This window comes from Phyllostomus hastatus, unplaced genomic scaffold (genome assembly GCF_019186645.2).
Source record: "Phyllostomus hastatus isolate PE091 unplaced genomic scaffold, TTU_PhHast_1.1 phas_contig_148, whole genome shotgun sequence".
Lineage (NCBI taxonomy): Eukaryota > Metazoa > Chordata > Mammalia > Chiroptera > Phyllostomidae > Phyllostomus > Phyllostomus hastatus.
In genome coordinates this window covers 7,145,188-7,266,285 of record NW_025333607.1, presented here as the reverse complement: position 1 = coordinate 7,266,285, position 121,098 = coordinate 7,145,188, and the positions used below count along the sequence as shown (strand labels likewise).

The following is a 121,098-nucleotide window of genomic DNA, read 5'->3' as shown; positions in this document are numbered from 1 at the left end:
AACGTGCACGAGGCCCGCCCTCGGCCAGGGCCCAGGGAGCAAACGTGCGGCAAGCGGTGGCGTCACTTCTGATGTGGAAGAAAAGACAAGCCAGACGGAAGACTCCTGGAAAAGGGAACGTTTGAGAAGAAACCGAGATTTACCGCAGCCCCACCTTCTCCTCCCTGGGAGGAGACGAGTGTCTTTTTCTCCGCCGATCCTTAGTTTTCTCAGTGTTCATACTGGGCATCTTTTTGCTTCTTACAGTAAAGAACTAAAAACATCCATGTCTAGAATATTAGAAAGTTTCCTCCCCTCTCCTTGGTATGACAGGCTTCCGGGGGCCTCCCCCCGTGTTCTCCATCTGTCGCTGTTCCTGGACCCTAAAATGCACGCCCCGGGGCTGCAGAGAGAGGGGGCTGAGCAGAAACTGGGTGGGAAGTCATGTTCGTGGACAACGGCCCCGGCAGGACCAGGTGGACGAGGACGCTGCAGGAGGGCGGTGCGGGACTGTGTGTATTTTGCAGTCACTTCAAAGTGAGGTCTACTTAACTCCCCAGTTACTTTTTGCATGCATTGCCAAGATGTCTCTTCCATATTCAGCCATCCAGAGTCAAACGCGACATTCATCCTAGTTACGCTGCTGCCTAAAACAACAACTCAGAGTGTGGCGAGGCAAAGGCAAGCTCTGATTTCCGGGAAAGCGCGTGAGGACGTCTCTGGGGGCAGAAACGGACACAGAACACCGAGTGCAGGAGCCTCCTCCCGGGCACGTTGGAAGTCCGGACATTTCCACGCCCGCCAGCTGGGGTCCTCAGGGACTGCCGGTTCCGTGGGGCCTGGCTTCCCTCACGGGCTCGGATGGCCATCCCAGGGCAGCGGGCCACTGCGGATTAGAGAGGGTAAGTGATACCACAACGAGATTCAGACTTGAGTATCTGCTTCCTCCTCCCCAGACTTCGAGTTCTGATGTGGTCCACTTGCCAAGGCCAAAGTCCTCATGTGCCTCCTGCATAAATAGCATCTCTGGAGGGATCTCAGGGTGGGGGAGGGGGCTGGAGCTGAAGGCCTTGTCTGAGACCAGAAAGGGGAGAATGTATAAAGTTCTTCATCAGCGGTGGCCTTTCGTGTCCTGGAGGCACCGAGCCACGCCCTCCACAGAACTAAGGATCTTCCCGAGAACTGCACTTTGGAGTCAGACTTGGGGATTCACGACAACGGTGGTCAGCGTTTGAGGGTTCCCTTAGAAGCTGAGGAACTAAGCTTGGGGGGATTGAGATGCTCAAAAGAACAGAAGACTTCGTCCCAGAAGGGGCTGATGGCCCAGTTTATTTAAGAAACTGAACGCCACCCTGGCAGGCGTAGCTCAGTGAATTGAGGGCGGGCTGCGAACCGAAGTGTCGCAGGTTCGATTCCCAGTCAGGGCACATGCCTGGGTTGCAGGCCATGACCCCCAGCAACCGCACATTGATGTTTCTCTCTCTCTCTCTCTTTCTCCCTCCCTTCCCTTTCTAAAAATAAATAAGTAAAATCTTTAAAAAAAAAAAGAAACTGAACCCCCTTTCATGGTTTTCTGACTCGACGCTGCATCCAGCCCGGTGCTCTGCAGGCACCTCGAGTGTCGGGTCTCGCTGAGCGCCTTCTCACCATCTGGGCACACGTGCCCCATCTGGGTTCTCCGAAGGAACAGGAGTGGACTTTGGGGGAAGTGTATTTGAAGAAGGGCCAGCCGAGCTGATGCTGACTGCAGAAACCCACACCCTGTGACTCGAAACCCCAGCATCCTGCAAACCGCCGGGGCTGCTATCTGATACCTAAACGCACCACCCACACCGGAGATCCAAGGCGTCGAAGCTGCTGAGTGCTCTGCCCAAATGCACGGTGTGCGTACCAGAGGCCACTGTGAGTGCTGGTTTAACCCACAGAGCACCAGTACGCCGGTGTCCTCACCACTGACTGTCCCTGGCTGCATCCCCGTAGGCACGGAAGCCTGAGGGCCAGGACCAACTGCAAAGGACAACAGAGCCAGGTTCTAGCCCCTCCCCTTGGTCCTGCAGGAAGTGAGGGCACAGCTGGACCAGGGTCATGAGGGGAAGGGGGGGACTCCGCCAGACCACCCCTGTCCGCTATAAGCCCGTAGGGAGGGCGAGGCCACCTGCGACCTGAAGAGTGAGGCAGCAGCCAGGTGGGATGAGCGCAAGACAAGGGAAGGGTCAGTGCTGCGTCCCCGGGGCAACCTGGGGCTGGTGGTCTCCAAGGAACAGCAGGGAACCAGTGGGAACAGCCGGGGTCCCCTGCCTCCTGGGGGCGAGTACGTGTGCCGGAGGAAGTGTCCTGATTTCTCAGTGAGTCCCAAAGTTGCTTTCCTGCCTGCGGGCCAGACAAGGGCTTGCATGTGCTCGTGAGAGTACATTGTACATGACGTGTCACCCATGTTTTGCTGCTCAAGAGGCGGCGGATAACAGACGACACTGACTGCATGGATGACAGCAAACTGCCCGGCTCCTGTCTCTCAGGCTGACCCCGGACACCAACCGCTCTGCCCCAGCTGTCATTTAAATCATGGTTACCGACCTCGGTTCCCAAAACACCCGGGAACCCCACAGAGCTCAGGCATCTGATGAATTTGCTGGAGCAGCGCACAGAGCTCAGAGAGACATTTCACTTCTCGATCGCTGGTTTATTATAAAAAAAAACAAACGCAGCAGGAACAGCCAGATGGAAGAGATGCCCGGGGCGAGTGTGACGGGAGGGGGCGGCACTCCTGTGTTCTCTCCAGGTGCACTGCTCTCCCTGAACCTCCACGTGCTCACCCAACCCTGCCCTCTGTGGTTTTCCACGGAGGCTTCGCTGCGTGGGCATGAGTGACTAAATCACTGCTGGTGATGGATTCCACCTCCAGCCCCGCTCCCCTCCCGGAAATCAGGGGGTGGGACTGGAAGTTCCGATCCCTATCCTAAGTTGGTTCCCCTGGCAACCAGCATCCCTCCTTAGGTGCTTCCCAGTGTCCTCCGCCTCCATCTCAGGTGTACGGTGGATGGAGCACCTGGCCGTCTTCACTGACTAGATCGATCCAGGGCACAGGTCCCTCTCCTCAAATGGGGCCTGAGGGGTCGGATACAGCTGACCCACGATGGGCACTTGAGCTTGCAAAAGTCTCTCCGCTAATTGAAGCACAGAAGTGGTCCATCCAGGCCTTTCTTTCCAGGTGGTCGGCCGTGCACCCCCGTCAGGGCCTCCTCCTTACACCTGCCTCAGGCAATTTACCCCTCTGCTTAAGGCCTGGCAGGGGCTCCTGTGGGGAAAGGCCCAGCCCCTGCGCAGCACGCAAAGCCTGCCCCAATCTGGCCCCTGCCCACCTTTCCACCCCCCCAACCTCCTCCAGCCCCCGTGCCTCTGAAGCGCCAGCAGCACAAAGCTGCTCACTGTTCCCCGAGTGGGAGAGCCCTTCGAGTCTCTGGATAGCTCCTTAGAAAGCCCTTGCTCAGCTCCCAGGGCTCAGTCCGGGCCTGGCTACGTCTAGGAAGCTGCCTCCCTCCCTCCCTCCCTTTGCACCGGGTGCCCTTCCTCACCACCCCCGCCTCACTCACCACGGTCGTTCTGCCCGCTTGCTGTCTGTCTGTCTGTCTCTGCCAGGACCCGGCGACCTCCCGGACAGCAGGAGCTGCCTCCGTCTCTGATCTGCCCATGCCAGGCTCAACAGGCACGCACTGCCTGCGAGTGGACGTGGGCAGAAGGAAGGAGACGGGGCTATTTCCCAGTCTCATCCACCTGGCCGCAGACAAGTGTTTGCAAAGTGCAAGTCACTTAACGCAGGAAGGACATTCGGAGTGGTTGCAGTTGGAGGCGGTGAGAGCGGCAGGGGCGTTATCATCGTCTGCACTGAAGTCGCGGCGCAAACCGGCCGCAGTTCCCCATGGAGCAGGCAGGCCACCGTGCAGCCTTCACAGAAAAGAAAATCCTTGCTTAAGGCAGAATTTCTCACTGGGTGAGAGAAACAAGTGCGTGAAGCGAATGGGTTTGTTTTCCAATGACGCTCGCCTTCTAGGGTTTCAGCAGCCACCAGGTGCCAATGTCAAGGGGCCCACACCTCCTGCGCGTGTGATGAGAGCTGCACACGACCCGTCACCTGTGTTTCTCAGGCGCGGAGACAGTGTGCACTCCGCCGGGGGTGAGGGCAGAGCAGCGTGGGCCGCGCTGCTGCACCGGTTTCTCCGTGACCCTGGCAGGACCCCGGAGGGAAACAAGACCCACAGCCATAGGGACCTCGGCCAGAGATTTTCAGCGCAGGGGTGGTGCAGGGGTGAGGCCAGGCAGCCCCATATTTTGTTCCAAACATACGGGTGACCTACAGGTGGCTCTTAGTGATGGACACTGGGTTTGAAGGTCAGCAGGGCCCTCCAGGACCCACCCTGTTTCCCTGCCCACTTGCGGCCCGAGGGTCAGACACTCCCCTGGGAGACTGAGCCGGGCACCCTTGGTCACGGGAACACACGTGGACCCAGTGGCGCAGACGGCTGAGGCTCCCAAGCTTCTCATGGGGCTGTGTCTGCCCCCTGGGCCCGCGCAGACAAAAGCCCCCATGCTGGTGGGACAAGGAGGAGAACAGGGCCTCTGTCACAGGTCGTCGGGGCAGCCCGAGCGGACGGATGCAGGGACCCAGCCTTCACCTCCCGACACGTACAGATGCCTGTCGGTCCCCTAAAGACTGTGAGTCCCCCTCGTCCTTCCAGGCAGGTAAACAGGCCTGATGGGGCAGGAAGGGGTGGGGAGGGAGGGAGGAAGAGTGGAAGTTTCCCTTAACATCTCATCCCCACGCCCTCATCTCCCCAGAGGCACAGGTAGCCTCGGTACGGTTCAGCGCCATCCCTTAAACATCATCCCTCACTTTTTAGACGAGGTCACCCAGTCCTTGCCAAAACCTCACTGCAAGTGAAAAGGCTCCTGTCCCTCCGTCTCAGGCCTTGTCATTGCTCTGTCACCAGGGCTTTGCTGCCCGCTGTTCCTCCCTCCTCACCCCGAGAGCAAGGGTGTGGAAAGAGGTGTCAAAGCGCGAAAGCACGATCAGCCGCCCCGGTCAACGAGCGCAGCCAATTCTTCATCCCCAGTGACAAGAGTCCTTCCGGCCAGTTGGGCGTGGACTACGCCGCACTCCAGCCTGTGCACCTCGGCTGGCTGACGACGCGAACACAGCGGCAAAGCCCCCCCAGCTGTGTCCTTCAGAAAGACGCCGCCTTCCAATGAGGAGCCAGAGAAAACGACTCTGATGCGCCAGCCAGCCCAGAAACGGGGATGGGTGGAGAGTCCCTACAAGCCTGGAGGAAGCCCGGATGGATGTCTGTCCCGCAAGTGGGCACAGGCGACCGCAGGACGCTCACGAGAGAGGCCTTTGGCCAGTAAGCGCGTGCCCCACACCCACTCTGTCAAAAGTAAAGTTCAGCTCCACCGGTGAGCAAAGAAACACAGTCAAGTCAACAATCAAGGCCTTTTTCCGCCCATCGCATTTCCAAAGAAAAAGGTGACCATACCCAGAGTTGGGGGGGGTCCCCTTCTGTCCCCGCCGACTCCACCTGCCCCTTCTCTTCACTTTTTTACTCTTTCCCTTTATTATTATTATTTTTATTGATTGATTTTAGAGAGGGAGAGGAAAGGGGAAGGAGAGAAAGGGAGAGAAACATCAATTTGTTGTTCCACTTATCGATGCATGCATTGGTTGATTTTGCACATGTCCTGACCAGGGTTCAAACCTGCACCCTTGGTGTCTCAGGATGACACTCTAGCCAACTGAGCTACCTGGCCAGGGCTTTCCATCTCCTCTTCTCTTTTCCTGCAACTAGGGGGTGGCAGCCTACCTGCCCTGATTCCAGCCCCAGAGGTCATTTATTTATTTGGCTCCACAGCCCAATAGAACTCATCTCCGTCTGGGGACATGCCAGTTGCAGGTTAGGCCACTTTGGAGAATCACATGCTCAGGGAGTTCATTCTACAGGAATTAGCACAAGCACTGCTTTCCGGTAGAGACCCGGTCTAGAAAAAAACTCCAGCTGGAGACAACACATCTTTCTAGTAAAAAGTGCAACCTTCCTACTCTCTTGTTACTTTCAGAGCAAAACATGTCAATGTAAAAAAAGACTTGGTGAAAAAAAATAGGTTGCGGGCTACAGGTGCACCACCCACATCACCCCACACTTACCCCTCCAGACAGCACTGCATTGCCGAGGTCATGAGTAGGGACATTTGTCAAAGCATCTAGGGAGTCTGGCAGCACCCAGGGCAGGACAGCAGGGGAAGGACACACTCCCTTCTGAGACTGTCAGCAAGGAGACCAGCATGTCCAACTTAAAAAACAATTTTAGCCCTGGCCGGTGTAGCTCAGTGGATTGAGTGTAGACCTGTGAACCAGAGTCACCAGTTCAATTCCCAGTTAGGGCACATGCCTGGGTCGCGGGCCAGGTCCCCAGTAGGGGGCACATGAGAGGCAACCACACATTGATATTTCTCTCCCTCTCTTTCTCCTTGCCTTCCCCTCTCTCTAAAAATAAATCAATAAAATCTTTTAAAAACCAATTTTACACACACATGGCACTCACAATTAAGGTGTTAGTAGAGCAGACCTTAAAATTTCATAGTTTACCAAATCAAGCATAATTTCATTCACTTATTCATCAATGCACTGTTTACTGGGCATCTACTAAGTTCTAGACAGTGACTAGACACTCGGAATACCCTGGTAAAGAACACAGATGTGGCCCCTTTCCCCAGGTATGCTTAATAAAAAAAAGACAATACAGAACTTGGAATACAAAGTTTTTAATTTTGATGAAGTCTAACTCATCAATTTCTTCTGTGCTTTTGCTATCACATCTAAGAAACTCTTCCATAATCCAAGGTCACCAAGATTTACGAATTCTATAACTTTAGCTCTTACAGTGAGATTTACCATCCATTTTGTGTTAAGTTTTGTGTATGGCTTAAGGTAGGGGCCAACTTTATTCGTGCGTGCCTGGGTATCTGGTTTTCCCCGCGCCGCTTGTGGAAAAGACTGTCTTTTCCTCCATTAGCGCTTTTGCTGGAAATCAACTATCAGTCAAGGACCTCGTGTGACGTAAGCCAGTCCAGTCAGAGCTGTAAGCCCCAGAGTGAGGCGGCTGAGGCCTCCGACCTGGTTCGGGACCAACGCCTGTGTCCGCAGGCAGCCCTGGGAGCTGCTAGTGCGCCGGGCGCCATCCTAGAACCTCGCCGACATCCTCTTGCATTAGCTCAGGGTGAACACCGCTATTGTCTCCCACAGAGGGGGAAACTGGGGCACAGAGAGGTTCAGCATTTGGCTCCCACAGAAGAGGAAACTGGGGCACAGGGAGGTTCGGCATTTGGGGCAAGCCTGTTCAGCTGGAAAGAGGCTGAAGCCGGGGATCCAACTCGGGCACTTCTGCTCCCTAGTCTGAGCTCCCCACCTCCTCCCTAAGTGAGCAGCTCCTCTCCCTCCGCGCCTGACCGCAAGCTCTCAGAACAGCAGCTGCTATTTGTAAAACGGTTTAAGGTTTAAGATGATCTATGTCCACCCGGCCAGGTGGCTCAGTTGGTTGGATCATCGTCCTGTACACCAAAGGGTGGTGGGTTCGACCCCTTCCCCTCTCTCTAAAATCAATAAACGTGTCCTCGGGTGAGGATGAGGAGAAAGATCGCATGTGTGCAGGGGCTGCTTTACAAAGTCCCAGGAGCTAGTCCCTCTACTGCCCGGAACCCACAGGATGTACAACTGACTGGGCTCTGCTGGTTTTCTCATTGGCCACATCTGTCACGTGACTCAGGACGCCCGGGGGTGGAGCGTGCTGCTGGCAGAGCGGTCCCACCTGCAGGAGCGTGTTGCTGGTTCGATCTCAAGCCAGCTACAATGCACATAGGCTAAAGCGGGCTTGTTGGGTTCAAGGCTCCCTCGAGCTCATGGAAGCTTTAGCTCCCTGGTATCTGGAGAGGCTGAGAGCACCTGGAACGCACACCCTGACCCCTGACCTGCACACACAGAAATGCCCCTGTCCTGCCTGCCCAGCTCTGGGAGGCTGCCTTTCCCTGGAGACGCTTTGTTTTTTGGAAAGAAAAAGGAATGTCTGAAATGAATCTCGCTGCAGAGTCTCTGTGGACAGGGTGTTGGCTCATCCTGATTTTCGGGAAAGAAAGATGCTCTAAGTAGCAGGACAGGTGAGTGCTGCCTTCCAAAGAGGAGTCGGCAAGAACCTCAGAGGAGGGAAAGCAAGTCTGCTCCCTTCCGAGGGAGGCTGGTGTAGATGATACGTCTTGTTTCCCCCTGCCAGTGGTGGGGGCCCAGCACAGATGTCCCTGTTAACAACCCTGGACAGCGTGCTTGTGGTTCAGACCCCAAAGAAACCGTGCCACCTCTACGGTGTGGGTTCTGTTGCTTCTTTACAACATTCAGTTCACGCCAGGAAGAGGGGAGTCAGCCCCAGAGAGGGTCGTTTTCCATAAGACACCCCTCAAAAGTGTCAAGGTCACGGAAAACAAGACATGACTGAGAGAACGGCCCCAGACCGGACACTAAGAAAGCATGGTGGCTGAGTGCGGTGTGGCACCCTGGATGGGGTCCTGGAAGAGAGAGAGGGTGTGGATGGGGAAGCGGGCCACACCCGGACCAGAGCCTGGCGTTCGGTCGCCAGTAAGGCCCCAAGACCGGTTCCTGAGTGCGGGCCGCCCCAGGGTAACGTGGGTTATAACGACGGGGCCTGGGTTGGGATGCACACAGCTCTGAGTATGACCACTGCAGCCTTTCCGAAAATCTAGTCTGATCGGGCTTCTGAATAATACATCCTTAATGCCTTCCACAAACATAGACGTTGCACTTACCCTGTTCAAGGCACTGTTTTGTTTGGTTTTTTATCCTCACCCGAGGACATGCTCATTGATTTTTAGAGAGGGGGAAGGGAGGGAGAGAGAAACATCAACTGGCTGCCTCTCATACTCACCCCAACCCCACCCCCACCCCCAACCAGGGACCAAACCTACAACCTGGGCACATGCCATGACCCGGAATCAAACCTTTGACCTTCTGGTGTACAGGACAATGTCCAACCAACTGCTGAGAGGTGGGGGGTGGAGCAGGCTTGTTCTCCACAGCTGAACAATGATAAGAGACAGGGGCCCACCTCCTCTTCATCAGCCGCCTATAGACGCCTGCTGGTCACTTCCCATCATCTTGGTGGCAAAGCTGCCCAGCCACTTGCCTCCCGCCAGTCATTGCCAGATGGTGCTGGGGCCAAGCAGGAAGCGAAGATGGCCTGTGTTCTTCCCCACCGAGCTCTGCTCCACCCGCCGTGCAGAGCCCACCCGTGCCCCCGACAGGCCCGAGGGGCAGTGTGGTCGCAGATTCCAAATGAGCTCTCCTTGTGGAGTTATAGCAATGAACTGGCCCAGTAAACAAGCCCATATGTTACCCTGGAGAGAAAGCAGTTAAGCCCTTGTCAGCCATGAACGAGGCTACTTTAGAGACCAGAAACGAGCCACGGGCGGAGGGTGCAGGCGGGGGCAGCCGGGCAAGGCAGGCACACGTGTGAGCTGGGGGCAGTTGAGGGACAGCAAGCAAAGGCACTGGAAGCCTGGAGGAGGCCATGGGCCTGCTCTCTGACCTCAACAGAGTTCAGGTTCAGGGACAAGTTCCCTCCACAGGCTGGACCGGGCCCCACCCTCCGAGGCTCACCCATGGCTGCAGGAGTCCCCGGCACCTAATAATACACACGAATCAGAACTCGGGCTGCGGGCTCTGGCCATGCAGGGAGAGGCAGAAAGCTGACACCCGCCCAGCCTGTCCCCACCGGCCTTGCCCTAAAGCAGCAGGGCATCTGGCCCCAGAGCCGGAGGCCCCCTGCCCGGTCTGCCAGCAGTGCCCTATATCGAGAGCATGAGCGTGTAGGGGGGAATGGCAGGCATGCGGCCCAGCTGTCACAGCGAGCTCGGCACAGCAGGGCTGCTCCGTCCTCTCAGCGTTCTCCTGCTCCAGGCTCCAGAGCCAGCAGCAGGACGCCAGCCCTGTCCACTGCCCCTGCCCCACCCCCCGCCAACCTTCAGCGCTCTCAGTCTCCAGACAGCAATGCACCCAGGAGATGGACAACCAGGCACAAAGGAGGTGTGGAGGCCACGGGAAGGCAGAAAAGTTGGAAACCCACGGAAGGGGGGTGGCCGACTCTGTGTTCAATGCTGACCCTGACCGAGGGGATCTAGGGGGACAACACCCCCTTTTCCTCTTTCCCACTGCCTCCTCCCCCCACCCCGGGCCTTCCATGACTCCTGAGAGATTCATGCCCTGAGACATAGGCTTCTTGATGCAACAGTAGCTTGGGATTTTACAGTCAACTCCCAGCCTTGTTTTCCAAGTCTGTAAATTGGGAATATCCTAGCTTTTCTCTTGAGCCAACTGCTCCTTGGTCATGGAGGGACGATCCCCTCAGCCCAGTGCATGAAACTGGCTGTTCAGCCAGTCACTGAGCCAGCCCCGTGGAAGGAATCAGGTGGCCCTGAGAGCCACACGGTCGGGAAGGGACTGGGCCACTGCTCTCTGGGAGCACCTGAGATTGGCGACACTCAGGTCAGGCATTTGAGGCCTGGGGGACAGTGTCCCAGCAGTTCAAGGCCAGGCTGTCCTTGCCCGTGGGGCCAGCCCACTGCCATCTTCCTGGGGCCCATGACGGGCCCGGACAGGCTCTGCTCAGGAAAGGCAAACAGTCCAGGCCCGGAAGAGGTGAGCAGGGAAGGGGGAGCCCCCTGGCATGTCGGAGCCAGGCGACCGAGGCCCTGGGAGGCCGGGAGCTCCTGTGCCCGTGCTCAGAGAGGGGGGAGGGGAGGGCGGGCCAGCATGTGCACTGAGTCTGGCTGGCCCCTTCTTCCGGGGCAGGCTCTGGACGCTCTTGTCTGCCCCCCAGGCTCCCCGCCCCCAGAGTCACTCTTGGCTTTAAAGTTTGGGTTCAAAGCCAAACTTTCTTGTCCAAGCAGAAAGGAAAAAAAATCAGGCCACTTGTCAGTGTGCCTCTGCTTCCTTCTAGGGTCAGGCCGACGGTGTGAAGAAGAGGACAGCTGCCTGCCCTGGGATCCCCGGGAAGGGAAGCCTGTGCCAGCGGCCAGGCGCCCGCTCCTGTAGGTGCAGCCCTCGGGGCTGTGCCCCTCTGGCCCTCAGCCTCCGTGCACAGGCAGCCTGCTGCACCCTCGCGCCCTACCCTGGCCCCGGGGGTCCTGGGTCACCAGGATCTCGCTCTGGATGCTGGGATTCCTCAGGCAAGACCAGAGCTGCTCGAAACTCTTCTCCAGCAGGCCCGGGAGCTGGGAGAGAACGGCAGAGCAGGCGTCCACCCTGAGGCCACAGGGACACACTAGCTCTAGCTGCCCACCCCTCTCAAAGCCCACCCAGTCGCCCCCCACCCCGCGAGGGCGAGTGCTAATTCTCCCCTCCCCCCAGTTCCTCTAAGGCGCCGGGACCCACATCATCAACATCCACCCTCTGGTTCAATTTGCAGGGGCCAGGGCCCCAGGAGCAGCCTCCCCATTCGGAGGCACCAAGAAGCCAAGTGGTTGAGCCCACAGGACCTTGGAGGACCGTGATCACCTTGGACATTATCCAAGATGTCTGCTTCTTCCAGGTGCAGTGCTGAGCCCCAGGGGGCCTCAGAGACACTTGGCAGAACTTGGCTCCTGCCGGTGACTAACTCTCTAAGAAGAGGGGAGCAGCGGTCTCCTCACAGCTGAGGACACAGTAGGTCTACAGCCCCCTCCTCACAGTGGAGATGGCGACAGCATCTCTGGGCCGTTTGTCACAACCCTCCAATGCTGCAGGGCGGGGCGCACTTCCCCTCGCACAGATGAGGAAACTGAGGCTCAGAGACATCAGACCATTTGCACAAGATAAAACGGCTTGCAGGGGGCAGGTCCAGGGCATCCAGGTGCCCACCCCAGGCGCTTGTGCTTTTTGCCGACCACCTAGTGGCTACTCAGCTCCCAGCTGCAGCGGCAGCCTTCCCGCTCTCTGCTGATGAGCCCTGTTAGGCCTGGTGTCACATTTAAGTGCCTATTAGCACAGCTTCCCTGAGCCCCTCCCGCAGCTGCCACCCCCACCCCCGGTGCAGGAGTCTGGGCTGTGGTTCTGGTCGACTCCCCTCGCTCCCGGGCCTGGCCATGCCTCACACCCGCCTCACACCCCCAAGCAGCAGCAGCAGCTTAAGCGCCTCCTTATTAAAAAGATAAAGATCTAGTAAGAGGGAAGGATCGCTTCGTAATTCTTGTTTAGACCTAAATGATTCCCTGGGCCCTCATCCTCTGCCATCAGATTCTCTCCCACAGTTGGGAGGCTCATTGAACGCATCAGACTGGCGCAGGCGCTGATACAAAAATAGAGGCAGGCAGTGGGAGCTGGCACCGTGACTCACCAGGCGGCAGGCAGGCAGCGGGGCTGGCAGGCAGCTGCGGCCTCCCCCCCTCCCCCCCCTCCCCTTCCCTTCCCTTCCTCCTCCTCTGCTCCCTTCCCCCTTTCTCCCCTCCCCTTCCCCCTTTTCCTCCCCCCTTCCCCCTTTTCCTCCCCCTTCCCCTCTGCCTTTTTCTTCCCTTCCACCCCTCCTGCCCCGCTCCGCCTTGCCTCCTTGCCACCCCCCCCTTCCCCGCTCCCCTTCCCAGCTCACAAGCCCAGTCTTTGGAGCAGATGGAGGATGGAGCAGCCCTGTGATGCAGGCTTCTCTGAGGCTCATTTACCATTTCCGACTCCCCTGCATCAGCGCCTGAGATGGGAGGAAGTGCCTCCTTCCAGAGCCGTGCTGACTCTCCGTCCCTGTGGCGCGGTGCACTTTCCGCAGCCCCCTTCCCGTTCTACTGGGCGCCCTGCCGGCCCAGCATGGGCATGGGCTGAGAGGGGTAGAAGGGCTGCAGCCCAAGCCACACTCCCCTCTCAATGCCCCATCCCAGGGCTCTGTCTGTACCCCATCCCAGGGCCCAGGCTGCACCCCCATCTCAGGGCCCAGGCTGCACCCCCATCTCAGGGCCCAGGCTGCACCCCCATCTCAGGGCCCAGGCTGCACCCCCATCTCAGGGCCCAGGCCTATTCTCCCCCCAACCCAACCAGCTGCCCGCCCCTGGGTCCCACACCAGCCATGCTCACAGCACCCGCCTCCCCACCTTTCAGTGAGCACCTGCAGGGGAGTCAGAGACCCAAGAGCAGCCATGGAGTTCTCCCTCCCACTTCCATGACGCCAGTCAGCCTCTCTCCCTCTCTTCCTCTACCCCATCGCTCTTGGAATGAACAAAACATATACACTCTGCCATGAAGGGTCTGCTCAGGCCGCCCTGCCCTGCACCCCCAACCCAACCCCGCTCCCTCCCTGCCACACCGCCTCCTTCCAGAGGGGGACCCCGCCTGGCCCTGCAGGAGCTGCTCCTTCCTGCTTGACTCGCCAACTCCTACCGACCCATCAGGTATCTCGCCCTGCACCTGCTCGGGTGCCCCTGTCCCTGCCCCCCTTGGCTCATTCTATGCAGTCTGGCTGGAGCCGGGCCTCAGCTCACACTGCCTGTGGGTTACTTGGCCGATAACTGCCCGTTCCACGCTCCACGGCGCAGTGAGCCCCAGGGCACAGCCCCTGACTTTTCAAGCTCACCACTTCATCTCCTGGGGCAGGGCCGGGCACGGAGCCTGTGCTCGCTTGGCCAGTGTTTGCAGAAGATGTCAGCCGATCAGCTGAGGGCGGGCAGCTGTGCGATAAGCAGGGCAATAGTGGGGTGAAAACGAGCTAAAGAATAATCAAGACTAGATGATATTGGGTGTCTGGATGCCCCCAGCTGCGGCCCTGGGAAACCAGGGAGGTGGGGGAGGGAGGAGGACAAGTCCCTGGCTGTGTTCTCCTGGGACTGGAACAAACCTGCTTTTCTGGCCATGCCCACGTGCCCTTTGGAAACAATATCGCTGGGTGTGGGGCTGGGGCTGGGGTCGGGCCAGCGAGCCTCAGTCAAAGCCCCTGCTGAGGGGCCCAAGTGCATGGTGGGCCTCATCCCCTCTCAGCACCTCCCAGACTGGTGTACTCCTCCCCGTGACAGGCAGCCGCTCCCTGTAATTTCAGAGGTGTTGATGTCTCCAGCTTTCAAGTTTCCGACCTGGTGATGTGCGAGGAAATAGTAGCTCCTCCCCAGAGACGCAGGCTGGGCCCCACAGGCTCCACCCCCATGTCCCTGGTGGTCTGAGCCTGGGCCCCGGCCCTACCCCATGGCCCTGCTTGCTGCCTGCCTGCTCTGAGCACCAGGGGCCTGACACCAAATCAGAGGACAACCCAGATTCCAGAGAACCTTCCAGAGAGAGGTGGGACACACACTAGGTGTTCTTTCTAAGCATTTACTGGAAGAAGTTCAAGAACAGTCCGGGTATCCCATGGAGTTCCTCTCGGTGCCTGTGTTAGAAGAGGTATTCGGGAAATATGTGTGGACGATGGGGCAGGATGGAGGGCCAGAGAGAGAATCTCGAGCAGTCTGGCCTGGGAAGGGCGGACTGCCAAGTGGACCGTTTGCAGAACCTTGCCGAGAACTTGGGTGTGGACTCCTCAGCAGCGCTCGAGCCACCGCCGCCCCCCCCCCCTGTCTCCTAGCCGACCCCACACCCTGCTGCGTCCTGAGCTGCTTCAGAACAGCCCGTCTCCATCTCCCTCCCAGGAGCAGGGCAGACGAACCACCCCACAGGCTGTCTGAAGGACAAGAGGCTGGCGACTAGCGGGTCTTCCCCTCCGTGCCAGAGACGGAAACCCGACAGCATCGGCAGAACCGGGACTGGAACGCAGACCCTGGGGCCCTGGAGACTCTCTTCCCCCCCTGCTGCCTGCCGAGTTCACACAGGAATCCTCTGGGGCTCCCGGCAGACAGATGAAAGGAGACAGGGCAGCTCCGTCCAGCCGGTGCCACGTTGCGGTCACCTGTGCTGTGGCCTTCCCTGACCCACCTGTCCCCGGAGCCCAGCCTGTGGGCACCAGCAGGCCCACAAATGATGGATCTGCCCAATGGTGTCTCGCCACTCAAGCACCGCTCCTGGCTGCTGGGACAGTGGGACTTTTTTCTGTGTATTTTTTCATTGTTCACTTGGACATTTTTAATATTAACATAAATATATCTCTTGGGAAAAAAGGTTACAAGAAATATTAAAGTATAAAAAAGGCCTAAACAAACCATTTTTCATCCCACCCACAGGAGCTGTCGTGGTGATTCATCACTTTAACCTACTTATTTTGTCCCTTTTGCCCTTCCTCTTTAAAGGTTTTTCATGGTCCAGCTGATCCCTGGTGACAGACACGGTTGAGCATTAGCCTTGGGCTGCAAGGGCTCAAGGCACCGCCGTCTGCCAGGGTGTCTGTCCCGCGGCCCGGGGAGCTTCGCAGACCCGGTGCAGCTCCAATTCACAGCACCCGGGGGACAAAGGGGCCTCAGGCTGTGGATGCCCTTCAACACCGTCTCGGGTTCCTGTGCCCCAGGAGACGTCGCGCAGAAGCAGATACAGAGCCTTTCTGACGAGAGTCACCTTCATTCCCAGTGTCCGACACTTTGTCGTTCTTCAGGGACAGTGAGCAGGACCCTGTCCGGGGCGTGTGGAAGCCAGGCGGTGCGAGTGAGCGCCGCAGAGCAGATGGCAGAGACCGACTCCGGGACCCCAGTCGCTGGGGTTATCAGGGTGATGTCATTACAAAATTGTGTCTGCTCGCCCTGGCTGGCATAGCTCAGTGGATTGAGTGCAGGCTGCGAACCAGGCATCATAGGATCGATTCCCAGTCAGGACACATGCCTAGGTTGCAGGACACAGCCCCCAGCAACCGCATATTGATGTTTCTCTCCCCGCTTCCTTCTCTAAAAATAAATAAATAAAATCTTTAAAAAAAGTAATTAAGTTAAAATGAAGTCTTTAGCGTGGTCTCTAATCCAGTATGACTGGCATTCTATAAGAAAGAAATTTGGACTCAGACCCAGAGAGAGGCAGCTAGAAGTGAGAACACGAGGAGACGCTGGCCAAGGAGAGAATCGTCAAAAGAAACCAACCCTGCCACCGCCTTGGTTTTGCACCTCCTACCTTCCTGAGTATTAAAAAATACATTCCTGTTGTTTTAGGCCACCCAGTCTATGGCGACTTGTTACAGCAGCCCCGGGAACCTAATGCAGGTGCCACGAAGACAATCACAGAAGATGTGGCTGGCTCAGGGCACAAGGGCCTTACAGCTGCCCTGGACTCTGGACCGATAGGGGATCCCCAACTCCTGGGGCCAGCCCCGGCGACCAGAAGCTCTCCGCACAGTCATGAGGTTGAGGAAACCCCCAGGGTGATGATCCTGCAAAAGACGATCCTGATTCTCCTCATTTTTGCACCTTTCAGAGTCACCCCGGAAATGGTTCGATATCAGGAAAAGCCATTAAGAAACTGATGGGGGGATGCAGGTCAGGGTCAATCAGAGGGCTCAGGGCTCCTTCACCCAGCTTTCTGAGACGGACCCTCCAGCTTCCATCCTTGGTGAGCCTTCCTTCCGCACCCCCACCACCCCCACCAATGCTCATCCAGCTAACCTCTGGCGCCCCCAGTACCCCAATGCCACCACTGTTGAAAGCTGCAGCCCGTGGCCTGCTGCGGGGAGTGGCTCTGGCCGTGGATGAGGAGGACACAGCTGGGCCAGGAGACCTGTGTGTCCCACTGTGCTGCCTACTTAACTAGACTGCCATCAAAGCCACATGCTCTCGGCGTCCTGCTGGGAGCCACAGTGGAGGCACAGATCGTCAGCTTGTGGTGGCGCCTCAAAAGGACGAGGATATAGCCACAGAGCTAAAGAGGACACCTTCCAAAGGACAGGACAGGGCAGAAAGGAAATGAAAGTGACAGAAATGAGACACAAAGGAAAGGGAGGCCGGCAGGCAGGCTGGCCACACACGTGCCCACATGGACGGTGCCAGTGTGTGGGCCAAGCCCATCTTCATGTCCTGCCCTCAGGACTGGGGCTCTTGGAGTGAGAGGCGGTGCCACTCTGTGTCCTCAAGGCCACACGCAGGGCAGGTCTTCTTGAACACAATGAGGGGTGTGTTTTCCTATGAGAATCAATATCTGGACCCCATCCAGCCTTGTCAGGAAACAGTGATGGCTGGAGGGAAGTCAGCATCATAGCAGCAAGTGGCTCAACAGGCCGTGGAGAGCCACGAAGTCCACAGCATCTGATGGTCCATGGTCTGGGGCGGGCCCCACCTGCCTCACGGCCAGGAGCTCCTACAGGCTTTGTGGCCGTCAGAATCCAGGCATAGATGTCTGGGGATGGTGGGGATAGTGACAGCGAACAGCTGAGGACGGGACCGTGTCCAGCCTTCTCTGTACCCCTTGCACATAGTAGGTGGGAAATCAAATACGTCATTAACCCCTCGTGAGTTCTGCCAGACCCGAGGGGTCAGGCTGGGGACAGATGCAGCTGAGAGGAGCTCTGATGCTGAAACCGGAAGCTCACAGGAAATGTGTGTAGGTCTCGGACCAAAGAGGGGGGAGGCATAGCTGCTGGCTTTACACTAAATGTTTCGATGGCTTTGTTGTCACGTAGCTTAAGGTCAAAGGTTAAGAAATGTATTAGTCATGTCCTGAAGTCTACCTATAATGTAAGTTCCAGGGAAAAAAAAAGTTTTCCCTGGAACTTACTTGAGCCCTGGCAAGATAGCTCAGTTTGTTGAAGCATCGTCCCATGCACCAAAAGGCTGCAGGTTCAATTCCGACCAGGGCATATACCTAGGTTGTGGGTTCGATTCCTGGTCAGGGCTTGTACAGGGAGCAACCACTAGCTGTTTCTCTCTCTCTCTCCCCCACTTTCTCTCTCTCTAAAATCAATAAAACATATTTTTGGGTGAGAACTTAAAAAAATAATAATAACCCTGGCTGGTGTGGCCCAGTGGACTGATTGAGTGCTGGTCTGCAAACCAAAGGACCACCGGTTCAATTCCCAGTCAGGGCACATGCCTGGGTTGCAGGCCAGGTCCCCCGTGGGGGGCACACAACAGGCAACTACACATTGATGTTTCTCTCCCTCTCTTTCTCCCTCCCTTCCCTTCTGTCTAAAAATAAATAAATAAAATCTTGAAAGTAAATAAAATAAGTTTAAAAATAGTAAAAGTACACTTTGCTCGAGATAATAGAAAAAGGTAGCTATTTGAACACAAGATGATGATAGCTTAAACAAAACAGTGGTCACCAGATGGTTACTTTCTGCCTTTTGATTTAAATATAACATCACAGATGCACAGTTTTCAGATATTTTGTATAATCTTGGTTCCTCGACCCAGTTTGATCACCCAGCCCTAGTGAGGAAGACAGCAGACAAGATGGCGTCCGGAACTGAGTTAACCCGGTTAAGGGAAACCTCTGAGGCTTGCCCAAGAACTAGCCAATCAGCTTCTCCCGTGACACCTAACCCCTAGCCCCGCCCCCAAACTTTGCCTTTCAAAAGTCTTGATGAAAACCAATCAGAGATATCAGACTTTGGGCTCTAGCTCCCCATTGTCCTGACTTGACACCCTGCCAACAAACTGCTTTAATTTCTTGTTCCTGGATCTTTTCATTCTCCACTCAGCCCCAAGTCCCCCTTTTAATCCGAACGCATTACCTCTTCCCATTTCCTCCTGTTTCTTCTTTTTTTAAAAAAAGATTTTATTTATTCATTTTTTGGAGAGGGAAGGGGGGAGAAGGAGAGAGAGAGAAACATCAATGTGCAGTTGCTGGGGGCCATGGCCTGCAACCCAGGCAGGTACCCTGACTGGGAGTAGAACCTGCGACACTTTGGTTCGCAGCCCACGCTCAATCCACTGAGCTACACCAGCCGGGCTTCTTCTTTCTTTTAACTGGACACTAGTCACATAGATTTGGTGGGTCAAAATGGTAGCCGTTGCATGAGCTCTTGTGAGCAGGAGCAGTCAGATCCCTGAGGAACCCCACTGCTGAGTCCAAGGAGGCACGCCACGGTAGTCGGCGGGGGGAGTTTTGTGTTGTTTGTCATCTCTTGTTGGGAACAAGGAAATTAAGAACTAAGTTTAACCTTAATAGACAAGAACCACATTGTAGCTAAAAAGAAATGATAAAAGAGACAAAGTACAGTTAAAGCAAACATCCTGTGTCTAGCAGACGCTCTCCCTGGGTAGGCTAGATAAGCAGTGCTTTGTAGTTTTTAATGAGAAAATAGAAAACTAGCTAGCTAGAGCCAGGAGATTACTAGGTTAATGAACAAACATCCTGCCTTCCCGCCTTATGAAAGAACGCTTGGTTTGAAATTCTCGCGCGCGGTCTTTGTAAGCGAATTGCTAACTGCCACGTCTGCTTCTGTATAACGCTCGCTTGCCTGCCCCTATATAAGAACATAGTTGTAAGCGCTCGGCGTGGCTCTCGTTTGCAGCTCCTTGTGGGCACTGTGTCACTGGACACTTTGAGAGTTCGCCCCTGCGCAGGTTAAACTTGGCCAATAAAGTAACATCTTTGATACCCTGAAAGTCTCCGATATTCGTTCTCGAGTTTGCTGGATGCTACACTCTCACAGCTCCACACCTGATTCTATGAGGTGGCCCTTCCGTGTCCCCGAGGAATGTCAGCCCTGTGTCAGCCAACGATCTCAGCCAGGACGTTATTCCACTCCGCGCCGAGCCACCCAGGCACTGGGTGGAACATCGTTATTCCATCGTCACATCAAACCATCGTCCTCACAACTGCAAACACGCCCTGTGGCTGGAAACAGTGATTTCTCCCCTCACCCAGCACAGATACATGTGTATGTTCTAGACATGTGTTTCTAAAACAAGAATCTTTACTGCACCACACCCAGAACCCTCCTTCAGACCTAGTATATGTAATACAACTTAATAAACATCTATACAGTAAGAGAGCAAGAAAGACATCCAACACTAGTAAAACGTGTGGTGCTTGTTTCTTTTTAGAGGGGTGGCAGAAAAGGGCATTTTTATAGCTGGCCTGTTTCCAGGGAAACCACACAATTCGTAATGTTTGCACGTTTTCGGTAAAAGACTCATGTCCAAAGTGGTGTCAGGGAAATGCTGCCAGGTTATACTGAAAACTTGTGTCAGTTCTAAAATATGAATCCTTCAAAGGTTATGATCAGGGGAGAACTTGGTAATTACCTCCTGATATACTTTACTTAGGTCCTAATTAAACGATGTAGAGTTTGGGTTTAAAAATGTTTAACATGAAAGTTAGCTAACTCCTGTAATTCTGACATTTTTCCGGGCTGCTGGATTAATGAAGTATGTGGGCGGCATGCATGTGTGTTGTGTTTCTTCAAATATGCCTATGCATGTTTATTATCCACAGTAAAAACCAGATTCCTCTGAAAGAGTAAAATTTAGCACACGTTTAACCATTATCCTCCCTAGACAAAGCAACAATACGGTTTTCAGTAGACATGGTATCACATACTGTTTTGTTAAAATCTTCAACTCTGTCATGACTGGTGCCGCTCATTTGGCAGGGCGTTCTCCTGCAAAATGTAAGGTCACAGGTTCGATTCCCGGTCAGAGCACATGCCTGGGTTGTGGTTGTGTCCCTGGTCAGGTCATGCCAGAGGCAAGTGATTGATGTTTCTCTGTCACATGGATGCTTCTCTCCCTCTCTTCCCCTCTAAAAAGAAATAAATAAACTCTTAAAAAAATCCTAAATTCTACTGAGTGATCGGGTCTCTTGATATGTGGACTTGGCAGAATTCCTACCTTGGAGGCCACACGGATTTCAGGAGCTTTTCAGTAGGTCGTAAAAGGAGGGAATAAACAGGTGCCGTGGGACACATAGCATAGCTGGATTGTTCATTCTACTTACGAACTCCTTTCCGAAGGAGTGTAGTGCCTTCTTTGGGTCACAATCTATTTTACTTAAGGACCACTGCTCTCAGGAATGTTGACTGGGAAACATTAAGGTGATGGGCTCTCCCACGGAACATCAAACTGTTAATATATTTTGTGCCTTTAACACATGCGGGCGGGGGTGACTGTCACTCTCCCTTGTTTACTCTCCTTGTAGACCCCGCCCAGCTGGGCCGCCCCCAGGGTCGCCCCGCCCAGCGCCCGAGGTCCTTCGGAGGCTCTCCCGCGGCCCTCCCGCGCCACCTGCCACCTCCGAGCGCCGCGCTTCCCCAGCCCCGGACTGGGAGGCGCTTCTCTCCGCCGCCGTCACCCGGCGCGGAGCCAGAGCCTCCCCGTTGGGTAACGGAAGCGATCGTCTTCACTCCCAAATGAAAACGGGCTGGTTAAATGCAAAACGCAACCCTTTCCTTTCGGCCTGATCTCTCGAGATTCCCGCGACAGCGATTCAGTTCGGAGACGCCCGCGGTGGGCGGAGCAGAGCGCGCGGCGGCTGCGGCTCCCGGGCTCAGCACCGCGGTCAGCGCCCCGGCGCGCGACTGGAGGGAAGGACGCCGCGCGCTCCCCCGGGCCAGCCGGGCCCCCCCGCGCCTGCCAGGGTTGGGGTGGGTGGAAGCCGTGCCCACTCGAAGGTCTTGTAAGGGGCGCCACTCGGTATGGTGGAAGGCGACGCAAGAAGAGGGGGATCCCTCTTGGCCCCCCGCCGCTCCCCAGCCCGGCAAATAAACACGACGAACGACTTTACGCAGCACAACAGGATGGCTGAGTTTAATGCTTCAAGTTTTCCTTTTCCTTCCACAGGGCTTAGTTTTAAAAATAAGAAAATGAGGTAAATAAGTTAATGTATGTACACGTTAGGAACACTGTGTCGGGGCGCGGCGGCGGCGGCGGCGGCAGCGGAAGGCGCTGCGCCGGGCTCGAGGTCAGCCGCCCGCCACGCGAGATTTGTCGTCCTGAGGGGAACTGGCGCGCTGCGGGACGCGTGGTCTAGAAGCATTTGCGGTGGACGATGGACGGGCCGGCCTCGTCGTACTCCTGCTTGGTGATCCACATCTGCTGGAAGGTGGACAGCGAGGCCAGGATGGAGCCGCCGATCCACACCGAGTACTTGCGCTCAGGCGGGGCGATGATCTGCAAAGACACCGAGTCAGCGGGGGGCGGCCGGCGGCCCGGGGCCCTCCCGCGGGCAGGGGCGCGCGCGGCCGCCCACCTTGATCTTCATGGTGCTGGGGGCCAGCGCCGTGATCTCCTTCTGCATGCGGTCAGCGATACCGGGGTACATGGTGGTGCCCCCCGACATGACGTTGTTGGCGTACAGGTCCTTCCTGATGTCGATGTCACACTTCATGATGCTGTTGTAGGTGGTCTCATGGATGCCCGCCGACTCCATGCCTGGGGGCCACAGTGGGGGGCGTCAGCCGGCGAGGGGCGCGGTGGGACGCGCGCGGACCGGGGACGGGCGGGGACGGGCGGGGCTCACCGATGAAGGAGGGCTGGAAGAGCGTCTCGGGGCAGCGGAAACGCTCGTTGCCGATGGTGATGACCTGCCCGTCGGGCAGCTCGTAGCTCTTCTCCAGGGAGGAGGAGGAGGCGGCCGTCGCCATCTCGTTCTCGAAGTCCAGGGCCACGTAGCACAGCTTCTCCTTGATGTCGCGCACGATCTCGCGCTCAGCTGCGGTGGACAGGGGCCGGGGAGGAGCCTTCAGCGCGGGGCCCCGGGGCCGCGCGCCGTCCCGCCCGCCAGCCCGCCAGCCCGCCCGGGGGGCCCGGTCGCGGCCTACCTGTGGTCACAAAGGAGTAACCACGCTCGGTGAGGATCTTCATCAGGTAGTCGGTGAGGTCACGGCCCGCCAGGTCCAGGCGCATGATGGCGTGCGGCAGGGCGTAGCCCTCATAGATGGGCACGTTGTGGGTGACGCCGTCGCCGGAGTCCAGCACGATGCCTGCGTGGGACCGGGCGGGGAGTGAGCGGCCTCTCTACCCCGCGCGGGCGCAGCGAGACGGCCCTCGGGTAGGGGCGAGGCCGGCCAGACAGACGGCGGCCCGGGCGCTCCGGCTCCGGGCGCGCGCGCCCTCGGTGGGGTGGGGAGGAGCTCAGCCGCGGGCCGGGCTGCGGGACCCCGCGCGCACTCACCGGTGGTACGGCCGGAGGCGTAGAGGGACAGCACGGCCTGGATGGCCACGTACATGGCGGGCACGTTGAATGTCTCAAACATGATCTGGGTCATCTTCTCACGGTTGGCCTTGGGGTTGAGGGGGGCCTCGGTGAGCAGGGTGGGGTGCTCCTCAGGGGCCACGCGGAGCTCGTTGTAGAAGGTGTGGTGCCAGATCTTCTCCATGTCGTCCCAGTTGGTGATGATGCCGTGCTCGATGGGGTATTTCAGGGTCAGGATACCTCTCTTGCTCTGAGCCTCGTCGCCCACGTAGGAATCTTTCTGCCCCATACCCACCATGACGCCCTGCGGAGTGGAGACACAGAACACCGGTCACCTCAGCTCCGGGCAGCAGGCGGCTGGGCCAAGATGGGCGGATCCCGCCCCCACAGTCTGCGGAGGCACGGCCTGACCTGGTGGCGAGGGCGGCCCACGATGGATGGGAACACGGCCCTCGGGGCGTCGTCGCCGGCAAAGCCGGCTTTCACCAGGCCGGAGCCATTGTCGCACACAAGGGCGGTGGTCTCGTCTTCGTCGCACATGGTGTTTGGTTTCTGCAAGGACAGAAAGGCCACGGAGATGCACGGCCCGTCGGTTCAAGAGGTCCCGCCGGCTGGAGCACCCTGCGCCCGTCCTGGCGACGTACGGACACCCCAGTACCAGCCGCCCGCCTCAGGCCAGGAGCGCCCGCAAGTAACGGGTCTCTAGCTTCGCTCCAGGGGCTCAGGGCTGCTCTGTCGTGGAGGGTCGTGGAGACCACACTGAGAATTCCTCCACCGCAGGGGACCTAGGGGCAGCGTGTCCCCGGAGACCACTGTGCCTCCGCTGCAGGCTGCCTGCTGCAGGAGCCAGGCCTGGCGCCCGCCCTCTCCCGCTGCGGGGTCCTCACCTAGGGAGCAGAGCCCGCCACACGGGCTCGCTGAGGATCCTGTGGAAGGGCCTGGACTGCGCCATCCAGAAAGGGGTGGCTTCTTCCGGAGCCCCGGGGCATTCCGGACCCACAGCCCAGGCGCCCTGTCTCCTGATCGCGAGCCCAGGCAGTAAGGGACCTTACTGTCCCCTGGCTCTGGCGCTCGGTTGGGAGTAAACTGCTTTAGGGACGACTGGAAGGAAACCTTTTCTGTGCCTGGGCACTCACTAAGTGTCCGGTGGAGCAGCCTGAAAGGGCAATGAATTCGGAAGTTCCCACAGGCCGATCGTCTGGCGCCTCCTCTTTAAAGAGCTGTGGCTCTGGGGACCGAGGCGTAGGGTGCAGACGTGGGGCTGATCAAGCCAGTCGGCCGGGCCCTGTCCCTCTGTCCCTCTGTCCCCTCCCTACTCCTGTCCTTCCTACCTGGGTGGCTGACTACACCTGCTGCTCTCCGGCCCTGGTCGCCGTGGAAGGGAAGCGAGGCTTCACTGGGCGGTGTCCGCTGCGGTGGCCGACCGGACCCCGGCTCAGGTTTTATATAGCCCGCGGGCGCTCCCCCCGCGCCACCCCGCAGGAATGTCGCTCCCCTTTTCGAGCCATATTTGGGTGTTCGGCACTGGAGACCCCTCCCCCGCCCGGGTCCCCTATACTGACCAAAGAAGGAGAGGGCTGGCCCGGGCCCAGGTAACACGGGCCGGGCCGTATATGGAGTGTCTCCCCTGCCGGTCGGCCCCTCCCGACCCGCCCAGTTGCCCGCCGGAGGGGATGGGGTGGAGCGAGGGTCACTGCTGGAGCCGCTGGCTGCGCCCGTGCGCCTGCGCTCCCGGGGCTGCACCTGTCCGAAGCGCCTCCCCACCCCCGCCCATTCCGCGCGCGCACTGGGCGCTCTGGACGGCGGCTCCCACGTTTCACTCCTTCTTCGGGTTCTTTCCTCAGTCCCCCAACCCTCCCGTGCGACTCCTACAGGGAGAGGGAGCCGCGTCCGAGCGGGGGGGGGGGGGGGGGTGCTGAGAGGATGGGAGAGGCGGTCGGGTCCGCCGTCCCAGACAGCGGAGGAAGGCGACCCCTCCCCCCAGGCAACTGCGTTTCTCCGCCTTCACCCCTGAGCTCCCCGAATCCGGAGAGCTGGTCCAAGTTGCCCCTAGCCCCACTGTCAAGCCGGCCGCTGCCGGCGGGCGGGCGGGCGGGCGCGCAGCTGTCCCGGGGCAGACAGCTGGCAGCGGGCATCGAGGCTGAGGGCGGGGGGCGGCGCGGGGCTCCCGGGGACAGGCCCGGGCGGTGGCTCTGTCTGGTAGCCCCGGTCACAAAGCCAGGGCACCGGGAGCCGCCCGCCTGGGGGACGCGCAGCAGGCTCAGCGCGCTCGGGGGTTCACCAAGAAACCGAGCCTCACGGGACGTTCCCTCCCTCGCCCGCCGAGCTGCCCCAGGCTCCCGCGGGCCAGGCTGAGCGCCCTGCCCCGAGGGCAGGGTCACGACCCAGGATCCGGGGGGGGGGGGGTGAATGCTTTCACTAGAAGAGCAACACGAAGGACAAGGACGCTGCGCCGCGCGACAGGCGGCAGTTTTTCCTTCTGCGAAGGCTGAACGGACTCATCTTTATATTTAGAGGATGATGCCCGCCAGGGCCCGGCTGCTTCCCCGGGCCACGTCGGAGCCCCCGCCTCCCGGAGCCCCCGCCTCCCGGAGCCCGCTCTATTTATACCCGTGATGTATGGGATATGCCTCCCAGATTTTCGAGGATTTGGACCCACCAGTGGGGAGGTGGAGTGTGGGTCACGGGAGGTCGTCCTGCTGGTGCCCGCCTCACAGAGTTGCGCCCCCCCCACCCTGCCCCACCTGGGGACAAGAGGGGTTCCCCCCTTGCTTTGGAAGGCAGGAGGAGAAACGATTTTCTGGGACGAACTCCATGACGTGCTTTAAGGGACGAGGGGCACGGCGGAATGGAATCATTCATTCTTCTGATGTGCCCGAGTGTTCCCAGAATAGCTGCAGTTCCCACCAGGGCTTGGCGGCGGGACAGGTGTGGACGCCCTGGGAACTAGGAGCGCCCGCGGAACCCTCTGTAGCCCGCATGGGTCAGGGCACCGACGGTCAAAGCCAGTGGGAGGACGAGGAGCTGGGCTGGGATAGGCCCCACGGCAGGGAGTATGAAGGGCCCTCAGTTAACAGCTGCCCTGGTTTCGTATTTGGCCTTCTCAGTTTGGGAGAAGGACTGAATTGACAAAACCACGCTTCATTCCTCATACCTGTGTCCTGCCGAGTCCGTGGGCAGGGGCGACACTAGGAAAAAAAAAAGGGGGGGGAGATGAACTCCAATTTTGGCCTTAACAACAGGAAGAAATGTGCTGCAATTCAGTAAATACCTAATCATTTGTTGGCATTTTAAAAGGGAATGGGGTTAATATTTTCCAAAACTCTAGCTGAGGGCAACTCTTATCCCTCCTATAGCAAGCTTTTCTAAGCTCAGTCTATGAAATTCACACACACATTAAGGGCAGCGAGTAAAACAGCTACGGGAGGTTTGTGAGTACAGCGGCAGGTCCCGAGAACATGGGACCGGAGATCTGCTCTCTGCCCCCCACTCCAGGGGCTTCAGTTGTCTCTCCTGGTCACTCTGGGGCTGTTCAACCCCCTTGTTGAATTCTCATCGGCCTCAGGAGCAGGTGGAGAGCCGTCCCCACACATGTACGCCCTGGGAGACACGCCAGCTCCATGCTCTTGCCGGGTAAGCGGGTACCCCCTGCCATATCCTTTTGAGAACTCAGCCTAAGAAAGGTCAGCCCAGGTGGAGGGTTTGCCTGGCAGCTCCTGTGTCTGAGTCTTGGGAACTCACAGGGTCCTTCTGCTGAAGTCGGCCAGTGTGCCCACAACTCCCCTCTCCGGCCTTGCTCCTCAGTGGGGCGCCCCCACTCCTCACTGAACATCCCGGTCTTGCTTACTCTACGCCCCCGAGTCTAAGCCCCCTACACTAAGGTAGGCATCACGTGGCCTACCAACTTAAACATGAACTTGTGACTTTGTTTTCATGTGGGGCTCGTTAAACTTCTGACCTATCCCGAGGTAAATACAGTTCCTATTCGAGCCAGTTTTGGAAACAAGGAAACCAAGGCTCAGTGAGGTAGACATGTCCCAGGTCCACCACCGCCGCAGCAGGGAAGGCTTGGTCACGAGTGGTCAGGGCAGGGCGAGGACTGCTTTCTCCCTCCCTTTGCTCTCCCCCAGCACTGGGTACAGTTGTGGAGACCTGAGGCCGCCAGGGGATCTTTCCCAGGGAAGAGGGGAAGGACCCCTGGAGTGCAGTCAGGACCCCCTCTGCGGCTCGGACAGAACAGAGAAGGGCTGGCTGGCAGCGGAGCAGGGGGCCAAACACCGTACTAGCCCTCCTCACCAGCCACGCGGCTGCAATGTCAGGCCAACCTGACGGTCAGTGATGGTCATCGAAGAGGGCTTCCGTTTTCTGCTGCTGGACTTCACTCTGGGCCTTGCTCTGCCCGGGCCATCTCTAAGGGCCTCACCACTCCTTTGGAGCTGTCCTCTCTCCTCCTCCCCACCCCCACAGTACACCCAGTATAATAAACTGGTTAAAAGCTCGCACTGTGGAGTAAAGCGTATCTGGGTGCACCCCCCTCTGACTGGCTCTGTGACCTCGGACAGGCTGCTTCCAGAAAGACTCAGCATTCTCAACCCAGGACACTGCCTACTCCCTAAGAGTGTTTTGAAGATTAAAACCAGGCAAGCACCTGAAGCATAAATAAGTGGTGCAACATCTTTCTTCTAAGTGTTTGGAGGAGCTGAGAGGTTAGCCAAACACATTAAAAATTATTAGATCTGCTCACTCCACGCACATCATCACAGACAACAGGAAGAGCGAACCTAACTTTAAATGTACTTGGAGTACACAAAGATTTATTGCGGTATTATTTTAAATAGTAAAACAAAACAGAACCCAAACCATTAATCCAACTTTTTAAAAATATATTTTTAAAAGATTTTATTTATTATTTATTTTGAGAGAGAGGAGGGAGAGAAACATGAATGTGCGGTTGCTGGGGGTCGTGGCCTGCAACCCAGGCATGTGCCCTGACTGGGAATCGAACCTGCGACACTTTGGTTCGCAGCCTGCGCTCAATCCACTGAGCTACGCCAGCCAGGGTTAACCCAACTGTGTTAAGACTGAGAGAGAGGGAGGGAACTGCTCAGTACTGCTACGGCCATGCAGCAGGTGTCATGCAACCACGAACAACGGCGTCTTGAATATGGCCGTACGCTGTGGCACCAGGACCTGGACTCTCGTTGTCACGTCTGGCTTCTGACCTTCCCGTTCTCGGTGCAAACCCTTCAGTGCCCCTGTAACCTGGCAGAAGAGTGAATATGCCGGCCTCTGCCTGCCCATCTCTGGTCTTTATTTAAGGCCGGAGAGAAACTGAGGGACCACCGAGGTCAAGAGCAAGAGGCTTGAGAACCACTGCTTTCCAGGTCGGTCGGCTGCCACATTAAGAAAATCTGTAATAGGTTCTGGCATCACACATGCTTCATAGCAGCTAGGCAGACTGTGGGAAAGCTGGGATCCAAAGCTGTAAATCATTTCAGAAATACACGAAGCTGACTGAACTCCTGTGTTGGAAGATTGTAACGAATGCCAGCAGTATACAGAAAGTCACACAGGCCCTGACAGGGTACTTCTTTTGGTTAGAGCGTTGTCTCTATACACCAAGGTTGTGGGTTCGATTCCTGGTCAGGGTACATACAGGAAGCAACCAATGAATGCATAAATAGGTGGAACAACACGTTGATGTTTCTCTCAAAAAAAAAACAAACCCCAAAACAAAAACACCCAACCAATTTTTTTAAATTATAAAAAAAGAAAGCCGCACAAATGTTTTATTCAGTCCAAGACTTTCATTACTACTCTTCTTTAGGCAGAGGAAACTTCTCCCGAGGAGTCAATCCGTCGCCCCGCTCACAGAGCCAGGCCCGCTCTGGTCGCTTCCTCCGACGACACTGTACGTGTAAGTCAGCGAGACCCGACCTTTGTCCTACCAGGTGTCTCACACTGGCCCGCGGCCAGACAGACACCAGAGACCACAGGCCCCCCTCAAGGCGCAGTGTGCCGAGTCACCCACCGTCTCGGGGACAATCCAGTGCAACCCCGGCAGCTCCAGAGCCCGGGGTGCGGGGAGATGACACAGAGTGGGTGTTGAGCCCGGGAATGGCAAATGATAAGTTTCAGATGAAAAACAGGAGAGAAAATTTAATGTAACTAAAGACCAAAACTGTAGTCACATGGCTGTTTCACAGTAGCTTCCAAATAAAGTACAAAAAAACCAGCAAAACACATTATAAAACTGTACAAACTGCTACGTGTTTAAGGCCTAACATTTTTATAACAGTATATACGAATTTCCAGCAACAATGACCATTTCGAGAAAAAGTCACCCTTGTCCCTGGACATAATATTCATAATTTGCTTTCAAAACAAACTCGAAGTAAGGGTTGGACTTTAGGCTTCCCAGCTGCTCTGCTTGTAGCAGGTCCTTCACCTCGGGCAGGTAGTCGCTGAGCTGGATGCCTGGAGACACAAACGCAGACAGTCATGTTTTGCTGTCACGAAACTCTCAAAGGAACCAGGATGATTGACGATGAAGACACCTGTGCTTCTATTTAAATGTAATGCCACTCTGCCGTGGGGACAGGCTGTCTGAAGCTCCTCCCACCTGTCAAACACAGTGCAAATCTAACTGCAGGGCGCTCTCAGAGGAGGCTGCTTGAGTGACTTCCCCCTAGTGGTCAAAAAGCCACTCTGTTTAAAGCCTTTAATAGTCCCTGAAACCTTCCTTTCCCCCCACAGCTCAAGTCACTCCTCCGATGTGGAAGTTTTTCCTTTTTTTAAACTAGTCATCATGTGAAAACAAGTACTCAAACAATCACACACTGTCCTGTTTGGGAAGTAATTTAGCAGAAACACTTGCACCAAAGCTGGCTGTGCATTCAAGCAGGTGGGAGGGCCGTGTCCCCCCCCACCCCCCCACCCCGGCCCTCTGCAGAGCGGGGGTCCACGAGCACTCACTGAGCGGACTGCTTACAGTGAGATCTGGGGAGTTTCAAGAGAATACCTACGATTTTCCTCACTTTATACAAAAACAGGACAAGCAGCTTTAAATTAGTGAGACAATGTTTTATAATTTGTTGCACTACCATGAAGTTCTCAAAATCGTCTCTTTAGTGCCCTCCAAGTGTCCAGCACCAGTTGTGTGCTTGCTATACAAAGACAGGGATCAACACATGCTATGAGGCTAAATATCCGTTTTACATAAATAAAAATCCAAGTTATTTACAGACATTACCAATGACACTTTCAATAAAGCCGTTTCCTCCATGACACAGCATTACATCTGTAAACACATCACATTACTTTTTAAAAGATCAATTCTCTAAAAAATGAACACGTGATCTGACTTCTGTTTGCACAGTGTGGGCCTGCTGTTCAGCCCTCGGATTCATTCGGTGGCTCACTTCCTTCCTTCAGAGCTGGGTCAAAACGCGAGCGCCAGCCCAGGCCGGGCCGTGGAGCTGGAGCAGGGGGTGGCCGGGCGCTGGCGCACTCAGAGCCAGCGCCACCTGGAGGGGGCGGCGCTCGCCAGCTCCCGCTGACGCCTGCCGGGAAGTATTCCAGGCTGGCGCAGGCAGATCTTCTGGTGTTTGCGAGAAGTCAGAAAACAAGACTTTTTGTGAGACTTCTCAACTATTAAATGCTGGTAACTCATTTGAAAACATTTTGAACTCCATGGGACAATATGTGCCTTTTGTTCTGTACATATAACGTACTCCTTCAACAATACACGAAAACAGCCCGACAGGCTTCACGTGGACGATTTAAACGCATCTGCAGGATGAATGCATTCCACAGGCTACGGTACCTGTCGGACTGACAAGGGCTGTGAAATACAACATGGGGAAACCTGTATCTCTCTACCTTTCAGAAACTGTCTTTTAAAAACATTTATCATTATACAGGAAAGACATGTTATTAAAAAGGTTTCAAAAAGAAATGTCCTTAGCTTAAAATAAATATATATCCCCTTTATTCACACACACACACACACACACACACACACACACACATTTATAAAATAGTTTCAATTTGTTTTTGTGCTTTGCTAAATAAACAAGGGCAAAATTTAGTAACTTTTGTAAAAGTATAACTTTCCATTCCTGATTCTTTCCCATCCGTGATTTATAATCTAAGAAGAGCAAGAGCTACAAATCACCTTTACACAGCACTATTTACTTAGCAAGCCACAGTGCAGTTCTGTGGAACTTTTGCGAGAACTAACTTCAGGAGAAGCATTTGGGCCCAAATGCTTTCTCACCGTCCACCGGGCCCAGCTGGGGCACCAGCCGCCAGCGCCGGGAACGCACCCACATCCAGTCGTTTCTTCCGATTCCAAACAAAGGAAACGGAGGCCTTACAGATACACTGTAGTTCCTTCTGAATTTCACACATTTTCAAGCAAAAGATATTTTCCTTCGTCATACCCCTTCCTTCCTTATTTCATTTTTAATTTTACTTTCTGACAACAAAAAGGCTTACTTAACCTTGGGTTACCGCTCACCTTCGAAAATGAAAGCCCTCAAGAAATCTAGCCAGTGTGAACTGATCAAGTTCAGTTTTTCATAAATAAAAATCCAGGTCAATTCTGAGCAACTTCCAAGTAACCTTGTTGCATAACTGCATTTCCATTTAATCCGTCACAAAAAGTCTGAAAAGGATGCGGACAGATCAAGGCAGGTAGGCTCTAAAGTGGAAGTTTCTGGGATGCAAACCCTGGATTTGCCCCTCTCTAACCTCAAACACCGGCTGGCGTGGTCAGTTCCACGGGGCCTCTCGGAGTCCCCTTCATTTCACGCGGCTGCGCCAGTGACTCTGGAATGAGGACTGAGAACGGCACCTGCTCCGGGGGTCGGGCTGGGAATCTGCAGGACAATTCTCCGTGTTCAGAGAACAACGTTCGGGGAGCGGCCGCTCCGCACCAGGCACGGGGCTGGGCGGGGTTTACACAGATCAGACAATGGGTCCTGTAGACTCGCACACAGAGAATCTTCCAGTGTGTCAGCAGGACAAATACAATGCACATCCAATTAGAAGGACTGCTGAATTTGTAATAGCTTTTTCATTGCGTCTTTTTTCCAATTAATATTAAAGAGTGCTCTTAATTGTAAAAAACGGATACACACTAGGTTGGCCTATTTTGCACACTGGCTGGACTTAGCATCATATATTTTGATCTAGTCAATTCTGTAATAAATATGAGCCACACCTGTTTCTATGCATAAACCGCCAAAGCCTTTCACCTTCGGTCTAACACCGTCTAACCGTTAAGCTCTGAATAATACGGAAAAAGGTGAAAATATCCTCTAACTCCTCTTCTCCCTGAGAATAAGCGTTTTATCTGTAAAAGCATCCTCACCCATCTGCATCTTGAACAGCAGATGGAGTTGTGCTCACTGCTTGAGGCACGAAACAAATGCAAAACATACTCCCTTCCTGTTTCTTTTTATTTTGTTCCGAAAGTGAGTTTTAGAGTATCAATGTGCAGAATGGATTTGCAAGAAGACATTTTGTGATTGGTTCTTGAGTATTAACATGGTCATTTTAGAAGGAGATATACCTAAAAAGTTTGTCTCATTTCGAGTTTTCAATCTTCCCCAAGCACGCACTGAAAACGAGAGGACACCGCCACTGCCAGCGTTCGGCCCTCGAGTGAGCCCCTCCCTCGAGTGTGGCCCCTCCCTTGCCTATCAGCACCAGCACGGACACCAGCGCGGGCACCAGCGCAGTGCGGGGCAGGCCCCGCCTGATACGGGCTGCCCCAGTTGGAGAGGAAGCAAACAAAGTCCTTCCTTAATTTCGAACAAATCTCTCTAATTCTAAATATGATACCATTGAATCTTAAATCCCCCTGACATTCGACACCTTGGCAAATCCCTATTATTCTAAAATTTCTAAAACTGGGGAGCAATGTTATTCCCAACATTAACAAATCACTTACCATCTTTTAAAAGTTTCTGTAAGATTTTCACAAATATACTGTCTTTAGACACTTCGATCGGATCATCTTTACCGTCGGAACTGGACCAGCTAGGAAACACAATCAGCATGAGGGAGAATGAAACCACGGACGTATCGGAAACAGAGGACGGCTGGTTGCTGCTGCCTCTTGTTTGGGTGGGGCACAGGCCTGGCGAACCCTGAGCTCTGTGTTTGTGATGCCGCTTCAAATTATTCAAACAAGGGAGCTTTCAGCCTCACCACATTAGTGTTTACATCGGATGGAAGATGTTACTCGTAGGCAGCCATTCACCAAATGTAACCATTTATGTATTTGATGGCAAAACCAAGCAGTGAGGTCTCTTTCCCAACGAATTTCTACACAAGAGTAACAAACCTAGTAAGGACCCCAAGGACGACCTTTCAGGGCACAGGTAATAGTGACAATACGTTAGGACGTATTGTTTTTTGTAAAAGTAAAATCAGGTAACCAGTATCTGGTGTGTAAGTTTGCTCTATCTAGTTGAGTTTTCTACTACGGAAATTCAAACCACCAGGACCACTGCTTTGTAGCAGTCGATGGATACACTATTCCACCCGACAAACCAAGAGCCAGGAATTCCAGTCGAGTGACAGCATATCTAGTTACGATCAGGAAGGAGACTCGAGCAGGCAGAGCCGGATGCTTCAGAGGGTGACCTCCAAAACCAAATTTAACAACAATTTTAACTATCTGGGAGTGGTCGGATTTGAAATGCTTTAGTAAAAATAGTTCGGCTGCACTGTCTCGACACCAGGGAGACAGGGAAACCGGGCGCAGGGAAGGCTGTCAGCCCCCAGGTCGCACTCTCTTTACCGTTCTTTTCCCGGAAACCACCCAGGCCCACAACCGATCATTCTCGGTCTCTCTCGGCTACCACCTAACGCCACCGTTCCCGCGGACACAGCACCTCCTCCGCGGGAAGGAGGTCAACGGGAAACAGAGGCCTCTGAGGCCTAGAACAGGGCTTGATCCTCAAATTTAGTAATTTTCTATTAAAAAAAAAAAAAGCAGCCTCAAGCCTTGTTTGGTAGAAGTGACCATACTTCTGTAAAAATACAAACATATATTTTTCCATGCAAACAATCAAAATTTTAAAATAAGAAATGAAGTCCTTAAGCAAATTCCTTACTTATTGAATGAAAAATTTAAGATTAAATACAACCACTAAAGTTTTCATTATGTTAGTATATATTATTACACAATTAGGTTACAAAACTATTTGATGTATGACCTAATAAGGAGTACTTTTCCAAAACCGTACCTTAGGTTCATGATATGAGAACTTACTTATCTCTCTGAAGAGCTTTGCAAAGGATTTCCAGTTTCAGATCATTTATATTTACATCTTCCTCCTTCACAGCAAAACAAACCACATCCTCATTAAGTCCTCTTTAAAAAAATACATGTTTACATTTGAATTATGTCAACTCCTAATTCTTCATAATTACTGCCTTAATTCACAATTTTAAAAATTCCCTTTCTTCAAAATATTAACACTAGAAAGAAGAGTAAGGTAATTAATAATTTGTGAGTTAGTTTCTGATTATTCTTTGATAATCGGATTTTATCAGAAACCTTGAGAGGGTTAAGATATTAAACAAGGGAATGTGAAAGCCAAAACATTGATTTATTCTCTTATTAAAAAACTTGTATTTCTCTTTTTTATAATTAGATTCATTGGGGGTGACACTGGTTAATGGGATTACACAGGTTTCGATCCCGATACGTCATCCGTACACTGCACTGGGAGGCCCCGCCCCAAGTCAGATCCTCCGTCACCGTGGGTTCGGGAGCCGCCTCCCTGCTGGTGACCCCCACACTGCTGTCTGGGTCTGGGAGTTTCTGTTCGTCTGTCTTCTTTGTTCCTATGTTGCTTTCCGTTTTACAGCCCACGTATGAGTGACATCATATGGTTCTTGGCTTTTCCTGTCTGACTTATTTTGCTTACTTAGCATGATCGTCTCAAGATCCATCCATGTTGTTCCAAATGTGTGTGTTCAAAATCGACCAAACAACTTTCAACTGCAAGACCGACTAACCTACAGAATTTTCATTATAATCCTTTTTCCCCAAAGGCTGAGGAACAGCTTTTCTTAGGGTGAATACTATCAAGAATAAGTTGATAAAGCAACACAAATTGAGGAACTAACAATGACTTAATAAATGAAAGAAAAAATACTTCAGGACTTGGAAAAGCAGCATGTTTTATCTGTGCACAGAAAAAAGACATCTGGGAACGTGAGAATTATCAGGAAGTGAAATCTCCTGACAGCTTTTCTGTACTCAACCCGGGAGTCTGGGGTAGCGAGAGCAGACAGTCTTTTCCACTTTTTTCACAACTGGCCAAAAGAGGTATGTTTTTCTTATTTTATGTATTCACTTTTGTGTGTGTGTGTAGGGTGGTATATTTTTTGAGAGAGAGGAAGGGAGGGAGAGAGGGAGAGAAACATCCACCTGTGAGAAATACATTGATCAGCTGCTTCTCACACGCCCCCAACTGGGGACCTGCCCAGCAACCCAGGCATGTGTGCCCTGACTGGGAATTGAACCAGCGACGTTTTGGTTCACTGGCCGGCACTCAATCCACTGAGCCACACAAGCCAGGGCTACGTATTCAGTTCTACAGAAAACCCTACATAAATCTGATACCTGCCTGTGATCATCTCAAATGAATTGACTTACCTCATCAATATACTCCAGCAAGTCCAAAGCTTTCTTAAAATCATATTCATTAGCTCTTCTGTTCTCTTCACAGATGTATAGCTACGGCAAGTTAAAGTAAGGGTGAGGACCAGCTTAAATAAAGACATAAGGGAGACTAGAGAAATTTAGGGAGAAAAGTCATTGTCTATCAAATTATCAGTATTTTTATAGTAAAGAATAGTGTCAATTTGCAAATTACACTCCACCTACCTCACAGTAATATTTTAAAACAGGCATACGCTCAATCAGTAATCAGTCTGAATAACCTGGTGTATATATACATACACACCCACATGTACACATACATGCTTTTAAAATGTCGGTGAATCTGTACTATCAGGTTCAAGGTAGTATACACATCTCAGCCTCCTTCAAAGCATTCTCCTTGCAATTCCCTGCTGTCCTTGCGCTTTTAGAGCAGTGCCTGTGAAACGCTGCCCTTTCACACAGTTGTTAAAATCGAGATCCGTGACACAGCGTGCAGCTGGTCTAAGGTTTACTTAAAAGGTAAGAAAACACACAGCAGCGTGTCACCGACAGTTGTACCTGTGGTTAGATCACAGCGGATTATATATTCACTTCCGTATTTTATAAATTTCCTGCCATTTTATAATCAGAAAAGTACTTGCCTTATTAAAAATATTACCAAATTTACCTATCTTTTTATAACAAATTTCACTTTAAAATATTGTATAAATCCTTTAACAGCAAATATTCAAACCATTTCAGGAAAAAAGCTATTTACTTTTCATTTTCTTACAACACCTGAAGAACAGTAATTTCCCTGTTTCTGAACATCCTTTTCCTCCCCAATGCTGACATCTCTGAACTGGGAACGTGGTATTAAAGTCGGTGGTGTGTCAGAGCAAAATGGCACGACTTTCTCCTTCCTACTGACACATAAAACAAAGGTGAGCTACACAAACAACAGCATCTTGGATTTTTGAATTAAATATGCTGTATCAGGAGAGGCTGCTGTGAGCTCCACTGTAAGAAATGTTAGTAATAATAGCCAAAGTATAGGTGCTCTTGAATTGTCTTTTCTTTTTAATACAACGAGAGCCAATTCAAGGTAATGCTATGGCATCGTTCTTGCATTTGAAATGCCTTCTTGAAAGGGATAAGGTTCACTGCTCTCCGCTCCCTGGCTCCAGGCTCCCCAGCAGCTCTGACAGCTTATTCCGGGGCAGGTACCAGGAGCAGGAAAGATGACTCCTCTTAGAAACTACGCTGCCCGGCCCCGGGGACCCAGAGGGTGTCTGAGAGTAAGAATCGGTGCAGGGATTCGGAAGGCACGTACGTGGATGAGTTGCGGTGCAGTCAGGACCGGCATTGCGCTGAGACTGAGCTGCTTCTCTGCGAGCAGCTGCTCAGGCAGGGTCTCCTGGTGCAGCAGAAAGCGCTCCTGCTCGGCCATTTCTAGAATTCAAGACGACAGGGGGCGGAGGGGAGTAGATTTTATTTTTGCTCTTCCTAAAGGTCTGGATGTAAAAAGAAAAAGGAGTATCTCTAAAGATAATGTCATCACTATTCGATGATCTTAAGAGTTTCAATTCTGCTTATTCTTGATTCCTGACTAGGTTTAAGTACATTCATGGTCTGCTCCAAGTCACACAACTTATCACAGCAGCCAGAGCTGGTCAAAGGGGGTGGGGGAGGGGAGGCCACACACCCTGCTGCCTGGAGACTCGGGAGAGCACAGGCCCCCACATCCCCGCCCCACTGTGTGGTGACTCCGTACGGTGCTTCTTCCCAGCACAGTCTCCAGTCTAACTTCGTTCACTGAGGACAGTGATCTATTTAAAAGCCACCATGAGAATATTCCAGGAAAAATACAATCTGGATGATCATGTGCCGAACCTCGTAAGTAGCAATGGTTATCTCTCAAGGATGAGGTGCTTTTCCCACCATAAGCTACCCCGGCTGCAGCCCCAAAACCTGGCTCTGCCCGTGAGAACGTGCTGTGTTGGAGGGAAAGGGCTGAGCACTGCCATGCAGCCTGAATAGCACAGTGGTCACAGCGCAGTGGCCAAAGCACCCATGGGCCCATTCACACGCTGGCCCCAATCCACAAGGTTCCACATTCTGTATGCAGTTAAACCAGACACTTTTGAGTAATTTCCATGCCTAGAAAAGCAGATCAGGAGAATACACAACAGCGACAGAAAATTTATAATTCCTATGAGGAATTACTTATGAAACCAGAAAGAAGTTATTTTTAAAAATATGATTTTTAAGACTTCCCACTCCTATGATTAGACACACTGTGATAGCAGTCTGTAGGAAGTTACTCAAACCTGACAATATCTCTATTATGTTAAGAGCAAAAGCTAAGAAGTCAGGAAATGCAAAACAGTGGCCGGAGTGCCAATGCTACCAGGGGAAAAACGGAGAACAAAGGCTGGTGTTCAAAATGAAAGACTGAAGGATGCTTCTCCCAAACGGTGAAAACTAACTTTAATAATAAAAGTTAAATGCTAATCTAATGATTTATTAAGACATTTTTCTTTCAGAGAATACGCAATGTCTCTGATCCTTTTTTATGCACTTTTACAGGTGAGGAAACTGAGGCGCAGAGGGTGTGTCAGCTGCTCAAGGGCACAAAGCGAGGCAGTTGGAGGAAACACGTGAAACCAGATCGACCCGGTTTCTGTCCTGATTCCTCCCATGACACCCACTCTCCCGAGGAAAAAGAAGGACAGCAGCGTAACCTGAGTCCGGCCCAGAGGCCAGACGCTGCGGCTAAGCCTTGCTATCGAATCCCCGGGTCTGCACGTACTTCATCGCCGACCACACAGCTGAGGCTCCCCTGCCAACTTTTATTTTGAAAAATTTCAGGCCTACAGAAACATGTCAAGAACACGGTGTGTGCTGTACACCCAGAATCACCTGCTGTTGACCTTTTTCCATCTTTGCTCCTCTTTGCCCCCTTAAATCTAATGAAAGTGGGAGACATCAGGGCATTTCATTTCTAAAATCTGAAGCACCTACCTCTTAAGAACTAGGACATTCGACCGCAATGTCATTATCAGGCCTGAAGAATTCAATAATCAATTTGGTAATATCACCTGACAGTAAGTCAGTTCACGTTTCCCCAGTCACCCCCAAAATGCCCATCATAGTTTTGGTTATTTGGGGGCTGGTTCAGGAGCCAATCAAAAACCTCACACTGCATTGGGCTGCCACGGCTCTCAGGCTCCGCTGACCTAGGGCAGCCTCCGGCCTTCCTGCTGCCGTCTTTCCTGCTGCTGGCTGGGCTGACCACACTGACTGATGCCCCCCAGTGGACAAGGCTACGCTTCCCTTGAGACTAGATTCGGGTGGAACATTTCCGGCAAGAACACACACGGGTGGTGTTACGTACTGCCGAGCCACACCAGCCTCGCACTCGCACAACGGGAGTTCCCCTCACTGTGGGCGGTGATACCCGTCAGATCTGTGCGATGAGACTCTGAAACATGAGAGTACCCTCTTCCTCCAGCCCCTTGACCCAGTGGTGCCAGCACCCTCTGACGACCAGCGATGTGCCCTGGCTGCAGAATGGGCCTTTCCAAGTCAACCATTCTCTCTACGTTAATTAGTTAGCATTCTTTTTAGGTAAAGAAGTATTTCATGGGTCCCTCCCCTTTTGGGTATCACTGTGGATTTGTGGATTTTTTAAAAAAAGGAAATAAAATCCTTTACCACCACTCTTTTTGGTATTCAAGTTATCCCCAAACTTGGCCCCAGGCTTGTGGGAATTACTGTTTGATTAATCTCGCAAATTAATCTTGGCATTAATTGTGCTCTCTGGCCCAGTAAGACTCCCCAAGACCATTTCTTCAATCAGCCCTCATTTCCTTTTAGAGAAATGGCGGTTAGAAACCAAAATATGGGACTAGGTACTGTATACTCGCTCTCCTGGGATGCCATGGCTTTGGGTCTTTTCAGTGGGCGGAGCCAATCATTTCTTAAAGGACCATGATTCCATCTTACGGCTCCGATCCAAATGCAACAATACAGTATCCACCCCTCTATCTATCTTTGTATCTCCCTTCTCCCTGGTTCTCAAAACTAGTACATTCGACCTTTTCCTCAATCTATAACATACACGAAATAGTTTCACGATTATGACATCAGAAAGTTGGGACCTCGAAACCAAGTACTTCAGAAGGACCACTACCTACAACCAACCCTGGAGTGAAGGTCAAAATTTCTTCGCCATTCTTCTCCTTAGAATGAGTCACTAAGGGTGTAATCAAAGTACTGAGTGCAAATCACTTAAATCCATCCTCTAGGAATTATTTAAAGTACAAATCACTTTTCTCTGAAGAGACAGTCCCAGGGTGCACCTGAACCGCTATGTAAGGACAGTGAGTGGGAAGCGCTCCTCTTAAAGGGGAGAGGGGTCCCCATTCAAACAGGCCCCATGAAGTGACAAGGAAATGCACTGTAAGAGTCCGTTGGTAGCATGACTGATTTGTGAGTCTCATTGTTGAAGTTCTCTTTTACCTTCGATTTTTTCTTGCAGTGTATCTTCTGAAAAATCTGAAGCTAATGCAGCCAGTTTACTCAAGCCGAGAAGGGTTTTCTTCTTTGCAAAGTAGCGAGTTTCCGAGTTCGCCAAGCCCAGAAGTGTCGCGTGGGCCTACAATAAACAACATATGAACACAGGGACAAGACCCTGGTTACTAATTCAAGTTGAAACAGACAGTAGGTGCAGCTCAGACCTCCTCACCCCTCGGCTACATCAGTGAAAGATCAAGTCAGTATCAGCAAACCATAACACCGATGAGTGCCATATACGTGGAAAAGTAATTTCACAATACAGTATCAACCACCCACACTAATTACTGGGAAGAGACACGTATAAAGCATTTGCTCTGTAACAATTATACATTCACCTCAACATCCTGTCAAGAACTTTAAAATTAACTTACGTACTGTTTTTACTCATAATTTGAGTATTTTTATTGTAAGAAAATATTCATCACAAAAAAGGTCGAGTGTTAGTTACATGTTAATCAGATCTTTGTGCTTTATTTTACTGTCATAACAGTTGAATCACAATGGACTACATTTTTTAATTGAGATATCAGAGGTAATGGCAACACTATCATAAATCAAAAATATTCAAATTATGTGAGTGAATAAGAGATACACACTTAAAATAATTTACAAGTAGTATTTTAATTACTAAGAACTAAATTAAAGCTAACTGAAACATTACCCAAATCGGCTCCATATCACTGAGTCCTTCTTACCTTTTCTAATTCTTGGCTGTTGATTTCATGTAACCAGCTGAGATGTTCATGGGCTTGCAGAAAGTCCGCCAACTGGCCGTGCTGAGCAATGGGCTGAGACAGTAACTTGCCTCTCTTCCCTTTCTCCAGATACCAACGGAAGAGAAAGTCTGAAAAATTCTACAAACACAGCCAAGGACCCAATACTACTTAGTAATATAGTTTTAAAAAAATACATTTCTGATAATAAAATGTTAAATTTCTTCCAAAGGTCTCGGACTACTGAACAGAAATCTTGTTTTTACCACTAATTTCCTATATTGTAGGATCCTCAAAAAGCGCCTAATTGAAGCACCTCATTTGACAAATGAGGACATTCAGATTCAGAAAGATCTTACTCAAAATCACGCAGAATCTAGACACATTCTGCGTCTCATGCAGCTGTTTAAACTTAACTGAAATTTAAAATTTCAGCAGCTAGGTCACACTAGACACATGCCAAGCACTCGGTGGCCACATGTGGCTGGGAGACTCCTTTGCACAGCACGTGCAAGCCACATCTCCATCACGACAGAGAGCTCCGTGGACAGTGCCGAGACTACCACTCCAGGAATGCAAGGTTTTCAGGGGTGGGCTTCTGTACCAGCGCAATGAGTCGGATTCTAGAGAGGCCCCAAGGGGCCAGCCAGTTTCCCCTGCAGGGTGGTTGCTGGATGCAGGAGTGGCTGAAAGGAACATGAAAATGTCCTGCAGGCTCAGAGTAGCTGAGAGAGAGCCCCCTAGAGGGGGGATTCTGCAATGAACATATCAGTCCCATAGGCTTTTGAAACCAGAACTGAAATAATACAAAAAAGCTGCAACCCAGCCCCAGCCCACCTCTGTCCGTGAAACTGAGTGGCCTCTCTGCTTATCCCAGCTGAAAAAAAGCATCGGTTCCCACCTTTATGGGGCTTTTATACACAATACCCAAAGTACAATACAGAAATCACAAGACGTAAGCAGAAAAACATGGGTACTAAGGGGGAAATAGAAGCACACCTCAGGATGACTAGATCTGTAGTACGAGAGGACTTTAAAATAACTACTAAGGAAAATAAAATAAACAATGCAAAATGGATGGAAACTGTCATCAGGAAACTAGAATCCGTAAAAAGAATAAAAACGATGGGCACGAAACCACTCAGTTTAGTGCTACTATGAAATGCCAGTCAAGTCCCGTCCAACCATAAGGGACTAGCTGAGTAAGACAAGTTACATCCATTCCGTGAAATTCTACAACTATTTTAAAATGTGAGAAAAAAATGTTGTGGAATTACTTGATGTTATGGATGAATGTGATGTATTAAGTAAAATAAAGAGTTGATAAAACATGTTTGTTTATAATAATATAGAGTAAGAAGCCTAGAATCTAAACCAAATGTTTAAAACAGTTCTCTCTGGATGCTGGAATTTAAGTGATTTTTTAAAATTCTTTTTTGTTTTTAGGGGTTTTCTGAATTTTATACAATTTCACTTTTGTAACGAGGGAGAAAGATCAGTTTTTACATAAAAATCAAGTGACTGAGTAAACTGGCTCTAAAGAGCAACTTAAACTCACCCACACGGTGTAAGAATGGGAACTACGTTAAAAAACAGGAAGCCTGATTTCAAACCGGGAAAAACAGCAACCTCAGGGCTATGGGAATCTGGGCTCTCTAAACGTATCATCCTGTGCTCTCACTGTTTTCTATTCAGAACTTTACAACTCTACCAATATCCATATACCTAAGGAAATCTCTCAGTAATACTCACATATAAAGAACTACCAATTTACAAAGAAACAATATACAAATTAGTATCGAAGTTAACCACAAAAGAACGGTGTCATCTTCCCAAACCCCCACGGAAGGTCTGCAACGGAACAGCCTTAGCACAGGCGCCGCGGCCGCGGCCCCAGCCCCGTCCGTACCTGGTCCGCAAACTGGGTCATGTAGCGCTGCAGCCTGCTCTGGTTGTCGGTCAGCTCGCACATCTGCACCAAGATGTCAAAGTCACAGTACTTCTCCGCCAGCGAAGCCGCCCACGAGTACTGGCCCAGTGTGACTGTGGAAAAGGATACCAGGTGGGAAAAATCTTACTAGCAAAAACTTAAAGTGTAATTTAAAAATACACTTGCAATTTTACCTTTATTTGGATTATACACTAAAAATAACCAATGGAAGAGAAACCTTTCCAGTTACTGGCATTTGGTTTCTGAATCCATGTAAAATCATTCAAGACGCAAATCCAGTCCATTGCTTCCCCACTGCCTACCTTGGCTGCTGCTCCCTTCCTGTATGTCCTAGCACAAGGCAGCCCTCCTAATCCTCATGAAAACAAGGTTACATAAACACAGAAAGCTGTACATATTTGCTCTAAATTCTTGGCAGACTCAGATTAACGATATTATACTCAACACACTGCATCAATGATTTGACTCCTTCAACTGTTCTGCAAATTCAAAGACCCGCAGCCCGAGTTAAAGCCCCTGCACTCACGGAGAGGAGACAAGAGCTCTGATCTCCTCTGTGCGTATTCAACTTCCAGGTTGCTGTATCTCTCCTGATCACTGGATCTGTCCAGGGACTTCAGCTGACAAGTGTAACCGTCCAGGAAGCAATCGATCAGCGAGACCAGCTGCTCCGTCAGGATGTTGCGGAGTTTGCTGTCTGCTTGGGGGTACACCATTTTCAGCACGATCTCATGCTGGCGCGTGATTGCCGTTCGGATGCCGGCAGGACCACTCGTTGCTGTGAAACCACATGAAATGATGCAGGAAGTAAGGGATGTAAAATGGAGAGGGGACAACCAGCTGCCTAAAAACTCTCCCCCTTCTCCACTGCTGGAAACATAAACCAGCTCAGCTGACACCTCTGTCCTGCTCCAACCCCACCATCTCCAGGGATCTTCCTGAGCAGAGCCAGGTAAACGTGAGCCTTCCTTCCTTCCTTCTCAACTGCTTCTGTGCTATTCCCCCCACTGTCCCGTATTAAGTCAACATAAAGGTTGTCAACACATCAGGGCTGGGGCCTGCTTCTGTGAATAACTACATGCATTAAAACCTGGTAGATGTGTAGTAAGTGCTCGTTCAATACGTAAATCATGGAGACCTATAAATTATCCCAAGGGAGGAGAGTGATTTTCACGAGAATTCCTCCTTTTGGAGATCGACTTAAAAGTTATTTTTCATTTCACATACAAACCTGCACTAGGGGAATAATACAGCTTCTAAAAACGATGGATCATTAGCATATGTTTTGAATAACTGCTAACAAATCAGCATTTCTGGGCTCAGTGTTGGCAACCTCACCTGTCCATGGAATATATTCAGGTTCTTTTCCTAGTGGTTCCTCTCTTCTATACACCGAGTTTCTGTTTTGTCGATAGTGACTAGCAGCTTGCAGCATGTCCTGGAAAACAATGAAATGCATTTTCATATGCAGAAAGCGCTGATCCCAGTATTTCTAAAGGTAATGCGAAGAAGCATCAGTCTATTAACATGAAAAAATCCTCAATATAGGTCTGCAGGACAACTTTTTGGCTCTTTCTGCATTTGAAATTTGTTTAACTCCCTAGTCCAACTTCAATTTTGGAAAAAGGTAGTAACCAAAGTAAAAAAAAAACACAACAAACAAACAAAAAACCCCCTCCATTATTATAAAGTACATTAGCTAAAATTAAATGGAACATTTTAATCAATAATACAAGTAGTGAGCTTCTGAGTAATTAAAAATAGACAATTAGACAGGTATGTTAATATTAACACATTTACAGCGATATATACAAGTATGTTTGTGTATCCTTCTCCGAACAAAAGGCTTATTCTACTAAATACAACTCAGGATTATAGAACCTTTTAACATGCACAAGGCAAATACTCAAAACAGCTGTTAACAGACTGATACAATGGCTTAATTTTTCTGACTTTTTGGAATGATGGAATGGCTCAAGTCTCATAAATCAGGAGTGATGCGGAGTAGGAGCATCGAAACCACTCTCTCCTTTACCCCACTCTGGACCTGGACCGGCGGAAATCGCTGCCTGTCGGTACCTTGAGAATCGTGTTCACGTTGATCACCACCTCCGCCCACTCCGCCGACTCCAAAGACGTGTCCTTCAGCACCTGCTCCTCGTGCTCCAGCAGACACTCGCAGATGGTGTCCACCTGCGACACCTGAGGGAGGGAGACCAGTCAACCACACACAACAGCAATTACGGCGACAGCAGCAATTACAACGGCCTAGAATCTACTCAGTGGGCATGCCCCATTAAGTGGTACGTACCCTCAATTCATATGTCAGAAAAAAAAAGTTACAGGTGAAAATAAATTAAAAAAAAAAACAAGAAAAGTTCGAATATCCTAACTTTTAAGTTAAAGTGCCCAAATAATTAAGTCTTTCAATAAGCTAACCCTGGACCGTTACCGGGTAGATTTTTTATTTAAATACCAAATACAGCAGACCCTTCATATCTGCAGGTTTGGCCATCTGTAGAATCCAAAATATTTGGGGGAAAAAATGTTCCATTGTCACTGACATGGACTACGTATTTAGGCCCACCACGGCTGCAGCTGTGCTGAGCGCGTACGGACTTTGTTCTTGTTGTCCCTGCCTAAACAATGCAGTGCAACTATGTACGCGGCACTAGGCAGTATAAGGAATTCTATGATCGCTATAAATTACCTAGAGATGACTTAAAGTACATAGGAGGGTGCGCACAGGTTATAAGCAAGTACTGTGCCATTTTACACAAGGAACCTCAGCATCTGTGAACTCTGGAGTTGGTGGTGAGGTTTCTGGAAGCAACCCCCTGCAGATACCAACGGACAACTGTAACTGAGATATTTGTTTGTTACAGCCGCTAGTGCTCAATGCTGCCTTTCAGTAGTACTAGGTTACAAATGATGTTACAGAGTGTAGGACACCAAACTAGAGTTAAACTAATGAATGAAAATGACCCAAACTAATACACTTGCCAATTTCTTTCTTCGAAGAATTCCTCTTCTTCAGACATAACAGAAATGTTTTTAGAATAGCAGCAGTTATACAGAAAATAACTAATTAAGTACATAACTTCTACTCGTTCTCTTCTTTTTTGTCATTAATTAGCACACGCAGGTAAGGAAGTGGTGCACTGACACACCTGTTTCCAGTCTGAGCTCACGGCTAAGCCCTTCCCCTTCATATATTCAGTGGATTTTACTCAGTATTCAGAGCTTACAGAGCATCGGGCACCCAAGAGAGTAGAAACAGAAATCAGAGTCATTGCCCTCAGAAGCTTACTAGCTAACTGTGGCACAAACAAAACCATTCTATCTTGCAAACCTGTCCGCCCTTCCTTTTGTATTTCTGATGTCAGTCCAAAGCATCCTAAGAACCCTAGCAAGAAACCTTTGGCACATTTAGTTTATATGATTAAATGTAAGAATTTCTTATACTATTAATGTAAGAACGATAATGAAGCATGTATGAAATTAAAGGTAGACGATAATGTAAAAGCAGATAAAATGCCCAAACACTTACTAACCACCCTTATTATCCTGTGAGTTACGTATTCAGTTGTTTCAAATATTGCCCATATGCTGCACCAAGGCCTGGTTCTTTTAGAGCCAGACTGGAGGAAAGGTGGGGAGTGCACCCGCCAGCAGATGCGCTATTACTGTACTCCCTGTCAGGGCTGCCAGAGTATATTTCCCCTACAGAGCCCACCAATCAGAGACTGGTTTGGGTTAACCCGCTCTCGTCCTAAAGTGCTAATACCTGTTGGTAATATAATTTGCCACTCGCAAGTGAATGGGCAAGAGAAAACTATTCAAACATCTGTCTTCATTCTGCTCATGCATCTCCTCTTTCCAGCTCTCTCCTTATTATGGATCTGCCCCGTGGAGGAAGCTGTAGAACCACTCCCAAGGGGAGCTGAGGACCAGGCACCACCATGAGAAGTTCAGATCAGTGGCGGTACCGCATACACAGTCTTCAACCTCACCGCTTCCCCAGGGGGCACTCCCGGGAGGCGCCAGTCACATGTCTGGTGGTGGTCCAGTGCATTCCTAAGGCATTGCTCGTGAGCTCGTGCATCCACATGATGACTTCCAAGTGCAAAACAAGGAGCCAGGCTCTTGCTCCATTCTTTAAAATAATGTCATTAATAATTTTTTCAAAGAAAACCTTTGTTTTACCATGAAAAATTATGTATGATAAGGCAGTTTGAGTGGTTAGATCATAAAATTTGAGGTGATTTTTTTCCTTTCATTCAGATTTTGGGCACAGTTCCTGGTTTAAAAACCTAAGTGCTTTGCTTTACATTCTCTAGAAAAACAATTAACCCAAAGGTATGAAGACAGGACACTTGTCAAACTAAATACACTCATGCAATCGACAGAAAACCTGAACATGGTTCAGCGTGTTAAACTGTTTTCAGGTCACAGTACACCAAATACTAAGAAAAAAAGAGATTTCTTGGCATAGTCTGTTATATACTACCTTACATCTAGGCTGTAGGAGGAAGAAAATAAAGTTAGAGGCACCAAACAGAGTTAAAAGTTCTCCAAATGCAGAAGACAATGCCACATGTCACAGAACTGGGAGAAGCACTGGCACTGTGTCCAGAATCAGAGAATGCCACCGGGGAGAAGGGGACAGTCCTAGTGAAGGACCGCGAGGCACCATCTGGTGCGCCCAAAGCAGCTGCTCAGCGCTGGCTCAGAACGAGGCTGTCGTCTCAGTCCCGACAATCGGACTCTTGTCGTCAACACCTTTTAAGGGAAGGCGTCAAACCTCCCCCCCATTCACTGGGCTGGCAGGCATCACCCAGGCACAACAGCTGGGTACTGCCATGTCTAGCTGCCACCGGCTAGCCAGCATCTCAATCTTTTCTCCCTCTGAAGTTTACAGGGGTTTCTTTTCCTCTGAAAATAAACCTGACCTTGAAAGTGAGATGTACAGCAGGATCCTAGCAGGTAGCTGAGGTGAGGTTAGTGAAGGGACTGTTTAAAGAGCCGAGGGCAGGATTAAGGGGACCAACAAGGGACACTGTGGCACACAGGGCTAGCTAGCAACGGGGGGGGGGGGGGGGAGCAGCTACGAAGCCCAGGCCTGAAGGGGCACCGGGAGGGGGTAGTTACTGGAAATGCGGGGAGAGCAGCTAGACAGCTGCCTTGGTCTCCGAGAGGGCAGAGCAAAGTAGGGAGGAAGCAGGCAAGGAAGGAAGCTGGGGGAACGGCCACTCCGACCTGTGACAGTGCCTCACCTCCCGCAAACGGGACAGGAAGCCAGAGGCAAGGGTGGCCTGCTGGGGGAAAGCGGACGGGAGACAAACGGAAGCACCCAGCGCCAGCCAGGGAGGGTGTCTCAGTCAGTGCCACCAGCAGTGGGAAGGCCCCTGGGGGCACAGTCTGAGCGATAACGTAGGAGACCTTTTGTCCTCAACCTTCCCCCGCTCCGGCACAATCGGAGTGTAAATGACACAGCTCTAGGCCACGTCCAGGGAAGGAGGAGGACCCGGCTCACCTCTCTGAAAAAGATGTCCGCCGGCGTCAGGCTGGATGGGATGTCGCAGTCCCGTTTGTTCAGGGCAATCAGGATGGCGGTGTTCACGAGGTCGGGCAGCCGCGAGTGGTGGTTCTTCAGCACAACCGCTGCTGACAACTTTTCCGCGTGCTCGCAGAGCAGCAGCCGAGTCGCCATGGGCACGCCTCTCACCGGGAAGGTGCGCAGACGCCCAAACAAGCCCACCTTGTGAAGACACAAACACAGACACGTGCTCGGACAGCCTTTACGGTGACACAAAATAACGTGTCTCGCGGAACAACAAGGACATTTCTGAGACTGTGTAGGACTGCGCCGTCCAACGAGGCAGCCACTATGCACCACAGTGGTGATTTAAATGTTAGTTAATCAAAAACGATTCTAAGGAAACTAGTCCCCCAGCTGCACCAGCCACATTTCAGGCGCTCCGCAGCCGCGCGGGAACAGGGAGCTGCTGCCCGGTCACCACACACAGAAGGCTCTCACCGCCTCCACAAGTTCTAGTGCGCGGCGCTGACTAGACTCTCTGCAACGTGAAGGCAGCACCGATGTGGGAGAAAATAAGCAAAAATGGGATTAAACTCACTCATTTGGACATATGCATAGGAGTCACTACTGATGGCAAAAGTGGGTGATTTTATGTAACGATTCTGTCTAGCAGCAAAAACATTTTCTAATTTTAGTTTAGGCTCAATATAAATGGGACTGTCTCTCAAAAAATATTGTAAATGAGAATTTGATTCTACTGGCACTTCAAAATAAAAAATCCACAGATAAAAATCCTATTTTTATTATCTTATTACTCTTCACTGTCTAATAATACGAGATAAACTCAAGAAAACCTAAGTTTTATACATAAAAGCACACAGGAAATCTGCATGAAAACAAGATATCACAGGGTGTTATAAGAAAAGCTAAAACAACACTTCTGCTGAAATACTTGATTTTTCTGTTGTTTATCTTATTTTCAATGCAGCTTTTATACTTGAAGTAACAGGCCTCCGTGTATCCCTAGATTTAACGCACTTTTAAATTGGAAAAGAAAATGCAGAATGCCAGTCATGTCCGACCCAGCGAAACACCTCCCCGCATCCGGGAAGGAGCTGGCGGAGGCACGGCAGGGCACGTGTCTGGGAGCCCCGCTCCCAGCGGCAGGGATGCTTACTTGGTGAATGAAGTCCATGAGGAAAGAATGAGCTTTCATCTTGTCTTCCAGCTGGTGAAGAATAATCAGTGACGTGTTGCTAAACCCTGGTGCTTCTGTTGAAACACAGTAACAAAATGTAAAACTCGTAACATACCGAGCTTATAATATTTACCGCTGTTAAAAAGTTAAGAAAAATCTACACAACATGCAAACACCAGCCTTTTTTTAAATTTGAGATTTTTTTAAAGAAGATTTATTTATTTTTAAAAATTGGGGAAGGGAGGAAGAGAAACATCGATGTGCAAAAGAAACATCAATGGGCTGCCTCTCCCCCCCCCCCCCCCCCACTGGGAACCTGGCCTGCAACCCAGGCATATGCCCTGACCAGGAATCGAACCAGTGATCTTTCGGTTTGCAGGCTGGCATTCAATTTACTGAGCCACAACAGCCAGGGTGAAAATACCAACCTTTCAATGCAATTATTTATAATATTACTCAAGAGTTTAAGAATTTTAGAGAAAATTTTTAGAGTTTGATACAATTCATACCATATTTATTCAAAACACAAAATGTTATTACTAGTTTAACCATTTATATCATTCTAAGCTTGCCAGTTCAAAAAAAAATAGTCAAAGAAAGAAGGTAAACACTGATGTTTTCTTCCTAAATCTCTAAGGAGGCTCAGCGAGCCTGAGAAGCAGGAAACCAGGAAAAGCAATGCATGCATGAGACAGTTCCGGGTTCCTGGGAACCCAGAGCTGCGGTGGAAGGGCCAGAGGGACAGCCCCCGGGGCAGGAAAGCATCAGCAGAAACGCAGGACGTGCCCACTCGACATGCTGGGGTTTGCTCACTGCAGCCCTTAGGGAAATGTACAGTTTCTATCAGCCAAATGCGGTGCTTATGCCAAAATTATCATTTAATTCAGGGGCTAGCGAGTGGCAAGTGCTCCCTATGACATCAACTGCCTTTCAGAAATAAAATGTTGAGGCAGCTAAGTAGGGCTAATTAACAGTTGTCTTCAGCTAAAACAAGCTGATTTGCCCCAAAGTTTCCTCAGTTTCTACCCTGTCATATAGGTCTGTTTGGAGCCCATCTCAAAATCTTTAAAAGTTACAACCTTTTTTAAAATACTGAATTAACATTAAATTGTTTCAGAAACTAAAAGAAAATACGCTTTGAGACGCTTTTAACTAAAGAACCAGAAAGTTGTTCTCAAAACAGATTGTCCCACACCGCCAACACCCGGCCGTGCGCACCCTCGGGGACAGACTCGGCCCACCGCGGGTCGGAGGCTGGGTAGTCGTCCACCAGGTCCACGCTGATCTGGGCGACGGCTCCGTCCAGCTCGCAGTCGGAACCCAGATCCGAGTGGGAGGAAAACAGTTCGTCCACCATCACTTGTGCGTGACCGAGATCCTTTCTGAAACGAAGTTGGGAAACGAGAGTATGAAAGGAGGCAAAACATTTTCAGTGCTCACCATGAAAGAGTTAATCGTGAAATTCAAGTCCATGTTTTAGCCTGAAGTCGATTTTAATAACACTATTGAAAACAGACAACTCTCACGCACTCGTCAGTTCATCACACACAGGTTGAATACTTGGAATACGCTAGGCACTGGGGACAGAGGGACAGACACAGCATTAAAAACCACCCCAGGACTGCACGGAGGACAGCGCTGGGAGGAATCAGACGAGGAAACAGGAAGCTGCACCCGCACCATGGCTGGGGCAGCACAGAGGGGAACCCCAACCACGGAGCGGCAGGGAGGGGCCCCCGGAGGAAGAGAGGGCTGCCCGTCGAGGAGGTGTGGGCGGGCCGGCGGGGTGAATGTGTGGAGGGGCACGCGGTGGCACAGGGGCACACACCAGGCTCGTGAGCAAGCACGCCCGCATCTCGGGGGACAACGGAAGCCACCGAAGGGGACTGAGGCTATGCAGGGAGGAGAAGGGGAAGGAAGCTTCCAAGGCAGGCCTTGTTAAAGGCAGGGTGAGTCAGTACACAAAGAATGAAGACTCTTCTCAAGTGGTCGGCGATCAGGGGACAAGGTGAAAAGGCAGCCAAGAGGAGGTGAAGCCTGGCTCACGTGAAGACACAGACAAACCCCGCGGGGATGAGGCACAAGATCAGAGGACATGAGGGATCAGACAGCAGGGAGGAAAGCCCAGCGAGAAAGGCACGCAAACACCGAGGCAGCTGAAGGGGCCCGCACTCTCGGCAGCTGCAGGGAGAAGACACTTGAGGCTGTTCCGGCAACTAGTCGGATCTGCTGTAAGAGGGTGACTGCCAAGTCCCCGCTCCGACCAAACGAGTGGATGGTGATACTTGTCACTGCAACAAGGCAGGGGTGGGGGTGGGTGGAGAAGGCAGAATAAGTGCTGGGGAAGACAAGCGCAGTGCTGGACGTGCTGGAACATAAACACTCTTCATTTGTTCACACTGGCCCGGGTCATGGCAGATTTGTGCTTCTCCAGCAAACGAAGCCCAAGAAGGAGAAGGGACTGTGCAGGGAGGAGAGAAAAGAATGGGGGACAGCAGCAACCCGCCCACCAGACAACCTCTCGGGTAGGTCAGCTGTGGACAGGAACAGAGAGAAGGGCTGGGAGCCCAGAGGGGGACACAGAGACCAGTCTTTTTAAGACACAGCAAATGAAGTTTGAGTGATGGCTGATGAGGAAGAGCCGGCATGAGAACAGCCAGCAACGTACAACTGAAGAAGAAAACCTGAAGGGGAACAGTCGGAAGGGAAGCAGGAGATGGTCCACTCAAACCGAAGACAGGGAGCACGCCTGCCCACCCCACAGGGAGCGGGGTAGGGGAGGGAAGGGGCCAGTGCAGGTGGCTGGGAGGTGGTGCGTGCGGGACTTGGTCTCTGCTGGCTTCTGTCAACAAGTAAGGAGCACGTCAGACGGAAGCCTCAATGCAAACAGCTTGTCGTACCTGCAGTACTGCAGAAAAGCAGCTTTCAGCAGCCGGGTTTTATCTTCCTGGGCCATGGGCTCATTCTTCGTGGAGGTCTCAAACACCACACTCTGTAAAATATCAAACTGTGACTTAGAGGCGACGGTACCAGAACATTTCTAATTCTTGGACTCGAAACTGGGCCTGCCTGCGAAGGCAACAGCCCAGCATGCCAGCTGGTTACCACACGCCCCGCACCAACGGTTCATGTGCGTGAAACACGCTGCAACACGACGACACGCACCAAATGACCGACCGACGTAACGATCGACCGACGTCCTCCGGAAAGGCGTATGTAACTGAGTGAAATTATCTGGGGATTTCAGCACAACCAACTTTTTTGCTCTCATACAACTCATCACAATGTCTGTTACCAAGCAGAATGGCTGACTTCAAGCTTCAACAGGATTTCAGGGGTTTTAAAGAATCGGAGTACGGTGAGACGGCCTCTGAGAACAGCAGTACCACAAAATCACATGACAACTTAAGGTTTTTTAAAAAATCACTAGTTTTTGTTGAAACTGTACCAAATCACCTGAATTTTTACTTACAGGAATAGTGTATATATTTCACATACTAGTCAAATGGAAATGACCCTAAACAGTATGATATATAATATCCTATAAAAGAATGATATAAATCCTACAGACCAGGGATTTCAAAGTTTTGAGATAACAGAAAAATAAAATTAGTGGTTTCTACCCCAGTCTCCCTCTCAAAACCCACCCCAAAGTAACCAGTAGAAGAACAAGCACAACCACCCAAACGTCTGTGATTCAACCCCTGACGTTGGCGGACAGAAAGCGGGAGGAAGGGCAGACGACAGAGCAGAGGAGACGACGCAGACCTCCATCTGCGGTGCAGGGGCAGGCGCCCACGAGGGTTTGGGTGAAAGAAAAGGACAGCACGGGTCGCGTTTCTACCAACTGGACTGCGGGAAAAACCCTGCTGACGGCACCTCCGGAGCTGCTGGAGGTGCGGGCCAAGTCAGCCGGTGCAAGCAAGCAAATACAGAACCAGTCCGTCGCACACTCCGAGACTCACAGGAAGCTGTGCAGTCAAGGACACGTAATCAGTACGTCACGTGGCTCTGTGAACCATGAAGAATATTCACGTTGTCACTATAATGGGGAAAATTATACTGGGGTGGTAGAGGCAGAGAAAGTAACAGGCCACCACAACTTCTCATCTTCTCTAACGGAAAATCAAGAGACTGTCTAAACTGGGTGAATCCAGAGGCAGCGATATAAGCAGGTTAATTAGAAAGACAGGAAAAAAATACAAAAACAGCTACGAGACTTAAATTTAGTTGCTCCTGGCAAAGAGGACAACGCGGATGAGGGGGATAAAAGAATGAATGTATTTCCATCACAATTCTTTTAAAACCGTCTCACTTTTCAGAACATTTGTGGGAAACAGCCTGATGAAAATTTAAAAACCGTCTAGAATTTACCTCATTGCTCGGTCCAGCAATTGAAGAGGCTAAGGAATCCTCAAGGTCCTCTGCTAGCACGGACACATTTTCCCTGGGAGTCACAGACACCAGCCCACTCTTCTTAGAAAAAAGGATGGGAATGCCGCCACAGGAGCCAGCTCCTAAAATACGATCCCCTAAAAGGAAGAAAACCACGCAATCAATTATACAGACAAATGAATGCTTTCTAAAATCTAGCTCCATAGCAGAAAATCATCCTGACATGCTAAGAACATTTTCTTGTCCTTTACAGTATCACTCCTACTTCAAACTCAGTTCTTTAATCCCAGATCCAATGTCAGGAACTTGCTGCTATCTGAAGTAGTGGATTCTGCGTCCTTCAGCTTTAGGACAATAAACACCAGTCTTGCCCCAGTCGGGTACTCGGCTGGTTGGAGTGTCATCCTAATACACCGAGGCTGCGGTCCAACCCGCAGTCAGGGCACATGCAAGAATCAACCAACAAATGCATATGTAAGTGTAACAGTAAATTGATGCCTGTCTCTCCCTTCCTCTCTCCCTAAGATCAATTAAGAGAAAAAAGAAAAAGGAAAAAAACTAGCCTTGCAAGGACAGCAGCAAGTATATTAAGCGAAAAAAAAATAAAATTATTTAGTCTGCAAAATCCAAAAATAACAGCTTTTGCAATCAGATGGGGCTCTCTTGCCTCACTCTTCCTCGACTTACTGAGTAAGCCAATGGTGGGGGGCGGGCAGAGAGTCTAAGCTCGCTCAGTGCCTTACTTAGGCTGTCCCACCCACCGCGGCCAAGGCTTCTGTGCAGGGACTAGGAGACCTAGGTTCCATCCGCTGCCTCAGCTGGGTTCTGCCCTCTGCCCTTCCTCTGTAGACAAATGTACTGATTAAACCATCCGTTTGGCTTTCTTCACTCCTGGACGGCTCTCCCTAAGCTTCCTCACTTCTCCCTCCCCCATGAGTCCAACACCTGAGATCCTTCTTATCCAGGGGTCTGCACACACTTAAAGAACAACTCAGACCAAGTCACTCTTCCTAACCAGAAATAAGCAATTGCTTCTCAGTTTCAGTCCTTTTCTTCTTGGCCTCTTCTGGAGAAGGTGCTACTATTTTCTGCCCATACATACACCAGTTTGGAAGTCTACCACCCTTCTGGTTTTCCAGTTCAGTTGTGACTTAAGCTACCATCAGTGCGTGGTCCTGAACGTCCCAGTAACACCTGGAGGCTTGCGCCCGGAGCAACGCTTCCAGAAAAAGAATGAAGACCACTACTGAAACCACTACGGTACCTGGTGTACTGAAGACAATTTTCTCCTGCGGCGGAGAAAACCTCCCAGTCCCCGTGGAGCACACGAAGACGGCAGTCCCACTGTACAGGTAGGCGGTCTGGTTCGAGAAGTCGGGGACCATCAACCGACACGCGAGCGCCTCTTCGGACTGAAAATTAGATTTAAAATTACATCTAGTAAAAACTGAAACAAAAATGCCTGTTGGTAGGATTTCATTATTCCCACTTTTGTACACCACTATCTCATAACAATGATAAAAAAATTCAATGACTGTCCCCATGAAAAACCTAAACACTACCTGAGAAATGACTCACAAAATATGACAGAATAAGCTTATAATAAACAGCAATTATGGAAATTTGTTGAGCTACAAATAGCAAATTTTTAAAACATTTCCATACTGATAAGATTTTTAACCAGAAGCCTATTAATAAATACAAAGAAAAAATAAAAGGACTAATTCATTATAGTTCTTAGTTTAGATTGGTAAACACTTTAGGGATCCACTTAAATGTGAATCCTTTTCCAATAAATATATTGGAAGATGTTCGGAGATTCCCAACTGCCCTGAAGCAATCGCACGGATTACACCAGGCTACCGTAAAGCAATCACACTGCTGCTTTTCCGTTGGCAACGCACGACCGTTACACCTGCCAATAAATGTGCCTTTTTCACATCATCTTCGATGTCTAGTGTCAGTAACAACACATACAAAAACACCCAGTGTTTTGTATCATATAAGACAATGTTGATGTATGTGCTAACAGAAAGACAATTCATCTTGCAGATGCCAAATTTACAGTGTTGATAAACACATTACAGTACTGGACATGTATTTTCTCTTCCTTATGATTTTCTTAATAACATTTTCTTTTCTCTAGCTTACTTTATTATAAGAATACAGCATATAATACATACACAAAATGTGTGTTGACAGACTGTTTATGTTATCAGTAAGTCTTCTTAGTTAACAGTAGGTGATGAGTAATTTTTTGGGAAGCCAAAAGTTTACGTGGAATTTCAACTGTGGGGGAGGGGGGGAGTTAGATCGGTGTCCCTAACCCCCAGATCGTTCAAAGGTCAACTGTAACTAAAAGTAGCGAATGCTAAAAATAATATAGTTGTTCTTAAAGAAGTAGTTCTACAAACAAAACATTAAAAGTGGGATAATTTTTTTTTATTCTTCAATATCTTTATACCTGTTGCATTGTCTGAAAATTTTAACACTGGGCACGTGTTTCTTGCATAATCAGAATACGTGTTATAGTTCATTAACATAAAAGAATAGATCAGAAGGTTTCCTTACAGTACGCAGTTTCATAGCTCATACTAAGAATAAGGATTTAACAGAACTAGTGCTCTACAAGGTTAAATGAAATTAACTTACAGCTGTTACGGCTTTTCCTCACGAACTCCACAGTTATTTAAATATTATGTTCAACTGCTATTAAGAAGCTTAACATTAGAGATCTTTTAATGGTTTTAATCATTTATACGAATTTTGAGAGTATACAGTGCCCACAAATATAATCCCACCTTGAGCAGAAAGGGGATGTTTCCCCAATACTCGGGGCTCAAAACCGACGCCCAGTCCCTTCGGGGACCCTCCTCACTGTCCCCTACGCAGCTCACCGCCACCACTTCCTCTCTGCTCAGCAGCAGACCAGTGAGCGTCTCTGCAGAGCGAGGGCCCAAGAAGCAAACTGCCTGCGGTCCACTGCTTCAACTTTCATTTTTCTTTAGCTAAGCCCGAGCAAAGGAGCAAGCCTGAGATCGCAACTCAAATGCAGTGTCTACTGAGTAGCTATTTAAAATACATGCAAGCCCTGCAGAGGAATCTCTCAAAGCATCTGACCCTGCCACAGTCAGGGAAAGAAAGCCCAGCATGTTGTTGTCCATTTGTGATTTAACTTGGAGAGAAATCTCACCTGAAAAGGCGGGTTATACTGCGTGACTTCTACAGTGACTGCGTCCGACATTTGGTGGCCGTTATCCTCGACTGTCACCAGAGAGTAGTAGACCAGACACGGGCTGTCTGCTGGGTGCCACGCTGCCGCCAGAACCAGGAGCCCATCACTAAAGCAGCGCACAAGAAAGACCTTCAGTCTCTTGGGCAAACATCCTGGCGGTTTCTCACAGACTAAACACACACTCACCATCTGACCGGCCAATCCCACTCCCACATATTTAGCCAAGAAAAATAAAAACCAGAGTTCGCACAAAAACCCGTTTGTAAATGTTTGACACCTTTACTTAAAAAAATCTTGTTTAAAAAACATGAAACTACTGTAAATGGTAAAGATAAGAAAGTCATCACAATTTTGCAAGTCAGTAAAAACTTGACCAATTTTTATGTGAGTACATACAAGGTAAAACATTTATGATATTAAAAATCTTAACTTTACATCTAAAACGCAGGTCTCTGAGCTTTGTGTCGCTCAAATTTACAAGCCTTTTTTACAAGCCTTCTCACGGAAGATGAACACTACGTTTAAACAGAAGAAACCGTCCATATGCAGGACACTCTGCAGGGGTCAGCAGACCCGAGGACCTGAAGGAGTGATGAGCGGATAACCCGGAGGACAGGTGGGGAGGAGGGTCTAGAAGGAAAAGGATCACTAGCCTCACAGCCTCAGTGGAAGCGTGTTGGCATGACAACACAGGGGCGCGAGCCCTGGCTCTGGTGCAACAGAGCAGTTCCCAGGCCGTTCCCACCCCCGTTCTCGAGCTGGGTCTCCACTCTGAGGACCACGTAAGGAATGTCCGTGTCTCCGTGTCATGGGCCCTCAGTGGGCCGTGTGCAGCTGTGCTTCTCCACCTTGGATGGGCAGTGAGGATGAGTGGAAACTGGCACAGTGTATTCAATTGAACTGTTTGTGGAAATGAGACGTATACTATTATTTTTACTTCTTTGATAGTTTTGGTAAAGGATCCCTACTGATAGCCCAAGAGAAAATTTACAGAACTGCAATGTCCTTCCGAAACTAAATTACTCTAAAGCACACAAGGACAGCCCCTAACTTCTGGCAAGCTATGTTTTGCAGGATTGCAAGTCCCATGTTTGCTCTCGTTACGCACCTCCTCACAGAAACCACGCCACAAGTGGTTCTGAGTTCCGGATCGCCTGCGGCTGCAGAGCTCAGAAACGACGCGGGTGGACTGGCTGTGCCAGACTGACCGGGGTCTCAGGCACCACCCTGGGGTGGACTGGCTGTGCCAGACTGACTGGGGTCTCAGGCACCACCCCGAGCACCGTTTCTAAGAGAAAATTCACTCGGAATGCAAACCGTGGTTGAGTGCTAACTTGTCCTGCCAAGAAAAATCCTCACCCCATCCTTCCTTTACTCAATGAAGCCTCAAACGCTGGCTCACTGAGGCTCCCTTGGCAACAGAAAAAGGGCTGGAGGAGTGTGCCTGGCCCCGCCCCGGGAGAAGAAAGAGGACGACAGTGTGAGCTCCACCGCAGCAGCAGCAGCAGCAGCAGCGGGAAAGGCATCTCCGCAGTGGAGAGAAGCTGGGGCTGTGAGCAAAGAGAAGCTGCGCCTCTGACCACGGCAGACAACGGGGGTAAGAACACACGGCTGACGGCTGAGAACTGCTTCTCTCTCTCAGGTGGACTAGCATCTCCGGATAAGGAACACAGAACATTCGGCCCGGTGTACAAGTATGATAAGATGAGCATCAGACGATGTAGCAAGATTGCTCGTCATTTTATAATAGATATCAATTTATTTTTCTAAACACCTACTCATATTCTTTAAGACAAATTAATTGCTTACCAGTTTTGCTTCAAATCCAAGTATCGAATGTTGACGCCTTCTTTAATGCCTTCATAGTTACTTTCAGATCCCTGTGTGAAAATATCAGTAATATCAACCCCTGCATGTAGTAATCATTTCCTTTCACCCTGCTTCCCCAGCACCTGGTAACATGCCTCACCAACGGTAGCTCAGTTACTGAATGAATGCATGCATTTTAAAAATTAAGTGAATCAGTGAGTTATAATATCTCTAGAGGTTGAATACCCAATTCTGTTTATCTGATGGCTGAATAAAATTTGTGTTTATATACATTAAAATGTTTTACTGAATAAAACTAAACGAATTAGAAACATCACTGTTCCTTACCCAAATGGCATCAGTAATGTTTTCCTTCAGGGTTCTATTTATATCCCAGCTATGCACTTGTTTTTCTGAAGACTCATCTACTTCCCATTTATTGATGTTTGAACTTGTCAGGCTGTAAAAGCTCGATCTCTCTCTGTCCCAAAGGACACTTGAAAGCTGTATGGAGAGGAGAAAAAAGTCAAGTTTATAGATTAAGTTACAACGTTAATACACTATTTTTCTGACACTCATATTTCATATACTTTATGGTTCTGGATTAGTACTCCTAGCAGAATTCTTCACTTAGGATTCAAAGAAAGGGGTGACCCTGAAACAGACCTTGAAGGCAGAAATGAAAGGCAGAAGGCCCACGATGAGCGGAGCTGGGAGGTGGGAAAACAGAAGGGTCTTCGGAGAACTAGTGGTCCCATCAAAGTGGAACGTTGATTATAACCCAAAGAGGCAAAACTGAGGCTCGAATGAGGAACGAGGGACACACAGCGGAGTCTTGAACCTAAGGTTCTAAACCTCATAAGCAAGGGCGATGTCACCAATGGCTGTGTCACAGGAAAACAAATCCGGCAGGGATCCGTGCAGTTATACAGGAGTAAGTCATTTTGCCTTTTAAGTATATGCTTGCCTATGAAGCATAGATGTGGTGGTGTTTTTTTAGGTTGGATATACAGGAGAATTTTGTTGTTTTTTTTTTTGCTGCAAAAAGCTTTATTGTTTCCATTTGGTCCAGTGCATGGGGGAGACTCCGGGGGTGGTTAAAAGGCTGCCTATAGTGGTTGCAGGGAGAGGCTCAGGCAGGAACCAGACCCTGGGGGATGCAGAGGGGCCCCTCAAAGGTGCCTGGGCTTCACAGGCTCCTAGTGGTGCTTGAGGGCAAGCCTTTCTTTTTTCTTTTTTCTTTTTTTTGAGGGCGAGCCTTTCTTTCTTTTTCTTTTTTTGAGGGTGAGCCTTTCAGAGATATTCGCCCACCACCACCTGGAGGCTGGCTGGCCTATGGAGGCAAGCCAGGTGTCACTCATCTTCTTGAGGAGTTTCACCTGCTCATCCGGGAAGTGGCTCTCCAGGAAGTCAGAGCTCAGGGTCTGCACAGGCAGACCCACAAGGGCCTGGATCAGGTTCTTCTCCAAGGTCGTGGTGGCTTCCATGGCATCCTGAGTTTAACCCTGTTCATTTGGGAAGGCTTCAGCACGTCCTGGAACACAGCCACTGTGCTGGTTTTACATCCTTAGAAGATGCTCAGCACCCTTGCCTTTCATCTTTGCCAATTCTCAGAAGAAGGGGCCCCACCCTCCAGGCCACAGCGTCGTGGTGGAAACAGACGCCCAGAGAGAGGCAGGCGTAGGAGGACTGCAGATGCAGGCTGACCAGCTGATGGCAGCCCTAGCTCAGTGGGATAATTCAGAAGGCTCTGGGATTTTTCGGCAGTAAGGAGATATGGTCAAAAAAGGGTGTTGGCTGCTCTCAGAGGCTGAGGACGGCTGAGCTGGTTCCAAAGGTGGCGACTGGAAACCAGATGGGAAGGTGGTCAGAGGCTGAAAGAAGGGGTCCCTGAGTCTGTTCCGTCCAGACACTGCTGAAGCAAAGACGTGCTTGGGTAACCGCCAAGGCCGCTGCCTGTGTCTGAGAGTTTTTGGAGTTAAGACCCTATCTCCAATTCTCCTGCGCTCGGACTCTGGCCACTGATGGGACAGAAGCAGCAACGGACTGGCACCAAGAGCCCCCAGGAAAGTCACCAACAGTGTGGACAAGGGTGTCACAACGGAAGCAGACAGATGGGTGTGGAAATGCAATGACAGGACGGGAGTCAAACCTGCAGGACCTGGTCAATGACTAACGTGCTACGAAGGGACTCACACTGTCCCACCCCCCAAACCAAGACTTAACAGTGAGCAGGTGCGCCACAAATGTCTGCACCCACTGTCCTCCCCTGGCTAATCCGGAGCGCGAGAAGCCCCGCCCACAGGCGGATCTATCTGGACCAACAAACAGATCTGGACCGCAGTCATCCGCACACAGAGCTGCAGTCCCGGGAGCGGGGAACACACTCTGGTTAAGTCCAGAGAGCAAAATTAATCCTTAAACACACTTACCCTTTTACTAGTAGTTTTAATTCAAAGAACGCAGCACTTATAAAATAATCTGTATGCCTTAAGATAGGGTATGTGAGGGGACTGGTATAAACCCATTTGACTATCCTAACAAAAATGTTTCAATGAAAAGATCAAAAGTGGGATTCCGTGTGCACTGCTGTTCACAGGGCGGCAACAGCAACTTCAGGGGGAACTTCCAACTCACGATTTCACCAAGACACAAGCTTGTAAAACAAAGTTACTTTATCAACTTACCATGAGGTCACTGCTCGGAGACAAAATCCCCAAAAGAGAAGAAACCTTCCGACCAATCCCCGAAAGCACGCCCTGCCCCTGAGGCAGGATGCGCTGATGGATCTTGCCCAAGCTGTCAGGCGTCAGCCGGATCAGCTGGCTTCCCGTTGAGGACAAAATAAAACTTCCTCCCTGGGAACAAACATGATGAGATTAGTTCAGTTAAGCATCTAAGACTAAGGCAAAGAAAATGAACACAAAATGATTTGATAGAGAAAAATCACCTATACCTTAAAACAAATCTGAAAGAATAAAAAGAGGAACAATGCTATTAAAATAATTTACTTATGAATCCTTTCACCTAATATTATTAATTCTATATAGAAGAACTTTGGTTGTAGTTTTGTATTATTAAACTGCATATTCTTTCCTGATTTTTAAATCACAGGTTCACCATATTACAGATTCAACAAATCAAGCATCAGATTTTGTTTCTTTGGTAAGCCTGCAAAGCACACATTGGCAAACCATTCTTTACAGTGTCTAGGAGTTTTTAATTCGCTCTTGTAAAGTGTTCCTGAAAGAAGTCAACACCAGCAGCGACTGTCAGGTGTTGCTGTTTCAGAGCCTGTGAGAAGGGCTTTCTTTTTTTCAACTGTTCACGTCACAGGCCCTTACATCCGTCTTGTCTCCTCTGGATCCCTCCCTGGCCTGCGTGGTCTGCTCAAAGCCCTGCGTTTTTAGTCATTCAAATCCCACTTCCAAGCCACATCGCAGCTTTGCAATAAATATAAAAGAATATTGCCCTGGCTGGTATAGCTCAGTGGATTGAGCTCGGGCTGCGAACCAAAGCATCGCAGGTTCAATTCCCAGTCAGGGCACGTGCCTGGGTTGCAGGCCACGGCTCCCAGCAACCGCACATTGATGTTTCTCTTTCTTTCTCCCTCCCTTCCCTCTCTAAAAATAAATAAAATTTTTAAAAAATCCTTAAAAAAAATACCCATCATGTACCTGCACTGCTGTCAGGAAATTGTACATCTTATCGCCTCCCAAATCTACAGAAGTCTCTGTGTAGGTGTCCTCGCCAGCAAGACTGGGCCAGAAGCGAACGGATCCCTCTCTGGTGGCAACCATGACCGCAACAGACTGAAAACCAGACAACACTCAGCAAACACAATAGAAGAGGCACCCAGTAACCGGGAGTAGTCTGATGAAACTGATACTGAAAAGCCAGAGCAATTTACTATTTGATTGGGAAAAATCGTAAGTAAAAACTCCTTTTTATATTTAAAAAACTATCACACAGTAAAACTGAATTTTTAACTACCACAGCATAATAGGGACCCAGAACAGTGCCACAAGCCCCCAGCATTCCCTGGACCGACTCCTCCACAGCCTCACTCTTCCCCCCACCCTAACTCCTGGCACCGCTGTTTCCATGGTTACAGTCTCACCTTTCCCAGGAGGTCACACAAATAAATTCACACAGAAGGTAACCTCTTGACACTGGCTTATCTCACTAGCATAATGTACCTGAGGTTCATCTGGGTTCTTGCATGTGTCAATAGTTCATTTCCTTTTACTGCTGGGCAGTACTCCATTCCATGGCTAAGCCAGTTTATCCGTTTACTTGCTAACTGACATTCGCACGGTTTCCACCTCTGGCTATCATAAGTAAAGCTGCTACAGCATTTGTGTATTGTTTTGTGTGTGAACATAAGTTTCAATTGCTCTACGGTACATAGCCAGGAATGGATCTGTTGGGTCCACCAGGGTAAGGGTATGGTAAAGCGCATTTTAATCTTACAGGACAGTGAAAATCAAGTGCCCACACCATCTTTGCACTCCCAGCCCTGTGAGTCCCAGCTGCTCCACATCCTCGTTAGCACTTGGTAGTGTTTCAGGCATCGGAACGGGTGTGCAGTGGCTCTCGGTGTGGTTTTGATTTGCATTTCCCTAACGGCTCCTGATGTGATGAACATCTCCTGTGCTTATCTGACATCCTTATACCTTCTTTGGCAAAGCACCTGTTCGAGTCCTTTGCTGCTTTTAAATCAAGGTGTTTGTTTCCTTAGGAAGCTTGGAGAGTTATTTCTGGACACAAGTCTTTTGTTGACTATTTCATTTACAGATATTTTCTCCCACTCTGTAGCTTGTCTCTTTGTTTTCTTGTCCCTTCTGCAGAGCCAAATTTTCAGTTTTGCCGAAGTGCAACTCACCCATTTTTCTCTTACGAATCATGCTTCTGGCGATTTCCAGGAACTCTTCTATTAATCCCAGGCCATCACGATTCTCACCTGTTTTCTTCCACAAGCTTTGTAGTTTTACATTTTAATCTGTGACCCATTTTGAGTTAATCTTTGTATACTTATGAGGCTCAGGGGGATTTTTGTTGTTGTTGTTGTTTTTTGGCATGAGGATGACCAATGGTTCCAACACCACGTACCGGAAAGACCAAACTTATTTCACTGAACTGTGTTTGTACCTCTGTCAAAAATCAAAGGGCCACCTGTGCGTGGGCGTCTTTTCTGTTCTGTTCCACGGTCCCAGTGGCCATCTCTTCATTAACATCAATGTCTTCGTTCCTGTAACTTTGAAGTTATGTCTCCGAGATAAGTCCGATGACCCCTCCAACTTTAGAACTCCCGCATTTGAACAAAACTATTTCAGTAAGTATTTAAGTCACTTACCTGAGTAGAATGTGCTTCCCCTGAGGGATCAGAGTAGGAGAGAGCCACCAAGTCAGCAGTCCAGTGGAAATCGCTGGGTGGCAGCTGAAGTTCTTTGCAAACGGCTAACTGCAGGACAAGGCCAAACAAAAGACGTTTCGCATCAAATCCAACTTGTTGAGTACACATCCGACTTCACTACTTCCGTTCTCTGCATACTTTCCATTCTGATTCATTGCTAGAAATATCATGCTACAAATATACTTTCTTCTCACAATTCTTGATAAGGTTTTCATCACAGCTTTCAGTAATTTTAAAACAAAGTTTCTTAGGAGATATAAAATCAGGAAAGCTTATGAGCTAGACTGGATCTTGAATATTAACTAGTCTAGTCTCTTCCAGGACTGAAAATAGTCTACTGGTTAAGGGAAGTACATAGGCTTCCTATGGGATTTTCCCAATCTAGTCTTAACTGGTTTATTTGATATTTAACATCAGCATGACTACACAGCGATTATACTAAGTTGCCTAGAAAATATTTCTTAGACTCGGACGAATGTCAGACTTCCTCTGCCAACTCATTATGTCCCCCCACCTCCCGATTTGTCCCTCACTATGCTCCTAACTACAATATCTCACCCTACCAGTGGCTCAGTTAGTCAGAGCATCTAAGAAACTTTCTTCCCAATACACAAATGTGTACGCATGCTCGGTATTTCATATCACTATGAAAATGCAAATCCATAATGCTTGAGTAGATTCAGATCACTGTCTTGCAACAATTCTAAACATTGAGGGTAAAAGTTAAGAGCCAATTGGTTCTCCTCTCCTCTATCTCCTTTTCTCTCTCTAGAGAGCCATTACCTTAGAAATAGGTGACACAGCCATCTTCCAAATAATGAGTCTGTCTTTGCAGACCAGACAAGCCCATCCGCCTTCATCTATGTGAACAGTCAGCTGATCACCCTCTAAATAAAAACATACGGTCCACAGTTCATCTTAGCATGTGAGTAACAGCAACCCCTAAAACTTCCTTTTACCAAACTCTTATGGCCATTCTTCAGCAAAAAAATTACCACGCACAAAAAAGATTAATTCACAACAAAAATACTCTTTAATATAATTTGAGTTACCAATATCCAAAACAAGAGATCCATTTAACTTTGATAACCACTTTAATATATGTTGGGCCTAGGTTTAATTTTTCTTAATTTTTGTTATAAACAGATCTTTCTGCAATACTTAACATTCATAATTTTATTTTGATAAAGCAACACAAATAATAAATCTTCCTATTAAATACACAAAACATTTCAAGGAAAGATAATCTTTGAAACAAAAGCTTTTTGGAAATACAAAAAATTACTTCATTATATGGAGACATACAGGGTTACATTCTGTATTAAGTGACAAAAACTTAATTAGCATATTGCTCTTTTACGCTTTGGAGGTAAACGTCCATCAACAGCACTGGAAATATAATTAATTTGACCACTGCTCTTTGTTGAAAGGCAGGGTGGAGAGGTGAAATAAAAGGAATCCATAATGTGCACGCCGTAATAACAAATTATGCCCAGGCGAAGTGCGGCTTTCTGCTGCAGTGGGCTATCTGCTCGGCGACTTTCTTCCCGAAAGCACTGTAGCAGCTCCACACCCTCTACTGGGGAGCCCCTGAGGACACTGACTTAACGCCCAGCAGTTTTCGCCTGGGGAAGAGTTCTCCAGGCTTACACACTGCTTCAGCGTAGCGTACACATTCTTGTTTCTAGGGACTCTTGTACCACTTGTTAATAACACAGCCTGGTGGCATGAACCTAGAGTTTCTTAAAAGCTTTTAACATATGATATATACTGTATTTGGGGGTGGGGGGAATATGCATTATATATATTTAAAACAAAACGATGCATGGTTGAGGTCAACAGAAATTTAGTTGTCTGAAAACGACTGCACCTGAAACTCCCAAAGACTTACAGGCAAGATGTGCAAATTCAAGGTGATGAGAAATACTCCTTCTAATGGAGTAGTTTAAACTTTTCTGACTGTCATTCATAACATGGAATACATTTTACATCATGATGCACTCACACACTATTTAAATAAAACAAAGTTTATTCTACATTATATGAGATGAATTCTGATCTTCAGCATTCTATTTTATTTCATTTCTTAAAAAATGCTGGTTATAAACTACTAAACTGATGTCAGTCACTACTTACAGCTTGAAAAACAACACTGCAGAAAAATCGCAAAGATCTAGAATGGAATTTTTAGTAAAAATGACTTAGGCAGGTCACTGAGGATGCTCTGAACTTTGCTCTTCAGTCACCCGGACCCTCAACCTTAACGCAGCTTTTCTGCGGCTTGTGTTCACTGCATCTTCCAAACCTCCACTCCACTCCCCTGCCTGCAGAATCTTCTAAAGGCACACCACGTAACATCACGCATTTGCGTATGGGGCCTCCGCGATGCTACACAAAATCCAGAAATGGAACAAAGACCGACTTTACAGCATTATTAAACCCAGTAACACGAGGCACTAATTTTGGGCTGTTTGTTTTTTAAGTTAAATTTCATATACTCAACTTTTGAAATTGAACTGAGTTTTGCATATGCTCTCTTACCAACCATTAAAGATTTAACTTGCCTATGCTAAAATAAACTCATTCTGTTTCTCGGATTATACTTCTCAATTAGAGTAAAAAACCACGTAGGTTACCTCTTTCTCTCCATTTGGGTAAAAATGTATCTGAGAAAGCACAACTTTCAATCTCCATGCTAGAATTAGGCTTCACTTGAATTGCTAATAGAGGCAAATGGAAAATGGCACCCACCTTTATTTAATGCTTCCATAATTGTAACAGGAAGAAATAATCCAAGCGTTTTCACGTCATAGTTCATAGCTTCAGTTACGGAGTGATGTGGCAACGTTCGCGTAGGTGTTCCTCTGAAGGAAAGAGACCACAGTCCTTCACCATAACTTAAATTTCCCATTATCCCAGTTTTCACGTATATGCTTTCACAATAAACAGAAGAGCTTCGATAAACAAGAAAATATGAAGTGGAACACAAAAACTCTGGCTAATGTATTTGGTGTAATTAAATATATTTTTCATTAAAAAAATCTGATAGGATTTAGTGAAACTTGGCTTCAGACTCTTAAACTCTAGTGTTTACATGCATGTGCCATTCACTTCAACTCTTCATAACTCTGCTTCTCTAATTGTGAAATAAAAACGTGGGACTAGATCAGTGTTTTTGAAATTGTGGATAATTTTGAGGGGTTCAATCAACATTTCTGAAAACAAAATAGAATATAAAATCAAAAAACTTTCATAAACTTTGGACTAGATTATATTTAAGCCCCCGTCACCACCAGATTTACAAGAATCTACCAGATCTGTACAATCAAGCAAGAGATTAAATGGGATGGGTGGTGAGCATCTGCCGTTACCTGGCCTTCGATACAGCAGATACAGCAGCAGAAATTATGTTTTCTTCTCAGCTCATTTTAACATTCAGAAAAACAGTGTAAAGTTACCAGTTTAAAAGTTATTCTGTTTCATATCACGTGAGGATTAAACGAGAGGACACAGAATGGTCAGGAGCTTTGTTTACCAACAGAGTATTCTAACAGGCCCTCTTAAAATGATCACCAGAAGAAGAAATAAAAACACATGAAATAAAGTACTACTTTTATTCGTTCTTTTCTCAAAGGAGAGGAAACACAACAAGATCAGCACTTTGAAGGGCACTCTTCAAACCACAAAAATCAAGGATACCATGGATTCTTTAAAAATCATTTCTCCTTTAATGTACTGCAAAATCTCACCTCAAACTAACACAAAATAATATATTGAATGTAAATTATAATTGAAAAATAAAATTACCCAATATTACCATTTTCTTGCAGGAGAAAATTCATTTTTGATAGAGGAGTTCAAAGGATACTATTCAGAAACATGTTACCCTCTCCCAAAGATCTACATTAATTTTGAAAGGGGGATTAGTGCGCCAAGTTTTTATTTGGTTACAAAACTATTCTTATCTTACTGTTGTATGAAAAGCCTTTTCCCTATTAATGTGGCTAAAAATTAGCTTCTGTACCTAAAAGCCCTTTATAATCCCAATCACCAGACATTAACGGCGGTCGGTATGCTAGGTTTTAAATGAAGAATGATTTTCCAGGGTTGGAGGTCCTCATTCCCACCTTTACTTCATATCCCGTCGTGGCATTTCGTATGAACCCTTTTGGCCTTAGAGAAACAGGCTCCGAGGAGATATTATCTATCGCCTTTACACAGATGAAGAGAGAGTCATCAGTAACTTACACCAGATCGCAGGGGAAGCAAGGGGGAGGGACGTAGCCACTGATTGAAATCCAGTTTGTTCTTCATCTCTATACAAAGGTAATTCCATGAAAAGGGCAAAGCGAAGAATCAATTAGTGAATTAAAGTGATGCTGAAATAACCCAAAAGGGAAGCAGAAGTCTGTTTTTCCAATACTTTGGCAGTCGCCTTCGCCGCCTCCGATTCCGGAGGCTTCTGGAAACACTACCCTACCGGGCCCGCCAAGGCCTGCGAGACGCCAGATCCAACCCGGGACCACCACTCACCGCGAACTCAGAGAACTACGCCGACCGACCGGAGAGAACACCACCGGGGAGCCGACTGTAGACCCCAGGGCTAGACCCTTCCTACTCGTCGCCCGCGGCGTGGAGCCCGGCCCGACCCCGCTCATCGGGCCCCTTCGGGTTCCAGGCCCCGGCGTCCGCGGAGAGGAGACGGCCGAGAACATGACGGAAAGGAAAGGATACTGAAAGCGCCTAAGCTCCGGTCGTGTGGCTGCAACACGGGCAGCGCGCGGAGCTTGAACACCCAAGGGGCGGGAGGGCGCGCTGCAAATACGTCAAAGCGCCGCGCCGCGGGGCGTGGCCAGGGCGGTGGGGCTCGGGCGACGGGCTCTTGATGATGACGTCAGTCGCAGCCGGGAACCGCCGGACTCTGCTCGCGTGAGAGTGCAGGCGTTGTCTCCGCTCCCCAGCGGCTCTACTCTCCAGTTTACTGGGAAACGGAACTGAGAGCCGGATGCTGTTCTCTACTCCGAGCCTGGGGCTGGTCCTCCAACAGCTGGCACGCGAGCCTCTCTGCGCGCTGGCTTTGCTGAGCCTCGGGATACGAAGTGTTCCCTGGTCCGGGATGAGGAGAGAGAAACTGTAAAGCTGACGCTCGTTTCACGCTTAGTGTTACCTTTGTTCTTCTCTAGGTTTGTCATGGTCCCATTCTCTCTGCACAGGTTCATTCATGCAGTTGTCGAGTCCATATTTCTAACCCAGATCTCGCTCCAGAACCGCAGGCTCGTAACAGCTCCCTGGTGGACACTTTCCACCTGAATGTCCTGTAGACTCCCAATACACTTGGCAAAAGCCGAGTTTATGTCTTTCTTTAAGACCCCTATCCTACTACCACCTCAGTTCCTTTTTGGTAAAACTGGCCAGTTGCCCAAGGCAAAAAGGAAATCTGTCCTAGAGGCATTCCTTACGCCTGCCTCCACTGTAGCTGTAACACCCTGGTATTGTGTACAATTCACGTACATCCTGAGTATCTCTGATAGATCTTACATTTGCATTCCCTCTGCCCTGCGCTCACCTTTTCTCACTTTTTTAGTCTTTAGCCTTGGTTTTTGTTTTTCCTTTTTGGTCTTCTTGCCTCTGCCTAGTCTTAGCCTTCTCAGTCCTTACCCTGTCTAGTCTTAGCCTGCTTAGCTGCTAGTTTTAGCCAACATAATGAACTAAGGTAAACCTGAAGCTGCTCTTGGGCTTGCAAACGCTCCGGCGGCTGACCATTGCCATAGAGGCTTAGCCAAGGTCCTTTGTGATTTAACTCTCGCTGGCTTTTCTGTTCCTACCGTCCACCAGCTCCACCGTGCACTCCACGTTGTGAAAAGAAAAAAAAAATCATATCCCTCCAATGCCTTTGCTCATGTTTCTTTCTCCTCAAATGCCTTCCCTTCCCTGTTGACCTCAACATCAGCTCTTACTTCAAGTGTCTCCCTCACGCATCATCTTACATTGTTGCTGCCCACTCGGTGATGACTTGCTCAGGACTATATATCCCTTTATTCTTTGCCCCCAGGGCTCTGGTGTGTAGGCTAGTTATACCTTTCTTTTTACCCTGTATAGACAGTTGTTTACATAAATCTCTCTCATGTAGCTCCTTTAAAGTGTCTTAAGAGCAGAGACAGTGGCTGTAACTGTGTGCACATCATAACATACGTAGTAACGGAGTTTCAGTAAATACAGGGTGGGGCAAACTAGGTTTACAGTTGTAGGTATGTGAAACAGTTTATTCTTGTATTATTAGTTATGTTACTTCCCTTAAGAACAACTGCAAACTTACTTTTGCCCCACCCTGTATGTGTTGAAATGAAGGAATGGTTAAGTAAACACTGCATAGCCCTGTGGGAAAACAAGTGTATGAGTTGCTGACATCTCCCCAAGGAAGCTGTTTTTTGTGTACATTAGCAGAAGGTTATATAGGCAAGCTGCTTTGCTCCTTCCCCCACCTGGGTTTTTGGCCCCACTCTGCAGCTTGTTTTTGAGCCTTGTGGTTCTTAGAGCCCTGTGCATGTCTTCCTTGTTTCATTCTTACTTGGGAGGGGCAGTGAGTTGGAGAGTAGTCATGTCCGAGAGGATATTGCTGGGATAAATGTGTTCTTGGGCTTCGTTGGACTGGTTAGTGGTTTGCCCACCACTTAGTTCTAAAAGATGCTGTCTGCCAACTCCCAAGAGCAGGAACTTCCCTGGTGTCCAGGTGTACAACTGTTGAAGGATGGTGAGTGAACAGCACTATAAAGCAGAGGTTCCCCAGACAAAGGCCCTGGAGCAGCAAAGAGCTAGGTGCATTCCAGGGGCTTTAAACAAACCCACCAACCTCCTCTCCAGAAGGAGAGGAGATCGGAGAGATTAGGAGGGGCCGGGAAGGGCCTTGTTGGCTGTCAGACAAAATCCTAGAGGAAACAGCACCCTCAAAGCTGGGTAGTGAAGGAAGTTTAGTAAAGAGATGTTAGGGACAGTGTAGCGCCCTGAGGCTCCTAACAACAGATGGACCAAGAAAGGAAGGGCCAGCAGAACCTGAGAAACAGGGCCTTCTGCCAGAGCTGTGGCCTCACATCTAGATGAGGGGAGAGGATGCTGGTGCAGCCCAGGAGGTCAGGCTCCTGGTGGTGGTGGTGGTGAGTGGGACAGAAGGTATTCAGGACATGTGCCTGGGGACAGCACGAGTCCTTCTCTGACTCCTCAGTGCTCTGCTTTTCCTAGTGGCTGCCATTTCCTTATTAGTTTGTGTGTGTGTTTGCCTTATATCTATTGTAGTTGCTTACACTAGAAATCTAGGAGAAAGGCTAGGACAGGGCAGTGGCTCTCACACTGAAGCATCACCTGCAGGGGCTTAAGCTAGGCTGTTGCGTCCTGTCCTCCGAGTGTCTGACTAGGGAGGCCTGGGTCTGAGGCTCGAGAACTTGCATTTCTGTCAAGTGCCCAGGTGTTGCGGTGCTGCCATCCCCGGACCGCTTGGTGATAATCACAGGTGTGGTTGCTGTGTGTATAGACTCAGGAATTGAATGGGACTTGCTTCAAATCCCTCCTCTGCTATCTACTATCCATGTCACCTTTTCGAGCCTCTGTTAAAGTACTAAGAGCACCCACTTGTGAGAAATAGATAATATGTGACAGATATGACTCCATTTGTGGATGCTCTAAAACACAAACAGAAAGGCAAACAAGTGGAAGAGAAGATATTTCCGGTAAAGTAATACTCTCCAAAGTGTGCGGATGCAAGCTACCCCACAGAGAACGGAAATGTGTGGAGGGCACGATGGCACTAGGCCAAAGACTAGGAACAACCAAAGCACGTGAATCGACCTCCAATTCCTACTAGTTACAGAGATGCAAACTAAACCACCCATCGGCACGGCTTGCCCACTGAACGAGCAGGAGTGTTTGAAAAAGTGGAAATAGCTCGTGCTGAAAGGCTGTGGGGAAACAGATGCCGTCTTACACACCTCCGGTAGTATCATAAATTCATGTAATCTTCCAGGAGGACAATCAGAAAACCTTATAATTTGTGGCAATTTCACTTTTTAGAAGTTTATCTGAAAGAAATCATAACAAAGAGATGTTGATAGTATTGTTGATAATAGCAAAGAATGTAGAAACTGAGACGAATGGCCAACAGTAGCCTTATAGTATGTTCACATTACAGAATGCAGTATGGTTAAAAGGAGTGCATGTACATGTGTGGAATGAATACGTACAGATGTAGGAAAATATTCTCTGTTATCATAAGAAAAGTGGGTTGTTTTAAAAAATGGCATGCCTCGTAAATGCCCATTTTTGTTTTCTAATTTTAAAATAAAGATATCTCACAAGTATAGACATGTGTATAAGTGTGGGAATCTCAAGGTGCAGATGAGCCTCCCCTCTGAACCCCCTTCCTATAAAACACAGCCTTTTCAGTTAAGGCCAAACTCCGATTTATGTGGGAGTAATCCTTGCAATGAAACGACCTCCAATCAAGAGGGGCAGGGGACCAATCAAGAACCCATTATATCCCTGGCTAGTGTGGCTATACCAGTGGGTTGGGTATTGTCCTGCAAAGCGAAAGGTCGCAGGTTTGATTCCCGCTCAGGATACATGCAGCTGATGGGTGTTTCACTCCCACTTTTGCTCTCTCCATTCCAAAAATAAATACAATCTTTTGTTTAAAAAAAAGAACTCATTGTGGAAATTGTGCATGACTAATCACTTTCAAGGCATTTACTTAATTCTCTTCCAAATGGCAATGGAACTTTTTCAGAGAATTCTAAATTCCCGTGTCATGTAAATGCCCTCCAAGCAGTGAAGAACAGGTATCGTTTTCACCGGTTCTGGAGTCAGCAAACACTCTCCATCAAGGGCCAGAAAGCAAGCATCTCTGGTTTGCAGGCTGTACCGCCCCCATTGCAGCTACTCATGAATGAGTGTGTCTCTGTATCAATAAAACTCTACTTACGGAGGTCGACATGTGAATTTCATGTAACTTTCATGTGTCATGAAGTAGTTTTTAAAAGGTACTTAAAGCTATAAAAACCACCCTCAGCTTGCAGGCCAGACGAATCAGGCCGTTTGCTGACCCAGCACTCGCTTCGTGAGGGAGACACACCGGCACCTGGCACAGGACCTAACGAGATAGGAGACGTGCAGTAAATGCTTGTTTATTTATGTTTGATCTATTGATGTTGAGAGAGCTCAGTTGTCCCGCTCAGTTATGCACTCACTGGCTGGTTCTTGCACAGCCAGGGCTGATACACGGTTACTCAGTGAGCTGAGGGGGCGGAGCTAACCTGGAAAATACCGCGATGTTTCCGATGTAACAACACATGTAACAAAACCCCTAAAGGAACACTGATAATGTAGTTTCACATGCTCATTTCATTCATCTACTTCATGTTTTGTAATGTTTACACTTGTTTTTATTTATTTTCTAACAACTTTGCCATTTTTATGGAATAAAATGGACTTCTCAAAATGGAGCTCTACTTTATAAAAGTGCATTACAAGGGTGTGGCCTTAATGGTTTAACCTGTGGTTATTTCTAGAGAACCAGTCAGGTCCAAGGTCACAAACCTTGCACAGAAAGGTAAGCCTGAGAGGGTGGTCAGCAAAATGCTAAGCTCATGATGTGAAATTTTATCTTCACATGTAGGGTTTCAGATGATTTAGGTTTTCTTTTTTTTGCTTATTTCCTCAATTGCTTATGTGAACATGCATGTGCTTCCATGGCTTCCCATGCCCTCTCTCTAAACATGAGTAAATAAAAGGTTAAAAAAACACAACATGCTACTATGCAAAGACTGGGTCAAAGGAGAACTAAAAGATTAAAAGATACAGAGAGGCAAATGAGAATGACAATATGAAACATCAAAATTTGAGAGATGCAGCAAAAGTGGTAAGAAGGAAGTTTAGAGAATGACAGACTTACCTCAAGAAATAAGAAAAATCTCAAATAACCTAACATTTCACCATGAAGAAATAAAAAAAAGAACAAAGCCCCAAATCAGTAGAAGGAAGGGAATAATAAAAACTAGAGCAGATTTAAGTGAAATAGAGAACAAAAAGACAATAGAGAAATTAATGCAATAAAGAGCTGGTTCTTTGAAAAGAATAATAAAATTGACAAACCTTTGGCTAGACTCACTGAAGAAAAAGAAAAGATTCAAACAAAATCAGAAGTGAAAGAGAAGTTACAATGGACAATGCAGAACTACAAAGGACTACACAAGAATCCTATGAAAGGCTACATGTCTTCAAGTTTGATAACCTAGCAGAAATGGACATGTTCTTAGAAGTCTATAACCTTCCTAGACTGAACCATGAAGAACTGGAAAATCTAAATAGACTGGTCAAAAGTAAGGAAATTGAAACAGTCATCAAACAAGTAAAAGTCCAGGAACAGATAGTTTCACTAGTGAATTCTATGAAACATTCCAAGAAGATTTGATGCCCATCCTTCTCAAACTCTTCCAAAAAACTGAAGAAGAGGCAATACTTCCTAACTCATTTTATGAGGCCAACATAACCCTGATACCAAAACCTGGCAAAGACAACACAAAAACAAGATTACAGACCCGTGTCTCTGATGAATGCAGATGCAAAACCCTAAACAAAACACTGGCATATCGAATATAATACATTAAAAAAATAAAATGGGGTTCATTCCACGTGCATAAGAATGGTTCAACATATGCAAATTGATCAATGTGATATATACCACATTAACAAAATAAAGGAAAAATCATATCACTTTAGCAGATGCAGAAAAATTATTTGACAAGATACAACATCCATTCATGATTAAAACAATAAATGGATATAGGAGGAAAGTCCTTCAACATGATAAAGGCCACATATGACAAACCCTCAGCCGGTATCATACTCAATGGCGAAAACCTGAACACTTTTCCTCCAAGCTCAGGAGCAAGACAGGGGTGCCCATTCTCACCACTGTTATTCAACACAGTGCTGAAGTCCTAGCCAGAGAAGTCAGGTGGGAGAAAGGCACCCACACTGGGAATGAAGAGGTAAAACTGTCACTTTTTGCTCTAGAAGACATGATTTTTTATAATTACAAATATTGAATTCTTTCTTAAAAATTTTTTTCAATGACACTTTACATCTAATATTTTGTATTAGTTTCAGATGTATGACATGGTTCTTTACATAGAAAACTAAAGACTCCACCAAAAATAAAACTATTAGGAACAATAAGCAAATGCAGTAAGGTTGCAGGATAGGAAATCAATGTACATAGTCTGTTGCTTTCCGGTATACTAACAACAGAAAACATTAGGGAAAAAATGAAACAATTCCATTTGCAATGGCAACAAAAATAACAAAATACCTGGGAATAAACTTAACAAAAATGTAGAGGACCTATATACTGGAAACTATAAGACATTGTTGAAAGAAGTGCAGAAGACACAAAGAAATGGAAAGATATTCTGTGTTCATGGATTGTAAAATTGAACATAGTTAAAATGGCCACATTACCTAAAGCGATATACAGATTTGATGCAATCCCCAATCAAAATCCCAATGGCATTTTTCAAAGAAATAGAACAAAAAACCCATCAAATTTGTATGGAACCACAAAGACCCGCATCAGCTAAAGCAATCCTGAAAAAGACAAAAGAAGCCAGAGGTATCACACTCCCTGACTTTGAATTAACTACAAAGCTACAATAATAAAAAACAGTACAGTATTGGCAGAAAAACAAACACACAGTCCAAAAGAACAGAATTGAGAGCCCAGAAATAAACACACATATATATGGGCAGCTAATTTTTGACAAAGGAGCCAAAAATACACAATAGAGAAAAGAAAGGGTCTTTAATAAATGGTGCTGGTAAAACTGGAAAGCTACATGCAAAGGAAGAAAACTAGACTATTTGATATCATAAACAAAAATTAACTCAAAGTAGATTAAAGCTGTAAATATAAGACCTGGAACAATAAGAGTACATAGAAGAAAACATAGGTTCTAAACTTATGAACCTTGGTCTCAGAGAGAATTTTATGAACTTGAAATTGAAGGCAAGGGAAATAAAAGCAAAAATAAATTAACAGGACTACATCAAACTAAAAAGCTTCTGCACAACAAAAGATACCATTAACCAAAGAAAAATTCAACAAATGGAATAGGAAAAGATATTTGCAAATAAAACCTCCAATAGCAGGCTAATATCCAATACATATAAATAACTCATGCAATTTTAACAAAAACAAAAATGGGCAGAGGACCTGAACAGTTTCCACAAGAATGGATACAAATAGGCAAAAGATATATATGAAAAAGATGCTCAATTTCACTATCTATAAGAGAAATAAAATTAAAAGCACAATGAGATGCCACCTCATATCTGGTAAAATGGTTTTTATCAGGAAGACGAGAAATAAGTGTTGGAGAGGGTGAGGTGAAAAATGAACTCTCATTCGCTGTTGGTGGGAATGTAAACTGGTACAGACACTTGATGCAAAAAGATGAACATACAAACTCATAGACACAGGCCACAGAAGGGTGGTTACTAGGAGCAAAGTGGGGGTGAGGGGAAGGGGAGGGGCGTCGATTTATGGTGACGGGGGAGACGAGCTTTGGACGGGGAACACACAATGCGGTGCACGGGTGAGGTGTCACAGAATTGCACCCTTTGGACGCACACAATGCTGTGAATCGGTGTCACCCCCGTAAACTTAACAAAGAGTAGAAAAAAACAGAAAGGAAATGACACGGATGAAGTTCACTATAAATTTTAATCCACAATATAAATGATACTTAAAGACACACTGAACATCTCATATTAGAAAATAAAATATAATCATATTCAATGGCACGTGGAGATTTCCTTCAGCTCCAGCTTTCCGTTCGCTCTCTGTGAAGCACATTGTAATAGCGAACTGCTTAGGGACCACACGTAAACTTTGTTAAAATGATTGTCACAGACGTACTGTTCACTTGTTCAAAAACCACAGTTCCTCTATTCATTGTATTCATCAGTAAATCCCCTCATGTAGAATGAAATATATTACTCCGTGCTTATCATGAAATAGTGGTTTCTTCTTCCAGTGTAACCAGGCAACGAATGATTACTTAGAACAGAAGCAGACTTCCGTTTTAGATGAGATCGGACGTGTTCAGGGTGGTATGGCTGTAGAGAGAAAACTCCCATTTTAATGGTATCGACAGTCAGTTCTCACGCCTGGCGCCATCAGCGTGGAGAGAGCACTCCTGGAGGCAACAGCGAATCCACAGCACCGACAGGAAGCGTGCCCGACTAGTGGCTGTCAGCGTTGCTTTAGGAATTCTGAGGCATTTAGGGCCACGTGCCAAAAATGTTAAAAATCACACACACCCAAACACAGTCTCACCCCAGAGGGACACGCACCCCTAAACTCTCACACGTCTGCAGACACAGGAAATGGAAAATACAAATGCTCCCTTTCTGTACATGTAACACTCGGGTGTGCTTCATGGGAGCATGAGGAGAAAAGAAACGATTCGATTTTCATCTTCGATGACACTGCCTAGTGACATATGACCCGAAGCTGGTAGAATACTACCAAGAGAATTACACAGTGATTGGCAAACCGGCCTAAAATAATTAGGCTTTTTGTTTATAATTCCCTTTTAAAAGTTGTCATTTGACAATTACTTCCATCTATAACAGCAGGTAAAAAAATGAGGTGCCATGCTATATTAAAATATCCCAAGATAAAAGAAAGTACAAAACTTGAAAATAACTTCAGTGCTATAGACACTTAGAAAGTTATAATTATTAAAACTCTGAGTAAAAAGGTCTTGAGAACAGGTACATCTCAAAATCATAGTTTATATACTTTGGGAAAAAATAGGTATATTTCAAATAACTTGAAGTATGATTTACAGATTCCACACCATCTCTTAAGTTTTTTTTCCTCTGCAGTGCTATTTTACTTTAAAGTTTCTCATATTCACTTTACCAGTAATTGCTTCTTTATGCTGAAATGAAACTCTGTTTGTTCACTAGTTTTCTATATAACCCGTCTGGCTTTGAAAGCAGTTCTTGATGTTTCCCACATTCGACGATTTTCCCCTGGTCCAGAACAGCTACCATGTTCGCATTCTTGATGGTCGACAGACGATGGGCAATGATCAGCACCGTTCTTCCCTCCATCAGTCGATCGAGAGCTTCCTGGACAAGGTACTCGTTCTCAGCGTCCAGCGCACTTAAACAGGAGAACACGTGAGAAAGCAAAGATGTCAGCGCCATGCACACTGTGCACCCACGCATTCCCTGTTACACACACACAGAATTCTCCCTGTGATCGGAAGTGTAACTGCTTGGGTCTGCCACCTATATTTTATACTATAAAGATGCTATTAGAGAAGGAGCTGGGACTCTAGAGTTCCATAGAAATACTGTCACACAAGTAGGAAAAAATCTGCGCAGTAGCTGATTACAGTGACGAGGGGTTCATCGCAAACGTGTCTGGATTGGAGCCAGGACACTCAGCTCAGGGCTCAGCCTCCCAACTGTCATTATTAATTCAGACTCAGTCCCTTTGAAAAGTAGAGGGAAAAGGACATTTTCAGCCATAACACTGTGAAGCACAGAAGAACAGTTTGTTGGTAAAGGAAGGATTTTGTTTAATACAAGTACATATAATATTAAGATATCCTCACCTGGTTGCTTCATCTAGAAGAAGAATTTTGGGATTCTGCAGAAGGAAAAACATTAAAAAACAACATAATTTTATTAGAAAAACACAAATTCTCAGTAATTAAAATAAATGAAGTACTGTATATGATACAACATGAATGAACCTTGAAAACACTCTGTTAAGCGAATCAGCCAGACACAAAATGCTACACACTGTCTGACTCCATAGGAAGTGTCCAGGGCAGGCCCGTGGACAGAGACGCAAAGCAGACCGGTGGTCCCCTGGGCCGGGGTGAGTGGGGGAACAAGCGGGGTGGGGGGTGGGGGAGGGTGAGTGACTGCTACAGGGTGTGGCGTCTCTTCAGGGTGATGAGAATGTTCTCAACTTGCTGATGGTGATGGATACGCTAAGACCCATTGAACTGCACCCTTTTAGCGGGTGCATTGTATAGTTTGTGAGTCGTATCACAGTCAGCTGTTACAAGAAAAGAAAGCCGTAAGTGTCTGAGGAAAGCGGGTAAGTGACAGAGTTAGAGAGGACTTGAAATCACGGTCACAGAGGTCAGTGGACTGGGTCTTGGTCCCAGTGCGGCTCCGTCCTGCCGGCCACCCACCAGCGTGAGGTGGGGATCTCAGGTGAGTGAGCGGAGTCTTGACTCTCAAGGCCCTGCTTATAATTTAGTTAGGAGTGTTGCATAAAACGGGAAAAATAAGAGTAAGCCGATGTATATAATACATTAAATTCTAGTTTTGCCTAGGAGTTTGTCACAAGAAGTGAAAACACGTCCACAGAAAACTGCTCCACCATTCATTCACAGCAGCGTTATTCATTCACAACGGCCCCAAACCGGAAGCAGCCCAAATGTTCGCCGGCCGCTGAATGGATGAACTGGCCTCGGGGGAGCCACACAGAGGACGGCTGCCCGGCGGTGGGAAGGGGTGGAGCTCCCACACGGGCTACAGCACGGAGGAACCTGTGCTGGTGAAAGAGGCGAGATGCAGCAGACCACACCTCATCATCTGAGTCCGTTCATTCGAAATGTGCAGAAAGGCAGGTCCAGACAGAAAGCAGGTCGGCAGTGGGCTGGGGCTGGGGCTGGGAATGGGGAAAGGCTACAGATGGGTCCCAGGGGTCCTTTTTAGGGCGATAGAAATAGAAATAGAAAGAGGAGGAGGAAGAGGAGAAGAAGAAGAATGTTCTTTTTCAGTTTTGATTGTGTGATGGTTCAATAACTGTAAATTTACTAAAATCCACTGAAAGTGCATTTAAAATTGGTGAGCTTTCTAGTATGCAAGTTACACTTTGATAAAGCCTTTTTTCCTTTTTTTTTAAAGGATTCATTTATTTTTCGAGAGAGGGGAAGGGAGGGAGAGAAACACTGATATGTGAGAGACAGATAGATCGGTTGCCTCCTGCACACCTCCAACTGGGGACCTTCCCTGCAACCCAGGCCTGTGCCCTGACTGGGAATTGAACCAGTGGCCTTTCAGTGAAGTTTGCAGGATGGTGCTCAATCCACTGAGCCACACCAGCCAGGGCTTTTTTTTTTTCCTTTGAAAAATCATCTATAAATCTGAGGAGAGTAGTTAAATAACAAAGGGGAAAACTATCATTTCCTAAAAATACAATGCCTGACTTTCAGCTAAAATGGCTTTTCCCTCTCCCCTTAGAAGTCTTGCACAAGCATTTTTAGTCTGTACTACTCGGTTGAGCGGTGGATAACGGATGATACAAGCGAGCACACTTGCGCTGTTTGGACGTTGTGATGTCATCACTGGTTCCCTAGTTGGACCACGTGCTTCTTGATGGAACGCCTGTGTGTGAAACTTCTCTCCCTCTGCCAACACCGGTGCAGTGCCGGCCTCCTAATGCCCAAGAAGTGCACGTTAAATTTGGACAGCATGCACTCAGTGGAGGTTCCCACTCATCTTTCACCAGAACTGTCAACCACATATCTCTCCTCCCCCTCAAAAAGAAAACAAACAAAGAAAGAAAGAAAGAAAGAAAAAGAAAAGAGAAAAAGAGTACATCACAAATTACAGTGACGAAAGCCCCAGCCAGGGGGCGCCAGGCTTACCTTCAGCAGAGCACGCGCGATCGCAATCCGCTGTTTCTGCCCACCTGACAAAGACAGTGTTTTTTTTAAAAAATTGAAAGCTTTCACAAAAACTCTTGATAATAGGCTTTTCTAATAAGCCACGCAGCAACTTGAAGGTCACTTCTTCCAGTTAGTCATAGCTGAGACAGATGGCAGGACAGAAACCTGTTTTTAAATATGCTCTCTCCTCATTAACCTCAAAATTAATAACATCAATTATTAGCATAGCTGACATTAATGGAGGTGTTGCTATGTACCAGGCATTTTCTTAATGCATTACACATACCATCTCACTCAGTCTTCAAAAACCCCACGAAGTAGGTCCTATCACTACTCCCTTTTTACGCCCGATGAACAACAGAGGCGCCAGACAACTGGCCCGAGGTCTCACGGTTGGTTGGTACGCGGCAGAGCTGAGGTCTGGACCTGCAGAGTGCAGGGCTACACTCTTAACCACTACACACCTGCCTCCCTAATAGAACACCCAACATTGCCAGGAAAACAGACACTCGGGCGGTTACCCGGAGGCTTCTGAATGGCAGGTGCGACAGGCAGGAGCACCGGGCATCCCACTGCTTCCTGGGAGCGCGGCTCCCGAGACCTTCCTCAGTCAGGCTGCTCCCTCCTCTTCCCGGCCCGGGGAAGAACTGGTGCACACTTGGTGGTTTGTGTGTGCACACGAAACTGACGGGTGCACACAGAGTGAGCCTCGCTACTCCTCCCTGCTTTTCAAAACTCACACTCTACTGAAAGCAAGGGAACCAAAGCGGGGGTGGGAATGGGGAAAGTGTAGACAGGAGGAGAAAGTGAGGAGCAAGTCTGCCATGACTCCCCTTCCTCATCTTTGTGTCAAGGAGTCACCCTGTCTCCTTTCCCCCAGGGGAACCAGGAAGTTCCCGAGAGCAATACTCAGGACTCACTCCTCCCAACTTGTTTCATTATAGAAAACTCAGTTTCACTTTTGGTGATGAAAACAATCTTTTTTGGTTGATTTTATTGGGTGAAAATACTTACTAATAGGAATTGCTGGACATGACAGCGTTTCATCTAAAAGATCACCATTTACAGCTGCAATGCGTGGTGCTGCTGAAGGCTGACCTCAGCCAGGGAGCCTGCGCTCACCTAGCGGCAGCGGGGAAGCCCTCGCTTCCCAACCTCCCGGACTGGGGAGGGCGTGTCAGCGTCCCAAGGCAGGTCAGTCTGCGGAGGGCTCAGAGGAACACCAGTGCCAGTTAGTGTGCTGGGAATCTATTGCTAAGTGCCCCTTCTTTCTCCCAGAAAGCCAGCAAGGACTGGAACCTTTGGTTATTCCACTCAGAAATGGAGCTCGAGAATCCTGGCAGAGGGAAGGCCATGTGGAGTCTGCTCCAAGGCAGAAGGTGCCGTGGCATGGAGCAGAGCACAGGTCGCTCCCAGCCGCGCTCCTCGATGTTCAATGATGCCACCACGAGCGGCCCGAGCGGGTTCTCTTCTGGGGACGTGTTTCAGAGACGCGGTCACAGTTCACGCCACACAGCAACGTGTAACTCTACTCCTGGAACTTCCCCCATCTAAAAACACATTTTTCATCTATTGCCTACAGTTTTTACAAAGCCACACACAACGAACTTAAAACACTTGGTGTTAAATTTTGGGTGTTCAACACTTCAAGGAAGAAGTTCAATGTTGAAAAGAGCCATTGCTCTTGTCCGTCCACCCCCCTTACCCCCCGCAGCCTCGCTCTGATGTGGAGGGGCCCATCCCTGCTGGGACCCCACCGCCTGGAGAGCTCGCTGTCGTGAAAGGGGGCACATGGCAATGTCTGTGATGAAAACAAAACCTGCATTTAGCCAGCTGAAAATGTATTTCCCTCTCAGCCCTACTCTTCACCCCACTCCTGGACTCTGAAGCAATAGAAAACAAGTTTTCTTTGTCCCTCCTGAGGGCCTGGCGCCCATAAGGTAACACACCCCATCAGACTTGCTGCACCCACCGGGAAGGCGGCTGCGCCCGGCACTGGGCCCGCAAACCGCATGCTGGGCGCCAGGTCTGAGCCAGGACCTGCTCATGCGCAGCCCTCAAGCTGAGCGTGGCTCGTACATTTTACTCGGTTGTTTAAAGAGCAACAGAGAGGAACACTGTGTTCAGAGGCCACACGTGACCCATAAAACCTAAAATATTTATTCGCTCTCTGGCCCTCTCTTGGAAAAGTCTGTCGACCCCTGGCCTAACGTGTACAGTGAAACCTGGGGAGTAAAGAACTCTTCAAGTTCAATTCTGTGGCTGAGTCAGTCTCTGCCGCCCTAAGCAAACGGCCCGGCCACCCGGCATCTCTTCTCAGACGAGGATAAAAGCTGCTGCGGTGGCCGGGCTCCGCCACAGCGGGACATTCCCACAACGTGCAGCGGGACATTCGGTGGGAACTCGGGCGCATCTCTGGGGTGGAAACCGAAGGAAGCTGAGGGGCTGTCCGCGGGAGCAAGAGATTTTTATAAGCTGGAAAGTCCGATTTCATGACCTCGAAGGACAAAACCCTCGCTGAAAAGTGAAACTGCCACGGGAATGTTCGGAGACGCCTGCGGCGCAGAGAGGTTTGGCTGCGACGCGGGAGCGACGGGTACCTGAGAGCAGGACGCCCTTCTCTCCGACCACAGTGCCGAACCCCTGGGGGAAGTCCCGGATGAACGCCGCCGCGTTGGCCACTTCGGCCACTCTCTCCACCTGCTCCGCCGTCACCGCGGAGGGGTCGTCTGCGCCGTAGGCAATGTTCTCAGCAATTGAGCAAGAAAACAAAATTGGTTCCTACAAATTGGAAATAAAGCGTTTATCGCAAACTTGAAAACAAACATCACACCTGTCTAGCAAACACAGTGGAGCTCAGTAGGGTAATTATATCTAAGAAAGTGTTACATTGCTCCAAAAAGTGCATGCCAGTTTCTTTTCTTTTTCTTTTTTAAATTTTACTTTTAGACAGAAGGGAAGGGAGGGAGGAAGGGAGAGAAACATCAATGTGTGGTTGCCTCTCACGTGCCCCCACCGGGGACCTGGCCCACAACCCAGGCATATGCCCTGACCAGGAATCAAACTGGCAACCCTTTGGTTTGCAGGCCGGCACTCCATCCACTGAGCCACACCAGCCAGGGCCATGCCAGTTTCTATGTTCTATTTCTTCACTCTTCATAAATTCACCCAATAGATTAAAAATTCATGTATTATTGTAAATAGGACTGACTTTGTCACCTGTGGTTCTCACCATACTATTGGAAACGAGATCCCACAGCAGATGTCTGCACAGTGCCTGGCACACAGTAGGCACCTTGTAAATGCAAGCTCCCTTTCCTTGGGAATTGTAAGGCACTGGAAGACCACAAGCCCATCTGTATTTCCCAGCGGCCTGCTTCCCACGGAGGACATTACTTTTTGCAATATACACACCCCAGATGGGAACATGACATTTTGACAGAACTCTGTGGAATGATCCCCCAAAGCAAATAAACTTCCAGCTTCTTCTCTCCAGCCCATAAACGATACGCACCGCTGGAATCCTTACACTACTGAGCGTGCCCTGTCACTGCCCCACCTGCCCCCACCTTGGCGGAAGGGCTAAGGGTCAGGTCTGGGGGGAGCTCGTCAGAAGCAGAGGCTCAGGCTGGTCTGCTGTGCGCACAGCCTGGTGATGGAAACACAAGTGCTGTGTCAAATCTCCCTGCACCGAGGGGTCTCATGAAAACAGCCTCGGCAAAGTGACCCCATCCCATTGACATGCTGCCTTGAAGACTGCAGCCTCTTGGCAAGGGGACCCTGTTTTTTTGCTAAAACCCATTATGCTCAATAGTAGACTATGGGGGCTAATAAGAACAGGAATCGGGGAAGAGTCAGCAGAAGCTAAGAAGTTAGCTTTTCTCCCCTTCTTCTAGACTATCTGTATTACAAATTCATGTCAGTGCCAGCTTTTGATAAAAAGGCAATGCTTCACTTGGACAAGTGTTGTTTTTTTTAAGTGGGTTTTCTTTCTTTATTTAAGATTTTATTTATTTATTTTTAGAGAGGGAAGCGGGGGAGAAAGAGAGAGAGAGAGAGAAACACCAATGTGCGGTTGCTGGGGGCTGTGGCCTCCAACCCAGGCATGTGCCCTGACTGGGAATCGAACCTGTGATGCTTTGGTTCTCAACCTGCGCTCAACCCACTGAGCTATGCCAGCCAGGGCTGGACAAGTGTTTAAGGTCTCAAGGAAGCAGCAGTATTTACAGACCAGGCAATCTGCCATGGGAGACTGGTTTCATACACCTGGAAAACTTCCACTCTTTCTCTTTTGAGAGATTCTAGGCCAAGCAAAACAAATGACAAAAGCAGTTTTAAGAGAAAGTACAATGAAAACAAACCCCACTCCTCTTACCTGATTCACGGCCCCAATCTTGGACCTCAGCCAGACTGGATTTAGCTGACGGATGTCGTGGCCATCGAGACTGACCGTTCCTTGTGGAGAGGGAAGGAGAGTCACGGAGCGTCCTGACTAATGCATCACAGGGCCAGGGACTAACGTAAACACAGAGCATCTGGTGGGAAAATGCCAGGCTCAGCTTTCAAAAGACTGAAAGTGTGCTCAGAGCCTCCAAACAGAACCTAAACCGGCGTACGGCGCGGACTCTCAGAGCAAACAGGGCCTTTCTGGGTAGCCCACACCTGCTGGCCCTGCAGGGGTGGCTGGCCAGCCCAGGGGTGTGGGGGGGGCTCATCCATCCCACTCGCCTTCCTGCAGAGGCTGCAGGGCTTCCTGCAGTGACGCAGGGCTGCACAGGAAGAGGCGCCTGTGCAGAGCTCTGATTCGGGCAAGATGTAGGCGGGAGAGGTGCAAGCTGTGAGGTGTGCACTTGCACAAACACTAGCAGAGGTGGCAGAGCTCTGCAGCTGGCACCCAGGACGGTGGCTGCCTCATTCTGCAGCTTCCTGACCGTGTCACCACCAGCAGCTGCCTTGGAGGCCTGCCTCTGCGGTGACTCTCTGGGAAGCGGACTGGAAGTTCAACTCTGCCTGTGGTTTCTGAGCTCTTTCATTATTACTCCTTCGACTACCCCTTCCCGCACTAAGTCAGCTGGAGCAGAGTCTGTCATCTGAAACGAAGAACCTGATGGCTACTGTGGCCGTGTCTGAACATTGAGACAAAACGCTGGCCTCAGAGAACAGGACTAAATTCTGCACATCGTGGGACTCGATGATGCCGGGCGACGACAGGGGCTCGCATGAGAAATGCCGTTGCTTCTCAGTGAGCAGTGGCGGTCGTACAGCCAGCGGTCAACTTTCCCAAGCTGGCGAAGCCTGAGGCCTTCCACTTTAAACATGCCAGCGCTCCACAGGCCCCGAAGCGGAGAGACTAGAGAATCAGCATTTGGACTTACATAACCTAACTAGGATTTCTCTGAACTCAGAACTGGTAGCAAGTAGAGAGTCAGCCAGACCGGGACCCCAGAGGCAAACAGCGCCGTGACACCCTTTGCACACAGCTGGTGACTCTGTGGTTCAGGCTCTGTGCGTCGGAACACGTGCCTGGCACAGAACCAGCTCTCACAGTGTTTTAAACAAAACACACAGGTAAGCGGACCACAAGACATACTCTTTTTAAATTCATGATCTGATTTTTACTAGCAGTTGTCTTCTCTTGCTGAAAACCATCATTGTTTTCTCAACCCAGAATGAAATCAGTGTATACAGAATGTCTGCTCCAGGATCCGATAAGGATATAAACCTTGTAACTATGTGTGGTGATGGATGTAAACTTGACGTGTTGTGAGCATTTTGCAACATACACAATTACCAAATCATAATGTCCTACACCTGAAATATGTTATGTCAATTGTATCACAATAAATAGGATACAAAGAAGTAAAACAATGTGTTCCTTGCTCTAAAAGATGCTATAATCTGGCTAAACATCAAATAAAAACCATTAAAAAAATCCCTACTTTCTCAAGAGGCTCTCGTGGAGCATGGCAGAGAAGGGAATTGTTGGGAGTCGCCCTGCCTGGTTTCAGAAGCTGTGACCCCCCCCCCCCCAATGGCTAAGGCTGAGTGAGAGACCTGGGGACCACAAGCCACTTAGGGGACAAAGCTTATCTTCCTTGTAGGGGTACCGCCTCTGCCCCCTTTCTCTTCACCCTGCTTGGCCCCAGGCAGATGACTGGTTAGCCAATGATGGGTAAGATTCCTCAAAGGGAGGGACAACCTAAGACAGGCCTGGTCTCAAAGGGGCCCTTAGGGAAGGACTTGGGGGGCTATAGCAAAAGGGGGTGATGGACCCTCGCCCCTCGGCTCTGACAGAGCCTGAGTCCTCATTCTGTCTGCAAGAAGTCTCCTAATCTCTTGGCTGCCTTACTTCCCCTGCCTGACTTAAGCCTGAAACAATGCCGGAGCTGGGTGCCGCCCTGTGCGGGAAAGGGCAGGTTCCCCAGGGTGATCAAGACTGAAAAACAATGCATAAAATCCTGTGAAGCCTGCTTTGCTAATACCCTCAATTTAAATGATAAGGGTCCAAGCAAGAAGTGAGTGTGTTCCCCAAAGTTTTATGGCCCTTTAACTGACCTTGACTCAGAATAAGCCTTCGGAGTTCTTTGGATGTTATCTATTGTTTAATCATTTCTGCCTGACAGTGACTGATGAGCTTTACATATCCACCCTGTATTCCTGTGAAAATTGAACCTGATAAAAGCCTGTTGAGACAGAGTCAGGGCACTCTCCCCTTGAGAGAGTGGCTGGGCTGTCCCTTTTCCTCCACAGGACTCGGTAGTCCATGTGAACTTGTCTCCTCTCATCCACAATGCCTCGGGCACTGCGGGCCGGTGTCCGCCGCCTCAGAGGATCACTGAGCAACAAATCTGTTTGCTCGGGAACCTCCGAGCTTCCGGGGAGCTCCCCAGGGCCCCGGACTCCGTCTGTCGGAGGGCCTAGGGTGCAGGAGGAGGAGGAGGAAGAGTGGCGGCAGTCACTCAGGACTTGAATCTGACTGACACACACAAGACGCCTGGAGGGCCTTCTCTGGGAGCTGCCACCACCCTACAAGGGGCACCTGTGTCGAAGGGACTCCTTTCCCGGAAACGAAGCCTCTGGCACTGGGAACTCTCGCACACAAACTTTCCCACTGCCTGACCCTTCTTCGGGGCGCAGGAGAGAAAAGGGCTCGGACAGCCCTCTCGCCCCACCGTGTGGCAGACTCACCAGACACGGGGTCGTACAGCCGCAGCAGCAGGGAGAGCACCGTTGACTTGCCGGAACCACTGGGGCCGACCAGCGCGGTGACGGACCCTGACGGGATAGAGAGGCTGAAGTCCTGGAAGATGGGCACCTCTGGGCGGGCTGGGTAGGTGAAATGCACATTCTTAAACTCCAAAGTCCCCTGGAAGCTTTTCTCGTTCAAGGTGAGTCCCTCTGAAACACAAGAGGGAATACTACTAATTACTCATCGCAAAGACCAGAGTCACAGCTGACCTCTGTTCCCACCCGTCTGACTGCAGGTGACGCCCCACGTCGGCTGGCCCCGGTGTCAGCACTCTTGCTGGGCGGGTCAGGAAGAGGCCTCCGTCTGAGGCGCACCCTGAGCCTGCTCCTGCAGGCACACTGTCCGAGGCGCTACGCATGCGCTGCCCTGTTTCATTCCCACAGCCCTGAGCAGTAGGAATGACTGTCCCGGCTCCATGGACTGGACACTGCAGCCCAGAGACAACGACCTGCCCGAGCCACCGAGTCCTGGGGCCGGTGTCCACCCCCCTGTGCTGCTGCCTCTGTGGCTTGCTCGCCCCAGGGCCGATCCCACCAACTCTCCGTCAGTGCTTTGAGAGAATGTTGATATGCACGTGGGCACTGCACGACAGCCAAGGAGCCAGGCGGGGGGGCGGGGGGGGGGCGGTCAGGGGTCTATGCTGTCCTGGTATCACCCTGAGCTTACTTCCTCCGGCCCACGATCCTGGAGAATGCCGGGTGTTCACTAACGTCCCAGGAGCCGTGAGGCCTGGGGAGTGGGTACTGCTCACAGCCTCTTCTCCCCCACGCTGGCTTCCAGGGAAGCAGCCGATGGAGGAGACGGCTCTAGACGAGACCATTAGTATCAGCACTCCCCACCCCATGTCCAAAAGCCAAGACATTCGAGGGTTTTATACGTGAGATGCCTCTTCCTTCTCTTCGGTCCCCCACACAAACATCGAAGTCACTAAGGGAACAAATCTGGTGGACTGTCCAGGGCCCTTCCTCCGGGCACACCTGGGCTGCCATCCTGCTGTCTGTGGTGACCAGTCACCTGCAGGGAAGTGAACAGTGGGTGGCAACCCAGCGGTCAGCCCTGCGCTTGCAGGGGCATCCCCGGGCCGGCCAGCAGCTGTCCTTCCTCGCCTCCCGCCCGCCCCTCTGATGACTCTTTCCTGCCACTGGCGGGGGTGACGTCCTTGTGAGGCCCGTCCTTCCCATGCAGGGCAGGAGGCTGGCCCAACTGTCCGAAGCCACATTAGTTAAATCCCAGCGCAAAGGGACGAACGCACTGCAGACCCACCGTTGAAAGGAAGCTCAGGCTTTCTCTCGAGGAGCTCCCAGAGGCGTCCCCCGGCGCCCAGTCCTTTCATCAGCTCCGAGTAGAAAGAGCTCAGACCTGAGGAGGGGAAGCTGAGATCCATCACTGGTGCCAGGAAACAGCTGCTACTCCTCTACTGCCGGCCGGGACGGGTAACGACTTGCTTGCAACATAAAACCTGTTACTTTCAAAACAGGATTGGAGGCAGCTACCTGGAAGCCGTGTTCAGAATTCCCTGTCTCTTACCCTTGTCTTCTTTCAGCTTCTACTCCTCCAATTTCATTGATTTCTAATGAGGACTTAATGGCTGATCAGGAGATTTACACATACATACAGCCATAGTAATTGGCCGCTGAATTAAAGTCCCAGTGTTATGCAGGAGATCCTACCTAGTCGAAAACAGCAATATAAATGAAATATGATGCTTATCCTATGCTTAAAAGGAAAATGCAATGTCCCAATACTCACTTTAAATTCATATCCACAAAAACCAAACCTCCCTTTTGGGCACTCAAACATTCAACTTCTCCTAGGCCAGAAACCTGAACGGGAATCTGGAAATGTTAAATATTCTAAGCATCTCTTCTCAAAGCCTCGTTCATCACATTCGGTGGGTCGTCTTTTGTTTTATTGATGGTCTCCTTCACTGTGCAGAAACTTTTTAGTCTGATGTAGTCCTATTGACTTTTTCTTTTCTTTCCTTTGTCCTGGGAGACACAGCCCCCAAAATATTGCTAAGACTGATGTTTTCTGTCCATGATTTCTTCTAGGAGTTTCATGGTTTCTGTTCTAACATTTAAGTCTTTAATATATTTTATTTTTGTACAATATATGATGTAAGAAAGTGATCCACTTTTAAAATCTTTTTTGCATATATGTACTCTGTTTTCCCAACACCATTTACTGAAGAGACTGTCACTTCCCCATTGTTTATTTTTGTCTCGCTCTTTGTAGATTAATTGACCGTACGACTGTGGGTCTATTTCTGGGCTTTCTGACTTGAACAAACATTTCTCCAAAGAAGACACACAGATGGCCAACAGACATGAAAAGATGCTCAACATCACTGATTATCAGGGAAATGCAAATCAAAGCCACAATGAGATGTCTTGTCACACATGTCAGAATGGCTATGACCGAAAAGTCAACAAATAATAAGGGGAACTTGCGAGCAATGTTGGTGGGAACATCAAATGGCGCAGCCACTGTGGAAACAGTGTGGAGGGTTCTCAAAATATAAAAAATATAGAATACCAAATGACCCCGCAATTCCACGTCTGGGCATCTATCCAAAGAGAATGAAAACAGTAGTAACATGGAAAGATATACACGCCCCTGTGTTAATTACAGCATTATTTGCAATAGCCAAGATATGAAAGCATCCCAGGGCCCGTTGATAAATGAATGGATAAAGAAGCTGTGGTATATGTACACAATGGAATATTATTCAGCCATAAAAAAGGGTAAAATCTTGCCACTTGTGACAACATGGACGAACCTGGAGGTTTATTATGCTGAGTCCAAAAGTCAGATAAAGACAAATACTATATGATTTCACTTACATGAAGACCAGAGGTAGTTTCTCTCAGGTCAAGCAGTATGGAGAAAAGAGGGTAGGGGGAGAGGAGCGACTGAGAAAGAACAAATGGACGGTGGCAGAAAACACGAGATGAGGAAGCTGACAGCACACACGTGTGGAATGTGAATGGAAAAGCCACAGAAAGGGAAGTGGTGGCAGGCAGACCCACTCTGAGGTGGGACAAGAGACATTAAGGAACACGACCTCACAGCTGTGGGACCCTACCGCCCAGCAGGCTCACCCGGGGAACGGGAAGGAAAGAGCACACCCCCAGCTGTCCTGGGTCCTCCCGCCTCACCCTCCCGCTCCTCAAATCACTCGGCCACCTGAAGTGTCTTCATCGGGTTTCTCTCCAAACCGGCCAGAACTCAGATGCTGCTTTTTGGGCACTCTGGAAACCCCAGCCTAGCAGACACCCTTGCTTGTCCACAGATGCCTAAGGAATAGCCTCTACCTTTAACCAGCAGATACAAAATTCTGAAAATAAAATCTCACGCTGACGTGGGGTTCTCAAGTTCCATCCATCAGACCTCAAGCTATTTATCTAACCTTTCCACCTTGGTTTTCAAAGAGGAAGAAAAACAGAAAGCAGGAAGCCGTTCGCCCCGTTGGCTGGGGAAGCAGGAAAGCTGCCGGAACTTCCCAGGCGTCACACGGCTCTGTCTCCCTTCACCCAGGAGAGGACAATAGGAGCTGAGCTCACAGAGTCTCGACAGGAGCGAGCCACTCTGTCTCAAATGCTTTCTAATCTGTACTTTTTGACTGCTCATTAGTTTCGGACATGCTCGACTTTGCACAAAAGGGCTGTCATTCCCCAGCCATTTGCCAACCACGACACGGTCCCTCCCACAGGCCGGTCCCTCCCACAGGCCGGTGGGCTCCCTGTGCGCACACCTGTCCAGCGCCGTCCTTTCTCTCCCCACGTTCATTCCACGAGCAGAGCAACGAGCTCTGCAGGTTAGAAGATGCTGCGCCCGAGTGGCCCTGAGCTCAGTGAGGGGCAAGTGGCCTCCCCAAAATCCTAAACTTCCCAGCCAAGCAACCGCTTGCCTCCTTGGGAGGATCACACTCATATCCTTACTTTTTTCTTTTAAAGTCAAGTTGGAATGACTTTCTAGAAAATGGCTTTTTCAGGGGGAGTAAATTGCTGAGAGATGGAGTAACAGGAAAGTTAAGTTTTTGTTCCAGAAACTGGAATTTGACATTCTCCGTGTAACTCCCCGAGCCCATGTAGATTATATACCTGCAATGCTTAGCCCGACCCAGAACGTGTACAGCAGGAAGGAAGAGAGCTCGCCCACGGTCATGTGGGCGCTGCCCATCAGCAGCCCTCCTTTGTACAGGACGGACAGCACGATCAGGTTCCCGGAGAGCCCCGTCTGTCGGAGGAAGAAAACACACGAGTCAGGGGGGACCAGAGACCCCAAATGCAAAAGGCATTAAAATGGACTATCATGTCCTCTCTGCACTTCATTAGCACGGCAAGATCTTTCCACAATATTATGTTTTTATCTAAATTTCAAATAAAAATACTTTTGAAATATTGCAATATTGAAAGAGGAATTTCATCGGCATGGAAACCTGGAAGCTAAATCGCCCATTGGATTCCTGTTTTACTCTGTCTGCTCAGTTTGCAGAGGAAACACTCGTATCAGGGATTCGTTCCCTAACTGGAGGGAATACACACACAGCCAGCACATGTGTTTGTATGTTCTCACGTGACACACTGGGCAAAGGCCGGACCTCCGGCCCACCTCGGCCTGTGTGGGCTGGGTGGTCCCTGGTAAGCGCTGCCTTCTCCGGGCCTCTGTTTCCCCATCTGTTGAGTCGCGGCCATTACTGAATCACCTCTAAAATTGTTTCTGGTTTGAACGCATTATGCATTTGCCCTCATGGTGACTCTCTACTTCAGTGTCCAATGTGAGTTCCCTGTAATCAATTGTTTTAGACTTTCTTCTTGAAATACACGGAAGCTCTCCTGGTCACTCCTCAGCAGGTCTCAAACTGCCTGCACCAGAGTGACGTGGAGGAGCCGGTGAATCACACACTGCCGCCCTGCCCCCACCCCCCGCCCCCCTTACCCGCCACAGAGAGTCCAATCCAGCAGCTCCCAGTGAAGCGGATGCGGCCAGTCTGGACCACGCTCTGAGAACCAGGGCCTGGTCCCTCACTGTTCGGTCTCCCCACCCATTCATTGCCTTTTCTCCAGTTACATTTTCTTGTTTTCTTCTTCTTTCACAAAAATATTTTAAGGAAGGCAATTCTGAGTCTCGAGGTAGAATAGAATCATTTTCTATTTATGGCAAGAGTCACAGAGTAAAATCTCTGCTAATTGCAACATCTTTTTTCCCTCTTTCCAAAAGGCTGTACTCACAGCTCCGAAGAAGCCGGCCCGGGCGAGCGCCTCTTTCCTCGCTAACTGCATGATGTAGTCCACTTTGCTGCTGTATTTCTCCATTTCCGTGCTTTCCTTCCCAAAAGCCCGGACAGTTCTTATATTTCCAATACGTTCCTCAGCTAGCTGGGAGAATAACAAAACCATTTCAGGGGGAGCAAGGCCACATTCCCAGAGTTCCAGAGACACAGGTAAAAGATAGTTCTCATTTTTAAGACACTATCGATGGAATGGCTTGTGAGACATGACTAAGTCACAATTAGATTGCAAAGGATCTAGAGAACATTCTTATTTTTGGAAACACAGAGCTATACACATGCACATCATATACAAAGGTAGAAGACAGATAAACAGGAGGGTAGGTAGCTGGATACGGAAATACATCTTTACGTGGAGGAAAAAAATATTAAAAGGACAAAGTCCAAAATGTTAATAATAATTGAGAAGTAGGATTACACATGCTATTTTTCGTCTTTACATTTTTAAATTTTCAATTGGAAACATTCATGGTTTTTGCAATATAAAAATAGAACAATTATTTTAAATTTTTTGAAAGGCAACATGGACAGCAGTACAAAGCTACCCTTATTAATTCATGAAGAACAGAGCGTCATCCACAAAGTTTTGAAAAAATGACTAGCTTTTTTGTTCTACTAGAAATAGTGATGGTAAGAAGTAAGAAATCCGTACAGTGTTCCAAGTTAAGTTGGGTCTATTTGACATGTGGGCAGTAATCTAGTCTAGAAGGCAGAGTATTGTAGGGATCTAGGACCCTGGGGTGAAACTAAGGAAAAGTTGGAACTTTTTGAAAAGCAGATCCCTTGGGGTCTGCCCACTGGTGCCATGGGTCTGCGCCCACCCAAGCCCATTGGAGACCACGCCAAGGAAGGGCCTTTACCTGAGTGGCTTGCGCCAGGGAATCCTGAGTGACTTTGGTCAGTTTCCGTAGGTATCGTCCGTAAATTACGGCGAGGATGGATATGGGAGGTACCACACTCAAAACAAAAGTCGCCAGATGAGGTGAGACAAAAAACTGTTGAAAACAAAAGCAAAAAGGTCTTCGGTCCACAGAGTAGCAAGGAACTCTCAGTATCTGCTGTAGGTGAGTGAGTGTGTGTTTCAATGTGCAGACAGGCCTGAAGGCAGTGTCTCAGCGCCGTGCGCCCTGCACTGGTGGGACTTTTCAGGCATCTTCAATCTTCACAAGACCCGTGAGTCTTCAGCGTGCCACACGGGAGTGATGTGAGCAGACAAGAGCTGCTGGAGAAAGGGTGGCAGTATTCTACCCTCCACGCTGTACCACGGCCGGTACAATGCTGTGTACACTGGGCCCTGCCGCTCGGCAGCAGAGAGGGGGGAGGCAGGGCGGGAGCGAGGGAAGGAGGCCCATCGGGCCCATGCCGCCCAGGCCACACCAGAAATTCTGTGTTCAGGGCTGGACCACGTCAGGGACACTGAACCAGGGCAATGGGTCCCACTGAGATGACCAAGGTGGCAGAGACCCAAACACCTGCATGTGACAGACACACGAAAGAGACGTGGAGGGGGGACATCAGTAACACGTGAAGAAGAGTTTGGTGGTTTCCGTGGCTCAGTGGATCTGAACTCATCATCAGGAGGAGATTCCTAACAGCTGGAGCTGCTCAAAGAAGGGACAGCCGGCTTCTAGAAGCAACGTGGTGGGGTTTCCTATCAACCCTACAACGTGGCGACTGTATTTTAAATGGTACTAGCATCTCTTCACCGAGTTATTAAAATCTGCCGCATCTCAATTGCACAGACAATAGTACCATCAGTGCGGGGCTGTCCCAAAACGCTGAGAAAAAGCTGCAGGCTGAAATGTAAAGTAAGGGATGGAACCACCAATCGTCCATCTGTTTCCTCATTGGACAGCTTGTAGCGGGATGCCTGCCTGCAGCAGACACTCTCCCCGGGGCCCGGGAGAGAAAGGGCCTGCGTGGCGTTCCACCCGAGGGGAGAGGAAAGCTGACAGGTGGAGAAGCAGCGGATGAAAGGGAGGGAGTAACTTCAGGCCTCGTGTGGTCTTAGGAGAGCAAGCGCACACAGGCCCCGAGGCAGGAATGGTCCACCCCGAGCAGAGTGGCCGCACGGTCCAGCAGGGCACCAGGACGAGGGACCCCACTGCCGGGGCGGAGACACGATCAGGGCAGGCCTGACGGTCTGGGCCTGAATGCCCCTGAGCCCCAGTGAGCCAGGCGCATGGGGGTCCCCTGCAGTGGGGCAGGAGAGCCCTTCGGGGTTCCCCAGTGCCTGTGTGGTCTGTCTCAGAACCCCCCCCCCCCAGTAATAAGCTTTTGAAGCCGAACGCAGGGTCCTGTCACCCCAAGGAATGCTGGAGTGGCAGGAACACCCCCTGGATGCTAGGACGGAAGATCCCGCGTCTGAATCGCCAAATGGGCAGCAGGGCATAGACATCCCTAGGTTCTTGTGAGTAGGCCAACCGTGAACCCGATCCAGGGAGCTAGCCGTGCGGGAGAAGCGAAGCACACTTCTGTTCCTCCGGAGCTGAAGGCCAGGCCCCAGGGGGTGCCAGCCTTCAAGGCACGTGATGGGCTGAATGTTGGTGTTCCCCCGACATTCATATGCTGAAGCCCCAACCCCCCCCCGGCCCCCCCCGTGGCTATATCTGGAGATGGGGTCCTTAAGAAAGCAATTAAGGTGAAATGAGGTTGTAACGGTGGGGCCTTGATCCAATGGGATCACTGCCCTTAAGAGAACAGACTCCAGAAAGCCTGCTCTCTCCACGCAAGCACCGGGGAAAGGCCACGTGAGCGTGCAGCAAGATGGCAGCCCCCTAGGAGCCAGGGAAAGAGGCCTCAGGACGAACCTACGTGGCCAACACCGAGATCTTGAAACGTCCAGCCGCCAGAGACACGAGGAATACATCTCTTGTTTGTCTGAGCGGCCCAGGCTGAGGTGCTTTGTTATTCTGGCCTGAGCCAAGACAGGCCCTTTCTCACCAGCCAGCTGAACTGAGCTAATTGCTACAAAAAAAGGTTCCCAGCTCTTCCCGAGCCCCAGAACTATTGATGTTTGAATGTGAGGCTTTAATGCAGGAGGGGCCTTCTTTCAGAGTTTTGCTTCTCTCGTGGCTGAGAAAGTGCGAGATGGCAGAGGTGTTTTCCGTTCCGTGAGTCACATTTAAAGGCTCACGCCGGCAGCACGTTGTTCTGCTCTGGCCGCAGCGCTCAGTGGGACAAAACCCCCAGCGTTTCCACTGGTGAGACAGGACTGTCAGTTCCAGGCCTCGCTCTAGAGGTCTAGAACCACACTGTCCAAACTGGTGGTCTCCCACGGCTGGCGAACACTTGAGATGTGGTCAGTGTGACTGGGGAACTGAATTCTTAGTTTTATTCAGTTTTAACTAACTAAAATTAAAATTTAAGAACGCATGCTCCATTTCTATTTAGTCACTGGTTAAATTATCAGTATGTTTGGAAAACTTGGTAGGTCGATCTCCTTTTTCAACGGCAAATTTTATGAAACCTGAATAAAGATCAAGTATTTCCAATGAAAATTTAACATCTGGATGGAGATGTTTTCTAAGTATTAAAATACACACTTTGGTTTTGAAATTTTAATATGAAAAAATAATATAAAATACCTGATTCATAACTTTATATTAATTACATGTTGAACTGATTATAAAATATTTTATTAAGTAAAATTAATACATTAAAATTAATCTCATCTTTCCTTCTGCTCTTTAAAAAGTGGCTACTGGGAAATTTTAAATTGCGCATGTGGCTTGCACCCCATTTCCACTGACCAGCAGCGCGGGCCTCGGGAGGAACGTGGTTTGCACGAGTGAGTGAGGCAAGTGGGTGGCAGGTGCTCGGCCATTCGTCAGGAAAGGAAAGAAGGCTGGGGGTGGAGAGAGCGCCCCCTGCAGGAGGGCAGACCTACTTCTGTGTGTGGGAGGGTGGAGTTGGTCCTCCTTCCTCTGAGAGGAAAGGAAGTGCGCCCTTGATCCCCGAGATGGCAAGGCAGTTTCACCACCTTTGGGGGAGGGTGGGTGACCGCCTGCCTTTCCCCTGACCCACTGCTCAGCACCCAGGGGTGGCTGCCACCTGTTGCCCTCTTCTGCCTCCCTGCCTTCTCAGAAAACCCAGGCGACAATGTAATCTCTCCTAGACCCAATGGCCCGTTCTGCAGATAAGATCTCCTTCTGGGGAAACGGAGGTGCCGCGGAGGCCGTGTGGGTAGAAGCCACTTCTGCGTGCCTGCAGCCTCTGTGGCCGCGCTCTGGGCTGAGCAGCTGCAGAGGGAGCAGAGCAGCTCACCCCAGTGGAGCTCCGCACATGCGTGCGAGGCCTGGCGCAGGCCCAGCCGGGCCAAGGAGGCCTCAGCGCCAGCCGGGCTCACATACCATCATGCCGACCCCGACAGAGGCCTGGGCCCCGGCCCTGAGCCCATCCGAGAGGTTTTCGGTCACCGAGTACCCCAGGAGTGCGGTGTCCGAGGAGAGGCGGTTAATCAGCTCTCCGGTGCGCGTCTTGTCGAAGAAAGCAACCTCCTGCCTCAGAATGGAGGAGAACAACGAAGCTCTCAACCTGTTCACGATGCGCTGACCTGCAAAGGCAGACAGAAACCGAATCGGCCTGGGTCCCGACTCCTGACACGCAGCAGCCTGGCCCGATGTCGCCACCCCTCCTCCGCGCCGCAGCCTTGGGGGACATCTGGTGCCCTATTGACCCCTTGCGAACAGACTCGCCTGAGCCCTGGCAGATGGACAGGCCGGTGCGAGTAACGCTTGGTAACTGCAGAGTGTGGATGCTGAGGAGAGGCTGCAGTGATGATGTCAACATAATGTGACCGAGAGAGCCTTAAAGCACATCGTTTACAAGGAAGTTTCACTACATCGAGTGTTCAAAAGCTAATCGTGTTCTTCCTTGGCAACCCTTTTCCGTATTGAACTTTTAAACGGTAACAACTGGTTACTCATCCACTGAGCATTTATTTTATTAGCTAAATGGCAAGCAACCGACTTAGAGCTGGGCATCCAGAGCTCAGCCCTTGCTGTGGGAGTCCCCTGCCTGCTGACGGCCTGGCCCGACACAAACGCCGTCTAGCCACCACACCGCTCCTACTAACGGGGGAGCAAAAGTCTGGGGCAGCGCCCGAAAGAGGGCCCCAAGTCCAGCCTCCTGAGTGCAGGCTTTGTTCTCAAACCTCCCAGAAACACCGCTCAACTCCCCCCATTCGAGGAGAAGGAAAACTGCGAAGAGAGCACCTGATCTAGAGCAGTTCTCAGCTCCCGCATTGGGCCAGTGTCCCCACGGAGTGCGATGCAGAAGAGAGGAAAAGGCTGGGGCCTGGGGTGCTCGACCCCCGCACGGCTCCCCTTCACGTTCCCTGGGAGACCCCGGGACGAGGGGCCCTTTCACCTGAAGTCTGCATGAGGTAGACACGAACAGCGTTGGCCGCGGCACCGCACAGGAACACGCCGCTGAGCGCCAGGCAGAGGCGGGTCAGGCTGCTGCTGTAGTCGGTGGTGGGGTCGGTGTAGATGACGTCGATGATCCTCCCCAGGAAGAACGGGGCAGACATGGTGATGACACTGGACACGGCCAGGAATCCCACCGCGGCTGGAAAACACGGGCAGCCCTCAGGGTCACGGGCCCCTCAGCGGAGGGGTAGGGTGCTGAGACTTTCCTCCCTTCGGCTCCCAGACCCCTGAGTAAATGGAACCCCACTGGGGTTCCAGGGCCAGAATGAGCAGGGTAACTGCAGCGAGGGAATGACTTTACCCTACACCACGGAAAACATCGGTCCGCATCACCCCAACCTGAGCACCTCCTCCTTGCTAGGAGTAGCAGAGCCAGCAACACCATTCAGTCTGGCCTGCCTTTCTGCCTCTTGATCCGGCTGCTCATCTCAGATGATATTTTCCCTGCACTCCTGCTATTCATCGTTAGTCCCTGGCACCTAAATGTGTCTTAGTTTATACAGCAAATTATGCAGGTAAAGCTCTTGCTTCTGTCTAGTATTTCAAAATACTTGGAATACACTTCGGAAAGCAGTCACGGGCATCCATTACACATGTGCTGTGTCCTTAATATTATTGCTTTGGGGAATCAAGTGCCAGAATATCAGCCTGATGTGAAAATAAGGAAGAATCCAACTGTTCACACACCTGAAAAAGGGGATAGAGTCTTATTTTAAAAAAAGAGAAAATATTGGGACTATTCAGTCAGGAATAGTACACGCCACAGACAACTGCCACCATAATCAGAAGGACACAAACTACAAAGATATGCCACCTTCCATTTGCAGGGTTGGCAGAGGTCAGAGGTGGATAACACGCCAGCTGGTGAGCTGTGGGAAGAGGCACTTACACTGTCAGTGGGAGTGCAAACGGTGTCATTGCAATTGGTAGCGATTTGATTATCTCGGTCAAAATGTAAACGCACGTTCCCTCTGACCTAGCAATCCCCCCTCTATGAATTTAATTTATACACTCTTGTGTGTGTATGCAAAATTGTGCATTTGAGAATTTTCAATACAGTGTTGTTCATCCCAGCAAAAGATTCAAAATATCCTAATTAGGCGGAACAAGGTAAATCACTCACGGAGCATTTCTTTTATAAATATTGCGGAGTCTTTGAAGAGAATGAGAGAAGTGTAGGTATGGACATGAGCAATCCACCAAGATACACTGTTCGTGAAAAAAGTTAAGGACACAGAAATTAACATTGGTGGGGGGGGGGCTCTTTCTTTGGTCTTTCAAACAAAACATACACACAGAACATCTTGGGAGAGTAGCCAGAAGCAGGTAACACAGGTCCCTTCTTTAGAGTGGTGCTGGGAGACTGGTGGGCTGGGCGTGTGCCACTGTGAACCTCTTGATTCTGGTCCTATTTGGAACCCAACTAGTGCCACCACCACTCGAGAGTCAGTGGCCAGGGAGGTTCCTAGGGGAACACAGCACGGATGAGCCCCCAGAGATGAGCGTTCCCCACACCCTGCAAATCGCAGTTGCTTCTGTTTGCTTGGCCTAAGGCTAACACTTCAGTTAAAGGCATTGTTTTCATGTAACCTGAACAAAAACACTACAGAGTCAACTCAGGGCCAACTGGTGACTTAGCTGGCAAACAGAGCCCTAGGTGAAACGTGAACCTTATAAGTAGGGAACCTTTCCCACAATCGGTCTCTTGCTTGAGATTGTCTGCGTCCTCCCCTCTAGAAGGACGGCTCTGCCTGGTGTCAAGTGCAGACACCCAGCGCTGCCTGCCTCACTCCCTCTTCCTTCTTCTGCCGGCACATCCCACCTTCGGGCATTCTGGATGTTCCACTTGTTCACTGTTCGTCTGTCTGCGAGGACATAGAGATTTCTGTGTGTTTTCTGCTGTTACTCCACTGCCTACAGAGACAGGCGCATGATAAAAGCTGAATAAAGAATGAACTGAACTTCGATGATGGAGGCATAAAAGCGTCAGACCCAAATTCCAATGAATAAATAAATTGAACTTTGAATGAATTGAACTTTGAATGAATGAATACACACATTGAACTTTGACATGGGAGGCACAGAAGTGTATCGGACCAAAGGTCTTCAGCAGCCTAGTTAGGAACGTAAGATCTGGCAGCTCAGAAAGTACAAGGGGAAGTGACTTGACTGCTTTGCACACAGCCACAAAGTCCCCGGATCTGGCTTAAAATCCCATAATCACAATTGAACTAAATAATGCGAACCTGGCCAAGGCCCATTTCATCTTGTTGCGAGAACTGGGGTCTTGTTTTCAATTGCCAAGAAGGACAGTGAGCCCAAAGGGCAGGGAGGCTGTCTAGCTCCAGGTTCTGCAGGGCACGACCGGGATGAACTAGCTCGCTCCAGAAACAGGTGTCCTAGTGAGCCAGGGATTAACCTGAAAGCCTCGGGTTTCATCTTTCCCTGGTAATTAACCTTTCAAGTCTGTTTGTTCTTTTGCCATGGGAAATGCGGCCAGAAGTGTGATATATGTGAAATTCTGTAAAGATCCCTCTCTCCCTTCTTCCTTTAGTTCTAAATCAAAGTTATGATCCCAAAAGAAGAATCTGTGTCTCATGAGTGAAATGTCCCACGATTTTGATTGCCAAAACTAGTTCTTACACAGTAATGATAATAATACAAAGAGGAAGGAATTTAGCTACTTCCAAACTCATTCCAGGATATCCCCTTACTTTTTTCCCCATTTAATTTAAAAAAAAAGATGATCAGCTTGTTTTATTGCCATCTGCCTCTTTCCTCCTACAGGTTGACTGTAGGCAAAGGTAAAATAAAAGATTTGTTCAGCTTTCGGTGGATCTTGTTAATCCAAGTTTTCTTACATATCATCGCCTTTGACATCAATGAATAATTTAGACTAGTACCATATCTATTTCAGACTTCTCCCTAAACTCCACACGCCGAGCACCCTGCAACCCTGAAATCTTCTCTGCGTCTTCTCCACGGTTACGTCTCTTGCTAGCTCCTGTCCCACAATGAAGGGACCTCGGCAACATCTGTTATCTGTCTCTTGACAGGTAGTTTAAAGTATCCTTCTGTTACCCTTTTCCTACTGAATTGTGGCATCTGGTGGAAGAAATATCCCTCAAAAGAAAGAGGAAAGAAAACCTAAAATGCAGATTGCTGGTAGAAGGGCTCTGGGAGACAGCCTGTGCGAGGACAGAGGTTTGGGGTGCGAGGAGGGAGCTGACTTGCCTACCACTGGCTGTGCAGGGGGTAGAGTGTCTAATGAGTCACCTGGTTGTTGAATAGGCACAGCTATCTCCACTGCCCTGCAGGGACCAGAGACGCGGCACTAGGAGTCCTGGCACCATCTGAAACATTTCACATGGATTATCTCCTTCAACCCTTCCTACAACCTTATCATTCCGGGTTTTTCCGAAAGGAAACCCAAGCACAGACAGGCAATGAAGCGAGCTAGCCACCCAGTTAGTATAATACAGAACCACAGTCTGAGAACCACGCCGAACTTCCTGGTCTTCCCACATTCCAAGCAGAGAAGCACAGACCTAGCCTTGGGGTTAGGGCAGCTCAGGGGGCAGAAAGGCTGAACACAGGGGAGGGTACTGAAAAATAGGGTGGAAAGGTAGCAGGTTCTAGATCACACAGCAGATTAGGGAATTTGCAGCAAAACAGGCTTGAAAGGGCCTTAGGTTATGGAGTGACAGAGTCAGATTTGCATCTGAAATAATCCACTCTGGCTGCATGCGTAACAGAGAGCACTGCAGGCTCACACAAGGCAGACAGACAGATGGACAGTTGAAACACTGTTCTGGTCAGGGGAGGGGGAGCTAGGGTGAGGCAGGGTGGGAGCAGAGGAGATAAGGAAGGGGGGCAAGGACTAGAGATGGTTTTAAGAGTTAGGCTCTACAGTATGCTGGATTTGGGGGGCATTTGGGGGGCTGTGCCTGAAGTTGAGACTGACAGGGTTGACACCCTAACTCTGACACCTGGCTGTGTGACCATGAGTCACTGAACCTCTCTGTGCTTCAGTTTCTTTATCTGTCAAGTGGCAATAAAAATGCCAGGTCCCTCATGGAGACACTGTGAGCAGTAGGTTAAACCCACATGTAAAGCACCCGGAGCAGTGCCCAGTGCCTAGTAAGCAGTAAACACGAGCTATTCCCTTTATTACCGTCGCCATGGCAAGGAGTCAAGAATGACCGCATGCCCGGCTTTGGCAAAGGCGTTCACTCAGTGGCCCCACTCCGAGAGAAGGGACAGAGGACGAAAGGCAGCTTCAGGTAACTTTGGTGTTTAGTCACATTACATGTTCGGGTGTCCAGGGGACATTCTGTGGATGCAGGTGGATATCACAGGGAACACAGCAGCAGAGGAGCTGTGCGGGTTAGAGGCTGAAGGGAAGGAACCTGGCGTCTAGGCTGGGTGGAAAAGGAAGTGAGAACGCCAGGAGCTGAGAGACTCGCGGGAAGCAGCATGCAGGAAACATCTCAGGCCCACGGAGGAAGCTGGGGAACACAGATCGGAGCCCCAGCAGGTCTGGTGCAAGGTTGAGCGGTCAGCACGTGCCTGTGAGGGCTCGGTTTGGCCCTGTGCCCACCGACAACAGGGAGGGTGGCCACGGGCTCCAACCCTCGCTGTCCGGTGGTCGTGTCATGGGAGCCCGCCTATGTAACTTAAAGTCTTCTAGCTGCCACGTTAAAAAGAGTAAAAGGAACAGGTAAAACTCATTTTAGTAATGCATTTTATTTGATCCACTGTAACCGAAGTATTAATCAACATGTAATCGAGGGTTAAAAAGGTAATGATATTTTACTCTTTATGCATACGAAGTTCCTTCAAAATCGGGCGCACAGTTTACACTCCCAGCAGTCTGCCCAGCACACTGCCCAGCACGGCGTGCCCGTGTGTTCTGTGAGATCCCCGTGCCCAGCACCCCTGGCTTTCCGGAGCGGTCTGCATTCAGGGCTCAGCCTCACTGTCCTCGTGCAACCTTTGCCCTGACGCGGGCCGCGGGAAGCTGTCATTCTATGCACTGCTCACCCTTGCCTGGCTTACTGCACCCACTGGATTTATACTCTATTTTGGTCACTCCACAGTGTGGCCTCGTAAAACATAACTACAAATTCAGCAAAAGCTCCTGGCGGGCATCAGGTTCGAAGAATGGCCCAAATCTAAAACCACACAAGCCCTTATCAGGCATTTAAGTGAGAGGCGCCCTCCCAGGTCCTCCCCAGAGGCCTCAAGCGAACGTGACAGGCGTGGGGGTGGGGCTGTGTTCCTTCCAGGGTTTGAGTAGGAACGGCCCAGCTTTATGCACGTGCCCCCAGCCTGACGCCCTGGGGTGGTCAGAGACCTCAGCAGCTTCTATCTGCCACGTGCAGCAAGAGCTCCCGGACCAATTACTCCTTATCCTATCGGTCCACCCGGCCTCCGGAGAGTCCCTTCATCTTTTAAGACTCCTCCGGCCAAGGTGATAAGATGAGGAATTATCAGTGAAGAAACACTGGAGAGCACTTGGTAGGCCACAGCTGCAGGAAGATAGCTGCAAATCCCAAACACAGTGAGACTGGGGGGAGGGGCTGGGAAAGGAGGGGACGCCCACCGTGCTCCGCGGGCATCTGTAAACATTTCAGTCGGTTTTCAAGTTTCTGGTACAAATGACTTAAGATCAAAGTCTTCTGGTCACATGGTTCAGGTGGTATGTTTGCAAACTGAAGCCGCTAAAAACATTACTATTCAAGTGCATTTTAAAGAAGATTTTTGTATTTGCTTTTCTAAGAATTAACACACTAACACTGGCATGCCTTCAACTCAGCTTTCTTTGTTCTGTTGACTAAAAAGAAAATAGGCACACACACACAACTGTCCCATCTCCACCACTTTAAACAGGTGTGCCAACATCTGGAGCTGCTCTTATGATAAGTTACAAATTAATAATGACCCTTCACTTCCTCTTAATCCCACTAATGCCAACATCCAGATTAGCTTCAAAATATCAAATATAATGAATTCTGGGGAAAACATGTATGTCCTAATAAGAGTGTTTCCATCAGATTTCCTCACAAGATACAATATATATTTATCATGTGCTTTAAAAGTTAAAAAAATTAGCTGGTGTATCTCTCCACAGCATGCCCCTCTCATTTCTTACAGAGTGAATAAAAAATTTATTCTCTAAAAAAAAAGTTAAAAAAACTAGTGTGTAACCCCAGGCTTATATCCTCCAATTTTATGCTCATAATTATTCAGTGTGGCATCTCAAAATAGCTCCCCTTCTTAAAATAAAAGGAGGTACAGCCTCGTTTGAGGCTGTCCCCTTAACACGTCAGCACGGCAGGACATGTGGGGACACGGGAGGAGGGCAAAGAGCTGATGGCCACCAGAGAGGCAGGGCTGGGCTACCCAGGAGGGCTGAGCATGTGCGGCGCCCGAAAAGCCCGACACCCAGAAAACCTTGTCATTTAGTATTTCAGAAACGAAACCAAACCGGGTGTGCGGACACTTACTCTGAGTTGCATGCAGAATGGTGGCCACACCCTCTTGCACTCAGGGTCTCTCACTCGAGGCCTCCTCTGGGCCCGGTCCCACCATCATTTACTCCTTCATCTGAGGCCCCAGAGCCCCTGCCCTGTGCCCACACACTGAGAACTGGAGAGGGAGAGAGGATCGGAGAGAGCCGCTCTCTCAAGCAGCTCGGTCCGTGAGAGCTCCTGGTTTCACATTTTCCCTTTCTTTGCCAAGTCAAACCTGTATGACTTCATTTTTCACATTCTTTTTATTTTCATTTTTTAAAATTTGTACTGATTTTTTTTTTTTTAGAGAGAGAGAGAGACATGGACTTGTTGTTCCACTCCTTGACACGTTCCCTGGTTGCTTCTTGTTTGTGTCCTGACCGGGGATCGAACCCACCACCAGGGCCTATCAGGCCAACACTCTAGCCAACTTAGCTACCCCACCAGGGCTTCAAGACTTTCTTTTAAAAGAAAAAAGGATCTCCATTTCCAACAAAATCTGCACACGACCAAGCAAGGAAGGAGTTCCCTTTATACCTCAGGGACACGGAGACTCCTCCAAAGCTTCAAACACGCAGCCAGAGGCCAAGCGTCCCCCCTGTCACTGCCCTCCCCCGCAGCGCCCACCGGCCGGAAACGCCAATCACTCCCCAGGAGGAGTGTCCTTTCCAGGGCAGAGGTTCTGCGGCAAAGAACGCGGGGTCCTCACGGGTGTCAGGTGTTGCAGGTGACAGCCTCCCAGGCCCTCTGGCCAGGCCTTCCGCACAGCTGCGGGTTTCTCTCTAATCACGTGATTGTCTCACCACTGCCCCCTCCCCCCGCTACGCTGGAAGTCCCAGCAGAAAACAGAAACCAGGTTTCTCTCTGTCACCAATGTAACCACAGGGCCTCACGCAAAATGAAAGAAAGGGAGAGTTAGAGAAATCCGAAAAAATTTGCATTTAAACATTTCTCTAATTATGGCTAAAAATGAGCTATAGAAAAACTCCTGTGTGTCTGCATTCTGTTCCTAAAAACGTTCGATTTTTCTTTTAAAATGACTCGCTTATGACTTAGGTGGGTTGTGATCTACAGTTTCTCAAAACTTCTGGAGTTCACAGATGGGTAATGGGTCGATCACCCGAAAGGGGCAAAGTAACCCCCCACTTATCCCTCGGGGTGGCAAAGGCACTGGGACGAATTGGAAAGGTTAAGATTGTTTTTGCTTCACATGGCAAAAACATTGACTGCGAAATAAACTTGCCTAAAGGAAATGGTGTTTTAAAATTAACCTAAGTACAAAATACAAAAGAGCTGTGTCTTTGGCTAGAGTTCATTTCCAATAATAAGCGAAGGGGAAACCCCAGCTGGTTTTGAGAATGCAGACAGAGCCAACGAGGAACAGACCCGAATTTCTAAGGAGACACCGGTCCCCTGGGTAACGTGTGTCAAGCTAACCAAACAAACATAAAAGGGATCTTCAAACAGGTGCCCAGCTCACCTGGAAAGGCTTAGCCATTCCTCTGCGAGGTGGGCACTCCGTGCAGCACTTCTCGGTACAACACCCCAGGTAAAAAGGCCACCCCCCTCCCTCCTCACGGTGCTGCAGGCCGCCCAGGGCCTCGCACCGTCCCCCGTCGGAGGCCCCGGGACTACGCGTTCTGTAAAGTGTGCTGGCTGGCAGAGGGGGACGTAGAGGACGAGCACCGGAAGGGCCCTACCTGCCAAGCTCCGGCGTTCGGGGTACGCCAGCCCCAGGAGCTTCCGGGCCTCCGAGCGCCCGGCCGCCGCGGGGCGCAGTCGGGCGTCCTCTTTAGGGTCCGCCGCGGCCGCAGGCAACGCCGGCCCGCGCCGCCGGGCCTCAACCCCGGCAGAGCGAGCGAGGGCTGGGCCGCCAGGGAGCACTGCGCGCGGGAGCAAGAAGGCGCCGGGGGACCGCACCCACAGCCCCAGGAGCCGCGCGAGGCCCGCTCCGCCGCCTGGGCCGCGGGGACCCCCGCCCGGGCGGCAGCTGGTCCAGCGGCACGGGCCGCGCGCGGCTCCCGCACCCGCGAGGAGCCCCGGCCCCGCTCCCCAAAGCCGCGGCGGCCCCAGGCCGGTCGGCTGCGGCTGGGACACTGGGGCGCGGGCGGCCGGTGTCCACGCGAAGGCTAGCGGGCCCCGCTTCGCGAGCAGCCCCAGCGACCAGGCAGGGGGGCCGCGCATGGTTCCGCGTCCGAGTCGTGAGTCTCAGCCCACCTGGCTCGGCGCGCACGGAGCCCCAGGACCCTCCCGGCCCGGCCGAGCGGAGGGCGTGCACTCGGCGCCGCCCGCCGCCCCGCCCGCCCGCTGTCACCAGCAGTCACCCGTTTCATCAGGTCCGCGGCCCAAGCGCCCGCCTCAGGCCGCGCACCACGCCCCCCAGAGAGCCCACAGCAGCCGCGGGCTTTCCCCCAGCTCATGGCGCCCCCCACTGGGCACCCGAGCGCGCGGCTCGCGGCCCGGGAGGTCACAGATGAGAACTAGAGAGGCGCTGAGCACCACCGCGCCTGCGCACTGGCGCGCAGGGAGCTTTTTCACGCTTCTCAGTCCCCTCCTGTCAGAACCTGGGAGAGGCGCGAGCCCTTTCTCACGCCGGCGGACTCAGTGGAACGCGCAGACGCGATTACACGATGCCCGGAGCAAGGATGTGGCCGCAGGACAGCGAGCTGCACTGGACGGGCGACAAATCCGCGGCCGTGGTGACTCCAGCCCGGACGGGTCCTGTCACCCTACGTCCCGATGTCCAGCACAGGGCCGAGGGGTAGGGACGTGGCAGGAGAGAACATCGCTGTGGGTTAGCTCAGTTCTGAAAAGCGTTGCGGGGAGTTGTTCAGTGCTGTGACATTCAGATAACTTTGAGAACGGAAAGATATCGCTTTATAGCGCCAGCCAAAGTGCAAAAGCACACGTGGTGGAGGCACTCCGGCTGCTCAGAATGGAGACCAATCAGAGTGCAATGTATTTTAATACACGTGCCAAGAAAGCCGGAGGAGAGGGTCTCCAAACCCATCAGGTCACAAGGAGACCTCGTGGTGCGGACATCTGTAAACTGAGGGATGCTCAGCGACCAGCCTGGTTCTTAATTCGAGTCGTGGTTGAGGATTGCGGATAGCTTTTTTATTGACTGGTAAGTATTTTCAGGACCAGGCACTTGCTTCAATCTCCAGATATATGGGTTTGGAGGGGGAAAACACCCCTCAATAATCAAGATAAGTATTTTAATGCAACATTTTTTAAAAAAGTCAAAATTATCGCAAAAAACAGGCATGCTAAGCAATATGTCAAACAAATGCACGATCCTCCCGTGCACTTGCAGGATCCGGCCTCTCCTCACCCTAATCTCAGCCCTGAAAATACTATCTACAAAGGCAGGCAGTTAGCAGCTGGCCTACGGTGCCAGTTTTTTGTTAACTTTTGCATTAGAATACAATTTATTTGATTACTGAGATTTTTTTAGGGCCTCCTCAAATTTCATCCCCAGGGGAATGCCTCACTTACCTCAGCCTACTAGGGGTCCTGTTAGGTAGTAAGGAGTGTACATTTTTTTAGGGAAAGTATTGATAATAGTGTGGAATTATTAGGTTAAAAATCAGTATGGTTTTTTTCCTGTAAAATAAAATGCACGTTTTTCATTTTCACCAATAGTTTTATTGATTTGGATATTTTGAATATGTTGCTGTCTCCTGCTACTGGCTTCTAGTGAATAGAGGCCAGGGGTGCTGCTAAACACCTGCCAATGCATCAGACAGCCCCACAGCGAAGAATTATTTGGCCAAAATGTCAATAGTACCAAGGAACTTCGCAAACCACTTTTGACACATTTGATCAGTCACAGTACCTTCTGCATCATACACTTCGTACACTAATCTTTTTCGTGTGTGTTTCAGTTGCATTTTTACCTTTCTTGAAATAATAAAGCATGATACGTCAAAAATGTTGTATGTTTTCTTCCATCTTCAACATTAAAATGGCTGCACAAAAATTCACCAATGTTGATAAGTTTTTTTTAAACACAGGCTGACATGACAGCTGTCACAATACAATCTAACAAAATTGTTTCAAATGAAGTTAAAGACAACAAAGCACTACTATAGCCACCTATGGAAAAAAAAGGAAAAAGAACTTTTTGGCCAGTCCAATAACTCGTGGTTGAAATGTTCTGGTGAAGTGTGTGGGAGGCACGCCATCCTCTTAATTCTCACCTCTTGCTCGGTGGCAGGCACAGTGTCCCCCCCCACCCCCAAATTAACCACAACTTAGGTTAGGTTCTCAATGGCATCTTACCTCTGGAATGGAAGCTATAGATTAAGATAGACACCGCTGATCTGAAAGTAGGCATGTTGTTTCTGGGAAAGATTTTGTTAGGTGGCTTCTGAAAGGGAGGGAGATAGTGCTCATACCCAGCATTATGCATCCTGTTACTTCCCTTTTGAGTCCAGCAGAAACAATTGTGGAAGCATGCCACTCTCCCCATAGGAGTGAAAGTAACAATTTTAACTCACATGTAACCTTACTTTCTCTTCCCTACTTGCCAGAGAACTATTGCTGCTGCAAGGTCTGGGGGAGGCAGGACTGGCCTTTGCTTTCTGCCTTCCCCATAGCGGTGTCCCCCAGGCTTTTTCAGCCAGCACTCCCTGAGGCCTGGAGTCCACAGAGTGTGGATAATTTAAAAAATAAAAACAACAACCACAACAACCACAACATTCTTTTTTTAACTTGACAATTTTGTTAGGGATAATTATTTTCTGACTGATTTTTAGAAATGCAAACAAAAGTTCTCGGCTAGCTATCATATAATATACAAGGCGAGAATGATTTACTAGCACAAAATATAAAGAAAATGTCCATGGTTCTTTAAAAAATACAATGGGGAAATGAAGTAGGGCATCCATATTGGCAGGAGGACTTAATGTAGTCATCACGTCAAAAAAATGACTATATATAGTCAGTACAAAACATATACACACTCATACATATTCAAATTGTAAAAGGTCATCATAATGCAAAGCAGTAACATGTATTCCCACCTGGAAATAAGGATAACTTCTCACTGCCGTTTTAGAAACAGGATACAATTTCGTGGCCACTGGAAAGGGCAAGAAATGCTCTAAGGTGTTTTTGGGGAAGAAAGAAGCAAAGCACTTAGATATGAGTGGATTAATAGGAAAAATACCACAGCAAAGCAAGGAAAGGTTGCGTGTGAATTCTGAGACTCCAAGACAGCAAGCAAGAGTTCAAATCCTGCCCACAGAAAGACAGAAAGGGCTCTTGGTGGAGGTGTGATTGCACCAAGCAGTAAAATCCGGCCCTTGGTGAACAGACTTTTGATAGGTTTAGTGGACCACGGGTGTCATATTCAAAAAGGACTTCTTTTGACCAACACTTGAGAGCAGTTGGGATTACTTCAAGAACAGTTCCACCTGTGGGTTTTTGTCCCTCTCAAAGGCTGCCAAAGGAGCGCATGAGGATACTAGGAGGGGCCCCCTGGAGCACAGTAGCACAAGAAGCAAACAAAAGTCTTCTGGCCTGCAGTCTGTGATCTGATTGGGGGGTAGGGGGGTCATGTGACCCTCCTCAGTACATTTCTTTTTCTCTAAACTCAAGCATGCAGCCCCCACTGTCAAGGGCAGGATGGCAGGTTGATGGCTGAAGGTGGAGCATGCAGACTGTGAAGTGCAAACCAGGGCAAAAGTGCTTTGTAAGTTCCTCTGCAGTCTGACTGCAGCTTCGGGTAACTTCACTGCGTGCTGCTTATGGCGATGGTCGAAGCTGTAACTTTATCTCCCAGAAACGTGGCTCAGGCAGGCTGAACGCAACGTATGTAGAAGGTGCAGCATCTTTGGCGTCACATTCTCTCTCTCACACACACACACACACACACACACACACACACACCCCTTCTCCCAAAAGAGTCTAGAGAAATGTTACGGTTTGAATTGTGTCCTCACAAAATATACATGTACATATACAGGGTAGGGCAAAAGTAGGTTTACAATTGCTTGTATAGAAAATAATGTGATAATTAATAAATAATAATACAAGAATAAGCTCTGTGTTTTGCAGACTCACAACTGTAAACCTACTTTTGCCCCACCCTGTATATGTTGAAATCCCACCCCCAGTAACTCAGAATGTGACCTGATTTGGAAATAGAAGCGTGGCAGATATAATTAGTTAAGACAGAGTCACGCTGGGCTGGCAGTAGGGTATCATTGTAAGAAGATGGCCATTCGAAGACACAGACACGCAGGGAAAATGTCCTGTGATGCTGGGGACAGCTTGAGGCTGAGGAACACCAAAGGTGGCCAGCAGGTCATCAGAGGCCTCCAGGGCAGCTCTGCACACGCCCGTGTGGACCGTACCCTAAGATGCACAGCGCAAACAGGCCCGGTGCTCCACTGTGTGTACATTTGTGTCAAAAAGTGAAAACACACATGTTTACACGCTCTTATAGTCGTATGTACATAGAATGTATTTGGAAGGATTCAAAAGGGTCAGTGGTTATTTCTGGGGAGAACTGAGTAAGGGTAGGTGTCCTTTCGTAACTTCTGGATTTTCAATCAGAAATAAGTTATTCAAAACCATCTATTCAAAAATAAGTTAAAGTTATGAATGAAATTAAGAAAACACTGAAAGATAACCTCCTGTATAGGGGGGGAAAGGGAAGGAGAGAATTTTAAAGATACCAAAGGATTACGTAGAAGAAGAATGTGTGCTCCCTGGCCGGGTAGCTCACTTGGTTAGAGTGTTGTCCCGATAGGCTAAGGTTGCGGGTTCGAACCCCAGTCAGGCACATACAGGAGTCAATAGATGATCCATCAATAAAGGGAGCAACAAATCAATGTTTCTCTCTCTCTAAAATCAGAACATAACAATTTGAAAATAAAAGAAAAATGTGCTTGGCAAGTTTGTTCAAATTTTTAAAGAGAATACAATTTCCATAGTATATAAACTATTCTGAAGCATAGAGACCTGGCTGGTGTGGCTCAGTGGACAGAGTGTAGGCCTGTGAACAGAAACGTCACCAGTTTCATTCCCAGTCAGGGCACGTGTCTGAGTTGCGGGCCAGGTCCCCAGTAGGGGGCGTGTGAGAGGCAGCCCATCAATGTCTCTCCCACTCCTCCCTCCCTTCCCTTCTCTCTAAAACTAAATAAAATCTTTAAGAAAACCTATTCTCAAGCATAGAAAAAAGACTTCCTAATTCATTTTATGACATTCATCAGTCCCACTATTCATATCTAGGATAGCCGTAAAAAAGAAAACAAAAACATGTGAAAATGGAAAAATTCTTAATATAATAATAGCAAATCATGTCCAGCAGATTACTTTTAAAAACATTATTACTAAGCTTACATGGAAAGAACACAACTGTGACACTGCACAATGCCCTCTGCCCTGCTAAGGAACATCTGCATCAGATCACTAGCTAACGTCACACTGAGAGGTGCGACATGGGGCACACTGTCATCTAAGACAGAAATGAGACGAGGGTGCCGGTCCTCACTGCCACTGTTACCCAGCATGCCGCAGGTCCAGCCAGTGCAGGAGACGACGGAGGTAAAGGAGGCACAGTCGCCGGCAAGAAGGAGGTAAAATTATAAATACGTGTGGACGATCGTCTTGTCTACCTGAAGACCCAGAGCGTCAAGTGAAAAAGTGATGAAAAGAGAATTCTCCAAGGCGGTTGACTCCAACACTGATGAACACGACAGTGTTCCTGGACAAAAAGGTAAAGAAGTAAAGAGTCCGCTGCCCCTCCCAACGGCGTTAATCATTGTAACACGAATACAACACACAAAAGAATCAAATTAAAGGGGACGTACAAGACCCAGGTGAGGATAATAACAAAATGTTTCTGAGGGAGAAATAAGAAGACTCAAATAAAATGTTCTCCTGAAAAAATACTCTCCTGGATGTGAAAAACAATGCATGATAATAGTAATAGAATGATGATGTAATTGTGCTTTATGATAAATAACCGATTCTGTGTTAAGTAATTTATGCATGATTACAGAACTTTTTCAATGTTTTTTGTTTCGTTTTGTTTTTAAACAAGTGAGGAAGCTGCAGCTGGAGCTATAAAGCAGTTTGCCCAAGAGCGCAGTAAGTGTAGGCAGCCCACCGGGATCTGAGTTCTGGCAGTCCGTTTCTAGAGCGTATGTCTACTGGCCAGGTCAGTTCCTTCACACCAATTTATACATCCAACATAATTCCAGCTAAACACTCAAAGGTATTTTTTTAACTTCCAAAGGAAATCTAGAATCTAAGAAAATAAAGAAGCTGGCCAATAAAATATAATCCTTCCCATACACGTTCCAAAAAATACATGAAGTAACAGAAAGAACAAATAAGACCACACCTATACCATAGTGACAAACCTCAAGGTACCAGTAAATAGAAAGATAAATACCAGTGTCTATCAGAGCTATCTTTCCAGCTTCTGCCACAAGGATTTGAACAGAACTGGGGAAGGGCTCCAGAAAAAATGTGGAAAAAAAAATCAAAGTGGTGATAATAGGGAGAGGGATCCTGAAATTCACCTAAAATCACAAGAGGGAGAAGAAATTCAATGAAAATATAGGTTTTTTTTTTTTTAAAGAAGGAGTTCTAGTGGATTAAAACACTGACGGCAGGGAAATAGCTTAAAAATGAACGGGACTCAAGGTAATTGCCCCAAAAAGAAAAAAAAAGGAGAAGATGGAAAAAGACTGTAAAAAGAAAGGATAAGTATTTTTTTTTCTGAGATTTTGGTGATACAGAGAAAAGGGGGAAAAATAATTTAGAATCCCGCAAGAACCAAAATCAAAGACCATATAATCCTCCCTTTCTACTCCAAAAATAAAGACATCCGTGAAATAAACTGCACTTTACTCCTCTGACCAAAGAGGGCACTCTTGAACTAGCAATCTAGTAACCTAACCCCAAACCACCAGCACTCTTCACAGAGAGCTTTCATCAACCCTGAGAAACGTCTAAGTAGGAAACAGAAAGGGAAAATCAAAACATTTCAGCTGATAAAAATTTCATCCCTCAAAATGAACACAAAGCAGAAGGAAATTGTAATGCTATACACAAAAATAAATCGAATATCTCCTAACAAGCACTTGGGGTATGAAAAACACATTGAATCAGAAATTAATAAACTAAGAACCAAATAGATTTTTAAAAAAAATAGTAAGAAAGGAAATGAATTGCTTGAACCCAAAAAAGAATTGGAAAAAAATCATCTCAGAATTGAACACTGAATGATGAAGTACCCAAGGAAAAATAGTTTCAAATAAAAAATGTAATAAGCAGCATTGAAAAAAGTCAGGAAAACAACTAAAAGAATAAAAAATGAGAAAAAGAAAGAAAAAAGGCCAGAATGTAAGTGGCTGACAGAGAAAATAGATAAAGGTCCAGAGTTATAATTGGAGAAGCAAATCAAAATAATAGACCAGAACTAATATGTCAACCTATAACTCAAGAAAACATTCCAAGAACAAAAACAATCTGAATCTACTATTTAAAGAGCTCACAACTACTGGAGAAAACTGCCACAGGATGGGAATGAATGACTCTAAGACATGGAGTAAAACAACCTCATGAAGCGGGATTCACTTTAGCGGGGCTCTGGCACCTGCCAAATTGGTCCTTAAGGGTGTCATCTGTGTAGCTGGTAGGGTGGTGCTCTGGTGTGGTCAGAAGCAGTCACCAGGTGTGTCGTTTCTGGGACCCCTTGGGAGGGGCTCCGGTGCAGGCCAAGGTCAGTTGCAACCCAAGCCTGACCCAGGGCCACCGGCAGGAGCTACAAAGGGATCTTCAGTGGGTGGCTGCTTGTGCCGAGCTTGGAGGTGCCAGGGAGCAGCTGTGAACGGAGGCCACTACCACTCAGCTGGGCCTGGGGCTACTTTGGCAAGAGGTCTGGGTCATGCCAAGGCCAGACACCGCGTCTGAGAAATTTCTGGAAGGCCAGCTGCTGGTGAGGAACAGCAGCTGAGGAGGGCTCCTGTGGCTCTTAGGTGAGGTGGGGGCTCCGGGAATCACTGGGCTGGGGTCAGCCAGATTAACGGAGTGTTTAGATTTGTCGCTGGCCTGCGCCTGCCGGCTGGGTGGGGAGAGGACTCAACAAAGGAACAATGGCATCTGCAAGCACTTCCGTCACCACAGTGAACTGCCCTGAGCCCTGTCCCTCCAGTCCTCCCCCTGGAGCTGTCAGCTCGGTTCCTCCCTGCAAGTCCCTGGTGCTTTTGGGGCTGCTGCTCCAGGGCCGGAGGTCAGAGCGAGTGAGTCTGGGAGTAAGTCCAGGGCGGGCCCTTTCGGAGAAACGCCTGGTGCTCCAGACACCCTCTGTGGCACTCACCCGCACCCAGAGAGGATGAGCAGCTTGCTCCGGCCGGCATATCTATTGTCCAAGCTGTGCTGTGAACAAAATCCAGCGCAGAAATATTAATCTGAGTGAGCCTAAATAAGTCATATTGGTTCATAAGCTTGTGCCTTGACTTAACCATCTTCCTCCCTCTCTCTCGCCTCCCCTTCCTCCTGCCTGTGAGCCTTGAGCAAGGGCCAGCCCCTAGGACTTCTGACCCCAGGCCCTCACCTTGTCCTGTCCATGGGCAATGGCCTTTGTCTCCACCCTTCCTGCTCTGGACTCCTCCCAGCAGCATTCAGAGAGGCCTGGTGCAGCAACATCCAGTCCGCCTGCCATGGCCTCATCAGCGCCCATGAAACTAACCAGTGCACTGTGACTGACAACCAACATGAGAAACTGTCCATCACAGTCCATCACGCGTGGGAATGTTTTCTTTCATGCACTGCCCTCTTGAATCTAAAATGTAATTATAACTTAAAAAATATTTCTTGAGTAAGGAGAGGATAGGACTTACAACTGAATGGCACCTTACACCTGCTCTTGGCCAGGTGGTAGTTGACAGGGGAAGTGAGTTGTTGCTCCAGGAGCCCGATTCCAACATGGCAGCCACTCACCGTTTTGGCCATCAAAATATTTAAGGGCGACTTAAGGAAGAAACAAGAAGCCTGGTTGTTTTCTGAAAGCCTTCTGTTGACACCTAAGATAAAGAAGGAGCCAACACCAACCTTGCTGAATGGATGTTTGTGACTTGGAAGGAAAGCCTGGAGATAATTTTTTTAAAAGATTTTATTTATTTATTTTTAGAGAGGGAAGGGAGGGAGAAAGAGAGAGAGAGAAACATCAATGTGCAGTTGCTGGGGGTCATGGCCTGCAACCCAGGCATGTACCCTGACTGGGAATTGAACCTGTGACACTTTGGTCCACAGCCCACACTCAATCCACTGAGCTACGTCAGCCAGGGCAGCCTGGAGATAATTTTAAAATGCTTCATTAAATGTGTATTGGAGGACACAGAGGAGAAAACCTAGTACTGACTCAAAAACTTGGACTCAGTGTAGAGATGTTTTGGGAACAGCAATACAATGGACTTCACTTATGTTATGAAAAGCAGTTAAGTCTAGTCCTGGCTGGTATAGCTTAGTGGATTGAGCACTGGTCTGCGAAGCACAGGGTTGCAGGTTCGACTCCCAGTCAAGGCACATGCCTGGGTTGTGGGCCGGGTTCCCAATAGGGGGTGTGTGAGAAGCACCCACACATCAATGTTTCTTTCCCTCTCTTTCTCCCTTCCCCTCTGTCAAAAAATAAATAAAATCTTTTTTTAAAAAAAAAGTATTTAAATCTAAGGAAACAAAATACAATTGAACATCCAAGTGACAAGAAAGCATGTTCATCATTTGATGAGTTTAAAAACTGCTGCGTACAATAAGGTGTCCCTTATAGTCAATGAGCCTTCGACTCCGTATCACGGTGTCTGCGTATCACACTAGGTCGCAGTGTAAAATACTGTCCGTTGGGTGTAAAAGTGGGAAAGGCCCTGCTTCGGAACTTCCACTAAAACAAACAAAAACAAAACAAACAGCAAATGAAACAAGCCTTTCTTGATTCTACACGTCTCAATCTCTGCCCCCTTTTAAGTGTTCCAAGATCTGTCTGCACCGCTAGCTCCTCCACTTCCCACTTCCTCAACATTTTAATTCCAGAAACATTTAAACACAATGATATAAAACTTTTTTTTGTGTGACCTAACCAACGGTGCTCAAGTTCAAGCAGATAACAGCCCGCCATTCCTTCCAGGTGGGTCAGGAGCCCCACTCCCCAGTGTGGTTTTGTTGCTTTGGGTGCACACTGAAATACACAGTTAGTTTTGTTTGGTTTGAATTCTAAGTGGCATTCTTCTGTAAGAATAATTGGTGTTTCTCTTCACTCAGTACTGAAGGTCCCTCCTTAATTTCAAAATGCATAAAAAGAAGCTGCATATTGTTCTGGGGAGCATCTGAGATCTTGCTCCCCTGGCCTGTGTTGTCCGTTTGGCTCAAATACACTCTTATAAAAATTCTCAACAAAGCGAAACACTGCAGTTACATCCATGCCGTTGCCTGTGACTCTAAATCTGTCCATCTTCTTGTAGGGTTTATCAGGATATGACTATGCGATGAGGTATTTGCCTTTCACGTGGTGTAGTGGGGTCCCAGCGCTGGGAGATGACGGACAGTGTTACTGTGGACATCTGTGCACGTGGATCCTGGTGAATGTACGTGTGCATTTCTGGGCCCGTGGTGGGGCTGCCAGTAACGACAGAGCATGTCTTTGTTCCCCTCTGCTGTGTGACAGCACACTGGGGCTCAGCACAGGTCGCCAGTTCCATTCTCACCCTTAATGGCGGGGGGGGGGGTCCTGATGCACTGACGCTTGGCTCTGCCAGGCCCTGCGATGCTGTTGGTCTGAGGGGTGCACGATGGTACCTCGCTGTTTGAAATTTGTGTTTCCCCGAGTAATACCATGTTGAGTACTTTTTGTTTGTTGGCCAGCTGGATTTTTGTGAAATGTTTCCCTTTAATACTTTTGCCTTTCCCCTCTGTTGACTCACTCATTTGTAGTTCATGTGTTTTAGAATTCTGGAGACTGTGAAGACACTAGTCTCACGTGGTTAAGTTGAAATGGACACAGTTGAAAAAACTCAGTTCCTCCGTTACATTATCTGTATTTGGAATGCTCAGTAGCTCCAAGTGGCTGGCAGCTGCCTCACCAGACAGCAGGGGACTGTGGAAGCTGTTCGTGCTCCCAGTGTCGTCCGTGGGACTAGACAGACCACCGAGCACTGCACTGCGTGGCACAGCCGATTCCCATGCGCACTGCTGCTCTAGACAGCTCTGTCGCTCAGGTGTTCCCTCTGCCTTCTCGCGTCCGTGGCCTGTCCAGGACTGCTTTTTGTGCTCCTTTTGATGATGAATGGATGTTTTTGAATTTAATCTCCCTTTTGGGTTGGGGCTTTTTCTTTTTTTAAAGTTTTTATTTATTTATTTTTAGAGAGAGAGGAAGAGGAGGACAAAGAGAGGGAAACATCAATGTGTGGTTGCCTCTCATGCGCCGCCTACTGGGGACTTGGCCCGCAACCCAGGCATGTGCCCTGACTGGGAATCGAACCGGTAACTCTTTGGTTCTCAGGCTGGTGCTCCATCCACTGAGCCACACCAGCCAGGGTGGGCTTTTTGTTTCTTTAGAAATGTTTTCCAATCCAAAGGTCACGAGGGTATTCTTTTAAATGGTTTATATGTCTGCTTTTCACATCGCAGACTTTAATTTACCTGAAATTGACTTTCGTGTCTAGCGAAGCAGGGGCCCAGTTTCACTTTTTTCTTCTGCACAGCCTGTTGTTGTAACACTGCAGTAAAAACTCCGTCCTTCCTCCATTCTTGTACGTGTCACCTATTATCAATGAAGTGTCCGGATTTACTAACCTTTCCACCTTTCAGCCCATTCATTCCATGCATCTTCCATTACTCAAGTGTCAGTGCTCGTGCTACGCTTGTCGGCCGCCTCCCCACTAAATCCGATGGACATTCTTTAATCCTGACCTCACTTGAACCCTCGGCTCCCCAGCACAGCTGACCACTCCTGCTCTGACGTACCTCATCCTCTCGGCCCCGGGGACCATGCCCTCTCACTTTTTTCTGTTGTCTGGCTGCGCCTCCTCTCTGGCCTGGAAATGCTAGAGCACGTCAAGGTGGAGCCTTGAAGTCACCTCTCCTCCCGCTCTGTGTTCTTATCCTCGGTAACCCCACCTGTTTGCAAGGCTTCTAATTCCAGCTACCTGCCACTGACTCTTGCCCTTGTCAGGTCACTGGTGATTACCAGGCCTAATGCAAACTGGAGAGGTCTGATGGGGTGTCTAGATTCCCCCCTTGCTCTTAAGAGCGAGGAATAGAAAGTGGGCTCACATTCCCACAAGGCATGACTGAGGGGAGCCCAGCCCTCATCGCTGTTAGCCGTCCCCACACAGCCACAGGCAAAGCCTGCCTGTGACAGACGCACCCACGTGATGGAGCAGAGCGGAAGCGAGGCATGAGGGGCCCCCAGAGTTGCACACAAACCTGCTGGACCTCTGCTTTGTTGCGTGAACCAGCGATTCCTCGTTTTTAAAACCACTGGGAGTCAGATTTCTGTCTCAAGTGGCATAAAGCCCCCTAATGCACACAGGTCCCAAATCAGCAGGTCAGCGCAGGCCTCTCTGCTGAGCTGCGGGAGTGCCTCTCCAAACGCCCATCCCACCTGGTTCTCATAAAGCACCTCACAGCTAAGAGGTCCCATGCTCCACTCCTGACCTTCCTCTAGTAGTTTCATCACCATAAAGGGCAGCCTACCCGCCGAGCTGTTCATGCCGGAAACACGTGGGCCGGCCGCGAGTCCCTTCCTCCCCACGCAGCCCAGGATGAAGTCCAGCCCAAAAACAGTCACAGTCTTGCCTACTTCTCTCCACTGCCACCGTGGCCAGGCCAGCCCAAGTCACCCTCACCTGTTCCCTGGACGCCTGCAGTGACCCAACTGGTCTCCTCATTCTCACGCACACACCCTTCATGGATTCCTTAGAGCTGCCAGGGGTTCAAAACAATCAGCAACTGTTTCACATTCTCTAAGGTGGCAGTTATAAGAATGAGCTACGAAGTGTGCAGAAGGGCTAATTATCTATTGCTGCACAAGGAGTAACTCCAAACTTGAATGGTTAAAGCAACATTTAATGTCTCCCAGTTTGTTGTGTAAGTTGGAAATCGGGTGGACTTGGCTGGGCGCCTGTGTCTCAAGGTCCAGCAGGGGCCGCCACCGAGATGCCAGCCGGGGCTGCAGTCGCACCTGAGGGCCCGGCTGGGGCAGCTGTGCCTAGGCTCATCCCTGCGGTTGCTGGTTGCTGGCGGGACTCAGGTCCTCCCATGTCGGCTGGAGGCCGCTTTCAGCTCACGGCCCCGGGCGCCGGTCTATAGGGCA

The 121,098-nt window shown here is 49.1% G+C and overlaps 3 protein-coding genes across 3 annotated transcripts; all 3 read right to left on the bottom strand.

Annotated features, from left to right (window-relative positions):
• Positions 1-21,602: 21,602 nt before the first annotated feature.
• Positions 21,603-24,506, bottom strand: ACTA1 (actin alpha 1, skeletal muscle). The gene is made up of 7 exons (XM_045816942.1): positions 24,349-24,506; positions 23,429-23,569; positions 22,997-23,321; positions 22,644-22,805; positions 22,343-22,534; positions 22,073-22,254; positions 21,603-21,993 (listed from the first exon to the last, which is right to left on the bottom strand). The coding sequence occupies exons 2-7, from the start codon at positions 23,555-23,557 to the stop codon at positions 21,850-21,852; spliced, it is 1,134 nt and encodes a 377-aa protein (XP_045672898.1). The 5' UTR covers positions 23,558-23,569; positions 24,349-24,506; the 3' UTR covers positions 21,603-21,849.
• A 3,495-nt stretch (positions 24,507-28,001) lies between these two features.
• Positions 28,002-69,327, bottom strand: NUP133 (nucleoporin 133). The gene is made up of 26 exons (XM_045817741.1): positions 69,061-69,327; positions 67,279-67,391; positions 65,311-65,414; positions 64,468-64,575; positions 62,789-62,923; positions 61,799-61,969; positions 59,460-59,615; positions 59,112-59,182; positions 57,261-57,408; positions 55,332-55,479; positions 54,047-54,204; positions 52,573-52,664; positions 50,891-51,054; positions 49,652-49,746; positions 48,469-48,693; positions 45,012-45,134; positions 44,271-44,370; positions 43,459-43,710; positions 42,891-43,024; positions 40,964-41,122; positions 40,212-40,347; positions 37,021-37,139; positions 35,700-35,780; positions 34,305-34,369; positions 32,976-33,064; positions 28,002-29,494 (listed from the first exon to the last, which is right to left on the bottom strand). The coding sequence occupies exons 1-26, from the start codon at positions 69,240-69,242 to the stop codon at positions 29,358-29,360; spliced, it is 3,465 nt and encodes a 1,154-aa protein (XP_045673697.1). The 5' UTR covers positions 69,243-69,327; the 3' UTR covers positions 28,002-29,357.
• A 7,947-nt stretch (positions 69,328-77,274) lies between these two features.
• On the bottom strand, positions 77,275-108,154 carry ABCB10 (ATP binding cassette subfamily B member 10). The gene is made up of 13 exons (XM_045861188.1): positions 107,468-108,154; positions 99,191-99,391; positions 98,173-98,375; positions 94,681-94,815; positions 93,762-93,908; positions 92,631-92,766; positions 89,791-89,886; positions 88,467-88,676; positions 85,654-85,733; positions 83,879-84,059; positions 81,258-81,301; positions 79,203-79,237; positions 77,275-78,745 (listed from the first exon to the last, which is right to left on the bottom strand). The coding sequence occupies exons 1-13, from the start codon at positions 107,949-107,951 to the stop codon at positions 78,514-78,516; spliced, it is 2,184 nt and encodes a 727-aa protein (XP_045717144.1). The 5' UTR covers positions 107,952-108,154; the 3' UTR covers positions 77,275-78,513.
• Positions 108,155-121,098: the final 12,944 nt, after the last annotated feature.

Bases quoted from the DNA above. Each gene is read 5' to 3' on its own strand.
- ACTA1 (XM_045816942.1), bottom strand. From the start codon at position 23,557: ATGTGCGACGAAGACGAGACCACCGCCCTTGTGTGCGACAATGGCTCC. The intron at 22,535-22,643 runs GTAGGCCGCGAC...TGTCCACCGCAG, and splicing joins TTACTCCTTTGTGACCACAG to CTGAGCGCGAGATCGTGCGC. The intron at 22,255-22,342 runs GTGAGCCCCGCC...TGTGGCCCCCAG, and splicing joins CTTCCAGCCCTCCTTCATCG to GCATGGAGTCGGCGGGCATC.
- NUP133 (XM_045817741.1), bottom strand. From the start codon at position 69,242: ATGTTCTCGGCCGTCTCCTCTCCGCGGACGCCGGGGCCTGGAACCCGA. The intron at 40,348-40,963 runs GTAAGAAGGACT...TGTTTATTGTAG, and splicing joins ACAGCCAAGAATTAGAAAAG to GCCCACGCGACACTTCTGGG. The intron at 35,781-37,020 runs GTACGTGCCTTC...AACTTGCCGTAG, and splicing joins CTGCACCGCAACTCATCCAC to CTATACATCTGTGAAGAGAA.
- ABCB10 (XM_045861188.1), bottom strand. From the start codon at position 107,951: ATGCGCGGCCCCCCTGCCTGGTCGCTGGGGCTGCTCGCGAAGCGGGGC. The intron at 84,060-85,653 runs GTAAGAGGAGTG...TCCAATTTGTAG, and splicing joins AGATTGGGGCCGTGAATCAG to GAACCAATTTTGTTTTCTTG. The intron at 78,746-79,202 runs GTGAGGATATCT...CTCCTGTTTAAG, and splicing joins CTTCTAGATGAAGCAACCAG to TGCGCTGGACGCTGAGAACG.